This window comes from Lepidothrix coronata, unplaced genomic scaffold, assembly GCF_001604755.1.
Source record: "Lepidothrix coronata isolate B3197 unplaced genomic scaffold, Lepidothrix_coronata-1.0 Scaffold252, whole genome shotgun sequence".
In the NCBI taxonomy this organism is placed as follows: domain Eukaryota; kingdom Metazoa; phylum Chordata; class Aves; order Passeriformes; family Pipridae; genus Lepidothrix; species Lepidothrix coronata.
In genome coordinates this window covers 755261-898963 of record NW_016690432.1, presented here as the reverse complement: position 1 = coordinate 898963, position 143703 = coordinate 755261, and the positions used below count along the sequence as shown (strand labels likewise).

Below are 143703 nucleotides of genomic sequence, written 5' to 3'. Positions count from 1 at the left end.
TTAACGGCAGGCCACTGTCTGAGAGTGCATTAATGCATCTATTGCCTTGGAGACAGAGAAAGGGCGGCCTGTGGAGACAGAATGAACCCTCTATGAGATAGAGCCTCAGCACATCCCTATTGACATGGTCTAAGGGACTGGATTATGTTGGAGAGGGGGGTGGGAATAGTAAAACAAGCCAGTCTGAAAGACAGGGCATGCAATTTCAACCAGATCAGCATGACTTTGGGTCCAATTTGTAAACATACTGGACTGATCGTCGCTTTAGCATCATTAAATGACTTTCCTAAGATTAACTCATGACTATTAAGCCCATAAGGATTTAGTGATTTTTTTATAAATAACATTTCTAAGTCAAATCCATAAAATTGGTTTAGGCTAAAATTAGAAGGGTGCTAATAAAATGCCCTGGGAATACGAGTGTTTCATAATTCCTTAAACAGACACCACCTTAAACAGGCCTCGTTGCCCTGCACAGTGGCACACTCACACAGAAAAGGACAGCAGGGAGGGTGACAAATCAAACGTGAGGGTGGTTTGCCACCTATGCAGGGTGCAAGGAGACTGGGATCACCAGCCCCCAAGCACTGGTGCTGCACAGGGCTGTGGCACTAGGTGCAAGGCAGTAGGATGGCACAGACGGCTGCAGCACAGCACGGTGGCAGCACTGTGATCCTCTAGTCCCTCTGCTGCCGCCTCCAGGTTGATTGGTGTGCAAAATTAACAAAAAGCACATGAGATGAGAAGAAAAGGAGTTACAAAGGTCTTTTGCCTCCACCAACATGAGACACTGCCAGTCTGGATTTCTTTTTTCTCTCAGACAAGCTGCTTGGCAGCACCATCCTCTGGCATGCCCCAAATTGGAGGTCTCCCACTCCTTTCATCTGCCACAGGGACAATATGCAGAAGTGACACGTCTCGGCTCTTAGCAACCAAACTAACTGGCACAGCACTGAAAGGACCACCAGCAGCTAAACCATTCACTGCATTCCTATGTTTGTAAACACAATAAACGCTGGGGACAGTGGGGACATTTTTCAAAAACGGCTGTAGTGTACACTGGAACAGGGAGAGTCTGTTCAACCCTATCTTGTCATACCCGAGTCTGCTACTGGGCTTTGCTACATACTCTGCTTATCCCAAATACAAATGTCCTCTCCACCAAGAGAAACACGTGCCAACCCCTAGGGAACAGAGCAAAACGGGGCTGGGACTGAGGAGGGTTTGCTCCTCCTGTGTTCCCAGTGGATTTACACTGTCACTGGGAGACACATGGCAGAGGAGTTGCACTGCACAGCAAGGACATGGCACATCCTCTAGAAGAGAAAGGAATTAAGTTTTTCTCCAGAGAAACATTCCCCAGCCTTGGGTAACAGAGGTCAGTACGGTGAGAAGCACTGCAGCACTTGCCATCAGCACACACACAGCTGCCAAACCCTGGCCTTCCCCGGTGTTTGTTTCCCTGGTGTTAGGAAACCCAGTGAGCAAGAGCGGTGGGAGCAAGCCAGGCTGGGTAACGCAGCCATGCCCAAAAGGGATGCATGGATACCAGGGCACAGGAAATCCAGCACTCACCTCTGAGGAGTCGGCACACCGAGCAACACGTGCACACTGAAAGAGGAGCTGAGCGTTAGGAACTCATCGGGCTAAGCCACTGACTCCCAGAAAACACTTGGCATCATTTGGAAGGGGGACTTCAAGGCCCTCGTGTGCACTGTCTCCACTGATAACATGGAGTACAGACTCATCCCAGGCCGTGTCCCTCATGGATGTTAAGGATGGGATGAAGTACAGCTCCCTGGCTGTGCTCTCAGACCACTAAGCAGAAATAACTCCTGACGGGAGGGACCTGGGAGTGTGGTTAAGAAATGGGTAACACAGTGCAAAAAGCTGCATGATAATAAACATGGGGTGGGCTTGTTTTGCTACGTGCCTGGATTTTTTTTCAGTAGATTTAGACTTCTTGTACACGTCTTGCTGCTGCAGGCATTCACACAGCTTCTAAGGAAAACCATCCACAGATCCCTGATCTTCCTAAATCAGGAAGGTCCTGCAGCAATTAAGATCTTGGTGGAATTGCCATAAGAGTGAAAACAACCAAGGGAATTGCACTGCACCCTTCAGTGCAAATTCAGGTGATTCATAGCTGTTCATGAAAGTGTGAACTTTACAACTTCATCTTGTGGACACCTTATGTTCCAGGAAACAGCCTAAAAATAATTTCCAGTTGGAGCCTTTCAATTTAATGCTCACACTGGCATCAGTGACTCCATATAAAAAAAGCTTTTGAAGAAGAAAAAGGGTTGAGCCCTGTGTGATTTTTTTGTTATGATCATACTGCACTGTAGACACTGGAAGTTTTTCCATAGTTTCACAGTCATTTTAAACCAGCACAAACCAGAGCTGCTGTTGAGAAGAGACATCCCACTGCACCTCACACTCTGGCCTCCACCTTCCTTGTCCCTTTACTGATGTCTGAGCTGCTGCTCTCTCCTGGCTTGAGGATCTGACCCAGGTCAAGAGCAACCTGGAAGCAAGGAACAGCATTTAACTTGAACCAGCTCCCTGACTGGGGCCAATATGTAAAAATAAAATTTGAACGTGTCCACAGGAAAGGCCAGTATGGGCCAAAAGCACACAGATGGGTCACACCCTTACAATGAAACTGCTGCCTCACACTGGCTGGATGCTACTGTGAAACTATGGGCTTCCTCAGCCAACTTTATGAGATCTGCTGTGGGTTCAGCCTCTGATTTTAGACAGAAGGGAGCTGATCACAGTTTTATGACAGTTCATTCTGTGAGAGCTCAGACAAGACATGCATAGGGGTTGTTCTCACACACCTTTCTGGTTTGTGGTGACTAAACTAACCAGACTCGTCCTGACTGTTGATGTTCCTCCACCTTTGTTCTGTCCTGAAAAGCCTTTGGTTCTTCAGTGCAAAATCAAGAAACAGCCTTGACTGCCTCCTGCTCAGAGGAATGGAGAGTGTCAGAAAGCACACTGCCCATTTCTGCTTCAAAATCATTCCAGATGAGAATGATCTCAGCCTGGGGAGAGCTTAAGCAGAAAGGACACTCGGTCTGGGCAATACAGAGGGTGGTTCCACTGCTTGTGATCCTCTGGCCCAGGCAGCATCAGCTCTGGACACTGATGGTCCTGTGATGCAACGCAAATTAAGGCAATCCTGTAAGATTAAGAAATGCAAAAGCCCCTCGCTGTTAATAAGGACATGTCTTGTCTGTGATTGTTACTGGACATTCGCCAGAACAACAAAATTGCCTTGAAAAATACAAGGAAATATTGTTCTGGAGTTTCCAGTTTTCCATAACAATGAGTAGCCACATGACATTTACAGTTCCCAAAGGAAAGGGGCAGTTCTGCCTGTGGAAAAAGCACAGGTTGGAACAGGCACTGAAGCTAAAATATCACATTCTATCATCAGGGTGCCAGGACACTAAGTCAAGAAATGCTGAACTAAGAGCAAAGCAAAGATCAGGTGAAGAGGTGGTGGGCCTGCTGCGTGGAGGGAGGGGATCATTGTGTTTCCTTGGTGTGTGTCAAAGGAAGGTGTGCACACACTTCCCGGGGGCAGTGGTGATGACTCATGGAATGTACTTTTGAGGGGGTCGGCAGCCACTTCCAAATCATGGCAAAAGCAGCCTCTGCCCCTTCGTGTCATCCAGGTGTGATGAGGAGGAGAAGGGTCTTTCTGTGGGATGGGTGTGCATACACCTGGAGCAGCTGGAGCCCGCTATGTGCTGAGCAGATCCACGCCTGTGGAAGTACTACCCTCACAGCAGGACTGCTCAATGTACAGGCACCACTGAAAGGTACCAAAGAGAGCAAAAGGTAAAGGTAAAAAAAAGCAGGAAAAGGTAGAGGAAAAGGAACAATTCCCCTTGTCTCAAAGGCAGCTCTTGCATATTTTATTTCTTGGCCTCATAAAACACTCTTCGGCTGGCGAAAATAAACCTGCTGCTGTGTCTGCATGAGGTTGTTACTGAGTGTCAAGCTCTTCACATGGTACTTTGTTTCAAGAGATTCACAGAGTCACAAATCCGTCTAAACCAGCACCATTCACATTATAAAAATAACAACTATGGAAATGAAACAAGCCGAGCAGTTATTTAATGCAGAGTGCAGCATGGTCCTGCTGCCAGCTTTTGGCCAAAGCCCACCGGTGTCAGCAGAGCCTTTTCATGTGTTTCAGTGGGCTTAGAAACACACCCAAGAGACGTGAAACCAGAACCTGAACTGCTCCTGATGCTCACAGGAGGACTGGGGGGTTACACATCAACAGACCTGAGTTTCAGCAGCCTTCTCTGTGCAGGGAAGACAACAGACCTCTCTCTGTCCCCCATCTTTCCAACTCACTTTCTTTCAGACATCACATCTGCTCTTAAACACGGTCACGCAACAGGATTGGAACCAGCAACACCAAATTCCATGTCTCAGGAAATGGGACCCATCTAAACTCCTGTAACCTCATTCTAAGGAGCCCTCTCTTGTTTTTACCTCATTACTCTAAGGCAGGGTGTGCTTCCACACACCATTTGTTCAGCAGCAAAGCTGGCGTGAGGAGCTTCCAGCTCCTGGCCTCTTGATCTCATGTCTCCCAAAACAAGACATCTTGGAGGCTCCCAATAAGGCAGATTAGCAAATTGGCCTGAGCTAAAAATAATCCCTCAAAAATAGTACAAGAAGTACTTTTAATCTGGATCAAACTCAGGATTTCTTCCTCAGTTCACAGCTCTCTACTACTGGACAGCTTGAGTGGCCAGAGCTGGGCTGTTCCTTCACCTTATCGCAAGGCTGCTGTTCTCTCTCTGATGTGACTGTCCCTGATGTGACTGTTGAGAAAATTGAGCCTTTTACATCCCTGACAGACATATCAAAACATAACAAAAGGGAGTTATACAAGCAGCCTCTTATGCAATTTGTGTTTGTACCCTCCCACCAAACACTGTGACTCCTGCAGGAATGAGTGATGCTCACGCACACTCCTGGGCACAGGGATGCCAGTCCCAAAGCAAAAAGGGTTACAACTGCTACAACAGTGCTTGGCTTTTCCACCTGTAAGGTTGGCTGTGGTCTAGCAATGCCCCTTCCTCAGGAAAATCCCATGTGCAGCAACACTCCTCAACACATTCAGTCAAAATAACATTTTTGGGTCCCTGTTCCTGCCACAGTTACTGATCAGTTGTAAATTCAGGCAGTGACCTTGAGAGCTGCACTTGTAGATGTTGGAAAACATCCTTATCACCAGACAGATCACAGAATCATAGAATCACAGCATGGTGTGGATTGGAAGGGACCTTAAAGATCATCTAGCTCCACCTCCCTGCCATGGGCAGGGACACCTTCCACTACACCAGGTTGCTCGAAGCCTCATCCAAGCTGGCTTTGGACACTTCCAGGGATACTGGGCATCAGGTGCAACCTGAAGCCCCTCTGATAATACAATGATAAATATAGTAATAACAATAATAACATAAGATCCAAAGAAACCTTCTTCAGCCCAAAAGAGTGCCTGAAGAAAGGGACCACCACAGTGCAAAGCCACCACTTCCAGGTGGTGACCCAAGTGGGGTCAGCTCTCAGTATCCTCCACGACAGGTCCCATATGATGACAGGGTTTTAGCTTTTATTGGTTGATTTAGTTAACATGCATTTTTATGTTGAGACATTGTTGTTCCAACTATACCTTAATTCTAACCATAAGCATCTCCACAGCCTTGAGGAGTTTCAGAGCTCTGATCAAAAAGGGTTGGTGGTTTCCACTTGCTTTTCCTTCCCGAGTGCTTCATCTCAAAATTCCATAATAGCAGGGGCTGTTACCCCTTAGAAATTGAGCTATGCTGTCTTGTCAGTCAAAGAAAACACACTGGGTAAGAACAGAGCTCTGTGTTCTTCATTATAACCATAACCTTTAACTCAAGCCCTCAGCTAATTCTCTTAATTAGTGTGGTCACAAAGAGATCAACGAGCAGGCACAATTCTAGCTGGCAGCAGCCAAGGACAATTAACATAAGCCTTCTTTGAATCATATAAAACTTTAGTTTTTGTTTTGGGAATCATTAATCTCCTATTTTAAGGTTTCTCTTGGCAACACTGGGAATAAAACACTTGCAAAAGGCAAGGACGTTTCCTTTTTTGTTGGATTTTTTTTTAATGCTGCTAACATAATTTGTGGATTTGCTGTGGAAGTAGGACAGAAGGAAAAAAAAGAGGGAAACACCTCTAACCAACAAAAAACCCTCAAAAAAAAAAAAATCTAAGTCAGCTTTGGGTGCCAGGTTGCTGATGTAAGAGGTAATTGAGCATCAGGAGAACAGAGGTGCAGCACAGGTTCTGTTATTCTTAGGACAAGTTGGTTATTTAAACTGTGAACTGATACAGTGAGTGGTGAGTGAAAACTTCTCCTTATCAACACTAATTGGCAGAAACTGCAGATAAAATGCCCTATTTCTGGAATGCACTTCTGATACCCTGCTCCTGGGTAACTACAGTGCATGGATGGAACTCCAGCTGGCAGTCGGTCACAACTGGTGTTCCCCAGGGCTTGGTACTGGGGCCAGTTCTGTTTAGGATCTTTATTCATGACCTGGACAAGGAGACCAAGTCAGTTTGCAGATAACACCAAGCTGGGTGGCAGTGTTGGTCTGCTGGGCAGCAGGAAGGCTCTGCAGAGGGATCTGGACAGGCTGGATTGATGGGTTGAGGCCAATGGACTGAGGTTCAAAAAGGTCAAGTGCTGTGTCCTGCACTTGGGTCACAACAACGCCCTGTAGCACTACAGGCTGGGGGAAGAGGGGCTGGAGCAGCTGAGGGAGCTGGGGGTGTTTAGCCTGGAGAAAAAGGAGGCTCGGGGGGAATGTTATCGCTTTCTACAACTACCTGAAAGGTTGTAGCCGGGTGGGGGATCAGTCTCTTCTTCCAGGGTACGAGCAAAAAGAAACCAAGAGAAGAGAAAAGGGAGCAGCAGTTTTGCCTGTTCCCAGGGGCATGTAGCTCATTTTTGTTTAACATGAGAAAGAACTTCTTTATGTTTAGGGTGGCACAGCACTGGAACAGGCTGTCAAGGGCGGTTTTGGAGTCTCCCTCTACGGAGACATTGAAAACTCACCTGGATGTGCTCCTGTGTAACCTGCTTTAGGTGACCCTGCCTTTATCATAGAATCATAGACTGGTTTGGGTTGGAAGGCACCTTAAATATCATCTCATTCCAAACCCCTGCCATGGGCAGGGACCCTTCCAAGTACAGGAAAGCCACATAAATCTTGTAAGGTATTGACCTTAAAATACACAAATATCTACCATCACATATGGCTTTCAAGATCTGGTCATGGAAAATACAATTCCTTCTCTTTTACAAACCAAGGAGCAAAGATACCAGTGTCATACCAGTGTTTTGCAATACAGCAGGTTGTGGACTGTGTCCTAACTCAGTCTTGCATCCTAACAACCACACTGCTTCTGCAGACACAGGATCTGCTCCTTCAAGCCTTCCCCAAAAGTCTCCATAAAGCAGGATTTCTACTCTGAGCAAGGCTGCAACGTCTGCAACCCCAGACAGGCTCTTTATTAATGTTTCTAAAGTTGATTTTTGTATCACAGCTACTGCTGCTGGGCTTTCCAACAGCTGGTTAGAAAGACCTTTTACAAGAAAGGTGACGTCTTTGGCTGAGTCACCCTCATGTCAAACACACAGTCTGGGGTATTTTTGCTGACTCCATCTGATGTCAGACTGACTATGTCCCACTGCCTCTAAAACAGGAAAAAAAGAGGAGTCTAATGTTTCTGTGAGGGAGTGGGGACTGCTGACAGAAACATCTGTGGCATCTGAAGGCTTTGAGACAGGAGAAAGAGCTGTGTGGCAGCTGTTCTGTAGCGACAGCTCATGCACACATATATGTATATGTTACACATATATATAGCACACTTAATAGGCAGAGGCAAATTCTGTCTGCCCCTTGCTTATGTGCAACTCTCCAACTAAACAAATATGAAAGGTGCAGTGATAGAACTGTGTCTGGGCTTGGTGTGCCTAGAGCAGTGTCATCTCACACGAACACAGCCCTCAAGATGTGACACAGTTTGGCTGACAGATCACATTCTTACACACACACACAATAGTTATGACTCTGATCAATTCACCCCTCTGGACATTCTGACTATGCACAAAATTGTATCCATGAAACAACAGAAGGACTGGAGAGATCAGGACCACATCTTTGACTTAGTACGATTCAAAGTGAGAGCAAAGCTGGAGTCTTCCACACAGCACGATACTACCACCTGCAAGTGGAATCATCCTCCAGAGGTGTCTGTCCCTGTCTTTGCAGGTGGAGAATTAGGGACCTCAATGAAATCACTAAGTGAGGTGGGACAGATAGACGTCTTGGAAGATTTTGCAAATTTGTGCAGTTTTTATTAGAAGAAAAATTAAAATCAAAATCTCAAATTACTTGGATTCCAAATTCGTGATCAACACTACGCTCAGTTTGAAAAGTTCATGAACAATTTTTCAGAGATTCATTCTGAGAGATCCTTGTACAGTGTTGATATGAAACCAGACCAAAATAAAGTACTTTTGTGTGTTGAGACAAGGGTGAGCTGACCAAGTGAGCTGACCAGGTGAGCTGTCTTAAGAGCAAAACTACAAAGGCTGTTCTACACAACATGGAATTAAGATAACTCAATTATGCTTTCTTTATGACATCAGTTATTTTGTTCTAAATATGTGACTCTTCTAAGAGTTTTATATTCTGTGTGTGAACACTTTATTTTTGGATTCATTACTTCAAGAGAAGTGCATACAAGACCTTACAATAAAGATGAGAATAAAACCACTGGGCAACAACATTAGCTATTTCAATTTACCTGTAAAGAAAATCTATTCAACAGATAATGTTAAAAAAAATAGAGAAGTCTGTGAGCTATAATTCTCAGAATTTGCAGAGGGCTTGATGGATACTCTTTAAGAAGGATAAGACAAGACATTTCTAATATGTTCCAAAACTAAAGCAAACTAGAAGGGGCAGCAACTACACGGACTTGAATGTTTGCACAGACCTCAACACACACAAGCTGAAACTGCTGAATTGCCAACATATGTTTCACAAGCTACCAAGTGCAACTTTCCATGGCTTCTCATCACAGCAGTCAAGTTGTGTGATCTTTGGTGGGGTGTGGGAATCTCAGAAGCCATCTGGAACCACCTGCTTGGGATAACCCTCCATGCCTCAACTTTTGAGATCTAATCTGCAAAGCTATCTCCAATTAAATGTTTTGGATTTGGACTCACAAAGATTTCTTTAACCAAGCTTGAAATATTCTTTTATAACTTAATCCTCAGGAATGGATCTTATTCACACCATGATGTTTCTTCCCTTTGTTCTTTCAGAATCTGAAAACAAACCATTGTCCCTCAGAGACACATTTTTTCCATACCAGTGCTTATGTAGTCAGCCTTTGTATCATAAAGAGCTGTCAGATCTTGGTCTCTGCTCCTAGGAGTGCTTTATATGGGTTTTATTTCTCAGTAGGCTTCATCACCGATAAAATTTCTGGAACCACAACTGTTCAGTGTTGGAACAGCTACTGTACAGTTTAGGAGGAGTATAAGTGGGCCTCATTCAAACTAGGTATCCATTAGAACTCACATTTATGTTTAGATGACATAGGGCAGAGAGACTGTATCACCATATGGGGTCTTTGATGATAATAATGACCTTGTCCACTACTGTATGTTGTTATCCCTTCTTTTTGCACTTCATTAGCCCCTCTCATGGAAAGCCCAGCACACCTTGCAGCCCCCAGCCCAGAGCCCAACTTTCCAGCTCAGTTTGCAAGGACTGAGTCTGGCTCCCTTGCATGCCCAAGTCCCATCCCTGGTACCAGCCAGGAATAGTAACCATCAAGCAATGATCCTGTTTTGCCTCTTATGTTCCAAGAGACTCGACAGCATGTCTGTGTCCTGTGAATTCTGGTATGTGCTGCCTGCAGTGTCTGTTTCTGTCTGTTCCTGCCAACGGCATGACCTCATTGAACGGTGTGATATTCCAGACAACACAACACTGAAAATAACACTGGCACTTACCTGAGCTGCCAGTGCCTTCTGATGCACTTCTGGATGGTTTTGGGAGGCTCTGTTTGCTACTTGTTCGTACGGTGACCGAGGCAGGAACAGTGCTGCTGCTGTCTCCGCGGATCGTCGACAGATCCTGCATGCTAAAGCTCCGTAGTCTCTCAGACAGGGCTCCCTGTCCCTGGTTGAACAAGCAAGTAAATAACACAAAGTTAGACCCAACAGTGTACTTTGAGCCTTTTTTCTCCCTTGCTCATTGAAATCCATCAGAACAATAGGAAGACAAAAAAACTGCCCAGTCCAGTAACCTAGAGAGGAAAAAAATGAGTTGTTAAAAGCATCATTTCCCTCTCTTTGCTCTTCCTTTTGGAGTAATTCTGTGGCGAGCATCTCTGATTCTTCAGTGCAGTCGTTTGATCTTAGAGTGGCCTTGGCCATGGGCAAAGGAGCAGATGTTGTTGTATCTTTCTAGCGGGTACTTTTCTTCGTCAGAATCTGAGTCAAAGAGCTGCTTTGCTTCATAATTACAATGAAATGGCCTGCATCAAAATTACTCCCTTTTAAAGTTAAACATCTCTCTAATGGTATTCACCCAGCTGTTCTCAGCCATACACAATATTTCCAGGGCATAGAAAATTTGAAATTTTAAAGTAATAAAAAGATACTGTTATATGCAAAGAAATATTCCAGTGCTTTTTTTCCATGCAGCTTAAGGAAGAAGTAAACTAGCACAATATTTTTCTTTCTTTTCATACTAGTTCTCAATCAGGCAACAAACATATTCCTTGGTGAAAGGAATGTAACTGTTCTTTGTAAAGGATAGGATGGTTAGAAGACATCTTTCATTAAAACTACATCCCATCAAAAAGCTGACTTTAAGTATTCTGTGACCCTCATACTACACCACTGCCATAAAGTAGGAACACCAGAAAATTCAATCCATACAGAATCATAGAATTGTTAAGGTTATAAAAGGCCTCTAAACTACCTCAAGTGACATTCAGAATACAAATCGCTTAACTAATAAAAAATACATTTAGGTTTTAACAAGTTGTTGAGGGAGGAGGATCTGAAAGATACCTCATGGCATACAGTCTTGAAAAAAATACTGAAATTACCACATAGAGCCTGATTCTAAGGCACATAGAAAGGACTCATCCTGACCATCTACAATCAAAGGCAAAACTGGACACATTCCTTGCTAAAGCTGTTAGGCAACACTATCTGTCCCCTATTGCACTGGCACTGATCCACTGGGAAGGCAATGCATTAATTTACCTACTGACTTACCAACACCCCTTCAGAAATTTCCAATATGCAGTAATGGAAAATCAGTGCTTCAATCCCATATAAATTCCTTAGCACCTTACTTCTAGGGAGCATAAGTAGACAAGGCACCAGGTGCTTACAACTACAGCCTCTGGGACAGTCTGCACTTTCTACGTTCAAGGAAACTGGCAGACCAGTAATCTCCCAACTTTTCGGCCTGAAGCTTTTTGTACAAGAAAAATGGGTTGAAACTCCCTTCTCACCTCCACAGCGTATCAGTTTAACCACATCCACCTCCTGGACTACAGTGCTTTTCTGCATTGGCAGAAGCAACCAGCATACAAGGAGAACTTCCTCAGTGCTGTCCCAAAGCATCAGCAGTAGACTTTTTAATTAATTTTACTGAACCTGTGGTTTCCTAAGATCTCTCTGTGTGTCCTGTGTTTGGCAGCATTTCACAGAATCACAGAATGCTGTGGGTTGGAAGGGACCTTAATCTAGTTCCAACTGCCCTGCCATGGGCAGGGACACATTCCATTAGGCCAGGTTGCTCAGGGCTCCATCCAGCCTGGCCTTGCACACTTCCAGAGATGGGATTTTGCATTTTGCTTTCCTACAGACTGTTACAGAGAAGCAGTAGACTTGCTTTGCTCTTTCCCATTTAGCCTATTTTGCTTTTGAAAGTGTTTTAAATGGACGGGGCTTCTTTGCTTTATAGTAAGACATTTTATGTTGCTGATTTTATATGCTTAGCAGCAGAGTCCTGAGAACTTATGTTTTGTTAAATTGTCACCTCTGCCATCTCATTCTCCAACCTGCCACATGATTTGATACCTGAATTTTGGCTAGTCCTGCCAGTGGCTGAGCCACTCCTGGGATATGTTCTCACTCCAAGAGGAATCTCAAGGTAATCCTCTTAGGCCAGTGTAAGGTACATTTATCCTTGAAATGAAGTTTCCTTGCATGGCTGCTCAGCTGGGTGCGATCTCAGCTGCCCAGAGCTCAGGGCAGTTCTGGATGGGTTTTGGAGCTTGCACTGGATTTCTGCACAGCCACTCTATTCTCAGTGACTGATTTAAAGCCAACACAAGACATCCTACCTCTGCAGTCTGATGACTTGCCCAGTGAGGGCAAGCTGAGAGCAATCAGACCACTAAATAATATTCTGCTGTTGCAGAATGGCTGGGCCAGCAAAGCCAGAGGGTTAGCAACTGATGAGCTGCTGTAACCTGAGTGCTACATTCCTCCTGCACCCCCAGCTCAAGTGTCAGCAGTACTCAAGCTTTTAACCTCCTCCAGCTGCTCTGCTCAGCCAGCTAACCCAAATTCCACTTCATTCCAGTCAGCGATTTATGTATGTGGACATGAGTCAGGTTAGAGACCTGGCAGGGAAGATGACACCAACACACCCTTTTGCATGGAAAATGAAGAAGATATGTTAATATTCTTGCATTGCAACTTGTGATATAGCAGCACATAATCATCAAAGGCCCCAGAGAGAGCTTTGAAGCAAGGGCCTGATACGTGCCTGTCATCTGTGGGTCCGTTACATCAGCATACAATACACAACCAGGCCTTGAGCACACACTCACAGCACCTCTGCTAAACAACTTCACCTTCCTCCAAGAAAAAAAAAATTAAAATAGTCTTTTCTTAATTTTTGCTTTAATTTAACCTGAGTTTCTAACAGCAAAAATAAAATCTGTTGCTCACCACACAGATAATAGCAAAATACTAGTGTTACTGTTTCGACCATTCCACAAAACAGTTTATCCAAATCTCAGCAGTGGCAGGAACAGCAAACGACTGGGCTGAGTGAGGGCACTGAACATCTGTGAAAACCTACAGGCTTCCCTTTCATTTAATTTTTTTCCAATTTCTGCACCTTCAGTCTTTTTAGGGATAGACTTGATTTAATTGCTCCTAGGGCACAATGTAACACAATTCTCTCCCAGTTACCACATTTTTACCTGACCCAAAATAGAAACATAACAGTAATTACCACAGAATCAGGATGGTTTCAAGGTGAAATGGAGAATGTTCTTACCAACCTTAATTTCCCTGTCAGATAAGCAGCTGCTGTATATGAAATCACAAACATTTGAAAAGCCAGCACTGTGAGGGTTTGCATTGCTGCAGCTATATGTTTTAGAAATAAAGACTTTATCCAATTGTAACACTTATTATTCCACAATAAGACTTATCATTTGTTAGCAAAAGGAAAAAACAACTTAATAGCTTTATTTCAGAACAGCACAGATTTAGCACAGCACACGTCTCGGGCCGTGTTTCATTAAAACAATCACGTGGAAGATGAAGAGCAGCTGTTTGGGGGATTTTTGTTTACTGTCTTGGCTGTAATCATGCCAGTGTTCTTCCAACTGCTACAAACATGAGAGATATCCCAGCAATTTCAGTACAGTGTGTCTGCACAGAGAGAGGATCCAGGTCCTGAAGCTATGCCTAGGCTGCAGGCCACAGTCATGTTTTCAGCATGTCCACACATATCCAGGCTAGTTTTGTCCAGGAGAGTGTGACAGCAGCAATATCATGACAGTAGCTGTGTCAACAGCAAAACAGCAAAATGTTATTATACAGCCTTTGAAAATGGGGACTGGGAGGGCTATAGGACTATGGATGACACCATCTCCCTCTCTCCCCTCACTGAACACCAACTACCCTGTCAGGATGACTGTGCTGGCAGTGTGGGACCTGTGTTTTGGGGACTTTAGAGGATACAAGCATGATGAGGTGCTGGAAGACCCAGCTTTCATCTCCCAGAGCACAAGACTCCCTGCCTAGACTCAACTTCTACCTCACCCAGCTTCTCCTAGTCCCCATGGCACTTCTGATTTTGTAGACAGTGAGTTTGCTAGATCGTGAGGCTCTGGTGACCACAAGTCGGAAGAGGTTCTCTGTTCTTTCCAAATTCATCTGATCTTCTTGCCCATAGGGATGTTTGCCCCATAAGAGAAGATACAGCTCAAACTGAAAGCAGAGCTCTTCAGGCTTCCTTTGCCTCTTCTTCCCCCAGGATCTACCAACCTCACAAGGTCCATATAGGGACAGTGCTCTTTCTCTCAGGGCCAGAGCTCGGTGCTAGTGGAATAGGATAAAAGACAAATACTAGAAAGGGCACAGTAATATCACTTCCCAGTCACTGCTATCACTTGGTATCAACCTTATTTAGATGCATAACACCACCAGTGGTATTGGGGCATTACCCATCAAGACATGGACATTTGAGCTGCAGAAGTTCATCTGTGATTCTAAGGGAAGTTAAAGCTCCCATCCCTGTGACAGAGTAATTAATCTAAAACTAAATTAGGTACATCTGCCTGCTTTAGTCAAAATGACAGCTGTAGTATAGACATTCCTTCCTGCCCCAAATCTAGCATGTTCTCTCTTTTTGGATTAAAAGAGTAGGACAGAACACTGAGCTTCTAAAGCCAGCAACCTGAACACTGCCTTCCCCTACACGTTGTAGACATCATCATCATCATCTCCAGAAACAAACATCAAGTTCTGTGGGCCCAGAACACAAACATTGATGTAAACTGTACTTGCCTGGACCAGAAATCTTGATCCTTTCAAACAACTGACACTGCATAGTGACAGGCACTGTAAAAGGTACTCCATCAGAGAGCTGGAACTGTCTTAATTTCATTACCTCTCTATTGTTACTCTCTGCATTCATACATGAAGTAAAGCTTTTTAGAGGGAGACGCATTTAGGAGTATAGGAAAAACTGTGTTTACACCTAATGGAATTATTCATTATAAATACTCCATATACATAGGTAGCTAAAGCTAAAGTAAATAAATTTAAGCACGTAACTTAAAAATTTGCCATTTATATAACAGTCCCACTAAATATAATCTAAATATAAACATATAACAGTGTCTAGATTTTATCATTCCTTCAGCCTGAAAATATGAAAGAATTCTGTACACATTATTTAGGCTTCATAACACCTCTAATACCTACAAATTCCATTTTGCAGCTGTGGAAACTATGACACAGCATGTTGAATTGAAACAAACCAGGAACCAAAAGCTGCCAAGTCACAAAAGAGAAGCTTTTAATACAATTACTGTTAAAGCAGGATGGCACCTCCTGGCCTTTTGCATCTTAGGATCAGAAGTTAATGGACAAGCAAGGGAACACTAGGGAACACTAAGTCACGCTCAGCACACTTCCAGCACAATACTAAACCTGTTAATGTTCTCCCCTGTTTTTGCTGTAGCTGTGGTTAGTAGTTCTCTTCCACACTAGCAGACATGTCTGCATGCATGTTACAGCCTCCATCCTGCCAATGTCCACTACAAGGTGTAGTTCATGTTCCCACAATGTCAGTAGGACTGCCCCAACCAGACCTGTAAGAGATCCTGGCCTCACAAGTTCCACTGCAACCCCAACCATCCTCATAGGGATCAGAGCAGTGGGAGACAGGCTCCCTTCATCCATTAGTGAGAACACAACAGCAAACACAGCAGCTTGGCCAATGCAGCAGCAGCAACCACCTGAGTTAGATGTGTTTTCCCTGCCTGGCTGCTGGACTCTCTCTGATTGCCAGCAGAGGACTTAGAAGGCATTTTGCTGATAAGATCAAGGACAGGCTTTTAAAGCTCAGCACTGCAGGATCTACCCACTGGAAGGGAGGAGACAGCACATGGCCTCAGACCAGCCTCAGCTGAAAACAGTTCAAACTAGTCTAACAGGGAGCAGACATTAGTTAGGGTTTAGTGCAAGCACTCAGCAGATTACCTGCCCTTTTTTCTGGTCCAAATAGAAGGGTAAATGAAGTAGCTGAGAGACCTAGCAAGGAAAAAAAGAGAGCCATTGTGGCAACACACATAAAAGCTTTGAGAATAAGGTCTATTTGAAGCATAAGTAATCAAGGTGAGACATGAGCGTGACACTGGGCACCATGTGCAGGGACTCACATACACATAAAAAGCAGGGACACCCACCTGTGGACTACACCTCTAAACACAGGTTCTCCCTTCCTTAGCTTTCCCACAGAGATAGAGAAACCACTCCCTAACCCCGGCTGACAAGGTGTTACCCACTAAGTGTGTTTAAAGAGTAAAGTGGATTATAAACACAATGGGCTGCCACTCCACTCCTTGCACTTGACTGATGCTTCCCACTGGAGAAACCCCAGTGTCTGGCCTAATGACTAATTTAGACAAGGATTAGCTGAGGGATACATGGCAGTCATTTTAGTCCTGGTGACTGACAGGTCTCTCGAGCAGTAGGGTAACACTGGGGAATTACTCATGGCAGTGAGCAGAAGTTTGCACACAGAAGCTTTATCATATCTGGCTGCAGGCAGGCCCCGAGCAAAACCATCAGCATAAGGCCTGAGTGAAGAAGGGAACTGCCTCTGCCACCATATGAACACAAATATCCTACAAGCAACATCCTTATTTATGGCCAGGGCTTGCGTGCCGTGCCTAGTCTGGAACAACTACCTGGTTTGGAGATGCCAGACAGTATTAGAGACTCAAAGGGAAACCAGCTGACGTTAATGTTCATGGTGGAAACTTATTTTCATCCACCCTTTTTGTTTGTGCGGTTCATTTCCTCTCCTGGGAACTGTTTGTTATTGTTTCTCCCAGTCTGGTCTCTCTGTACAAATTTATTGTTTGGTTCTGCTGTCCTGTGCATTCACTGACTGTTGTCTGCTTCTCTGAGACACCAACCAAGGAGCCAAAAAGAAAGGGAAACTGGAAACGGTTACCTGGTTTGTAGCTTCAACAGCACTGGGATTTTATAGGTCTGTGAAAAACAGATTCTTAAGGACTTCAGAATAAAAGATACATCACACCCTGACAAGAATACTTCACTAAATACTGTGATCAGTGGCACACTACCATACGTTTCAAGAAAGCAATTTGTAGTTCCTCTTTAATGGTGCAACATAGCTCAGTCATGAGATCTTTGATTTTGGATCCCAAATGGAAATCCTTTAAAGGAAGCTGCTTTCAAAAGCAACAAGCTCAGCCCCTCTGAGATAACACTAATGTGTCCCCAAAGGCTTCTCAAACTGTGAACTCTAAATCACTCCTGACTTGTGCAGCTCTTGGCCATGCTACTGACTGGGGCACATGGTGTGACCATCACAGGCACAGTACTAAGTATACTGGTCAGAACTGTGCTCCCATGTGTTCAGTAAGCACAGGAACACTCTCCCTCTAAGCAGTTGGATCTAATCATTACAAAGAGGCTTTATCCAGCGTCTTAAAGGAAAGGATGCTCCCCACCCCCTGCCTCCCTCTCTCCCAATTCAAGTAGAAGTGCAGTTCTCCACTGCCATGCCACAAAAGCCAGCGTGTGTCTCCCACTCAAGTTTTTGCTCCAAACTCCCACAGTAAAAAAGTCTCAATTCCCATGGAAAATTAGGGATCTAAATACTGACTTTCAGGCAGTTGCACTGGCTACACCAACCAGATACTAGAAATTAATTAAAAGATGCTGTTTGTCTACAGAGGAAAAAACTTAAATCATCACCAGCATTTCCCTTCCAGTGCCCTGGTTTAAAAAAAACAGCAAATACACTGGGAAACTTCATGATAAACTTCTTGGGCCCCTAAAGCAGTGGAGCTGCAACCCTCCTGGGGAAGATGAGGTCCAAAAGTGGAAACAGGAGTGACATGCCGGCCCAGACAGGTGGTTTGTGAAGTGCTGAGGCTGCACTCCAGAGCATTAGCTAAGGAGGAGGATGCACTCAGGGAGCCCCTCCCGCCTGTCCGCGTGCCTGCTCCTTTTAACGATACCCGGAGTGACTGCTGGCTCCGGCAGCACCACAAGCCATATTTCCCCACGCATGAAAGGCTCCTGGACTGTTTCTCAGACTTATTAGGCACAAATGGGCTTTTCACTGACACCAGTCATGCGTGTCTGCTCCCTCCACCTCATTTATCTTCTCCTGCCAAGGCACTGCGCTCACTGCCAGCGCCATGCTGTGCCCCACTCCCCTGTGCACAGGGCGCACGCAACGGGCCACAGCACCAGCTGCTCTGCACCAGTCCCTGCCCTGCCCACAGAAGGGCAGGAGAAAGGCAGAGGAAGGAACATTGCCAGAGACCCCTGGGTTACACTGATCTGCTGATCTGTTGGCAGTGGGATGTTTTTTGCGGACCTCCTTTGAAAAGCAGAGTTGGGGTTGCAATTTGGGGATGGTTAAGTGGTTGGAATCAGGGTGGGGAAACACACTGGCCTGACTGGCAGAATTGGTTTGTTCAGGGTGGGGAATAAGGATACATTCAAACAGGATCTTGGAATCCCAGGAGCTTGAAGGAGAGGGTCAGAGAGCGGGGGAGGGCGTAAAACCGGTGATGAATGGGTTGTAGAGACAGAGGAGGCAGTGTCAGGGTCGGGCAGGGAAGGCAAGCAGGGATAGAAGAGTTGGGGACTGGGGACAGGGCAAGGCAGCAGGTTGTAGGAGGCTCAGGGTGACAGGTGGAGGACAAGAAGTGCTGAGACCATGGTGGCTGCAAGGGAGTACATACAAGTGTGTTGGGGAAGGCTGGTGCTCCCACCAAGGCATCGGCACCTCTCCTCGCTGCGGACACGTCCCAGCTGCTTACACTGAAACCTGACTGGTGCCAATGAAAATCCCACTTATGCCCAGGATCCATCTGATGGATTCACTGCCTGGCCAGGGCCTTGTAGCTGCCCCACTGCTTGGGCTGTAACAGCTTGCTGCTGCTCCCTTTCCACTGTGGTCCAAAAGCAGGATCCTTTCCTGCTTCTCTCCTCCCCAGAGGTGAGCTGGAAAGATGGTGGCAGCCAGTGCCCAGGGCTCCTTGGGAGTGGGAATGGCTGAACTAGCTGGAAATAATTGAAAACACAAAAAAGTGCAGCAGGATTTACTGCTTGGTCATCTAATCCCACCACTTAGGACTGACCCACTTGAAGTCACCACATGGGATAGAATCACCAGGCGATGAGGACAGGATTAGAGCCCCAAATGAGATTATGCTCCTTGGTGGGGACATGAGCTGCTTGGGGGCAGGGAAAAGATCTCTGCTGAGCCCCTAGCACGGGTAATAAGACCAGATATCCAGTGCTCTGTCTGCTTAGTGAGCATCAAAAATAGACTCTCTGGAGAGAGAGAAAGCCCCCAAGTGAGCCAGCCGGGCAGGCTCGGGGTGCTTGGGACACTGGCAGCTCCTCAGCCTGTAAAACGACCTGGCAGAGGTTTGTGCCAGCATTAGCACAACTGTGGCTTCAAAACAAAACAGAGCTGGGAAAGGGAGCAGGGGGAGGGGGAAGGACAAGCCTGCAGTTGGATAACTAAAACCTTAGGCTATTTAAGATAGAAAAGGGAAAGGGGCCAGGGGATTGGAGATAGGGAAGGTGTGGCTGTGCACAGCTTGCAGCACCTCAGCCTGCAGTAAATATCTAAGTAGCAGCATGTCACACACAAGTGGTAATCAGAGAGCCAGATGCATTGTGCTGCATGAATAAAAATGATAAACAGAATGGATTAAAAAAATATAACAGATAAAAAGAATGAAGAGATGGGCCTTGCCCAAAGATCTTATCATGAAAGACAAATGATTATGATGGATCTTGTGGGAGCACAAGAAGATCAGTTACCACAGCTCAGACAGAAAGGAGAGGACAGGGCTATCCACAGTGGGAAACTCATGTCCAGGCACAGGAGCTTGTAGATTTAAGCTAATTTACTGAAAACAGGTCTGTACAGAGTACCCCTTCAGCCCAGAAGCTCACTGTGTTTTGCCACTAGAAGATGCTGATTTGCAAAGTCTGAGTCCATTTCCGAATATAAAAGCATCTTTTCCTCATCCATTAATCCAAGTGAAGCAGGAAATAATCCTCACATTCACTTGCTGGTAAAAGCCACGTTTTCCATGGGAGCTGCAGGAGCTCAGTGCTTCTGAATAGATGGTCATCTCTAGAGGTTCCAGTTTTAACACAATCCTTTAAAGGCTGAACCCAAATGAAGGACTCAATTTCCCATCTACACTCAACACTCACCACAGAGTAGGTGGATATCCTTAAATCTTGGCACTGGGAAAGTCATGATAAGCCTCAGAAATAGTATTCTATTTCCTCCCTCCATGGAAACTTCCCCCTAAGGACTCACTTCAGTCTGGTCTGGCATCTGCCTGCTCAAAGTGTTTTCCAGATAATTAGTCACTTAAACTTCTCTCACGCAGGACGATCTGGCTCTGTTACATCTCCTCAAGTGAGCAAGTAAGGGCGTTGACATATATTTGACAGCAGCTGAAAACCAGGGCAACAGAAACTGTTCCCACCCATGCCTGCTGTATCACTCCTCTCCAGGAAACAGCTCCCTCCACAGCAGCAGGGACAGCTACGTGGAGACATGTCCACACCTGCCCAATCACATCCTGAATACCTGAGGAACCCCAGCTCAGCACTTCTGTACTGCAACACGTCAGGCTGTAACTCACACCAGTCAGTTCTCCCTGCCAGAAAGACAGCACATACCATCTGAGAAGGGCAAGGGACAGAAGTTGCTTTAACCATTCCTGACCATCACACCGTGGAGAGTGTAAATGTATCAAGGGTGTAGTTCCATGAGCAGCACAGTTAATCCGTTTGCTTCCCATGGCCAGGAAGGGATGATCTTGCTTTCCTTTCCTGTGGCCATACTCCTCACAACGCAGCTCCATCCCTTCCCTTACGCTGGCTCAGGCACTTGAGACATATTTGAGATAATCTGAGGAGGTTCAAAGTGCTGGTGCACACTGGGAGCAGAAGCATTACTCCATTTTGGAGGAGGAAAGTTGTCAGATAGGCTCACCCTCTCTGTTGGGTCTGCACCCTGAGGCACACAGAAACCAGCAACTTGTTGGAGGCCCCAAGCCGAAGCAATAAAGGAAGCCAGGAGTCCTATTTTCTCTCAGACACCCAAGAGTAATTTAAATGTCAAGGCTGAAGGAAATACATGAACACTCCTTGCTTTGGTGTAAAACTCAATCAATCTATTCAATAACAACCTCTCAGTCTTATTAACATGTTGTTTTCCCCTCCCCAAAATAGTGTGCAGGAAAGACTCTTCTGATCCATTTACAGGTTTCAGTGCCTTAACAGTTTTCTCTCCAGCTGGGCTGGCAGATGTGCAATATAACAATACCACACGAGTCACAGGGTTGCTTTCTTCCACCACTGAATGGGGAGCTTCATCAACTCATGCAAGACAACAGCTTCCTTATACCATGGAGACTCTTCCCCCTCTTCCCCCTTGCCACTGGAGCCACATTTCAGGGCAGGGAGATTCTTAAGAAAAACACCAGAAAAGCAGAACAGTGGGAAGTAAAATTGTGATGCTGACTGTTCATTCCAGTTCCACAGCTGATGAAAACACTGTTGCAGTCCTGCTGGAGAAACAGGTTGGTGCTGTGGGTTTGGGTTACTGTTGAGCTTCGCATATTCAGGAGCTACCCAAACAGGAGCCAGAATTCCATTGGGATTCACATATAGTTTCTCACTGTGTCCTAAAAACAGCTCTAGCACAGAGATTCTGCAGCTCCTTGTAGGAAGGGGCTCAGAGCAAAGGCAGTGCTGCAAAACAGGCATTCCCAGAGCCTATTTATGTCCATGGTGTGACTTCTTCAGGCTTCCATGGCAGCAGCAAAAGTGTTAAGTGCCATGGAGGCATCACACAAATGTGGTTTTATTGGGCATACGATACACAGCTCTGCCTTAGCTCCATGCTTATCCCAGGTTTCAGTCTGGGTTTGGGTTATCTAGCAGCCCCTGGGTCAGCAGAGCCTCCCACTGAAGAACAACAGTTCAGGAGAAGAACTGTACCAAGCCTGACAACCACAGTCTGCATGATGCTTGGCAGTGAAAAGGGAGGTAATTTTTGGTTTTGGCTTGTGATCCCACATGAACGTGGCACACCCCTTGGGCTCCCCACTTCTGTAATACCTTGCATTCAACAGGCTTTATAGACTTCATGGTATTTGGCCTCCTAAGGATGTATTACACATTTTTGCAGAAGGAAAGGCCAAGACATACTAAAATGATGTGCCTGAGGTGATATGAAAAGCACTTAGCAGAGCAAAATAATTTCTTTCAACTCCCATTCTCCTATTGTTTCTAACACAGTACCCACCTTGCCCATATGTTTCTACTACCCTTTTGCAACAGGCTTTGTAGACAAGTCTCATCCCCAAAGATAAGGATATAGTCACTGTGCACATCGACCCTAAGCCATGACAGCCCATGGCCAGAGGGCAGGACCACAAAATGCAGTTATCAAGTCCTGGCAGCTTTTATGCAAGCAAACAAGCAAGAGATGACAGCTATTTTCTGGCTTTGGCTCTAAGCCAGGAACAGAGTACAGGATACAGCCCTTCAGATGAGACCACTCACACAATATCTACCCGTTCCCCAAAAGCAACTAATGCCACTTCCCATTCACTCTTACACAAACATGTCTGCAGACAATTATACACCAGGCATGCTGCGTGTAAGCCTTGCAGGTGAACTTTTTTCACGAACTTCAGGATTACACACAAATTATAGGTCACTATACAAAACCAGTGGGAGGATCCCTACGCCCACCACCTCTCCCCCTCCACACTGTTGCTACTGTGGGCAGTGGATGCAGATGAGATGTTAAGGAGTCACCATCCTGGCCCGCACCTTTACCTTTGAAGCTGCCATGACGGCTGCCGTGGCCGCGACGTTCAGCCCCCGCTTCCCGAAGTGCACAAGGGCATCGTAGCTCCGGTCCTTTGCCTGGATGAGGCAGTCATCAATCTCCTGTCACAGCAGACAGCAAAACAAACGAAAAATAAGCACAAGAAGGGCAAGTTCAGACTATGCTCCCAGCCTCGTGCTCTTGGCAGAGCCAGGTCATCTTTTAGGGAGGAGCAGGTACCCTCCATCGCCTCCACCATGGCTGGAGAGAAGTTCACAGCCAGTGTTTGCAAAGAGAAAAGTTTGCAGGGGAAAAGTAACTCCCACTGCAGGCTTTGGGAACTCTTTATTCTGTGAATGGAAATTTGGGACCCAAAATTGTGATAAACTTGCACAGTGCAACCACCACCAACAAGTCCTGGAAGCAAGAGATCCACCTGGGCAGCATGGACCACGAGCTATTTGAAAACTATGGACTCTAAAGACAAATTGGATTGCCCCATAGTTAAAAATAATCATATGATGGCTCTGGGCAGCTGAAGCTGTATTGCCCTGTGTCCAGGACTGGTAGTCACAGAAGTATCCAAGTCATCTCTGCAATCACAGCAGTGCCCACTTTCAAATGCCCATGGAACTGGTAGGCCCAGAGCTTCTGGACTTTGATGCTGCTCATTATACAGTGAAACGGTCATAGAAGTTCCTTCCCTCTCCCTCCCTCCCTCCCTCGAGACACAGGAGTCTGGATGATAATGATGACAATGACTTCAGTAGTCAGCTGCTGGATTGCTGGGTTAGTGGGGACTGGAGGCTGTGAGGAGCTGTTGGGTGCTCAGTGATCCTCTTCCTATTCCCAGTAGCTAAGAGGTGGCAACCCAAAATGCATGAGACTACTTGTGAGAAGAGTAAGCAGAAGTTCACAGGAAGCAGAGAGACAGGGGACTGATCCCCACTGTCCTTCTTGGATACTGAGATACAACTGTTCATGCATTGCCTGTGCCTAAACAGAGCTTTCATTTCCAAAGCTGCCAAGGTCGGAAACTCAGTAATTTGCATGTTGATATGTGACCAATAGCTATACTTGGCCCATGTATTCACATGAGCCAAATGGATCTGCCTGACAATGCCCCATTCACAGCCACAGGGATCTCCTAGGCAGGCAAACAATCCAAGCTGTAACGTCCCCCTCCCATAATTAGCATCATTAATTTGAGGAAGACATTTTTTTAACCCAGGACCTCAACATACTACATGCCTTACTTCACCATATTATGTCTCCCAGCCAGGCATGTGTTTGCTAAGCCCATTTTAGACTGCCTGGGCTGTTTGTCTCATTGCTGCACAATGTTTTAGGCAGAGCTGGGAACAAAGTTGAGGAGTCCTGGCTGCCAGACCCTGTTTCTCTATTTGTCATATCCAGCCACAACATAGTTCTCCAGCTATATTCAGCCAGTACATGCAAAGCAGCTCAGGAGGTATTTTTATCCCCCTCCCTCCCAACTTCAAGTGCACAAAGATGAGTTAATACATGTGAGTGCACTGAACTGATGCCAGGATTTAAAAACACAACAACCATGAAAAACAAAACCACCAATCAAAAGGAGGTGATCAAATGATGAAGGAAGAGAATCAGCAACTCTCAGTCTTCCAGGAAAATGAGTGATACAGAGACTGGAGTAAACACACTGTAGTTCTGCTCCACCCAGAGAGGACCAAGGCACCTGTGATTACCTTTTCTTTTGAAGACAGCGTTGGATGGACAAATTTCCTGTAGAGGAGGCTGGAGCCTTTTGTGTACGGAGACAGCAGCCAAGCTACAAAAGCTATTTTGAGTTCATAGTAGAATGGAAACCTGGAAGAAAAAGAGCTGTTACTGTCCACTCCCAATTTAACCACTGCCCTTAATTAGAGATGCTCAGCATAGGAAAGGACTGGCCAGTCTAGCTCAGGGCAGCTTTTGCCTACCAAAGACTCCAAAGACCAGAACACGTTCACTCACCTTTGCACACATCTCAACTAAGCATGTGGGTGAATCTTTACTTGGTTATCAGGACCATTATTTAATGGTCTGGAAGAGACTCTAGGTGTGATAAGAGAAGCTTTCTACATGCAAAAAGCACTGGCGTTGCCTTCATAGTATCCCCAGTCATTGTAAGGGAGCAAAGACCAAACCAGCAAATCAATATTTCATTGATATATTTAGGCACATTTCACCTCTCTGCCTTTCTCCTTTTAAGATAACACTTATCTGACTGAAACTGAACTACAAGAACTTTTGTTGTGCAGATCCACACTGACTTTTAGGTAGTACAGCAAAATACAGAGGACACTAACCAACAACAGGTCATGCTTTACCTGTCACAACAAGTCAGGGACACCCTGAGATTAAACTATCCAGACTCTTTTCTGGAGCACAAAGCCCAGAGCTCAAGACTGGCCAGCCAGCAACATCCTCATGTGGGCAGGCAGGTTGCTGCCAGCAGTGTGATGAACAGTTGTTACCCTTTGTAGGCAGGGACCAGCAAGAGCAGCACAGAGACCTGTGATGGCAGTGGCCCAGCCCAGCTGGACCCAGACAGGCTCCTGCTGTGCTACACAACACTGTCACTGAGCCAGCCAGGTCTGATCCAGTGGGCCTCTGTGATGCTCCACTCTAAGCATGGATGTGCCAGGTTGGCCTTCCACCTCACTGAGGATCTCTACAGCACACTTGATTTCACAGGCTGGACAAGCCCTCTGTCACAACTCCTGAGAGACCCACATAATACATCCTCCAAAAACCAAAGTTCCAGATGAACACAGGGGAGGTAGATCTGCATGCAAATTAGATAGACAGTAGTGTCTTTTATCTCCTTTTCAACAGATCTGACATGTTGCCAAGTACCCCCGATTCCCTTTGTCTGGAAGACTCACTGGAGGCATGCAGGAACAGCCTGTAAGTGAGGGCCATGCTCTGCAGTTAAATTTTTATCCTCAAGTCTAATTGATCTCACTGTTTTCCACTAGAAAGGCCTTGCTAAAAAGAGCAACCAAGCAACAAACACTTTCATACTTGAGCATCCAAATTTAAGGAACTGAATCTGATAACTGGGCATTTATGCGCTCTTGTCTTGACAGATGACCAGGAATCCTTTCACTGGCACCAGAAAGCCCACATCAGTATGGACTGTTAACTGCCCTCCATCAAACCATAAACCCAGCCTAGCCAGGAACAGCAAAACATCCCAGGAACAACACCCACACAGCAACATAAAAAATCCTGTGTTGCAGGGCTGTTTGTGCTTGTCCCCCATAGTCTGTGTATTTACTGTAGGATACAGCCAGGCAAGTCCAGAACTATGCCTGTAGCTAAAGCCACTGTTGTTTACGTGATGACCTCTGCAAGCATCCAACGGGGCAATCAGCTGTGCCTTTCTCTGACAGGAAGGGACTGAGACTCCTGTAATGATTTCTCACTAATGAGATATCACTGAGTACTTCCACTTCTTTCTTGTTTTTCCTCTGACAGCACTGGGAAAGGAAGCGTGGCTCCTCCAGATAGAACACCTCTATGCACCTGAAGCTGTTGACCCTGTGTTCAGGAGTCAGTGCACCTTTGTGTCCCTTTTTCCCCCCTTGTAAACATTTCCATTTTCTTTCTCTCTCATGCCAAAGATCCCCCCTTTGGTGCTCACCAGCAAAGAAAGATATCCGTGAAGGTCTCTGCTGTTGTGAAGAGTGCAAATATGATCCAGTACATCATCCATTTGACCTGGGAAACAAAAACAGTAGCTGGTTCATTTTTCCCCAAAGGCCTCAAACTACCTCTTAGAGGCACAAGTGCACAAAATAACTCTCACAGAAATTCTTACCCACCCCTCCTCTGCCTTCCCTCATGTATTTAGCAATCATTGTGGACTTGAAGGTGCCAGAGTGTCCTTCACTTCAGCACATAACCCACATCAGATTTCCACAGGCCTTGGGAAGGTGACTGTCTGAGGAGAAGAAGAGTAGCCTGACTCTGTCCTTACAGAAGCTCCACTGACCAGCAGAGCACCACAGCCCTATCACAGGGCATTAAAAGTCTCACTTGGCTCATCTTAATGGCAAATGCTGTTATTATTAGGGTGTTGGCCAAACTACAATTAAGATAAAACGTAATTACTTACATAATATCTATAGCCCGGAAGAGGTAAAGAGGTGAGTGCCCATCCCATGATCCAGGGCTCAGGAGAACAATCAACTCACTACAATTCCTAAACCAGTGTGCAGCACTTGAGTGGCTGTGCCTGCTCCCATCCACACCCTGAGCACAGGGTAAGGATAAGGGCAAGGGCATTAGCTCAAATCCCTTACACGGGGCGTAGGTGAGAGTGTTTCATCTCACACTGGTAGTCTGAGCATGTGCTGTGCTGTCTCTGTGTTCAGCTAGGGAAACTCCACTGTGGGGTTGATGCATGGATGGTGTCCTTTGGGGTGACAACAACAGAGGGACTCTCTGGGGACCATGACCTGGTCAGGTGAACTGTAGTATCTCAAGGAATTCAGGAATCTGGAGATTTTTGTCTCTGAGCACTAAATGGCATTCAGAAGCACAGCTCAACTATTCTGATGTATGCAGTTTTGGTTCTTCTTGGGATTGCAAAGAGATAGTATGACAAAGATTGTTAATTTAAGTGAAAACTGTCTTTTAATTAGGTATATTTGAAAACAGAGTTCCCCAAGCAGCTTTGCTGGAATGTTGGAAAGCTTAAGGAAGCAAAAACCATGAAAATCCATGAATTAAAGAACTGGACTGTGTTATCTAAGGCTGAGATAATTGCAATAGAGCAAGGGAAGGCTGGAAAGAAGGCAGTACAAGCAGGTTTCCTACACCAGATGTTGCTCTGGGGAAGGGAGGATGGAGGTGTCAACAAATCTGGATCTCACCAGCTCAGAAACAGCTTCTCCATCTTCTCCCAGTGGGAGGAGTACCTGTACAGTGAGGACAGTACCTGTAGTCTCTCCCCATCTCCCTTTAGATACTGGAATTATTTCCTGAGCACCAGTCACTCAGCTACATAACTGCTCTCCTGGGATTTATATGTATATTTATATTTAGTGTTACAGCAATAATGGCATTGCCAAATGCCTGAGAGCACTGTCTTCCCAGGGCAGCTTCTGCCAGGCTTTTTACATAACTGCAACTCCTCAGAGCCTCAGTGCCAGCACGGCTCTCTCAGACATTACTGCCAGCAAAACTTTAAAACATAAACCAAGACCTGGTATGGATGGTCTTGGATCAGCTTAGAACAACATTTATCAAAATGACTATTACCAGCAGAAAACAATATATCCTAAAGTGATATAAGTTTTGACTAAAAAATGAAGGCTCTGACTGTCAGTGTAAATTATTACTTCATTTATTTTTTTTTTTAACTGTACCCTAATGGACATACTGCCACAACTGGTGTGTTGAACTAAAATCAATTGTTAAGTGCAGACCAGGTCTTACATCAGCTGCTCTCACATTTGGGTCATGACCTCATGCGTCTGATGTGAGTTCCTTTTTCGCAACTGAATTTCCAACAGGAATTGGACCCTTCAGCAAAATACTTTCTGGAAAGGGACTATGGAAACATTAAGTACCAGTAGCAGACACTACTTGGGGATGTTCATGCACGTCTCCAGTGTTTTCAAACAAAGAGTGTACAGACCCTGAGAAGCATAGCTGTGCAAGGGCTGCAGGGATATTTTGTCTGAAGTCTCTGCTGTGCTCTGTAACACTTATGACCCTCAAAATATCCAAAATCATTTTCTGAAGGAGGAGAATGATTAAAAAAAAAATCTCAGCAGCCACAATGAGTCCCAGTTTGAGCCTGCACTAAGGACTTAATGGGATAGCCATCTATGCTGTTACCCAGAGGAGAAAATGGGCTTGTCATCCCTAGGATCTTGAGAGGATTGAAGAGTCAAGATCTGGAGGCTGAGCTGGGTTCAATGAAGTCAACAGAGCTCAGATTGTGAAGGGCACTACAAATCCTACAGGACCCCAACAGCATGCAAGTGCTTTTGATTCTCCCACACATCACTTTCCCTGATGGCCCCAATGTGCCTTTAGAAACCGGGGCCCAGGGAAGATTTCTCAGCAAAAGGACAAGAGAGCACACCCAGCTGCCAGACCTGCCTGTAAATAGGTCGCTCTGCAAGGCAGGATGTTTCCGTCTGAGGATTCAGTCGTATGTGCTTCCAGTTGCCTCCTCTGATCCTTGTTTTGAATGAGCAGTTAAAGCTTCAGGGCTTTTTGAAAAGGCTTTGATTTATGCTGCTCTTCAGAAACAAAGGAGAGCACACAAAGCTCTGGATGCCAAATGCCTTTTAAGTCGGCTGTATATAGCTCAGCTCGCACCATCAGAGGAACGGCACACACTTGTCAGGGAGCACATCCACTCAGCAGAGGAGCCAGAAGCACAAACCCAAGGCTTCTTATTTGAGATCTGTGCCCAGCAATCAGTCAGTTCACCTACAGGCCAGTCTGCCCCTTGTACTGGTTTATGAGATTTCCCAGAACATGGGCAACACCTTCACAATGTGGTGAGGAGCAATCTTAGAAAACGAACCCACAGCACAGCCACAAACCTCATTACTCACATATTCTTTGATGTCCTTTGATTTCACGGCTTTGTAAGAATAATATGCGGGGTAAAGTGTGCCAAATATAAGCCTGGAAAAAAACAAATAAACAATAAATGGATTAAATTGATTTCCTGTCACAGAGAACTATTTTTTCCCCCTGTGTTTTAAATGTGTTTTTTGCACTAGTAAAAAGTGTTAGGATTTGATTTAAGCTTGAGTGCACTAAGTACAGTACAGGAGTGATTTTGCATCACTGAATTCAGAGAAACTATTGCCAGTGACATGAATGAAGAGCAGGGATGCAGGATGAATTTCCTTTCAGAATGGTCTCCATAGGTCATACCCTATGAGTTACACACAAAACAAAACAACCAAACCAAGGCCACCACACTTTAAAAAGGAAATTAAAAATCTGATTTCAAAACAACCTACTGTGACACCAGGAATGTAGGAGTATTGCTTTCAGAGGCAGGGCAAAATGAGAATCATTTGTCTAAAATCCCTTCCACCTCTATTCGATACTCTGAAATGCTGGGAGACAATAAAGAAGGATCCAAGTTCTCCTGGCACAAGGGTTTGAATGCTGAGGCCTTATCCTACATTAAACCTGATAAAGGGAAGAATCCTGCACTGTTCACTAAAGTCAATTTGGGCTCATCAAAGGAGGAAGAATCTGCCAACCAAGATATACCAACAGAATCAGGCCTAAAAATCCCTGCTCTGCTGTTCTTTCAGACAGTTTCCTTTCATTTGCAAGTCTGAAAGGGATGCTGTCAGCTTCAAGATTTCATGTAAGAAAGAAATAAGGATCTGTATGTTAAAAATAGCACTACTGAGAAAAAAAGGTTGAGAATTTTTTATACTAACTCCTCTCTGCATCACTGCCTACATGCTTATTCACTTGGATTATTCCGGACATAAGCATAGGCTTGTCAAAACCACTTTGCCCTGCCCAGGTTTCAGTCGGTTTTATTCAGTGCAGGAGGATGATGCTGCAAAGTCTAAATTTAATAGATTGCAGGGGGGTGTCTATTGGCTTGCAGGTACCCATTTTTCCACTAAAGCTTTTGCTTTAAATTCATACAACTGTTTCCACTGCTGCTGGGAATGAAAATGATCAATGTTTCAGTCCCTAATTGTGGAGCCACACAGACCTGCAGTCATCCTTTCCCTCCTGCCAGCAGTGACTGTGTGCCGTGGGACTCACAATTACAGTCAAGTCCATTACGTGCATAACACATTAAAAATTAACACTCTGGGATATGGTGTTCCACGGTACTTCCCGTAGCTCAAGAAGGTATTTATGAAAGAATGGGGTGAGCCAACACACATCTTGATTTCCAAAGCAGTGACCGAAGGCGATTTGCCTGCTATTCATCATGCTCACCGTAGCATAGCTCAGCAGAACCTGGAGCACAATGAAGACTTCAGAAAAGCCAACTACTGAGTGAGGGGATCCAATATTTTACAGAGGCTTCACACTTGCTTCAAAAAGCTTTGCAGCAAACAGCCAGCTCTGAACCTATTCCACCCACAGGGACTGTGCTATCTGCAAGGATCAGACACCAACACTCAGAGAGAATCTGGGAAACCAAGCGTTGTTTTTGTCCCTTGCAGTATCTTACCAAACAGCAACGGGTTAAGGCAAGGACAGACAGACAGACAGACAATGGCCTGATCCTGTTCTCACTGAGGCTAATAACAAATACTCCAAGTTCAATCGTAGCAGGACCTAATCCAGAGAAAGTAGAGCTCACAAAAGGAAGAAAGCTCCACAATATTCAGAAAACAGCTGAGCACATGGATAATATTTTTGGCTCTCCTTATAAAGAGCACCGCAATGCTGTCCTTCCTTCTTGGCCTGGGCTGACTGCTATCTCACGCTTTTATTTCCTGCAAATAATCACTGAATGATTGATATTCATTTCCTCAGTTTGTGCTGGCAACAGAAAGTCACTGGATCCTGAAGAAAAAAACAGTTTAAAGCATCACTAGAAAAGAATTAGTTGCTGACAATAAAAATAGAGGAAAAAAAAACTAAGAAAAAAATGCTGTGAGGGAAGGAAACTGTGCAATAATTTTGCATAGGCAGAGCAAGGGACAGTTAAGAAGGTGATGTGCTCTCCCTAAACTGGAGATTGAGAGTTTCACTGATTTGCCTTGTGGTGTGTTGTGTGCATATATGGACATTTATTACTGCTATGATCTACCAGACTGAAAACTGTTTTAAGGAATGTTGGAAGCCAGTCTTGTCACTGCTGTGGCTTACTATGTGGCTTGGGATCACTTAACCTCTGGGCACACCCTACAAATGGAAGATGAAAGATGTCTGGGCATTTCTCTAGAGCATACTCAAGGTTTTAAAGACAAATACTTGCACAAAGAGATATTTCAAATAGTCTCTTGAACTTACTGTCTTCACTTGGCTTTGAATCAGGGTTGAGTACAATTGATTTAATTCAAACACACACATCAATCCTCTATCTCTTCTCTCAGTTCCTCTCCCTTGCTGAAGACAATGCTTCTCGCTTCCCCCTCATCCAAGCTTCCTGTGTAATTCAAGTTATGGTTGATTCCTGCCTTCCTTCATCCCTGTGCTCAGACTGTTGCCAAATCACTCCTGCACGCTATACACAAACCCAAGGCTGATCTTTTGTCCCTCTGCCCAGGCCACGAAATCATTCCTTGTCCAAGTCTCTTTTCTACCTCCCTTGTGTGGTCTCTACCCCATTGGGATGAACCAGTGTTTAAACTTCTCCCCTGCTCCCTCCTCCCCCACCCCTTTGGCCTACCAAGCTGAAGTAACTTCACTTTGCTTTCTGTGCCTGTTCCTAAATGCTGTTGGTTTGGCCTTTTGTCACATCCCACCTCAGTCCCTTCTCTCCTTTAGTGATTGCAGTGCCACCAGCTTCTTCCTCTGCTGTTCCTTGTGTGTCTTCTCCCACACCCTGGAGGCTCCTGTGCTCCTCTCCCCCCACTGCAAATCAGCCCATCACCTCCAAAACAAGCTGTTCCCTGGCAGTTATCCTGACAGCCCACAGTTTGAGAGGCCCAGTCATAAAAATTCCAAATGTATCATTCCCTAGTTCCTCCTCATCTCTACAATTTCCTGCAACACTCCTGGTGTTTTCTGAACCACACCACAGGACCTTCAGCTTTCCTCACACATCCCCAAAATCGCAGCACAGGCCCGCAGTTCCCTCCCACAGCTGCCAGCTGCCCTGGGACCCACACATGCTGTGACTCCGGTGTTACTTGCACCGACTGTCTGCCTGGCCAGCCAAATCAGGGACCTACCCATGGAGTCAACACTGCAGCTTTCACCTCCTGGTGGACACTGCTATGAGACAATCTCTTATTCAGCAGCTAATTCTCAGAAATAATGTAGAAACTTAATATTTGAGACTTCTGTGACCCATCTATTTTGGCCACAATCACTTTGCGGATCCAAAAAACTAGCAGCAGTGGAAAAACAGACTGCTTAAGTCTCATTTCCTTAGGAAATCAGAGTTCAACCCGCTCCCCACCCACTTCCATCTTTCAAAGCTCCTTTGAATGAGCCATGTACCCAGGAAAGCCTTGGCCCCCTTACCCTCTGTGCAGAAGCAGATATCCTGATCAGCAAACCTCCCAGAGCTGGAGGTAGTAATTGCCACATTTCAAGCTACAGAAACATGTTCTACAGGCTGGGCTAAAGCAAACACATACCCTCGGGGTACGGGGAAAGGCAAAGGAAATGGTGACATCCATCAGTGAGGTAGGAAAAGCTCACTTGCAGCACTAAACAAATAACTACAGCAGCCTGACAGCCCTTAACAGTGCTCCATGCTGGAGGTCTACACCAATTACAGTTGCCTTGAAAAAGGACAGAACAGCAGCTGTAAAGAAATTACTGAAGAGTCAAATAACTGTGCAACAGAAGGCAAAAATCTAAGGAAAAGGTTAGTCTGCCTAAAGAATAGGATAAGGATTAATGCTGAAAATCTTATAATCCTATTAGGTACCTCAGCAGCAGCAATCCCCAGTCTGGATCGTTACATGTGCTTCTGGTCGTTCTTTGTCAAAAGGGACACAGTGGAGGCAGGAGGGGAAAAGAGAAGGGCAAGGAAAGTGTCTGGAAGAGCACTGGGGAAGATCCATATGAGGGATCTTCGTATTGTAGGGCTGCAATTGTTTTTTACAACATAAACAAATAACTGAAATTATTTTCTCCTTCTCCCGATGCAGTGGAAGGGGATGCTCAACTCAGTCAAGACAATGAAGCCAAAAGAAGGTGAGAAACCCAGGAGGTAATTTGTGGAACAGACTGACTGTATTTGTTTATATAATCACATTAGGTAGGATTTGTGGTTTGGTTTTGGTTTTCATTATTCAAGTTTACCACTAAATAAGACAGGAGAGGATGAAGCTTACCATGTTGTGGGGTTTCCTGATTATCAGGGGAATAGTAAAGCAATTGAACTGTTGGCTCCTCTTTAGCAAACCCTGTCATATTCCAGGGAAGCAGCTGCACCAGCACTAAAGCTCCTCCTGTCTCCACTTACCAGTACAGCCACAGCCAGCCCCGGCTATTATATCCTTCTATTCCTTCTCCAGATCTGCTGGCACAGGGATCTGACCAGCACATAGCACAGGCTATCCCAGATGTGACAATATTCCTAACAACATCTAGGCTATAGCCTGGGGATCAGCCTCAGAGCTGCTACCCTGGCCTGGGAGGGCCCCCATGAGTTCTCATGATTTGGTGACGCTGCTTTCCCTAAGGAAAAGTTATTTACCTGCAAAATTAACTCTATCATTCCATAAAGCAGCCACTTAAATAAATGGAAAGACTCTCAGCGATTCTCAAGAGTACTCACCAGGACTCAGGTTACCTCCAGAAACGCCTGCACATCCACTCCCTTGAGCATTTTTAACCACGGGGGTATTTTCTGGGTTTGTGTATTTGTAACCTGTTACAAATATACCAGCACGGCGCCGTCTACATCCCAAGCCATCCAAGTTTTGCTCCTCTGGTTACCATGCCACCAGTGGTGTTTAGGCTGCCCAAACACTTAGAACATTTTACTACCAACACAAATAGAACAGCCCTTATTTTGCCCATAAATAACTAATGTTTCCATTTCATTGGCACACAGCAGCCAAGATGACAAACTTCTGCTCCCAGAGATGGACACAGTTGGGAATCACTGAGATATTTCCTATTTCCTCAATATGTTCACTGGCTAGGGTGAGCTTCTTACACATGGAGCAGCAGCTGAGCTGTCACCACACCAGGATTCCTCGCTGAAGCCACCAAGAAGGGTGCCAATAGGTTTGTGTTCCTTATTATCGTCCTAATTAACGTTCACACAGTGTCACAGACTAAAAATAAATGTCACTGTCTTTGCACCACAGGTTCCCAGTTTAAATCCAGCAGCCAGGGATGTGAAAATAAGCAGTGCACAAGGCCAGGGAAAGGGTTAATGTGAGCCCCTGGACAGGTCAAATGCCTGATATTCAAGAAAGGACTGGGGTAGAGGAAGCACCAGCTGCAGAGGAGGTTCTGGGCTGATATTCCCTGGGAGGTGGCTCCTGCAGTTTCTTTGTGGCCATTTTGCAACAGAAAGGTGGCTCCAGGGAAGTTAGGAACTTGCCTATTCTCCCTCAGGGTTACAGTTGACACTATCCCCACCCTGGGCCCCAGGAGATGTGGATACCTGGCCATGCAAGACCTACATCCCGATACACTCTGAAAATATCAGTGACAAAAATATCCCCCAAGGAAAGCGCTGGGTCCTTACACCCCTGAGACAGATCAGGCTCACTCATTTGCAGCTTGAATCAAACATCCTTGTTCAGTCCCCGAACACAACTGTGCAGATGTGCCCATGTCACTCAGCCAGTCACGCACTGACTCCACAGGTATCAACAAGGTGTAAAGCTCCACTTAAACAGTCACCCCGCACATCCACCTGCTTCAGGAAACATTCCTCTGCACCATCTTGGTGGGTGATCTGCTCAGTCCTTGTCCTCATCAGCGCTTCCAAAGCACCATGAAAATCCACAGTGCTAAGGCAGGCCAAGGAGAACTCGGTGTCTAACACAAAGACTCTGCTTTCCATCCAGATCCACCTCTGACTTCCCAGCCAGGCTACTAAGGAGCAAACTGAAACTTCATCTTGGTTAATGTAACCTAACGGCTGAGGAAACCCAATCACTCCTCCTGGTGTATCTGCAGGGCACAGGGACCCTGACTGTCCTTCCAGCAGAAATAGCAAGTCAAGGGCTGTCCTTGGTGCTTCTAATTTAAGCAGTCTTGATCTTCCCAAAGCAGCACATACTGCTCTCCAGTTGACATGGCCCTTTTTTGTTTTCTCCATCCAGGGCACTCCTCACGTGGGAGCTGGAAGATGGCCAGGCACAAACAGGTGAAGCAACGTGGCAGCAGGGATGGGTGGAGGAAGTGGCCTTGGCCAGCCTGGAGCTGTCACACAGCTGCGCTTGGGTCGCAACAACCCCATACAGCACTCCAGGCTGGGGGCAGAGTGTCTTGAAAGCTGCTCAGCAGAAAGGGACCTGTGGGTACTAGTTGAGAGCCAGCTGAACATGAAGCCAGTGAGAGCCCAGGTAGCCAAGAAGGCCAAGGCATCTTGGCCTCTATCAGCAATAGTGTGGCCAGCAGGACCAGGGCAGTCATTGTCCCCTTGAATTTGGCACTGGTGAGGCCACACCTTGAATCCTGAGTTCAGTTTTGGGACCCTCACTTCAAAAAAGGACATTTAGGTGCTGGAGCATGTCCAGGGAAGGACAACAAAGGTGGTGAAGAGACTAGAACACACGTCCTATAAGGAGCAGCTGAGGGAACTTGGGTTGTCCAGTCTGGAGAAGAGAAAGCTCAGGGGAGACCTCGCTGCTCTCTTCAACTACCTGAAAGGTCTCTTCTGCCATGTCTCAAGTGAAAGGATGACAGAAAATGGCCTTAAGTTGCACCAGGGGAGGTTCAGATTGGACACTAGAAAAAAAAATTCACTGAAAGAATGGTCAGGCATTGGAGTAAGTTTCTCAGGGAGGTGGCAGAGTTACCATCTCTGGAAGTTTTCAAGAGGTGTCTGGATGTGGCACTTGGAGATATGGTTTAGAGGTGATTATGGTGGTGCTGGGTTGACAGGTGGACCAGATGATCTTGAAGGTTTCTTCCAATCTCAATGATTCTGTGAACTATTACGTTTACTCACTTAATAGTTTACTCCTATTTACTCACTTAATAGTTTACTCCTATAGGGGCCTCTGGTGGTCTAGTGGTTAGGGTGCAGGACTCTCACCGCTGCGACCTGGGTTCGATTCCCGGCCCCCCGGGCAGATGGAGCTCGTTAGCCCTGTGAGGCAATCCATCTAAGAGAAGGTCACTCTAAACAAACCTATGTTCTGAGACCTTCACTGCCACTGTCCGAGTTTCACTCGGCCCCGGCAGATGAACCTCAGGATTAAAGGGTGGGCTCAGTTCAGCGCACGCTGTGTCTCACCTAAAAAATCCACTGCGCAGGCTCGAAGGGTTAATGACCTTTCCCAAATCTTCGCTCGCGAAGACTGGCCATTATTATTATTAGTTTACTCCTATGTTCAGATAGGTCTAAAGAAGATAAACCTGTCCCCACTTTTCCCTTTCCCCTCGCTTCTTGTTACAGGAAGAAGACAGAAATGCTAAAATAATACTACCACTGAGGGAGAGACCTTGTAAAATATTGGGCTTATGATAATGTGTGTGATGCCTATTAAAATCTGACATTCCCACTAAAACTACCAGCAATGAAAAGTCTCACAGGGTTATGTTTACACTGACACCCTTAAGTATCATATTTAAAGCCCGGTCAAGATTAGGCAGGTACTTAACCCTCCCCAAGGTTACTGTTCCAGGCTCTCTTCAAACTCAGGCAGAACTGCATCAGTTTACGCACAAGCCAAAGCTTCAAAGTTTTCTTTACAGTCCTTCAGGACACAAAAGGCCTGTGTAGCTGCTATAAAAATACCCCACGGCTCTGCAGCTATTTTAGGAAGCAAATTCATCGCAGGTAGAGGCTTACTAAGCCGGTCTGTTCTACTTCACGCTGCCTTCAGTGGGGCTGCCAGGCCCAGAGCGCTGCCGAACGAGGGGAATGTGTCTGTCACCGAGGCAATGTTTTAAAGCGGGTCTGCGTGGAGGGCGTGCAGGGCTGGTGTGGGGCCCGGACCCATGGAGAGAAGCTGTGTTTGACAGGAACGCTGTGCCTGGCACACGCCCGAGGCTCCGAGCAGCTGCCTGCAAGAGATAGTGTTTCGTGGGCCTCCCCGGAGGCATTTGCCCTGTCGCTGCTCCTCCCCTCTCGGTGCTCCAGCTCAGCAGCACGGCAGGAGAAAGCAGCCCGCGGCTCTGAGCCTTCTCCCAGCGCTGGCACGGGCCCTTCCGGGGACGGAGAAATAATTCATCAAAGTGTGATACTGAGGGCAGTAAAATCTGTGCCTTCTAGACAAGAAAACACTCTCTGCTGTGTGACCGGGTCAGATCTGCACCCGGCTTCGCTGCTCCAAAGAGCCAGGGCTCAGCACCTGTGAGCCCCGATGGTTTCCCTATCCAGTACTGACCTGTGGTTCCTGCTTCGAGAGCTCTGCCTTTTCCCAAGCCAAATAAATGGCAATTTGAAAACTAAATGGTATGTTTTAGATGGGAAAGGCTGCCTTTCCTGACTCTGGAGAGGGGGATGTTTATGTGGGAAAAAGCTTTTTTAGCAGCACTGACATATTCCAGAAATGACAGATGGTCTAAAATCTGCATTGTGAGTTAGCCTACAGATTTATGGTAGGCTCATGATATGAAAAGGAACAGAAAGAGACTTATAACCTAACCAAATGAATTTCTAGGCTAAAAAAGGTATGAAACATGGACTGCATATCAACAAAGAAGCTCTGTATTATTTTCATACAATACCCCATCATGCTGCAAGTATTATTCTGGAATTATTTTGACTGATACTATGAATCACCTTTTAGGAAGCGTAACCACATAGAGAAATCTGAATTTAGAGCATAATCCTACTATATTCTGTATATCCAAAAACTCAGTTCAGGTTATGGAAGACTTCCACCATCAAACCGTAAGTGGTTTGATGTCTGAGGAAGTGGTGAGAAACACTAAAGCTCCTGTTTGTCAACCCCTCACTGAAAGACAGGTTTAGACTTTCAGTGGTGTACTCATGGGATAGAAAACAGGAATAAAAAATTAAATTAAACTATAACCCATCCAAATCAACTGCAACATAACTTCCTTAGAGTATTGTTACCTCAGCTTCCCCGGGACAGAATATTACTAGAAGTTCTCAACTAAATGCAAGGAATATTTCAGCTCACCAGTGTAATTTGAAAATCAAACCAGAAGACGTCTTTGGCCCAAATATTCATCTAAAGCCATGAAAAATGTTGACTACCCATGGATGTCAAATGATTCGATCCACTAAAACAAATCTAGTAGTCCCAAGGCTGCTCCAAGTAGCAGTAGGCTTTGGGAATCTCCACAAGCTCTTGGAGGAGGACAGAAACCCCAGGCAGATCTCTACACTAGCCAAGGAAAGCAGTTCAGCACAGGAACAGCTATCAGGCACAGTCATGGCCAGCTTGGTGCAAAACAGCCTGAGGAGAAAATCTTACTGTCTGGGCATTTCTGTAAATACCACAGAGTCACAGAATGGAAGGGACCTTAACAATTATCTTGTTCCAACCCCCTGCCATGGGCAGGAACACCTTCCACTAGTACGGTGGATATGGTGGATGCTGGCAACTTAACAATAAACAGCGTAACTCCTTCCATCAGGAACTGACTTGCTTACATCTCTGAGGACTCCAGGACATTAACCAGAAAAACCAGAAGACCAAATATTTGGAGAAACCAATCACACTGAAACGTGTGGGACCCAACTCAGTTGTAAGCTCTATGTTCCAGAGCTAATATCTACCTCCTATTTAAGTAAACAAACAAACCCCCACATCCATGTTTAAAACATTTCTTCTCATTTTGATAACACATTTCAAAGTAAAAATATTATTGTCTTTAATACCAAAGCTGATGGCACTACTACTGATTTCTGATTATTTCTACTTCACAGAGTTTTGTGTCTATTTTAAATTACAAGAAAGTGAGACATATTACAATGACACGGGAAGATCATGTCAGGAACGTGAACTGTGCCCAGTTTTCAACTCCAGTTTTAAAGCAAGAGTGTAGAAAAACTAGGGTAAGATGATTCTACAGGTAATTTCAGAATATTCAGCCCATCCTCATGCTGTGGTTAGCAGGAGTGTCAGAATGCCACATGCTAAATATAACAGCTGTGACATTGCCGGGAGTTCACGGGCCATGCAAACCACGCTTCTCTTTCTGGCCTACAGACACAGATTGGTATTTCTTCTGGGTGCTATAAACATTTCAGGGAGGGGCTGGGCACCTGCTTTTTTACTAGGACTTGCATAATTTTTAAATTTTTTTTTCTAAAGGAAGGAAAATGAGACACTGTCACACAGCTTGAAAAAGAAAGACTTCTAGTCTTTTCCCACATGCATTTGACAAGGATTTCTAGTGTGAATTTAATAGAGTTCTTTCCTCCAGAGTCTTTTCTCATTTCATTCATCTTTTTTAATCCCTCCATTTTATACGGCTAATAACAGCATTGTAATGAAATGCATGGTGCAACTGAGATAAACACGGAGGGAGAGATCTCCAGCTGGAGCTAAACTGATACAGACCAGCCCCCAGTCTAACCCAGATATGAAGGAGAGGAAATCAGAGGGAAACAAGCCTCTGTACTGAAGCCATGGATCACTAATGAATAATCAGTCAGAGCTGCTGGCTACACCTTGGAATTCAGCTTCAACTACAGTAAAATTATTTGTCTCTAATTAAAATTAATTAAAAGAAAAATGACCATTTAGTGGCTAATCCTAAACCATAGTGTTAGGATAAGTGGTACAAAACAGCAGGTAGGGGAGCCTGAACAATACACTGACCAGTCACCTCTTAGGGCTGTTCCAGGACAGCATCAGTCCTGTGAGAGTGACACCGATCACGACAGGTTAATGGGAGAGGCTTTCTAGAGCACTTCACAGACTGGGGGTGCTTAGTACCTACAGGGCTGTGAGACTCATTATGGGATGCATGGGCAGACAGTGGACTAGGGCTCACACACGAAAGGAAAAGCACACCAACATGACTAGGAGTGGCAGCCTGCTTACTCTTGTTCCATATCTTGCTCCTTCACATACTCACCCATGATGGTCACCACGTTAAAATACCTACTGAACCTCCTGGAGTTCTCCTGAAGGACACAGGGGACAGCCAGCACTGTGGCTTCTGGACTTCCAAGGAACTTCATCGATAGTGCTCAGTAGAGAGTAAGAGCACTTCCTCCAGGGTTGACTCTGGAGGAACAGACTCACCTGGTAACTAAGCAGCAGCACTGACCCCCTGCCAAACATAAATTGTGAGCCCATTTTCTCCCATATCAACGAGCAGCAGGTGAGATATTTAAAAAGCCCATCAACACTAAACCAAACCACTGTAAACACCTTTCTTCCCCACACTCTCCCATCTGAGAAGAGCAAAACCTACATGACAGGTATCACTTAGTGTGCTACTGGAAACTGTCCAGTGAATGTACTGTAAGAAATACAAATATGTCCTTTAGACTGGAATCACAGTAATTTTGGTAGGAAGTGGTCTCTACAAGTCTTTAAGTCAAAACAGGACTAACTCTGAGTTTCTATCAGGTTGGTACAGGCCCTGCCCAGTCAAATTTTCAGTATCTCCATCTCTGGACTCCTGTTCCAGTGTTTGCTCACCCCCTTTGGAGAATTTTTTTACATTTAAACAAAATTTTCTTTGCTGCAGCTTGTTTCCATTGCCTCTCACCGTTTTGCTTGTGCCTCCACAAAAAGCCTGGCTCTGTGTTCTCTGTACCAACCCACCACATTTTTGAAGACAGCAATGACACTTCCCCTTCACCATCTCTTGTTCAGGCTGAACAAACATCCCACTCACCTCTCCTGGAGCACCATGTGCTCCAGTTCTCTTCCACTGGATTCACTGCACTTGGCCAGTGCCGCCTTCATACTAGGGACACCCAAATGGGACACACTGCTCCAGACAGACACTCCCTCACACTTTCCAAGCAGAGGGGAACAACCACTTTCCTCAGCCTGCTGGATAACCCTCTTATTGAACCAATTCTGTGTCAAGATCTGGAGAACAACAACACTGCGCCATGCATATCATGAGAAGTACAGAAGCACAAGGGACCCACTCCCCAAATGATGAGGAGACCCTTGCTGCTTAGAGAACCTTCTTGCTCAGCCACATCACCCCCTTTCCTTTGCAAGTGGTGCTGTCCCCAAAGAGATAAGCTGGGGAATACCAAACTTGGCTGCTAAGGGAAGCACCACACTGGTTTAACTCTGTGATTTAACACAGACTGGGTTGCTGTTACCAAAGAGCTTCAAAACAAGGGGTAAGGAGATGAAATGAATATTTACAAACACTGCTTTGAGTCTCTTGCTCAGCCATTGTGGGGGAGCTAGAAGAACAACTGGATTTCCCTTATCTCTACAGCCACATACTCACAGGGTAAGGCTTTGTGTCATTAAGTGTGCAGTTTAATTATAATGGTTTTATGGTAATGCTCTCGCATGATCTTTTCTTACATAAAGCCACTAGTTACTTCCATGCCAAACACCATAACCCACGGTACATATCTGGAGATGACACCTCCTTTCTTCTGCTGGGGCTGGGAACCTCATAGGGAAAGTAAATTACCCATACATGGCTAATAGTCATGCTATAAACATTTTTAAAAGGATCAGAGGCTACAACGTCCAGCAAAGCCTTGATCAAGCTAAAATTGATTTAAAGGGCTTTCTTAAATGACAATCTCCATCAGAGCCCCTAAATTCATCCTTTAGAAGTTGGTGAATTCTATTTGCAGGTTAAATGAAGAAAGATTAAATGGAATTGATCATCAGAAGTGTTACATTCAGCACTTTCAAAGGGTTGATCTATGTTAGTAACAGGACAACTACACCCTCCAGGGTTCAGGACGCTTTAATTTCTCTGACCTTCTAATTCCCAGAGGCTTTTCAGGACCATAACTGAGTGCATAGCAGGACCCTAAGCACAGAAACACCAGGACCTCTGTAAGTTGTACCATCCTCGATTACTTCTCTCCAGGCCTTTGAGAAACAGTTGAGTTCTCAGATCCCCATTGTACATTTTGGATCCTCGTGGGCCCAGCTGAGCATTCCCCTGGCTGGACATTCATCATGCACCGCTGACACACAACAGCTGCATCTGTTGTGCCTTTAACTTGCTGGGGTTGGGAAGGATATTGCTGTTTCTGGCTCAGACCATACCAGCACACAGTGTGGGTGGACCAACATACTCCCAGGAGGAGATGCAGTTGCACAGCCTCCAAAATTCATGCCATTCCCTGAGTAACACTTGCATATTGCCCAGAACCACAGCCCAAGTTAAAACATTTCTGACTTGCAATTCACTTTGCAGGTGCATGTGACAGATATAACTCGTGCAATTTGTACAGAGCATTCTAAAATACCTTTGGTTTTGCTCAACAAAGAAGATATATGTACAAGTGTACATTTCAAGACAGAAATACTGGAATTTAGACACATTTCCTTAGCCACTCTGGGATGTTTCTTAAAATGCAAGGCTTCTGTTCTGAACTTTGGAGTCTCTTTACATCTATTTAACTTTCCTACATAATGATTCATCCCACAACTGAATATATTCTGCTACAAAAAGACAATTCCTTCTCTGTTCCTCCCAAATAATTTTATCTCACTAAGTATCCCCAGGTTTTGTATTTCTTGACCAACATTCATTTCCTTTTCCAACATCTGCTATTTTCCAATCTTACCATAGCTTCTCCCTGAAGCTTAACAGGTTAAACACTTTCCTGTTACACCAAATACTCTAAATTTCAGCCCCTGTAGCGTCCTAGTAAGTGAAGTTTGGGTCTTTAACTAAAGATAAGACAGGGGAAGGGATTTTTTTCCACTTCCACCAATTTTCATAGTACAACTACTATTCACCTGCATTACAGTTTTTAACAACCAGCTATTACCTAAAGTGCAGGAGGGACTGAAGAGGGAGGAGAGGGATATTACTGAAACATCTCACAGCGCTTCACACTGAGAGCTTCACAATGACATCTGGAGATTATAGGTTTGGGACAGAGACATTCTTAGGGTAAAAATCTCTAGAGAAACCTGAGATGGCATGTATCTACAGGTTCCATTGACCATGCTGGCAACTAAATGGTTTTCACTGCAAATAGCAGCTTGGTCCGAGCCCAGGCAGAGCCAGTGCGAGAGCTGGAGGGAGAAGTCGCAGTTTCCAGGCTCTGCTTCTGTGCCAGCCTTTCCCACCTCCACATTACACCCAGACGATCTCACTGGGAGCACAGCTTAGCAAGGCAGGACTACCAATCCCCACATTTGTTCATTTAATCTCATCAGGTGATTTCTTGGAAGCTATTTGGGGAGCATCTCCGTTCAGAATAAAGTATCAGACAATGGCTTCTCAGAAAAGAGCACACAAACAACCTCGCAGGTTCAGAGTACAGATCAAAGAATCTGATGCCCACAGATATATGCAATATATGCACGTATTATAAAAGTTGGGATTTAAAATCCAGTTTCACAATTTGGTGAAGAAATGAAGGTGTTTGACTCAGTTATTTTTAATGCCTCCAGACAGCAGTATTGCTACCCAGATAGTCAATCCTCCTCCTGTCAGAAGATGCCATGTTCCCATTTGCATTCAATTTTGATCTCTCCCAGACTTCTCACATCTCTCTGAATTTCAGGCTTTGGCTGAGAGCATTACAGAGAAAAAGGGATAAGCCATGCCACTCTCTTCTATTCTGCATTTCCCCAAACACAAATGTGTTCAGATCAAAGCCTGACACAGGCACAGCTCCATTCCTACACCATGAGGAATACCACTTCGTTTCAGGCTTGGATAAAAAGCCCGTGCATTGCACAATTCCAGACTGTAAAGGCTTTGCCTCTCCCCTTTCTTTTGGCTTAGTGACTTCACCTCTTTTCCGTTCTCACCTTCTCTCTCACACATACACCTTGCAGCTACTTAAAATATAAAATAAAATATAAACTGAGGCTCAGGAGCCAGATGGAGACCTCATAGAAATAACTTGAGAGGAAAGCAAAGGGGAAGACAGCCAATGCTTCTAGGACCAGTACAGAGATTTCTAAGCAAGCAGCTGCTTGAGAAGGCAGCTTGTACTTTTTGTGGGAACGCCCACACTGCCTGCTAGCTTATGTATGCTTTTCCATCATTTCTTATTCATTAATACTGCTGGTTTAAATGCCACAGTCCAGTGCTTGTTCTCCTTCCCAGGCAAGAAGATTCACATGGAAGGATGACAGTGTTGCAAGTGCCATTCTCAGAAACAAAGCATCACTATTCTGAAATTAAATGGTTAAACTGCATCAAACACAACACACAGCTGTATAAAATGTGTCTGAAGAACTGAGTCTACACAGACTTCAGCCATTTATGGACTGACTGCCCAGAGTGAGTTTTCTTGGTTTCAAGAATATACCTAAATTATAATACTGTTTGAATAGGGACTTGATTTGTTACAGCCAAGTATCTGCAAACCTCAGCAGAATAATAATTGAAAAAGAATGCTGAGCTATTCCAGTGGTTTTATTGCACATCTGAGGGCAAAAACCTCAGGACACAGTATATCAAAGAGGAAAAAAATATCTAATTTATAAGTAAAGCCTTGGGGGTGGGGGGTGGGATGGTGGTTTTACAGAATGGGTTTACATGAGATTAACTATGAATTACCACAAGCTACACAGAAAGCAAAGTGGTTCACTTTCAAGTACCATGTAAAATCTAGCATAGTATTTATATACTTAAAATGCATGTCCTGCCTCATGGACAGCAGGCAAGATCTTTCACTGGCTGTTCAGTCTCTCAGACAGCTCTGCTCATTCTGCAGAGATCTAGGAATAATCTGTGGAAACATGCACAGGGTCTGCATCATCAATCACATCTGTCACATCCCCTCGGGCCCTGGAAATGGCTGTCAGTGAGCCCTTGGGATACCCAGGTCTGGAAAGGCTGCAAAGCAGCACTGATTTAAGATAGCCAGGACCAGGGATGCAAGCTAAGAGCAGGCCATGGTTAGCCAGCACCCTCTATAACAGAGCTTCACATAAGGGCACATGCACAAAGCATGAGACATTACAGTTTCTACCTGTCTGATATGATTAAAGTAGCTTTAAAAACACATGGTAGGGTGCAATAAGGCATTAGGATTCTTCAGACTGAATTTAAATATGAGATGGTCATGCTCTCCATCCTCAGCTTTCAGTGGGTATTAACAGTTGGTAGAGAAAAGCTGGAGAGTGAAGCTCAGCAGAACTCCAGAGCTGAGCTTAGAGGTGTCTTGGTTAGAGGCTTTGGGACAACCCAACTGGCTTTGGCTGCTACAGTGCAGGTAAACCCCTACTCCTATCTAGTGATGAAATTCCAATATTAAAATAAAAGGATTAAGTAACTGTCCTGACAGAATCGTGATTTTAGGAGCCCTCTATCCTCAATCTGTCAACACTCAAAAGGCAGTTTAACTTGAAGCTCATAAAGGACAGAAGTCCTCCACTGAACAAGCCAACTTCTGTCCTGTAATATTCAATTTTCTAGGATCCAGCTGGCACACTCTACAAGGCCCTCACCACTCCAAGCTACAAACACAGCCTTGGGATTCCGACCTGGGTGGATTTACACTGCTCACTGACTTCAGCAGAGCTGCACCAGCTGACACAACTTGTAGCCTGAGTATTGCCTTAGGGATGAGAAAACAACCGAGGTTTGCACTGAACCAGCATTTTTCAGCTCTTTATTCAGTCTGCCTCCAAAATATCCAGCCTTGATCCTTCAGGTTTACCACAAGCCAGGACTTGGAATTTTTGTGGCAGTTCTCATTAAAATTGGGCAATGACCACTTAGCCTATTTCTATGGGCAAAACAGAGAAGCTGTGGTTATTCCAGAGATGAACTTACTTTTTTCCCCTCATATACTGTGGGGTTTTTGTTAGAAGGTTACATCAAGAAGCTTTCTATTTAATTCCATCTTTTCTGTTTGGATAATCACACTTCATTTCGCAAGGATTCTGTAACTCTGGTCATGTGCCTGTAAGGCTTTTTTTGAGTGCATAAAATGATACACTTAAATTTGATTGCTAGACTAAAGAAAAAGACTTGGTGCAATTCCTGATAGATCAAAGAATCTCCAAATCTTCTAAGTGAATGTGTGGTTTCCCAATTATCTCTAAGTGTTCAGGTGACCACAGCAGTCTGTGTTACAGACTCATGACAGTTATGGCTATATATATCCCTAGGTATGGATATATGTATGAGATGATATCCTGAGAAAGGATCATTAGACCTCAGTTTCCCCCTAAATCATCAGAGTCAGCAGGGGATTGGTTTGACTGATGGCACTCTGACAGCTATGAAAAGAGGTGAGCACAGTGTAACAAGCATGAGAAAATTCCTACAACATTTATGCAGGAAACCATTTACTCTTAGTTCAGTGTCTGGGTTTTTAAGGTATGTTTTAAATAACAGCTTCCCCTCCGCATCTGATCCTATGAGAAAGACCCTTTCTGTATATAGGACAGCAGAGTGTGTTGCCATGGAAATTATTATGATCTACTTAAATTCAACAAATCCAGCCTTATGGGGTATATTCCCTGGAGTATCTCAATTTAATTATTAATGTTCTTTATAAACAGCAACATCCTTCTGCTTTGACTGAAATCCTTACAAGCAGAATGAAAACAATAAACCTGGAAAGCAGCGTCCTTTGTTCAGCTGCAAAACAGGTACAATTAAACCAGGGAAAAAGCAAGCAGCCTCCAAGCTACCCTGTCAATGTGCTTCAACTCAGACCCAGACAGATCACCTGCTAGCGGGAAAGTCTCATTCAGTGCCTGTGTCCATCATGCCCCAGCCTCTCTGCTGTGAGCTCCAGCAAAAAACACCAGCTAGGATAGACGGCTTTTTTGTAGAGGGACATGTTTAGTGAAATCTAAACACTGACCATCAACTTCTGTAGAACCACCTGTCTTGTGCTCCTTTTCCAGTCTAACCTCTCAATCTTCTCCCATGAAATATGTGACTAAACCCAAAGCCTTTCAGCCTCAGGGCAGCTCCAGCATCCGTCTCTCTCCTTCACATGTCACCATGAATTCTGCAGGTAGGTTTTAGGAGCCAGATGGTGTTATTCAGGCTGACTTAACACTGGGGATAGTTTCTTGTGGATCACATAATATGGGTGGCTCACAGGTCCAAGTTTAGACATGCACAGAACATGTTCTCCCAAGTCCCCAGCAGAAGAGACAGCAGGATGAGCAGAACCCTTCCATGAGCAGGATGAGGCTCAAGAACCTCAAGCTGCTTATCCACAGAAGAGCCTAAGGCAGAGCATGGCCCAGGGCAATCCTGTGGGAACTGCCTGAGGCAGAACAGCAACCTCATCACTAGGGCTGTTTGCTGTGACCTGCAGGCCGGGGGAGCTGCTCTCCCCAATGCTCACAGCGAGTGTCAGAGCACTGGTGCTGAAGACATCAAGACAAAGGTGACCATGAAATATTGTGATGACCAGAGAAGCTCGTCTTCCTATCATTGCCCTGCTCTTTGCCTTCATCAGGTGTTTCCCATTTATTCTCCCTGGAAGGGTGTCCTTGAAATGCCACCCAAGATTCCTGCTTTCACTCCATCATGAGTGCTCCTCAGGGACTGACAGTCAGGAGAGCTCTGCCACAAACATCCCAGAGCATCCCTGGATTTTTGACCTTTCGCTTGCAAATTTCAGTTCAAAACTCATATTTACCCTGCCCCTCCAATTCTGATCCAGAGAATGTGCCTCATGTCCACATCAGGGTCTATCACATGTAAAACAGAACTGGTAGCTTAGATGGACAGAGACTACTTTACAGGTACCAAATTAAGAAAGAATAAATAACTTGCCCTCTTCCCACAGGGAATTTACACCACCGCTGAACCCAGGCTCTTGGTGTTCTCATACAAAATCTGCCCTTTCCTTGTATGAGGTTGGTTATGGGTCATAAGCCTCCCTTCAAAACACGAGGCCAGAAATGTCTGGCAGTTTTTGGCTTTCCTCTATAAACACTTACTTAGAAGCTGGAAGCAAGAAATAGAATAAATGAGCTCAACTGAGCTGAATGAAAGGAAGCAGCAGTATGAACTCAATAGAAGTGTTTCTTGTGTAGGAGCTGCAACTGTTTGTTGATGCTGATAGCACTGCATTGCCTGGTAGACTCACAGGCAGGCTACACACATTGCTCTGGCATCCCTGGGACCCATCCAAAAAGGCACAAAATTCAAGACATGAAGGGCATTCTTTGTAGCTCCTCACAAATAGGTTCTTCAATAGTGGTTTTGTTGTCCTGTAAAATCTGCCATTTTGGAAACCAAAATATTACCATGGGCTCCATAAGAGAAAAAGGGGAAAGAGAGACTGCAGCTTTATTGACCTATTGATTGATTCCTTCTTTGAAACTGGATGTTTATTTATTAACAATTAGTGCATTAGCAGTAAGGGACGCAGCAAGTAGCATTTGAAGGAACAAGCCTTTGCTAAGTGTGACACCAGCTGTCCCCCTGTCACTGCCAAGAGTAAATCTCCAACTTGACACCTAATCCTCTGCCTCCATATAAATGTGCATCCCTTCTGAAACATAATCCCAGCTCTTCATTTCTACTTACTGTACAACCAGCTTCTCTCCTTCTTCGGTGCCATCCTTGCCCTTCTTCTGGCTCTGTACTGCTTTTACCAGCCTGCAGGTCGCTGCTTTACCACGTAGAGCAAATAAAAGTCCTCTGTCCTCCCCTTCTCTTGCAAAATGTGACTACAAGAAACAAAAAGCAGGGTACTCTGCCAAGGAGTTACGCCTGTTCCGAGGCTCATATCCAATGATGAAGTGGTTCTGTGTACAAAGTTTGGGAAAGTACCACCCATGTTTCTAGCTCTGGAATGGCATTCCAGGTCTGGAGTGTCTTCCCAAGTCCTGCCTGTGGAATGAGCAGGTGTGTCCTGTTATCTCAGAATATTCTCTTCAAAAGCACACAAGTCATGGGAAGATAAAACACAGTTTTCATTTTGTCACTTCTTTTAGCTCCTTCTCACCACTCTGCTCACCATCTGTTTTGCCTGTATTTCATCCGTTTAGATTTGGAGCTCCTCAGGGCAGGAATCTTTTACTACATGCATGTGAAATGCCAGAAAAGAGTATGAACTCTGTACCAGTAATGCTGTCACAGAGGTATTATGAAGGAGCACAGCATCAGCCTCATAAATGATTCACCCAGAAGGCAAAGTGATATGTATTCAGACCGCATTTGTTTTTCTATTAATAAGAACTTAGGAGAACCAACTAGAGACTAACCACCGTCTAGGTGCTGTAAAATAAAAAATACTGAGACTTGCTTCCCCAGAGTTTGCAATCTAAGTAGCATACCAGTGATAACAAAAGTATGTGGCACCTTCCCCTGCAAAAAGCAGCACATGATTAACTTCAACAACACAGGTGATTTAAGTGAGATTTTGCCACATCAGTGTTTTGCTCGCAAAGAGCCCGATGACATGGATGCATCCCTCCATTAGCCATTTCACCTCACAAGACCTACCTGAAATCTGAGTGGCCCTGATCAAGTCAAGTGGACAAGTCAACAGAAGGAACTCTAGACTCAGATCCTTGCTACCTAATGAGGACATAGAAGGAATTTTGTCATACAAAGGTTTTACAGCAACCCAAACTGGCCAGTACTTGTGCAGCACTCAGGTCTTCATCCATCTTTATGATTAGCCTGAAAGTTCCCAAGATACCATCCCTGCCTGCTGAGAACACAGAAGCAGAAAGGTGAATGCAGTGCTCAGTACTCAGAAGCAACTGCTCAAGTAGGAGGCACAATTGTACACCCTCCTTTGTCCCATCTGTACCAAGCATCTCCTCTTGACCCAACAGCTCTCTGTGCAACACACTGCCTCTTCTAATGGAAGCTCCTTGGAGATGCCAGTTTCCCTCTCAATTGCAGTAAGAACATGGAAGAATGTTTCTCAACCTTTCCTAATCACTGGACCACCCAAGCCTCTAAAAGGAACTCAAAGCTCTTTTTGCACTGTTGCTTAAGGAGAGATGATGAATAATAAGTCACACAGAACTGGTAAAATGTCAAAATATTAATATTTTACAAAACTTCAATTCGGTAGATATAATTACAAAACTAGTAACTAAAAAAATAAAGTAAAAAATTGTGTCTTCTCTTTACATCAGTCAGTACATAATTGCCTGTATAAGGGTTTCTGTTTCAGAGCTGAAACATTTCCATGGACTGTTTGATGTTTTGTGGACTGCCAGTCATCTGTGCACCACAGATTGAGTACCTTGGATATAAATCTCGCTGCTGGGACCAGGAAACCAATTTTGGGCAGTGTGATGCCTGACTTAGTCACCTGAATTAGGCAGTCTGGCTGTTGTATCCTACTGTCTGTGACACAGAGGATCTGGAAGGGAATAGGTGATCATTCAAAATACTTCAGCCTTTGGTTGTTTAACTGCTTCAGGCAGCATGTGTTTAAGTCTGTAGGTTTGCTCTATCCCTCTCACACCCGTCACAAATCCATAAAAAGAATCACAAACACGTTTCCAAATTCCCTTCATCAGACTCCCTTTTATTAATTTATTGACTAAGGAGCCTGGAGGAAATATATTACCTTGTTGCCACAGATTTTCTGTGGAATATTGGACACATCACTTGATCTCCCTGTGCCGCAGTGCACTTACCAGTACAATGGCAATAAAAACCATTATGATGATCCAACACTAAATTAATCCTTCTAAGTGCTTTAATACAGTGAATGGAAAGGGTCCCACAAGGGCAAAATACTGTACTAAGGCAGCTGTGAAGATCAAGCCCCTTGGCTATATTCCATGACTTCCAGTTTGGTACAACGTCCTTCCTTACCACACCAGGACCAGCAGGATCTGTGATATGCACACAAGCAAACCTCCCCCATTGGGGCCAGGAGCATTTCCAGCACATCTGTGCTTGGGCAGGAAAATCTGGGTCACGGCTGCCAGAGCAGGAGGCAGAGCTGTCCCCTGCAGCGTGATCACAGGGTCACATTTCACACCAAGGGCACGGCAAATGTCGCACCTGCGCTGGGCACTGCTCTGTCACTTACTGTCACCAACAGGTTCTGCCCCCTCAGCAGAGCCAGAGGCTGCAGCAGAGATGCACGTGGTGGATGGAGCCACAGAGACCACGTGCTCTTCACGTGAAGGACAGCAGCAGTGCAAGGCTGCAGCACGTTTTGGAGGGGTTACATCACTGTTTGTAAAGTTTTGTAGCAAACTCTGCAGGTATGGCAAGTGGTCTGCCCTTCACACTTCCCAGCTCCAGAGCACCTGAGTTTACTGCAAACTTGTCCCACAGCCTTAGCCAAGAGCTCAAGCCACACTTTGGGTCCTTTGCTGTATTTTCAGATAATTTTACATTGCTGCTATGAGGCCTTTACAGAGCAGCAAATACCTCAATCCTTCACCTTACCTGCCAGCACCAAATAAATAAAGCAGCTTGTAAAGAAAGGACTTTCACATATATGACACATATCAATTGAAACACTAATGCTGACATATCAATAACCAACAGCTCGGGGCTGTGCTGTGCTTTCATGAGGGCAGCCCTCGCCTGCTTGAGTGGATCCTGTCTTTGCCTCTCATAAAGACGACACAAATTATCATTTCCTACCATCAGATAATGTCTATGATACGACTTTTCAGGTTCTGTTTCATTCATAAATTTCTTCAGGCTTCCCATACACATGAAAAGCAGGAGGAGGAAAGATCTGCTAAGTTTCTCTAAAATGGAAATTCCTTACTGATGTAAAGATTAAATCTGTGTCTGACTCAGTAGCACTATGGATTGACACCAGCTGAGGATGGGGGTGGTCAATCTCACACACCCTTGCTAAAACAGCATCACAGTAACCAAGAAAGAGAAAGCTGACAAATTGTGGCAGGGAAGGGAATTTCACTTATAAATTTAAAGAATTCTTTGGTTTCTCTTTGATTTTGTTCTGACTTACCTACTTCCAGGGACAGCCGGAAGAAAGGATGCCATCCTCTTTCACATCAAACCATAAGAGATCAACCAGGCCATTACTGATATTTTGATTTAAAAGGAAACAAATGCAGGCGAAAAAACCATAATTAAGGCTGTGGGGTTTCATCATTAAGAACATATTTAACCATTTCATAGTAAGTTACTATGCACTTCTAAGCTTCTCACAGCAGGAATTCAAGTGTTTAAGTAACACAGTACCATCTCAATCATTGATGATCTGTCTGATCCAGCCTCATTCCTACTGACATCTCCTTCCTCTGCCACATGTTCCAGAAGGCTTTCAACAAGCAGTGTGATGTGCCTGACTTTCAGAATCTCAGTCAAAACTTATATTTCTGTTTTGCATGATCCCAAGCACAAAAAACCAAGTTCCATGTTTCTGAGAAAGGACAGGATTTCCACGCCAATACAACAGGCTATATTTACATATACCACTTTAAACTCCAAAATGCCTGCAGACAACAGCCAAAACGTAGAGCAGACCAGTAACCACCCAGGATTGCCAGTGCTGTGCACTGTAACTGAACTGGACAGTAATAATGAAGACAGATCCCAAACCCTTCTCCTAGAGAGGCCTCCACTATTTGAAGCAAATAGAACCTCCTTTGAAATGAATAACAATAAAGTGCAGATGGTAGGACACGCCACTCGTCCCTTCTGGTCGGTCTCAGGGAAGATAAATTCAGCACAGTTCATTACACTCCACAGATGAGGAAACCAAGATACAGGTGTTCCAGGATGTCCTTTGAGATGTACTCAGAGATGATGAATAAAAAAGGGGCTGTAACTAATCCACAAGTAATGATGTTATCCTATTCCAGTTATTGTGAGAGACACAGGAAAAAGTAACTCCAAGATGCAACAATTGCAATTACAGTAATCGTAGACCCCCCTTGGTGGAAAAGTCGCCTGTGAGCCATTACCGTGAGGAAAAAAAATTCCAATTTTGTTCTCACTGAGGTCAGTGAAAAAAAACTACCTGGGACCACAACACAATGAGAACTGAGCTCTTAAAGGAAAAAGATATCCAGGGGCAAGATTATCTTTTTGTTTTGCATTTGTACAGTACCTATTGCAGATCCTAAACATAATAAAGTCTTCAGCTTTAACACACAGCTATGGCAGTATAAGATGCTGCTCTGAAGTTATGGTTTTTCTTCTGGGGGTTCCTAACACACAACTCTGCAGGCAGAACAGAACCAGCCAGCACTCTGGATACCAAGCCCAGACACTAAAGGTGAAATGAGGTTTGCAGTAAACTGCCTGACTTCCCACTGAAATGGGTGAGAAGTGCTCACAGGCTCCTCTCATTCAGCAATATTTTAGAAATAGAAATTGCTAGGACAGAGTCAGTAAAAAACAAATTAGAGACAACAGAAGCAGCAAAGCACCCAAGACCCAAAGCAAAGGTTTGCCTTTTCTTTTAAAGCCCTTTCTGTTAGCTGAGTCATATCAGACATAACCCCTGTGGAGATCAGCAGAAGTCATAAGAGCACAAAGCAATATTCACAGTGTGACTAAACCACACCACAGCACTTTCCTCATAATCCTTATCAGCTAACAAGATTTAATGAAAAAAACAACTAAATAGACAAAAGCAGGGGAGAAAAAGCACAAGCAGTTGGCCATTCTACTGAAAGCACAGCTATCTGTACTGATGGATCAACTAGTGATTCATAATGAGACGTGGAAAACCAGATTACATAGATTAAATCTTTGTCATGATCCTAATCTGCAGACCACTGTACACTAAGGAGTCAGTGATCCACCTAAACTAACCTGGATGGGTGGAGGTCTGTGCTGTGCTGCAGGTGTATCCTGGCCTGTATGTCTGGCCAGTGTTGGGATGTACATACCCCTTGGATGCAGGATCAACTCGTTCATCACCTGAAATTAAACCACCTGCCTGTCCTTGTTTGCCTTCATCTAAAAGTGTCTCCTGTGAACATCCTTTTCATTTGGCAGTAGAAGAGATGAATAGAAATACCTTTAGAAATAAAATGTTCTGAGAGCTGGAAAGACAAAAATGTAAGGTAACCTTTCCACAGACAGATCTGCATGGTGTGCTGCATCAGACTGGAGGGCTTTTCCATGTCAGGCAGCCTGGGGTTTCCAGCATCTTATGGAATGTAAGATTATTTATACTCTCCTCTTTTTCTTTGCAATGTTAGCTCTAGCAAATGGTATTTTAAGCAATACTCTATGAAGTCCAAGTTTCTTGCTGGGATCATAACAAATCATCACTTCCTGATGCAAAATACTTGGATGTATGGAGGCATACTAAGCAGTGCAACAAAAGTGGTGACCAAGCTTGGCTTGCCCTAGGTTTCCTTGCAAAATTCTTTTTAAATTATTATTCTGGTTACTAAATTATTAATATTTGCACTGCGTATTCAAATTCTTATTTGCTATTGAAATCGTAGCATAACAAATAATTGGTACTGCCCTCTACACAGCTGATTTCATGCTGTGACACGTTATTCAGACAGCAGGACTGTGTGGTCAGGTAATTACTTGACTGGTCAACTGCTCCCTGTCCTGCCCCTATCAGATTTTCACTCAGTCCATGTGTCTTAGATGAAATGACCCATGTATATGTGCATGTGCTGAGACAAGTTAACTATCATCTCTGTGTAGACATTCTTTGTTCTTGAGCATTAGCTGGGTAACACAATGACAGGGTTTTTTCAAAGTGAGAATTAGTCTAGTAGAGAAGAAAGAAAAGCTGCCTTGGACAATACATGCTATATCTCACATTGCTGGCAGAGATATCTGCACAAGTTATACTGTTCAAATTAAATCTTAAATATTTAACACGCTTTCCCAGAAGGAAGTGCAAGCCCAATAATGGCCAGCAACAGCTGCAGCTGAATCCAGATGACAGACCTCCAGCAGCTAAATTCAACTCTAGAGCCCCCAAAATCTCCATATCTGACAGCCACCCAACGTCTTAATGAGCTAGCTAAGATCAAGGTGAGTTTTCCTTTTGATGTTTCATCTCATATGGCAAAAGAGACCTTGAAAATGCTTTCTCAATGCTGGAACTATGCTGATGGTGCAACATCATGGCACGTTTCTTTCAGACAAAGAAAGTGACAGGCCCTCCCAGACCCTCTACAATAACTTAAGAGCACAACAGATGATCTCCTGAGTCTGCAGATATAGGCATGAAACACGTAAAACTGGCAAATGTTTCATCTGATTCAGCGTACTAACCTCGCCCTGCCACATTTCCAGAAGGGAGATCAGCCATTCTGCTGCCCCACCTTAAGCCTGTAATCCCCCTTCCCCGAGAATTTTCCTAGTGGCATCAAAAATGCCCTTTTCTCAATAAACTTCTTCTCAGGTTGAGCAGATGAACATATACCTCGAGCTTGGTCCCTTTTCCCCTGTTGCCTGGGAAGAATTTTCAGGGAATCGCTACCATGTATTTCCACCTAGAGCACTTCCATCCACGGAAAAGCTGTAGGACGAGTGCAAAGACCCACACGCTTCTTCTCTCAGGCTGACAGGTTAAAGGGAAATCGACACCGTCTTTTGAGAGGGTGGGCGGCAGGTTGCAAAGAGGAAAGGAATATTTGATATATCTTTTGCAAAACAGAGGGAAGAAAGCGGTGGCGGCGGCCGGGAGACCCCGCGGCCGCCTCTCCCACGCCCCCTCGCGAGCCCCCAGCCGCGCCGAGCCCGCTAACAAAGCGCCGATGCCCAAATCCACGTCCGTTTTCCCACCCGCGGATGCTCCATTCCCCCTCCCGACCCCGAGCCCGTCCAGTGCCGAGCGCCAGGCGATGCCACCCACCCTCCTTCTCCGCTGTCACCTTGCGCTGGCACAGCGCGGCCGCGCTTTGCCCTCCACCCATCCAGTGGTTTTCCCACGCTGGAAAATCCCGCCTGACCCACCTGCCTCCCCCGCCGGGCAGCCGAGCGCCCTGGCCCCGACAACAACCTGCTAAATTTAGCCCAGTAAACCCAGCAGGGGCGAGCGGGGCGGGCGGCGCGGACACCGCGCACACACACGCGCGGACACGCGGGGCACAAGCCGCAGGTGCCGAGCTTGTGCAGGCAGCTACTCACACCACTAGCCTGGAGATGATCCATGAGACCATGGCGCTGCCGGGTGCCGCGGGGCTGGCTCTCCCGGCTGGGAGGGCTCGCCCGGTGTGCTCGCCCGCCGCCGGCCGCCGCCCGAGTGCGCGGGGCGGGCGGCTCGGCCATCCGGCCCCGCAGCCTCAGCGCAGCCTCACTGGCGGCGCCGCCCGCAGCCAACGCGCAGCCGGGCCCGGCCGCCCACACTGGGCAGGGCCCGCGGCCGCCCCCCGCGGGAGGAGGAGGAGGAGACCCCCAAGCTCCCCGATGCCGACCCCCGGGAGGGCGAGAGCTGTGGGGTGCGGAGGGAGTCCCTGCCCCACCCATGGCATCGTGCGGGTTACGCGTGAGCTTCAGCACCACCGCAGCCGAGCAGGGCACGAGGGAGACCCTACGGACTGTTCATATCAAAGTAAGGGCAAAGCTAAGGCGCGGGCTCTTCGATATAAGGAAAGAAAGGGATTTCTCCATTTCCTCACACACACTAAAGTTTCCAGGCACAACTGACAAGGGATTAGCCACACAATCCAGGTGAATTCCCATCACTGCCAGCAATCTCTCCTCCACATCACTTTTCATTAGGGGGTCTCACGGCTGTCAAGACCGATCTCCATGAGGAACATCTGCCCATACGCAAAACAACAGATGTTGGCTTGACCTACAGGTTGTTTTTTCCCAAGTTTCCCTTGGGTCCTTCTTTTCCTTCACTACACTGGCACATGCCAAATGTGGTTAGATTGACAGAAATCACCTTTCCCTGCTTTGGTTCTTCCCTTCTGTTGGAAGCACAAGTGCCCATGGCAATTCATGATGTGGTTTAGTCTTGTGGCAATCCTGAGAAATCTCAAGGTTGCCACCAGTCTACGCCCAAGCTTCACTTGGAGGCTGGTCCATGGAGCAGCTGGCCTGGTTTTTGGTAATAGGACCAGGGCTCCAGCCACCCTGGTTGCACTGCAGGATCGCTGCCTCCATGCCTCACACATTGTTCTTTTGGAGTACTTGGCATCTGCAGCAAATTTTCCCTGTTATTCTGAGACAGCGTAGTTGAAAGAGGCTGAAAATCCCTAACGTATCATAAGTAACCTGTGAGGAACCCTTGTAGGGGGAGACTGAACATTTCAAACAGAGGTAGCAGAGCTAGGAGCTGATCACAGACCTTCCTGGTCCCAGGTGGCCACAGATACCCTCACAGTCCTGTTTCCCCACGATATCCAGCCCCTATCAGAGAATCACAGAATGGCTTGGGTTGGAAGGGACCATGTAGATCATCGAGTTCCAACCCCCTTCCATGGCAGGAACACCTTCCACTAGACCAGGCTGCTCAGAACCCCATCCAGCCTGACCTTATCTAACACCTTCCTTCTGTTCAGCTCGAAGTCCTCCATAACAGGATCACCTTTCCTTATGCAGGCTCTCTGGATCTGGTCCCCAGAAAACCAACACGTCTGGGGACAGGCAGAACTAACAACTCACAGTCTTCAGCTAATGCTGCAGGCATGGACGCACACGTAGTTAAAGTTCAGCACCTCTAAAAATTAGTTTCTCGGGCAGTATCTACACGGCCGTATTGCTCCCCTCGCCGCAGTGGGTCTGTTCTTCCACCAGGGGGAACTTCCACCCCGCGCTGCGACCCGTAACGCGCCACCTCCGCACCCACATCCCGGGTACAGCAGCGCTTCTGCTCCAAACACCGGGATTTTGGGTTACAGACGGGCTGGGAACCGCAGCTGCAGGAATGGGGCCAGCACCAGACACTCTTGCCTCGGGGATTGTAAGGGCCGGCAGCGGCAGCATCGCTCCAGCCAGCATTCTGACTTTGGTACAGGCACACAAGGCAGGGCTGGGTGGTCTCCTGCAGTAAGCACGTGTAAATTAACTGTCTTTGTCTCTGCAAGATCTGCCTTCTCTCCAAAAGAAGCCATTAGGTCATCCAGCCCAAACTCTAAGGCAGTGAATCATCCTGTGGCTGTCTTGCTTTGTGTATCATAGCCAAATAAGTACTTGGAAGTCTGTTATCCAAGACTTTTCTTGTATCAGGACTATTTTGTGTGAGCTTTTAGACTGCGTGTTGGCAGACACTCCATAACACTATTGCAGTTAATAGTGAGATATTATCAACTACAAGGCACAGATCTCTCTGCACCAATATTTGTGTAACCACCACAGTACACAGAACTTGTCACTTAGTACTTGCTGCATGTTTCAAGCATAGAAAAATGGACCAACAGGAGAAGGTACTGGATCATGGAGATACTACAGGGGACAACACCAAAAGCTTCAGCAAAACATTTTAGTGCTCAAATCATAACAGCCTCACGTCCTCTTGGCTCCTTCCAGCCTCTTCCAGCTCACCATGTTCCCTGCAGCTCCTCCCAGTTGCCATCACTACTGACCCCCCTCTCTTTTTTGAGCAGCAACTCTCAGAAAGGCTTGATTATTTTTCTGCCTGACATCTCTCTCTGGGTAAGCAGGACATGGACCCCTCTTGTGCTGCTTTGTACACAACTGCCGCAATCATCACCTCATGACTGGTGACTGATCTTAAGCTTCAAATGCACACAGGTAGTTAACAAGGTAGTCTGGTGATGGAAAATCTAAGGAGCCTGACCATTAAAATGCAGGGAGCTTTACTGAAACAGCTGTTTGGTAAACAGGGTGAATGGGAGAAACTTAGCTCTACTGAGTCACCAGTGGAAGGGTGACAATGCCCCCTATCTACTCCTCATGAGCTGTGTCTTAGGACAATTCACAGCTCTGTGACTGTGAGCTCGGCATGTGACACCCCAAGCATCCTGGAAGGAGGCTCTGCTTGAAGAAAGAAAAGGGAACTTTGCTGTTAAAGCACCTTATCCAATCTATAAAAAACAACAGAGAGACACAAGAAGAGTTAAAGCTGTAGGAAGAGCTATGAATTAATTTACACAGCCAGCTCAGCAGAGATGCCACCCAATGTCAGCAGAACATTTTGAAACAGCTTTAGCAGTGGAAGAAGGTCTGGCTGTGAAAAATCCTACACAGATCGCACCATTAGATGGTTTGATCTCTGTTCCCCAAATTAAAAAATAAATCAGCTTTGTTAATGATGGCAGAGCCACCACCCTCGCCCTAAATACCACTTAACCTTCTCCTAGCAACTACTTTTCCTGAGCAGTTCACAGCCATGGAGATGTCAGACCCCCCAACAGCTCTCCCATAATCAGACTCATTCCTCTCTGACCCCAGGGAGGGGGGATCTCTGCCTCACAGCTGAACAACCAAGTCAAGACTTCTCAGAACAAGAAGAGTCGCTGGCATATATGCACAGTTACCAGATCTAAAAAAGGCCAGGAAGTGGCAAGTGCAAACACCTCTTAAGTCCTCCAGTGGACTGAACCTACACCAGAGGCATTTCAGAACAGCTGAAGGACTGACAACCTAGCCAGGAAATGCCTCCAGGGATAGAGAAAAATATCAGACAGAAAACTTGTGGTGATGTTTGGGTGCTGAAGTTCATGTGGCAAAACCAAACCAACAAAATGAATATAAAAATAAATAAAATACACATGCGATAGCCAGGGTGCACACATATATTGTGTAGTATTGCTACAGCACCTAAAAAGTATCAGGAGAAGAAAAATAGGAAATAAATATTCTGCATTCCATCAAGGAATACACACACATACATAAATATATAAACATATATAGATACATATACTCAACCTCCTGAAAGGTAAATATTTGGTGTTCCACCCACTGGAACAGAATAGGTGATTCCTTGCATTTATCTTCTGACTTCTACTTGGGAGGCAAAACAAAAGAAACAAATAAATGAAAACCTAAAGAGGTAACATGGACATTAGAGCAAATATCCAAGAAGAATGCAGCTCCTGAACACAGTAATGCCCATCTCTAAAAGTACTTTACTAACAAATACAGAGCAGATAAGAAAAGGTTAATCCTACTCTATGGGCAGTATTGTTAAAGCACAAGGAGACAGTCAGCATTTCCTGGCTGCCATTTTCATCTTTATTATTGAATTACTTGCTTCAGAGCTATGGCCATTAGCAAAGAAAGATTAAGAAATGCCTATTTTGTCTCAAAAGTGGTGCGGTCTGGCATTTGGTCTGGAACAGTGATTTCTGAGAAATACTCTTGATTCTCAATGACTCACTACAAGAGCCTGGAGGAAACACGGAGACCAGCGGGTTTGAATGTATCATTTGGCTTTAGGTAACCAAAATGGGTCAGCTTAGCCCCAAATATCCTAATGCAAGACTCTGCAGCACAGAGCTTAGTCACTGGTACTCAATATCTCAAATATTAAGCTCTGAATACCTGAAGTTGTGCATCAAAAGTGTCTTCTGAGTCACCTGTTTTTTGCTTCCCATATCCTCTTATGTAACTTACATGAGACAAGATGCCTCTGTCTTGGAATAAATCCCTGTGTCTTAGATTAATTCATTAGTGGCTCTGAGGCATCTGCAGACCCTCCAGTTCCATGGGAAATCATCCCAGTTCAGCATGTTTTCCTTTCTACTATTTCAGAATCATAGAATATACTGAGCTGGAAGGGACCCACAAGGAGTGAAAAAAATTCATGGATTACATAAATTGGTGAAAAAAAGGACGGTATCTTAGACTGGGACTTATTTTTTCAGCCTTAAAAGTCAATAAAGACACTAATAAATTACCACTATTGTTACAGTACTTCTGTTACTCAGATTAGTTCCCTTGTTAGGTGCTACCATCTTTTCACCTCATGTCTCCAATTTATGGCCTGTCACAATTTCTGTCCTAAATGCACTCTGCTATGGACAGTGTACAACTGAAATGTAAAAAGAAACAGTTCAATGAAAAAAAAAATTAAAAAAAGAATTATAATAGTGACTTTGAATAATAAGGCATCCTGTCAAAACTGGAAACCAGCAGCAAGACCAATCCTATTTTAGCTTTAAAACAGGACACTGCATGGCCATGGCAAGTTTCTGTGGATGATGCACACTGAGTCAAGACCAAGACTCTTTAAATTTACTGATGTGTGCCCCTCTGGGCCCGAATCATCAGCTACCACCAGGGAGGACATACTGAGATGCAGAGAGCTTTGGTCTGATCCAGTGGGTCAGTTCTTATCTTCTTGCACTGGAAGGATGGGCTGTTTTGAATTTTATTACTGTGTAGTGTGTAATGATGACAACAATAGTAAATGTACAGAAGGATGACTCGACCATGTTCTTGTCCTTAAAGCAGACACAGAGAGAAAGGAGGAAGGCAATTAAGTGCCAGTGTGAACGTGACATTTGCTAAAGAGGGATGTTGAGAGAAAAACAGTCAGTGCACGGCCTTGAGGTTTCACTGAGGCGCCATGGAAATGGGAATGCTGACGATAACAAGAAGCTGTAAATAATGAAAGGGGCCCCTCTGATGAGCAGAAGGGAAGCTTCCTTTGAGGAAACAGAGAAGTAATGTGCAGGAGGCTATCGATAGCCCTAATCTTGTCAGGAGAAAGGCAGAGGACTGGCTGCAAACTGGCTGCAGACTGGTCTTAGCAGTGTCTAGAGACAGGTTGACTTCACAGAGTGGTGTAATGAAAGAACTGAAGGCAATAAGAGAGGAAAGCACAGTGGGCTGCTTCGCCATCCCTTGCTGAATCACCTTTAACCAACTAATCATGGGCACTGCTCTAGTTAGCAGTATCCTGTACATAGATGAAATTACTGAGCAATTACTAGGCTCACATGGCTGTGTAAAAACGTATTTTAATAACTGTATAAATACTACTTCATGGTAAGTTTTAATAAAATGCTGGTATTGACCTTCAGGATCAATTTAAATCCCAGCACAAAGTGGGATGTGGTTTCAATTTTGCACAAAGCCCCCAGGGAGGCAGAAGGAAACGAGCTGCACTGGCACACCTGGCAAAGATGCCTTCCCACAGGAGCTGCTCAGAGGTACTTGCAGGTGAGCAGCAACCTCACTGTGACTGCACTAATTTCTCCAGGGGTTTTCCCATGCTTTTGCCAGGACTTTCCTACTCCTCCCATATGCCACAATGTACCTGTGTCTCCCATGTGTGTCCTCTCAAGGTGTGTAAACCACCCACTGCTTCACAACTGCTTTACAACTGCCTTCTCCTCAGTTACACATGCAAAGAGAAATGCTGAGTGTCAAAGCATATTAAAGACACCGACTCTCACATGATGCATAGTCATGAACATGAAATTCCACCACACTAAGCTACTTCCAGTTCTATTTAATTCTGGAAAAAAAGTAAAAGGGATGTCAGGCAAAAGACGCCTCTTTATATGGACAAGTTATATAACTAAATTTTTCTCTGCAGGCAGGGTGTATGAAAAAACTTGCAGCATCATCCTGCTTCTCTCCCTCTCATTATGGTGCAGTAGGGACAAAAACTAATTGTCTTCCCAGGGATAAAAAAGGCTACATTCCAAAATTGAAACAGAAAAAGAAGCAGGACCCAAACAAACAACTTAGGGGCTTCAGGGGAAGAAAAAAAAAAAGACAAAGGAAAAATACAACCATTGTGATAAGAGTTTTCAATTTACCTTCTACAGGCTATTTATAGAGGCCCCCATCCCTGTAAGTGTTACTCCCTTTTGAAGCCTTACAATATCTCACTTTAATGCCACTACTAATGAGATCAGATAACAGTTTCTTGGCTGGTACCTGCTTACAGCTCACAAAGGCCAGTGAGTGGTGTGGCAACTGCATACAGAGCATTCCCAACACTTGATGTGGGAAGTGAAGATATTCTAACATGTTTCTGAACCATTTGTGTCTGACTGAGGAAAGCAGCAGTAGTTTCTCCCCACAAATAGTGATCCAGCCCATCTGCTTAGCACGAGATTTGAAAAGGCTGCAGCTGAAAATGGAAATTTGAACTCCAATACCACAAGGTACTCTGATGAAGAGAAAAAAAGACAACAGCCAACTGCTTGGAAAAAAACCCAATATTGTGCTCAACCCTATTTTCTATATTAGTCTCCAGCCAGAAAACTGCAAATTCCAACCTCTTGAGGTGCTAAAAGAAGCATTTGGAAGCACATGTGCTCCCTACACACCCCAGTAAGAGACTCTCAATTGCACTCTAGGAAGGTAATGGATGAATGGTATGAATGTCTTCTGTGCTCTCTTCTCCCTCAGACCCCAGCTCGGCCATCCTGTGTTGAAAATACTTCCAAGACCTATTACAGCCCAGAGACTCTCCAAATGCCACCAAAATGAAATGGACAAAATACAGCCACAGAATAGCACTGCCAACAGCAGGACTGGGAAGGTGTATCTATATCCCATGGGAAGTGTGCCAGCACATCATATGGTCTTCCCAGAACTACCCTGAAACCAATCAGGGCACTGATAAAGGTGTTGCTGTAGCAACACAGAGTTTAGTCTGAGACAGCTACACAGGAATGTCCTCAGGAGCCAGGGTGTGATTTTCAACTCCTGCCAAGCTCCATGATGCTGAGGCTACACCTGACTGTACAATAACTAATGTAGGTTGGAAGTAGCCCATGGAGGTCATTGGGTCCAACCTCCAGCTCAAAGCAGGGCTGTTACAGTGGGGAGGACCCCATCTCCAGCTAATATTTTACAAAGTAGTCTACACATGACTTTGTGAGCTGTGGCACTTAAAGTGCAGTGGGAAATGGGATAGTTTTAACCTTACAACAACTCTGCAGAGCTGGTGTGGTGGGCAGAGACCTGAAGCTGTCTTAGCACTGAGGTTGTCTCCCCTGGTGCCAGCAGCAGAGCAGCTATCAGAGCACTGTGCAACAGGTTGTGTTACAAACCTCTGAGGTCAAGACATTGTTCTTTTGGATGGAAAATTGGTTCTGCAGAAGTCAAGTGCATTCCTTCTATTCACTATAGGCAAGAGGATTTCCAGCCCTGGTTTTGGGCTACAGTAAACACACATGGTGGGCAGCTGCAGCCACTACTTAAGAGTTAATCCCTGTAATATCCTTTGTTAATCTAACTACAATGATCAAGTGGCATGGAACATATTCAACATAAACACAGGGTGCATGTTAGATTAACAGGATTACCTGCTGTTGAGGGTAATACTACCCTATATTTATTCAGCACTTCTCTGAAGAACAGAAGGTACTTTTTAAAGGTGGGTAAATATTTGTTAATCCCAGAGGGGAAAATGTAAGTGAAAAGAGGTTAAGCAGTAACACCAGTTGCACACAGTGAACCAGTAGCACTATTCCCAGACACATGCTTTAACACAGCATTTCTTAAGCCATCAGTTGGTATGACCTGCTCGTGAAGTCCTAACAATGACAGCACATCCTGTTCTCTTGTGCGACATTTCTATTGTCAGTTAAACCTCTGTTTTCACTACTTGCTTTTTGCTAACTTTGTAAGAGTCTACACATTTTTGGGGAGCAAACACATAGTTTACAGTGGTAAACCTAGAAAAGAGCTCATTCTCTCCTTTGCACTGTAGCATGTCTAACACACTGCTTTGGAACAGCCAAATGTAAACATTCTGAACCGTTTAGAACTTCTCTGAGGTCTTTTCTAGCCTGTGCTCATAAGTGATTATTTTGCATTCTTCGTGTACAAACAACAGATCTGTTTAAAGGAATCTGATAAAATAATGAACCTGAAGAATAAAGCTGTCATTTTCCTCCCTCTTTAAAAGATCCTTTGCGCCCACAACCAAGTCCTGTGATTCCTGACTATGGACATTATTACTCTAATGAGCAGAAGGTCACATGTACCACAGGACACCTGTGAGCCCTGAGCATACACTACACTCCTTGTTATCTCATTAGTGCCTCATACCAGCATTCACTTGCAGTTGCTGTCAATAAAGAAAAAACCCCAAAACTTCAATGCCTACCTAATTTGGGTAACAATGTGTAAACCAGAAAAGCACAGATACCATCCCACTTTATGTTTGTATCTAGTTCAGCATTTACTCTTATAGAAAGTGTGGAACAAAAGGCAATAATCAGGGACCTCTTCAGCAAAATGAGGAAGATCAGACACCTCTGAAGGATAATTTGTCCCACTTATTCTAGACATCTATTTTAGTATGAATCTCCTTCTGGAGATGCCCCTCTTCGCTCCCTGAAGAGTAGGCCTAGACAACGAGATGCCTGCTGGTGGATGAAGCTCATTAAATGCATATTTTCTGTACTGGCAGTTTGTGACCTACATGTTATACAAAGTGAGGCACATGCTACCTCTGCTGCAACCAGAGGCACAATGCTAATCATCTCATGGTGTGAGTCAGGGAACCAAACACCTGACATGCAACCCATGCCTGCTAAAATTCAATGAGCTCCAATGAGCTGCTGACTTTTTTTCTCTAACACTGCATTTACAAAATCCCTTTCAGCCTTGCCAATTATTTCAATTACCTAAAATATTTTCCTGCTTGCTTTTAAAACAAATCCATCTCCAGCCATCCCAAGGTAGACATACAGGTTTCAAGCTACTCTTCATTGTTTATAAGTCCAAGTTTGTTGGACAACAGAGACAGCCTGGAGTAACTTGGCTGTGTCTCTTACATTCTCATTAGAAAACTGCAGCTGTAAATTTTATTCTGTTATAATGTGGAAATAAGAGTAAGGAGATCCACTGGAAACCTATGCTGCAGAAAAAGTTCCTCTGCAAAGGAAACTGGAAAATGTAATTTCCATTTTTGGACAACTGCAGTTAGGTAATTATGCTGTTTAGGGTAGTAGAAATTGGGAAGCAGGAGAAGTTCAAATTTGCCTTCTTATGCTTTTAAGAAGAGATGAGAGACAGTACAAATTGCAATTTTTCTCCTACAGGAAGTCAAGGCTGACATAAGATCTCTTCAAAAAATCAGTGGATGAAATTCCTAGTTTCACTGGAGTCAGGAATCTGCTTCAGAACCACTGTTTTAATTTTAGGCAAACCTCTACTTGGGTTTGGAGAGCAGCCATTAGTCTGTGACAGCTGCGAAGAGAAATGGGCAAGGAAAGGGCACTCCTAAGTTTCACTGACATGTACTTGACTTGGGGAACTTTACAGAGAGTAGAAAATTACTGAGTGGTTTGCAAGGACAAATACAGTGAGTGATACAATTACCAGTACGGCTGTAGTGCAGGCTTCAGCCTGCAGTCCAGCTGCCATCCCCGTGGCCTCACAACTGCCCAGTTCAAAAGCAATGCTGTTACATTTCTCTAAGCTGAAGAGAAATTACAGTGCCCATTCCAAATTTCTGGACTGAGAGTACAAGAAAGGTGGGAGCCAGTTTGATGGCACAGGTGTGTCAGCTGCTCTGATTCTGCTTTGAATGTATTTCACTCAAAATCTCAACTCTCACATATTGTTTCTTGCATTGCCCCTTTATCTGAAACTGATGACTCAATCCCAATTTAATATTAAATATCTTCTGGGAAAAATTCTTAGCAGCTGCTTCACAATCATGCTTTTTTCCTCTCTGGCATTAAGGGAGCATAAACACTTATTAAAAAGTTTAAAAGGGAAAGGAAATTTGAAGATTAAAATAATGTTTAATTAGTACCTATAATACTCATCATCTTTCAGGTGCATAACACAAAGCAATTCATAAGAATGATTATTGTTATCTCCATCTTACAGAGAAATGAGGTGAATTAAATTATCTGCCTAATGACACAGTGTTAGATTCCAGCTTTGGCTCCCAGTTCCGTGTTATACCAACTAGGTCACATTTAGCAACATACAATTTTTAAATATTCCCAGTTCTATATTCACCAATATCTGGGATCTTAATATTTCACTTTTTTTTTTTAGCTTTAGTGATACATTACTTCAGCTTTGTTAACGTTATATCAGCACAATATACAGAATTTAAAAAACCTTCTTTTTAAGTGAATACACATTCAAGAGCAGTCAAGATTCTTATCCAAATGGCACATACTCACAATGGCACATAACTCACAACAATCACCACTTCTCCCCATGTTCAGTCAAAAACTACATCAAATTACCAAAGCTGAGAGAACTTTCAAGAGAAAACACGTGATTTTGAATAATCAAAAGCAGCACTGCGAATTTCATCCAAATGATCTTAGAAAAGTAGGTAGCAGGCCAGTTCAATATTGGAACAATTCCTATCACCTAGTCTAGGACTCGCTGGCCTGACACCTACATGTGCCCAGAAGCTGCTGAAATCTCCTGCCAGATCCACAAGAGAAAGGTGTAAGATTTCTCTGGAGGGAAGACACTCAATCACAAGACAGGTTTGTTTAAAAGGAAGAGCAGGATGCACTTGTAATAAGCTTTAAGATCCACTCTGGCAGTGGCAGGGAACGGTACAAAGGCTAACTGGTCTCTGCCTGAGCCAGGTTATGTTGCTTCAATGATGAAAGAGCCTGGTTGTTATTAAGCACCAAAATATGACCAACATGTTGTGCTTTCAGTTTTGTTGTGAGGCTTTTGGAAATAAAGCAAATTAACAAAGAATGGTTTCCCACAGTTCATTAAACAATGTTGTTTAAAGTTCACTGTGTTGCTTTACCTGACTTTCAGTGTCTCCTTTTGCACATCACAAAGATGTTCCTGTGGTGGTGGTTTCTAAGACTTGATTCGGGTATATCCATCAAGATTATATAGATTTGCATTCTTTTATTAAAGAATGATAACCCAAACCCTTTGAATTATTAACTGATAATTTATTAACACCTGAGGGGAAAGGGTTTTTTTCTTCCAAAACAGGCCTTCTTCCTCTGAAGCAGCCAAGAAAAAACAAAATCAGCATGGAATTACTCACCACACCTTATGTCTAATGTTTATTCTGTAAAGGTTATTGCATTACTCTCTCTATAAATACCTGTTTGACTTTAGAATGAATCTGCAAAATTTAATATCCAATCCCAATCCCCAGACAATACTTAACATCCAATTAAATAATTAAATCATTAAATGTTAAATTAATATTCAATTAAAATTTAATAATTGATCCTGATTTATCATCCTAAGAGTCCTCTCATGATTTTCTGTTTCTACAGCTGGGATAGCAGATCTATGTCCCACTAACTCATCACTAGCAAAAGAAAGTTGGTCCCCACTGCAGAGTATGTATGGGAGTGGAAAAAAGTTCAGCATTTCTTATGGAGTTTTTCCTTCAGCAAGTAAACTTAATTGCATAAAATTATGATGTACTTGGTGTCAAAATACGTGCTTCCTTCAGCTTCCGACAGGGAGACAATATTAACTAATGTGAGACACAAAATATTTCATTTTAACTTACGGTAAAGAGATAATTGTGGAAGAAAAAGACCCGGAACTAGACCTGCCAGTCTTGCAAAGCTGATCCAGGTGAGGTGTGCTGAGGTGACACAGCTGGACCTGAGCAAAGAGCTTGTACAGGCTTTTATCTTTTCAAGCTGTAACTAGAGCTCAGCTGGATATGAATACTAACTGATCTACTTTAGCTACCTAAGGAGTAACTTACCTCCATCAGTTTGGTGCTAGTGAATAGGAACGTTTCTGGTGGTCTGTTTTCAGTCATTCTTTAGCATCACATCTCAAGACATACCAGAGAAATGAACTGTTGGGTATCTCCCAAAGCCCCGTTCCTATTTAGGACAGCTGGTATTTTTGTAGCCTGACCATAAGCACTTCCAACTTTAATTACACGTCCTTACGCCTCCATCACCAATCAGTAGAAGATAAAGGACTCCATATTCTCCCTCTCTGCTTGTACAGCCTCCTGTCCAAAGGGCCTTTGATTGAGAGTGGAGACCTTTAAAATGTTGCTACAGTAGAGATTTTAAAAGCCAGTGCCCTGATCATTGTTTGCTGTAGCTGCACACAAACGTAGAGGTTTATCCTGGAAATGCAGGAGAGCCCTGAAAAACAATCTGCTCCCTCCTATCATGGAAAACAACTTCTGAGGACATAATGCCATGACAGTTAACTTACCTATGGGCCCTACTCCAACTGAAATGTCCATTTCTTGCAAAGTGCCTGTGATTGGTGATATCAAACACTTTGGACAGTGAGAGGCCAATTTTAAAGCACAAATATTTGAATAGCACACTCAGATTTTATATGCAGAGAGGTAGGCGTAAATGCCTGAACGTGCAATTATTTAGGCATAAAATTGGCTATAGACTTTTACTGCTGAATTCAAATTTAAACTGAATTGTTAAATTCAAAGAATTAAATTCAAAACTGAAAGCCTCTTCTGTTTTTTCCTAGTGGCACACAGCACAAGAGAAATTTTCTGTTACTTACTGGTGGTTGAAAGGACAAATTTATTCAAGTGTGTTCTGAAGTTACTGTTTAAAGAGCATCTGTTTGCAGAGATTACTCCTCTCCCATGTAGGAGCTAAAGGCTTACCTATTACCAGTTCAACCCAGCGGGTAGAGCCAGCTGGTAAAAATATGCTCAAGACTTCTCCTTGCAGGCAGAAGAAAGGGTTGAAATCTCCTGCTTTGAGGTTTAATCAGTTCTGCATATTTACAGCACTGCTTTGTTTTGCAAGGCACCTCGACAGACATTGTGTTCTGCAGAGGTAAATGCAGCTGTGCCATTACCACAGTGTGTGTTTGAAAGTCATTTCTGAACATGCTGATGTTTCTGTCGACACGCTGTGAGAGTGAGGGTGGGCATATGCACACAAAATATTCCCAGTAGACGTTAGTTTTTTGTGGAGACTATTGTGAGTGGTGATAAAAAAAACCAGGTAAGAAAAACAATGGTACTTATTTTTCGGTATGGTATGTTTGTAATCCTGGGAAAAATAAACTATGCAACAAATTCAGAGACTTTAGAGTCATAATTTTAAATTTTATATATTTTGCTTTTTGACCCAGGACTGGTTATCTTAAATGTATAACTTTTAAAGAAGCTAGATATTAAAAAAAGGATATTTGGTCCTGATCTAATTTCAAGGAATGAGGAATCCTAGGGAAGTGAAGCATGTAGCTGATTATCTTCCCTGCTTCATAAGAAAAAAAAATCTTACATTATGTGGCTTCTACCCTTAGGTTTTGAATACCTCTACTCTTTCAGGACTGAAAACTTGTTTCTACTCTGGATGCTTGAGTTTTGTCCAGGCTTCTGTCAACTTGTGCTCTGTCTGCTTCACCATCTTCTCTTCTGGTGTCTGTCAATTTGTTTTACTTTATGTACATTCAGAATGTTGCATTTGGACTGCATGATTTCCAAGTGTAAGTTCATTTTCAAGGGCATTCATGGACTACGTCATCCCATGCTTGCTCACTTACTCTCAGCCTTTTAGGTCAGTACTACCCAAAACATTAAATTTTAAAACAAGTTTGACCAACCTTCATGCTCCTCTTCGCACGTGGGAGCTGCTCATTCACAAAATTCACGTTGTTGTCATTGAAATCTCTCCTTAAAGGTTTCCTTTTTTCTGGTGCTAATGGGAAAAAAGTTCAATGGAATGCCTAATGAGGCAACTGGAGTGCTACCAACAGCTTGATTTATTGGGTTGACTAATGTTGCTTCCTTATTGCCTGACATCCCTCTCCCTGCGTGTATTAATCAGCTCCTTTTTGAGGCAAAGAGTTCTGTATGCATAAAACCCAAGGGTTTTAAATAAGGAGGTTATGCAACACCAATATTGTGTGATGTTTACGTTGTACAGCTGCTGTTACAAGAGTCTGATGCCTACAATTAAACAAGTAATTTGGTGTTTTCAAATCTAGCTTGCTTCATGAAATACCTTATCACAAATTCCACTTTGTAGGTCTGGTCTATACAGTAAATATTTAAATCTGAGAAGCAAGCATAGCTGTTTCTTCTTCCAGTACCTGCTAATGGGTAGTTCTTCAGGCTACAAGCAGTTGCTCATCTATTAATTTTCTATTATTTATTTTATATCCTTGTTTTTCCCTGCAGAAAATACTGCAAATAGGTTCATCCGACTGATAGAAATCTCTGAAGATTGCCTACAGTTATCATGAAAATTGGGCTGCCTGAACAAGAACAGCATTTCTCTCATCGTGGCACATGAGGAAGCTTTAGTGCCTTTTGATTTCATATGTACGTGTTTGTCTGAATGTAGTAGACAAGTGGTCAGTGAAGAGTCTTGACACAAATTGGTGGGAAAGGCTTAAAAAATGAATTTAACACAAGTTTTGGGCTCGATTCTTGGAGAAAATGGAGTGTGAGACCAGAACGTGGCAGGAATATCCTGCTGCTGTCTGATGGGGATTTCTGGCGCTCAGACATCTCCGATGATGGATGGAGCCATGGAGAAAGCACAAGCTGAGCACTGAGGGTTTCCAGCAAACTGGATGAGTCAACAGCTTCTTGGCCTTAGGTACTTTCTTCATTTTTGGTCTTCTCCTTCTCACACGTTCTGGTGGGAAAGTCTTGTGGTAACAAGGTGTATGTGGGTCCTGCTGGGTCACTGCTAAACACTATCAGCCAGCCACTGCCATATTCTAAGTACTTGGTTCTCATAGCTTAAAGAGAGTAGGGTTAGCTATTAGGAAGAAATTCTTTGCTGTGACAGTGGTGAGGCTCTGCAACAGGTTGTCCAGAGATGCTGTGACTGCCCCATCCCTGGAAGTGTTTAAAGTCAGCTTGCACAGGGCTTGGAGCAGCCTGATGTAGTGGAAGGTGTCCCTGCCCATGGCAAGGGGTTGGAACCAGATGGTGTTTAAGGGCCCTTCCATCACGAACCATTCTGTGATTTTGTGGCCTTGGCTTGTCTTTTTTAAGAACACACAGGTCTAGTGTTAAAAGGCACGAGTTGGTGGCAGCCATTTGCCTAAAGATACAACCACACAAGCCGCACCAACCACAACCAGAGCGCCTCCACAGCCTGCCATCCTGCCCAGGAACCTCAGGCACGCCTTATTTTTGTCCTATTTCGCCTTATGCCGTTCCCTGAGCACGGAGGGCCCGGCTGGACCCATTTTCCCTCAGCCCAACAAGATGGCGGCCTGTGGGGCACTCCCGCAGGTGCCAGCCCCGCCCCCGCGCGCATGCGCGGCAGCGCCCCGCGGGTGCCACCGCCCCCTGTGCTATATCTGAGTACGCCGCGAGCCGCACGTATAAGCGGTTGTCTCACACCCTCTGGCCTCCCTCGGATTCTTCCGCCGTCCCCGAAGGCGGCCCTACAGCTGAAGGGTCGGCACGCCCGAGGAAGGAACGCGGACCTGGAGAGGCACCGCGGCCCGAAGCGCGTTCGTGCTTCCCTTGGGGCCGGGCTGTGGGCGCCCCGCGGGCTGCCCTCCTGAGGGACTCCTTCCCTCGAAGCTCCCGCGGAAGGTTACAGCCTTTTTTTATTTTTTTATCCGCCATCTGCTGAGCAACGGTTTCGGGGGCGTGGCCGGGCGCGCGGGCCCCGCCCCTCCGGTCCAATCGCGGCAGGAGGCTCGCCGCGGGCCCCGCCCCGCCGGCGCGGCGCAGCCAATACGAGCGCGGGACGGGGGCGCGCGCACGGGTGAGGGGGCGTGTGCGCGGCTCCGCGCCGACAGTGTCGTTCGGCCGCGGCGGCGATCGGGGCGGGGGGGGCGGAGGGGAGCGGGACCCTCGCCCGGACTGACCGCGGGGTGCACCGGCAGTGGGGCCGGGGGGGAGCAGGTGAGGGCAAGGACAGGGCTGGAGGGCTGCCCGGGCAAGGCAGGACGGGGTATTGGTGAGGCGGAAGGAGCTTGGCCCGGTCGCCTGCCTTCCTCCCCTTGGGCTGCCGCCCGGCGCTCCGGCTGCTCGGAGGAAGGAACAAAGAGGCGGCGGGGGTGGGAATGGCCGGGAGCTGCGCTGCAGCCATTCTGGAAATACGTTCTTGGTGTTGCCTTCCACCCACCCCCGCCGGACAGTGGTTAACAGGACGGTGGGCAGGGGGGTGTCAGGGGCTCGTCCGGAGTCCCTTGGAGAACCGGGAGGGGCCAGGAGGGGAAGGAGGAAGCGCTCACCGCCCCGCTCTATGTGTTTCTCTCCTCCTCCCCTCGGTTTCCTCCCCGAAGGCCTCCCGATGAGTTAAAATGGTGCTGAGGCTCGAGGGGAGCTGGTCCCTGCTCGTGGGGAAGAGGTTCCTGTGCCTGTCGGAGGAGGAGGACAGGTCGTGGGACGCCACCCGCATCTCGGAATGGCCCTGGAAGTCGGGCAGGATCCGGGCAGTGTCACACACGGACATATCCAAACCAGACCTGAAGGTAACCGGGAACTTTCACGGCGACCTGCTAAATCCAGAGTGCTTTACCTGCGCCCTGGGAACCCCGTGGGTGTGTGTACACGTGTGAGCACACGCTGCTCCCGGTGGGGGGAAGGTCTGCTTGGCCAACGCGCTTGGAATCATGTGCACCTCTGCCGAGGGATTCCCCGGTGTGCTCCTACTAATGCCAGCAACTACCTCAAACTAATTATAAATGTGCTTTTCTTCCACCAGCGTTTTGAAAAACAGATTTTTTTGCCGCACCTGCCGTGCCTAGGTTTTATTTCTGTAGTTTTGAGGTCTTGCCAGTTGGGAACGGGTTTCTTTTCCCCCCAGAGATGAAACTGAAACCTTCCAGTGTTGTTGGGCTTGGTGACTTTCCTGTCCTGCTCTTTGGAGTAACTGGTCATGGACAAGTACGTAGGTCTTGAAAGACGTGCCAAATTCGTGTCTGGTGTTGGAGGTTTCTCGGACTCCTCTTGCATGGTGGCCACTTCTTATTAATGATTACCAACGGGGTTTTTGTACACGGAGGCAGTGGTTTGCAAGCGTGGTGTAACTTGTTAGCTGTGTATTTTGTGTGGAAGTCAAGGGACGTTTTACAGTTTGACTCTGAAGTTCTTAAGAGGCTTTATTTGGCAACTGTAGTCAGTAAAAGTATTCAGCCGTGTCTGGGTATACAGGGGGTATAGAGCGAGTTCTTACTCCCCAAGGACAAGACTCCATTGTAGCAGTGGCGTCTTGTACATTGTCCTGGTTTCTCCAAGGGACTTCCGTGGCTGTCCTGTGACAGCAAGAACAGCACCATCTTTCCATTTTAAACTGTTTCCTTGCCTCTTTTTTGTAATGGGAGGAACTTGGTGACCTCTGAGTAACTGCAAAAGCACCTCTTCCTTGTCAAACAAAAAGAAACCGTGGGTGTTTCTAACTCTTTCTCGAAAGCGCAAACTTTGTTGTGAGCTTCTTGTTGTGGATCTGCGGCGGGGGTGGAGCTTTGTCCATCTTTGGGCGCGGGGCTGTGCCTGTGCCGTGGCCTGGAGTGAGGAGGAGGTTGGTGCAGAAAGCTCTCCTTAAGGACTTTCTCTGCAGAAAGGAGAAGGAGCAGGTGCTGTTGGGGTCTCTATTGTGAGCTTTGAGACTGGTTACGGTTCTGCCAGAAGCGATTGAGTTGATGAGTTCTCCAGTTCAAGTGTTAAAAGAAGTTGCAGGGCAGACAATGGAGGCTTGGAGGGCTTTGTACCAAAACGCGTCCCATCTCGTTTCCTCTCGTGGCTCTGTGGAAGAATGATTGATAGAACCAAAATAGTAATGGATTGAGAGGGGGGATTAAATATTTGTATTGTAAAGGAGTAGAAGTACTTATTTCTCAAACTTTACGTTTTGTGTAGAAGGACTGTCAACTGCTGTTGAAATTATTGACTCAACTGTATTTTCCTGTTTGTGCAGTGCTAATGCTGTAGACAAAACAAGCCCTTCTGGTTCTGTTACTTGTTATTTGCTTATCTCTTTCATTGTTTCTGTGCACCTCAAAATGACTAAGTTCATTTCTGCACCCATTAGTTCGATGACTCCTGGCTGTGGTAGTGCTGTTTTGTGTGCAGGTTTTCACTTGCCTCTCCCCTGAGAGGGAAGGTAAACACCAGGAAATGTTTCTAAGATTCACTCAATTGAGATTTCTCTGCTGTTATTTAAATGTATTTAGACTGGAATGTTATGTTTTATGAAAAGAGGGAATGATTATTTTTTTCCCAGAGTAGAGTCCTCTCCCGCATGTTCTGATTCCTGTATTCAGGCAAAGTTTTATTTGTGGTCTTTCCCAGTCATTTGCTGATCTCTCTGTCTTGCCTACCAAAGAAGGGTAATGCCATCCCAAAGAAATTTGTTAAACCACCATGTTTTTGCCATGAAGTGACAGTTTTTTTCCCTTTGGAAAGTTTGTATAGTTGCTTCTGAAATTTGTAAGGATAAAAAGCAGTTAGAAGCAACCATTATACAATTTGGTCACCTTTGCTGGTTTACTGTCATTTGTGCTGTCAATAAATTGGCTAAAGGTATTCTTTGAGACTGTTATTCTTAAAATATATCTGGAAAACACAACTTTTTTATTCAACTGCTCTAAAATTTGTGGAAAATCCGTGTGTCCCTTCTGTTGGTTTTAGTAGTTTTTATAGTTGTGTTTTTCCCTGCTTGTGAACAGTGGTGACAGTGTTAACACATTTAACTGTCCTTGGGCAGCACTGGACTTTCTGAGATGGGAAGTTGTAAAGTGAAGTGGGAATATTACTGTTTTATGTGACAGTAATGATGATAAGCCAGTTAACATTGATTATCACTTATAAAATAGCAGGTCAGTCTTGGGATGCTTTAGCAATTGCTTGATTGTGTTGACAGAAAGGCAATAATCATGCTAGTATTGTAGTACTGGCAATGATTTCTTTATTTTTGAGTAAATTGATGTTTGTTTCTCCTTTTCCATGTTGACTGTGCCTGAATTTTATGGTTAGTCACTCCTTTGCTTTGCTTCCTTTCTGTAGATTTGTGTGGAATTTGATGATGAGCCATGGGAAAAACGAAGATGGATAGAAGTCTACAGCCATACAATGATAGCATTCCTGGTGGAGCAAAAGCTGGTGCTGGCTGAAAGAAAATCCCAGTCCATGCCTGCTGTCCAGTGGCCTGCAATGGCAAGTACACATTGGCTTGACTCACTTTGCATGGAACTTCTGCAGTTCCACCTTCTGGGGATGGTCCTGTCACAAGGGTGGATTTCTCTACCTCAGCCTCACTTTTAGGTGCCGTGGGAAGGGAGACTAAATGTCTGTACAGCTGGAGCTGGACAGAGCTTGTCAGCACTTGAAGTTGGTGTGTTTTGCCTGTGGACACAAGAATGTATTTTTATGACTTCGCTTCTCTCCCAAACCACTGTTCTGTACAGTGTTAATTCCTTCTCCCTCTGGTCTCATGGCTCTTTCCTTCTTGCATGAAATTGCAGATAAGAATAGAGAAAAAGGGTAAATAATAGGTTTTTAAGGATAAGCCTGTATTTTTACTTGAAAATTCTTGTTTGGCTCTGCCTCAGGTAGTGTTAATTCTACAGTGGTTCTTGATCCTGAGACAAAAATAATTCAAACGGTTCTTATGTGATGTCTGCCTGGCACAGGTGACTTGTGAGATTTGGATTTTTTGCATGTAAAAACGTGAGATACACTGTATAAGGCAGAGAACTAAGCTTCCTGTAACTGCTATGCATGGCTGGATAGGCAAATTACCCAGGAGAGGTGAACAGGGAACATTTCTTAATGTATTCAGCCAGTATAGTTCTACTTGACTTCTTTGGGTATTGCTACTCAAGAAAGTAGTTGTGAGATAAATGAAGATGCAAACATGTGAACTTGCTGAACATGAATTATACTGAACTTGTAGTTCATGTTTTAATACTTTTTGCTAGGTGTAAATTGTGCAGTAGAATTCATAGTGCTGTGTTTTAGCTGATTTTTTTTCTTATGCAAAGCTAATCTAAGCAAATATTTATTGGAAATAGGGCCAAGTGGGATGAGGGAGGAAGTGGAAATAGGAATCCTTAATTTTATTTCCTGAGCTGTGGATTAATATCAGCAGTTCTGCTGGTGATTTTGCTGATAAGATGGACTGAAAGCCTGCTTATTTAAACTTAGCTGTTGTCCATTTCCAAGTGTCTGAACAGTTCTTAGTGGAGAATTTGTGCATAAGGTTTTCTTCCTGGTGTGTTTGATATGCTAGTTTGTGCAGGGTGCATATTCCAAAGCTCATTTAGCAGAGGGACTCTGTAGGATAAAGTGATTCCCAATTCTGGAGCTTGCCTTAGCAAAAAAGGCTTCTTCTCCCTTTACCACCATGCAGGGCAGGAAAGAAAAGGTCATAAAAGAGGTTGTGTGGATTTGTGTTCCTGACAAGTGGAGTAGCTCTGTAGAACTCTTGTAATGCCCAATTGCTCCTGGAGAGACTCTTGTCCCTCCTGGGGTGATCCTGCCTCTCTGCCAATGCTGACCTAACTGAGGTGAAAACAAGAAGGGGGAAGAAGGTCTTTCTTTGATCAGTCCTTAGAAAACCCAAGTATATGTTCTACCAGAATGATTCTCTTTTTTTCTTTTAAATGGAGCACAAATATATCTTATTCTTGGCACTTCTGTTGTTCCAGGCTCCTGATGCCTTCCCACTCAGAGCTGTTACTGCAGGGCTAGGCAAAATTTAACTTTGAACATATTAGGAAGTGTTCAGAAGCTTTTAAAGGAAATTTTTTTTCCTTGTCTGCTCTGGAAGCCTCTGGTATACCTGAACACAGCTTCATCATTGCACTGCAGTGGTGTAACTATGAGGCTGTCCAAGTCATCACACATGCCTAAATTAAGATTTCAGTATATTGCCAATGTACAAGTTATGAGACCTTCATTGTAAACCATTTATTGATTTGCTGGTTATTCCCTCAATCTACTATAAGGAGGGCTTTTAATAACACATGCACCATTAGAATTATTATATCAGTAAATTGTTCATGTTGAGATGAATGAATGCTAATGACAGCCACCTGCACCGAATTCCAAACTCATTCTAATGGATGAAATTAATTTCAAGTGTAGTCCAGTAACTCCTTCGTTAAGCATGTATTAGAAGTTTTATTAGAAACTAGCTTTCAAGAGTTGCATGTAGATGTAGTAGCTTAACAGCAAAATAGATGCAAAACTAAAGTAATCTTTAAAATGCAAATGGTGAATGATGAGATCTTCTTAACTCTGTTTCTAAGAACATGTTTATCACTTTTGTAGACTTACAAGTCCTTGGTGGACAAAGCTGGTATGGGATCACTGGTTTCAGTGCGCTATCTGGGCGAGGAGAGATGTATTTTTCTGTCGAAGGACCTTTTGACACCCATCCAGGTAGGTGTTTATTGCCATAACTCATAAATATCTGTTCTGAATGTAATGTGTCAATTAGAAACCTCCTGAAGCTGATCCAGGACGTGGTCACTGAGGAGAGCTGGATGAGGGAGTGTGCTGGGGCAGTTACTCAGCTCAAGTGACAGCAGTTGCATCATGTTGATCTTGGGGATAACCTGGAATAGTTTCCCTTTGTTCTTGTGAACAGGACTGTCATTACCATGAAAGGAGTTGCAGGGGAGTCAGGAATTAATCTTGCTATTTAACAGAAGCACATCACTGCTAATCCTAAACAAATGAGGAATTGGGCAGAATATAAATGAGATGGTTGAATTACAGTCCCTTCATTGAGCACCATGAGGACAGTTTATTAGTGAAAATTAGGTACAGATGGGTTGAAACAATTGCCCCTTGTGATTGGCTGGTCAGGTGTTTACAAGAATAGTATCTGCTAAGGATAAAGGATTTAGCCTTTTCAGGAAACTACTCTCAGGACCTATAAACAGGCTGAAATAAAAATAGTAATAGATGTCCCAGGTTGAGACTGCCAGTAGTGCCATCATTAGTTTCTGCTTTGGCTTGTAAACAGTCAGCAAATGCACAGGTTCTCTTGAGAAACTAACCAAGGAATCACTAAAAGCTAAATTTGAGCTGTATGTGGTTGTCTTGCCTGTGTTGGCTCAACAAGCAGGGTGGAGGTGTCTTTATGTAGAAGCCTTATCTCAACACTGCAGAGGAGAAGGTTGCTTTACTGGCATCTGGAATAAGTTTATTGACTTCTGGCCCTTCAGTCTTTTTTGTCTCTTACAAATACCAGAGCAGTGCATGGGACAAAAAAAACCCCAAACAACCAACCCCAAAAAACCCTAAAACTCTTTTCTTAACAGCACTCTTTGAGCCTTGGGTGGAAATTTGCTCTGAACTTTCCATTTCAGAATCAATTCTAATTCAAGAATTCAACAAGCAGCTTGTTTTACATACCAAGGAAGGGAAAAAAAACCCTCAACTGTAATATAAATACATGATTGCCCAATAATTATGAATGATTTAGATGTAGCTGACTCTGTTTTTATTCATATGTACATTTTATAATGGTATCTTGAGATGGATTGGATCTTGACATTAATGTCATGAATAGAAACATGAAACTTAAATATTTGCATCTGCTCAGGACAAATAAGTTGCTACTTCTGAGAACTTAAAATCTTACATTGAACCATCTATTTCTTAATTTAACTTAGCAATCTACTAAAACAAAACTGGGTTGTTTTCAGAACAGTGTTAAAGTGGACTTGGAGAGCTCAGTTCAGTCTGGCTTGCAGATGGTTGATGCAAATTAGTGGTAAGAAAGTGGTGTCTGCTTCAAATCCGACATCCTGGAGCTGAAGTAACACAGTAATGAGAAACTTGTTGGACTTGTATCAGTTGCTTCCATCTTGTTCCTAAATATTACGGGGTTTTGTTAGTCAAAAGCATTATCCTTAATACAAACTTACGTTCTTTTTTTCATAAATAGGATGTGGACAGTTCCAGGCTTTCTCTTAAGGATGATCAACATGTAAATGAAGAAATCCAGGCTTTGGTGAAGAAACACCTGGATGAAACACGCTTGGTCCAAGGTATGAGCAGACTCTGGAGCAGAAAACTGACAACAAATCCAAATGGAAATCTCTTCAGTGATGGTTTAATTCATTGGTAACCTGTTCTAGGGGATAAAAGCTTTTTAATAATACTGATTCTGCTTTGACAGTGAATGCAAAATGTGAAGGATTGTAGAGATTTAAGTTTCAAGTATTTCCCTTGTAAGAGTGTGTGTAATTTAAGTGCACACAGGTGGCCTCCTACTTGTGAAAGAGAAACCAAACTTGTAGAAATTCTCAACTGAAGTTAGCTGGAGTAGTTTATTGTTTCAAGTAACTTGATTTTTTTTTTTGTTTGCTGCTTGTTTATAAAAGCCTCCAAAGCTTTGTATAGAGACTTCCTTTTTCATCAAATTAAATTTGTTGGTTTGCCAGCTTCCAATTCTTAATTACTGGGTTCATACGAGCATATTTGTAGTCATGTGCTTGCATGTACAAGGAATGTCTTGCTTTTATGGAAAGGCAAATATTGCAACTTAAGAGTTGCCATTTCCAATACTGGAAAGAGAGGAAAAATTCCCATCTAGTCATTGAATCTTCATTTCTGTGTCCACTGATCTGCCTCACAGTCTGAAATCTGGAGGTTAGTCTGGCCTCTGCTGTGTGTCTTAGCCTCCACACAACTTCATTGAACTATTCCAGGAAGGAGGTAGCTGGAACATAGTTGTATAATTTTTCTTCCAGCTTATGTGGAAGTTGTCTAAAGGTTCTCAGTTTGTTTTGCTTTCTTGCATTTTGCATGCAATACTGTTGGCAAATTCATATTGATAACTATGATGATCTTCATGCCTCCTTTGTCTCAAGCTTTTTTTTTTTTTTCCCCCCCAATTTTTAAGGTGGAAAAAATATCATTGGTTCAAAAATTAGAATTTATAGCCTGGATCCATCTACTCAGTGGTTCACAGCAGTTGTTGTCAATGGCAATCCAGCTACCAGGACTCTGGAAGTCAACTGCCAGGAGGTAGGAACCAGTTGCTGTGGGTTTACAAACAGATATGGGGAATGGGTAAGAACTTGTATTTATATCCCCACCAACACCATTTTTATTTCTGTCTTTACTGTAATCTTAAAACACAGGGATTGGTGTAGTGCAGAATTACCCAAAGTGTTTCTGTGTGCTGCTGGTAGATTGTTAAGTAACAAATGTCCTTCTATGCAAAATGAGGGAGACCTGGAATTTGTATTTGAAGAGTGAAGCAAATGTGACTGTGGTTTCTTTGCTCTCTGTGCTGTGCAGACAGTGCCCTGAAACACCAGTTTGTGTGTGTTTTCCTGCAGAGACACTGTCACAGGGCATATTGTTAAACCCAGCTTGGTATTCAAAGATCCTAGAAGTGTCCCACAATATCTGAGATAAATATATTCAAATAGTAACTTTCTCCTTCTAAATGACTGCTTCTGTTTCTTGTTCCAAGATTCCAGCTTTAAAAACTCTTGATCCAGAGTTAATTCATGTTGAAATCATATATGACAACAATGGGAAGTGTGGTAAGACCTATTATTGTTTGTCCTTCAAACACCAAGTAGGGTATTTGTGATAAATAGACTAATCCTGATCACCTTCTCTTCCAGATAAATCAAAAAGAATTGGGGGTGTGAAAAGGAAGTCATCTGAGAATGGTGGAAGTGGTGATGCTAAACACACAAAATCTTCTCCTGAGGTAATGTCTTGCTCTGTTATATATGACTGTTATGTAATGGTTATGTCACTTCTCAAAACAAATAAGGATTAGATTGGAAAGTAGAATAATAAATCTCTTGGAGGGTGTGTTGAGTCCTTTCAGACTTGTCTGGGCATGAGTAGAACATCTTGCCTTGTGAGAATAGAAGCAAAAGTTACTAAGCCTTGAAGGTTGGTGGTGTGTTGGTTTTGTTTGGTTGGTTTATTTTTTTTTTTTTTTCACTTTTTGCCCCCTCTTTCTGCTTAGGAGTTGGCCTGCCTGGTCATGTATTCTGTAGTGGGAGAAAACACAAAGCAGTTCTCAAGTCTATAACCTTTGCTTTTCACGTTCCTTCTTAAACTGTTTTGTACTTGAACCCAAAATCTTCAGCTACACTTGCATCCTTTGGGGATTCAAGCTACATAAGCAGCAGTGTGGAAGAAGGTTTTTTCAGTACAGAAAGGGAGTGTGGCTGCTTTTCTGGTACTTCCATATCTACTCTCATTTCTTTTGTGAGTGACCTGCCAGGTATCACTGAGGTAAATAAGCTCTCAAAGGTCAAAAGACAATGTTGCTAAGTGTAGAAATGCAAATGAAAAATGATGGCTTGGCTGAAGAACAGTGCATCAGACTTACCCTCTTATTTTGACCCAGTGTTTCAGGCCAAAAACTGCACTTCAGGCAGGAGTAGCCAGACTTCTGAAAGCTCTGGAATGGTGGGGGTGTGGGAGGGTTGCGTTTCTCTGCCTCTGTGCAGAGTCAACTCTGTGTATTTCATTTATCAGTGGATATAATTATTAGCAATCTTCAGTGGCTTCACAAAAGATACAGCATGAGGCAGCAAGTACAGGATAAGATTTCTCAGTGAAGAGAGTGCCCTGTCCTGTATTTACCACCGAGGAAGAGCCACCAGCAAGTCAGAATGGAGTAGCAGTGCATTGCAGTCATAGTCTGCTTGTGTTTCTACAGCTCGTGCTTGAGCACCTTTAGCAGCTTTGGGGTGTTCAGTTTGCCTTTCTTCAGCTTTCTGCACATCCAACCATTGAGCAGCCTGCTTGATACACACAAAGCTGGTCTTTATTTCACATTGCAAGTGCCCTGCAGAAGATTTGCCATGATCTCCGTTCAGAGCTTGTTTCAACATAATTTTTCCTTAAAGTAGTAAAGTTAGTTACATCTAATTTTCCAGTCTGCATTCCTTTGAAGGACTGGAGCCCTTATCACTTTTGTACTCTTTGGGAAATGTTTTGCAACTGTTTTCTCCAAAGGATTACAAGTGAGTGTACTTTCTAGAAAGGAAAGCATGAGCTGTGTTGGTTTCTCTTGTTTTGATGGGTGTGAATATATGGGAGTGATAAGCTGAAGTAATGTTTTTTTTGTTTTACTTGGTATGTGATAGTACTGGGATTTCTGATGTGGAGTTAATTATCTCCAGCATTTGTTTTTGAGAGCTTGACTTGATGCCTGACAGCTGTGTAATACCAGAGCAGAGAAGAAATATTTTGGAGTTGATTCTAACAAGCCTGTAGTGTAACTTCCAGCAGTAAGTTGAGCATGTGGGAGTAAAATATGGACATTGGAGCTGAGGAAGGACCCCTACAGAAAACTGCTGTTTTCAAGACACTTGCTAACTTGGTGGCCCGTTGTGTTCCTAAATGGATTATAGATTTGTGAGGCTGGTGATTTAATCAAGACAGGATTTCTTTGCTTAACGCTTTCTAGAATCCTGGTACAAAGATCTTTTTGCTACAAGGAAGTTCACATCTAGATTTTTGGTAATGCTGTCAGACTAACTTCAGAGTTTTCATTTTCTTTGGGGTTTTCAGAGGAGCTCAGAAATCTATTTCTGAATTACAGTTACTGCAATTACTTTAGAAACATCATTGCACTGGCAGTTAACAAGAGCAGAGCTTTCTGCCTTCCTTTCCACTTGCTTAATACACTTCCTTTCCCCCAAAAAAGTTTGTTGTTTATTGGGGGAAAATGAATTGACATGAACAGTCTTTCATGGAACCTATGAGGTCTAAAAGGACACTCTAAAGTCTTTCAGTCTTATGAACTGAGTCTTTAATTTGCTTTATTAAATACAGTAGGAAGGCCATTAATATATTTTTCTTTTTAAGCTGAACCCTGCAAAGCAGTATTTCTGTTATCCTGACTTTTCCTAACTGTCCATGTCTCCCTTGCAGGTTTCTCCCAGCCAGGGACATGTGCAGTCAGTACCAACCGTGCTGGGTGAAGCATTGCTGGGATGTACTCCTGCAAATAAAGACCAAAGGCACCCAGGGCTGCCCCTGCCAGCAAACTCACCACCCAACCTTGGTGCAGAAACTCCTCAGGGGTAAGCAATGACTTTGTGCTTATGCAGATGTTTTTCCCTCCAGAAATAACTCCAATAACTCCACAACAAACTCAGAGGTCATTTTAAATAGCTGTAGTGATTACTCTTCTGTAAAATTGATGTAGAAAAGTGTTAGACTTAGTTGCCCTGGATAAATAATTTACTTTCTGATGCCATGTTCATCTTTATCTTGGAGGTAGTGGCCCTTTCAGTGTCCCAGGCCAATGTGACTGCCTCATTGTACCCATCCGTACATGGATGCAGAAGTGTGGTCCCTGCTTGTCAAATGCATTCCTCTCCTGCCAGAAAACCAGAACACATTCAGGCAGGTGCCTCCTTGCAGATCAAGTACTTGTACTCAGCTGTATTTCTGCTGAACACCAGTGGCTTTGAACTGTTACCCCCAGTTCTGTCACAAAATGGACATAATGGTAGAAATAGTGTGACAGGAGAACTCAAATTTGAAGTGCTTTAGGGTTGGTTCTACTAGTTTTGTGTCTTGTCTCACATGCTAAATGTGGAAAACATGATTTTTCTTCTTTTTAGCTTTTTGTTTGAGAGGTGTTGCTGTGTCCGATATAGACTTGTGGTGCCAGCCAGAAGTTCCTTGAGAATCTTTTCACACAGACATGCAAATGAAATGCATTTGGTTATTCAGCAGTTGCATGGGGAAAACGAGAAAGCAACTATTTAATTGTGAGAAAAGGTAGCGGAGTAGGTGCAGCACCCAAATTTGTGTGTGCCTACACGGGCGTAGAGATTTATCATTCTGTCTAACTCTGGAAAAAAAAATCAAACCCAAAAAACCCACCTCAAAAACACAAACCTATTTGGCCTCACACAAAATTTAAAATCTTGAAACATCAGAATTCAAAGCACATAATTAAATAACTAAATTTACTCTTTCAAGCTTTAAGTATGACTCGATTGAGCAGCTGATGCCCTGATTTGTTTGACACCTTTTTCTCTGCCTGTCGTTGTGTTTCAGCACATGTAGACGGAGCTTACCGGAAACTCATCCTTCCTGTCTTAGTACTGGAATTAAACCATTGAAGGGAGATCTGACGGCCTTTCCTAAAGTGGGGTTCGTGTCTAAGGAACAAATGCAAAATCCTAACGGTAACAATGGTAAATACACCTCTCTGAAAACCTCAAGATCCTCACCTTTGACTGATCCAACTAATGAAAAAGGAACCAACCTGAAAAACGCAAACGAACCTCTCACGAAGCCCACAGCGAACTTCCCCAAGGAATGCATTTCTGTGAAACAGTTGCAGAATCCCAACTCTTCCATAGCAATACCCAGAAGCAGTGGCACTGTTGAACTGCAGCGGACTTTAGACTGCAGACCCTCGACCTCAGATGCTCATCTTCTCTCCTTTAATGAGTCTGGAGCTAAATCACAGAGCCCCTGCAGTGGCCAGAACAGCCACAAAGGAAACAAGATCGATGAACTTGCAGACATGGAGTTTTTTATTAGAAGAAATTCAAATGAGATTCTCTATGACAGAAATGAAAGTGAAAGCTTTTGGACTGGAAGTGCCAAGGTCCAGGATAATAGTAAGTTATTTTTTAAAATTTCCTGTCACTTGAAAACCGTTGTGTTTTCTGTCTAGCTACATACAGATGGGTCCTTTGTTGCATATGCAAAATCAGTACTTTAAATTGTTTGAGTGAATCAGGAATGTAAGTCATTTTGTGCATTCTTTTACAAAGAGAATGCAATAAACTTGAGAAAAATGTCCCTTTCTGATAAAGGAAAAGGACTGATCATTAGTTTTTTAGAAATAAGTTGTTACAAAATGTGTGCAGGGACAGAATGGCAAAAGAGGTTACAAAATCAAGGTTCTGTTTGCAATACAAATGGTGGTGGCATAATGAGACTGCCTTTTCTTAGCAGCAGTCTTAAGTTTTACAAGCATGGTGAGAGGTGGAAGTTTTTTTCAAAACTCTGTTCAAGAGGAGCTTTCATTTAAAAAAACTGTCCTGAAAGCAAAACAAACAAAACCCTGGTAACCACCATCAAAAATCAAGCCCTGCCCCAAAGCAACCCACCTTGTTTCTCTTTTCCACTTGGTGAACTCTTCAGTTTTTCATATGGGAGAGAATGGGAAAGGCTGTTGTTGTTTAAGGAGCCGCACTCCTGCTGTCCTGTGTCCTGCTGGGTATCAGGTGGTGTAGCTGATCCTTCAGGATTCTGGGAAATCTCCCTTTCTTTCCAATCTTATGTTGCTTGGTCTTGGATTACTGTGTCCTGTTCTATAATTAGTACATGTACACAGCCAGCCAGGCAGGCACTTTGTGCCCTGTGAGGCCTCACTGGAGTGTGGGAGGAAGGGAGATGTTTGGCATCTGTTACAGAAAGATGCTGAAAGCTGTTGCATCATGAAGGGTGAAAACAGGACTGAGAAACGGCCAGGTTGTACTTCTGTCCTCATTTCTTGTGAAATGTTGCTGTGTGCTCTGATCTGCTCAGGCCTCCAGCTCTAATGACTGAAGAACTTCCTTTAAAAGCAGATGGTCTTTCAAAGTACGCCTCTGTGGAAGACTAAAAGAAGCTGTTAAACTTGGGTCCACAGACTGTGTGACTCCAGTGGAGCTACGACTTGAGGCTGTGGGGACTGGAGAAGAGGCTTCTGCCGACTGCAAATATTTTTAGCATAACTTTGTTTCAATGTAATGTGAAAAGTTTATGTGGATCTGTTGCTAAAATAACATTTGCTGGCACCTTTGTGTGAGAAGCTGAAGCTTTTCTAATCTGTGCTCTTCCCCACAGTAATTGCGCGCAAATCCATCTTATCCGATGCTGCCAAAGTGAAGAAGCTGCAGCAGAGTGGGGAGGCTTTTGTGCAGGATGGTTCCTGCAATAACATCGCCCCTCACCTGCACAAGTGCAGGGAATGCCGCCTGGACAGCTACAGGAAGAACAAGGACCAGAGAGACTCCACTGTCTTCTGTAGATTCTTTCACTTCAGAAGGTAAGAAGAATTTGGATACTCTGTAGATGTGAAAAACATGCCTGTGTCTGAGCTGGACATCTGACCTTTTCTGAAAGGGGGGCTGTTGAGTGCTCAGTGTTAGGGATGACATGGATCTAATCTTCCAGGACAGACTAAAACTCCAGTTATTTGGACAGAATGGTCTCCTGTAGGTCTGTGGTTCAAAGCTGCTTGATATGGTGTGTAGCTATGAGGCCAATATGCCCAACTAACGAGCGGTTGCCCGTGGTTTTTTTAGCCCTTAGAAATGTTACAACTGCTTAATTTGAGTAGAAATTATTTTGGCAGGACTTTAAGCTCTTTATTTTGCTGTTCTGGGCTGAGTGCCAGCGGGATAATGTGAGTTTAGTTTGAGTGGAGATACTAGTGAGAGGGTAGATTCTGTGCATCTACCCTGAAGTATTCGATCTCCTGAAGTTTAGTGGTTGGACACAAAATGTTACCCATGTATCCACAGCTATGGAAGAGTTGCAGTAAGTGGCTGGGTCTTCTCAGCTGGAGTCTGAACTGCATTTAAGCTTGCCACAGAAACATTTCATCACAGCACTCACTAGATTTCAGGAGGGCAGATGGGGAGAGGATAACATCAGGGAAAACAGTGAGTGATAAATGGTGGTTGCTTTTCCAAACCTAATCTGCAACTTCACTCGTTTACTCCCCCACCTACTTCCTTACACCCTCCCCACCTACACCCCAACCCTCCTCCAGGCCTGATTCTTGAGTTAACAGTCCATCTTTTGATGTTTTAACTCTTTAGTTCTTAAGACACCATGATGAACAGTTTCAGAAAGGTGTTAAATTGTGACTTGAAGCCCACGTGTAAGCCCAGGGTGGTTGTTGTCAAAATGCAGTGCCTGACTGGTTTTTAACATGTTCTTCCTTTGTTTTCAAATTGTCTAAATATTTTCCATGGACTCCTTGATCTCATGTTTAGATGTTCTTGCATGCTGCTTTTCATTGCCCACCACACACATTTAAGCTCTGGGGCATGGACTGTGTTTTATAGGAAGAAGTTAATTCTGATATTAGAGAGGAAAACCAAAAGTACTAGTGATCTCAAGGGAGATGGGAACCTTACTTATTATCATATTTTTTCAGAGGAATTCCTTTCTTTTGGGTTTCTGGGTAGAATAAAACACTGTAGGCCTGTAGACCTTCTGAAGAGAAAAGATTGAAAGCAGAAAGATTACAAAGAGCATGAAAAAATACTCTTCCACTCTTTCATTTGTTTATTGAGGTTTATTTTATCACTGCAACACTGTTCCCTTCCAGGTTTTGTTGCTAAAAGTTTAAAAAAATGAAGATGCATTAATAATCTGTTATTTAACCTCAGGTTAGAGATTGTGCCATATTAAGTCTTGGGATAACCTGATGTGTGAGACCAGAGTAACAACAGTCTGTGCTAATTCATCTTCTCAGGGTAACAATCCAGACTTGCAGTGCAGTTCAAAGCAGTTGAATCCTTCAGTTTAGACCTTGAAGCTGGTGGAACTGTCCCTTTTTATTGAATGTGAAATCTCCCAGGTCTGGAGATGGCATTTGTCTGATGATGGCAGTTGCCAGCACATGTTCTCATGCCACACTTAACACTCTAAGTGAGCACGTGTTGTCATCAGAATCAAGTTTCCTCTACAGCATTTAGTAAAAAGGTTCCTGAAGTCCTGAGCAGAACTTTTCATGTTTTAATTTAAGACACTACTAACAGTACAGATCTCATTCTTTCCACCTACTCAGAATCACTCAAGAATCTCTTACTCAAATTTTGCTTGGTGCTTTTTGACAGCTACTTCCAAATGAATTGTTAGTGAAATATATTCTATATTTAAAGCATTCTCACTTCTCTTGTGTTGTACATAGTTCTAGATTAAAGTCTTGCTGTTGCCTCCTCCTAGATGGGATCCTTAATGCCAGTGCATTTTAAAAATTGTTAACCTGATTTGGTTTTATGTGAATAAAAAACAAAAACCCCAAACATTTTAGTTAGGAAATCTACCTTACTACAAAAACTAGATATTTTCAGTCTTTTTTGTTTAAAACAAGCAGTACGTTAAACATGCCTCATCCTAGTGACCAGTGTGTTTACCCATGTCTGTTGTAACCACTGAGTAAACTCATTGGCATACAGTACACATGTTTGCAGTTCAAGCATTGACTGATTGGAATGAATTTAAACCAATAAAACGTTTCAGATTATGAGTTTTTCTCCTTCTCCCCCTCTTTCCTCAGGTTGCAGTTTAATAAACATGGAATACTGCGTGAGGAAGGCTTCTTAACTCCAAATAAGTATGACCCTGAGGCTATTAGCTTGTGGCTGCCTTTATCCAAAAATGTTGTGGGTCTGGATCTTGACACAGCCAAGTACATCCTTGCCAACATTGGAGACCACTTCTGTCAGCTGGTGATATCTGAAAAGGAAGTTATGGCAACGATTGAACCACACAGTAAGATCAGTTTGTGTTGAAATAACGGGTGTTTTCACAGCTTTATGTGAAGCTTTAAGCTTCTGACTTGTGTGAAAATACATTACAGGTATTTGGAAATGTCATATAAGATTTGAGTGTTTCCTTCTCAGAGACAGGGAGTGGTGAGAGTCACTGTCAACTTGTGTCAACAAGTCTTTGCTTGCAGGCAGAGGGAAGGGGAAAGGTAACTTTACCCTCTGTCAGAAGACGTTTCTCAATTTCTCAAATTGCTTTTCCTGTTAAAGAGAGTGTAAGTCTGTTATGAAACAAAGTGTAAAGAAACCCCAGAATTTAAGGAAACCAGGAGGTAGCTGACAATAAAACTTGTTCTTAGCATGTAAATGAAATACAGCTTTGACTTTGACCAGGTTTTGTTAAGTTGCTTTGGTCCTGTTTTGGTAATGCATCATGGGCCTAATGCTGCCTGTCAGGACAACAAAGATGTTTTTCCTCCACCTGCAAGTTTCCAGTGGCACTGTTAGGAGTGATCATGTCCAGTCCTACTGGGCACAGACCAGAGAGGGGCTGGTGATGGGGTGACTGACTGGGAACTTCATTAGTGCAGACAGGGCAAACCTGGCATCCCCAAACACTGGGTTTGGCCACATCGAAACTTTTCTGTAGCAAATGTGAGCAGACAAAGGGGGAAGTCTGTGATCTTGCATAATCACTTCTCAAAGTAGAATGACTCTTAAAACCGTACTTGTGTTCTGGATTATAAGTGCACGACTGAGTTGCAGTGCAGTTTAGGAGACTGTCTGCCCACTGTCTGCTGTGTTTGGGTGCTGTTGACATTAGATAAAGACTGTATGAGTTTGGCAGCCCTGAATGGAAGAGGAGAAAAGCTGAACAGGCTTAAATGCCCTTCAGAAGGGGAGGGAAGACTTGAGATATTCCAGAAATGCTTGCTGTGGGGTCTGATCCTGGGCTACTTGGAATCTGTGAGCTCTGCTCTTCCCTTGAACTGGAGGATATTCTGGCCTGTGGAGCCAAAGTATCCAGTGACAGAGTGAGAGGTGCAGACTGGAATACTGGAACACTTTCAGAAGGGTGAATTTTTGAGTGGAATTCATGCAACAACGGGGAGGGGTCTCTTAATAGCAGAGGATGCACCTGTTAGCACAGCTACCAGAAACATCCTCTACTTAAAAACAGTCACATGTGAGTTCTGGTGTTGGTGTGAAAGGAGCAAAAACTCATTAATTCCTTTTTGATTGTTTATTGCCCTGGGTGAGAGTAAGGAAACTCAATTTGGAGGTTATTTTTAATACCCTGCATAGAAAAGAAATCATTTACAGTCTAGATGTGTTGTTCTTTGAACAGTTCAGTGAAAAAGTGCTCACTCAGCACAGGGAAAAGGGAGATTCTTCTGCCAGTGTGATTTGAAGTTATGATAATTTTTTCTTGGTAGAGTTCACCTGAAATAATACGTTTTCATAAGAACTCTCTCTGACAAACTGAACTTTTCAAAAATGTGACAATATTTTGTTCAGCTACTTTAAGGGAATCATTTGTTTGAGTATTTTTGCACTTCACAGTGTGTATCAAGTCCAGCCCTTCTCTATTTTACCAGATAGAATTACAAGAGACAGTTTTTTAAACACCAGTGACTGGTAGGTAAAGCCACAAGACAAAGCAAGTATGAGGGAGAAAATTTTTTGGGAGAGCTTCCTTAAAGAGAGTTCCTTAAAGGATTGGTAGTAAAGCAAGAGTGAAATTATCCCTGTGCAGTAAAACATTGACCAGTGTAGAAGGAACAGCTTGTTAGGTCAAATTTGCTCCTTGGCCACCAAATGCCAAAAGGAGGGACAGGATCAAACTGCAGAGGAGAACCAAAAGAAACAGGAGGAGTAGAAAGGGACGAGGTTCCAAGAGCTGAAATATGAAGTGACATTCAAAAGATAACAAATTACTTCATCCTGTTTTGGGGAAATTGGAGGGTTGACCTCTAAAATGGTAAATATCCTCTATGTTTTCAGAAGGCAGAGAAGAATGGAGCTGGTGATATTTAGACTTATGTCTCCTGAAAGAATTTTGAAGCAAGTAGTCAAACAATTTTTACCTCCTACTTAAGAACAAATTGTGCCAAGCTATTCCAGTGTTGTTCCATACATAGTTAATAGGCATTATTCAGAAGAAAAGCAACAGATGTCTTGGATCCTGGTTTGGTTTTTTTTAGCATACATTAGGACATGGTCTCTCATAACTTTCTTTTAAAATTAAGAAATGTTGTGGGCAGGAAAGTTTCAGAGAAATTGCAAGTGTGGAAGGTGGTAGGAGGAGGCAGGTGTGTGCTTTTTGTCTAGTCTGTTTTTCTGCCTGGCAACATAATGAAATGGAGATCAAGCTAAAACCTGTATATAATCACAGAAAAATAATACAACCCTGTATTGCCATGTGGTTTTTTTGGAGGATACTGTCCATGTTTGGGATGTTTGGAGTGAGCTGAAAAAGTGACTTGGAGTGAGGAAAGTGGAATATAATGGGTATAATAGGAAACCTGAACAGCAGTGCTCAGTGCTTTGGGGAGGAAAATTCACCATTCTGACATGGTCAAATATACACCTATAAACACAGAAAACCTCCTAGAAGGAAGAGAACTACCTGCCCACTGTGCTGCTGAATAGAGAACAAGGACAAGTTGGTTGTGGCAAGCTAGACACTAAGCTTAGCTTGCTGCAGTACCTTAATTTATTTCCTAGAGTAGCTGTGGAATTTCCACTTAGGAAGGTGGTAGCAGATGACTTAACTCGGGCAAATACATGTCAGGAGTAAGAGATGTGGTTGGTTCTGCACAGGAGGAAGCAAAGTGGATTTGATTGTTTAGACTCTGTCCCGGACTTGCTTTTGTGAGTCTGTAAGGGCAAAGGCTTTGTTTCGGAGTTCCAGTGCAAAAAAAAAAGCCTGAGTCATATCACTGTAGTTTTTAAGTAACTGTGTTTAACCTGCAAATACTGAGTTTTGTTTGAGCTGACAGTGACTGAGCTGTCTCTGACCACAGGGCAGGTGGCCTGGAAGCGCGCGGTCCGCGGCGTCCGAGAGATGTGCGACGTCTGTGACACCACGATCTTCAACCTCCACTGGGTCTGCTCCAAGTGTGGCTTTGGGGTCTGTGTGGATTGCTACAGGATGAGGAAAAAAAGCTCACATGAAGGTAGGAATGCTTATTGCTACTGTAGACAAAGAGGGAAGAGGGGAAAGGAAAATCTGTGTTTTGAACTTGGAAGTCAGTAACAACTTTAAACAAGACAAAAAGCCTTCCCAACAAAAAGAGTGTGTTGTAGACCTGTGGTTTGATATATCAATAACAGTAAAATACGTGGCTTTCCAGAGCAGGGTGCACTAATGAAACAGTGTAATGGTTTGTCTTACAGATGATGAATCGGATACTTTCTCCTGGTTTAAATGTGTGAAGGGGCAGGCACATGAACCGGAGAATCTGATGCCTACACAAATAATTCCCGGAAAAGGTATTTGGAATAATTGATTGGGATAAAAACGTTCTGTTCGCTTTGCTGGCTTTTGTATGTTGTTGATGTTGTACTGAATGAGGTTTTATTTTAGTAATAAAGTTAATAAAAGCTTAGTATTTATTATCTGAAGACTGGAACAGCCTTGTGTTTGGCACTATTTTATTATCTTTGATCTTTACCAGGAAATAGCAGAACTTCTTGTTTTTATGATGAACTATATTCACATACTACTGTTTACCTGCACAGCACACACAGTTTCTTAAAAACTCAGTGAATGCTGGATGTTCTGGTTACATGTGAGCTCACTAATGACTCTCTTCCTGCAGCTCTCTATGATGTTGGTGATATCGTTCACTCTGTGAGAACAAAATGGGGAATAAAAGCAAATTGTCCTTGTGCAAATAAGCAGTTCAAAGCACTATCAAAGCCAACTCTAAAGGAGGATTCAAAACAGGTATTGTTACTGCCTCTCACTATGTCTGTGCAGTATATGTTTGTGTCAGTCTACTGCATAGGCTTGAAGCCACTGCTGATTTGTCTTTGTGGGTGTGCCAACCCTGACCTCTGTGATAACCCCACCATGTAGGGACAGTTTGTATTCACTGTTCATCTCTCTGGCTCTTTAAGTCCTTCCTTAAGTTTTGGGGAAGGTCTCCTTGTGTCCCTTTGGCACACTGATGCCTCGGTAGTGACCTGTCCTTGACAGATGCTCAGCAAGGATTTTTAGAGCAAAAATAGTATTAGATGGAGAGAACCCATAAGAGAAGAGTCTGAAGAACAGACCAGTGGGAATGATTGGACTGTTCCTTGGGTCCTGGAGATAAAATACATGCAGCATCTAAAAGAATAAATAAGGTGAAAGAGCACTGGAAATCATAAGAGCTACACATGAATAAAATTGTGAGGGCTAGAGCTCCTTATATTAAAAAAACCCCTAAAGAACAAAATCCTACCGTATGTTTATTTGTAAATGGATGTAGTGTTCTTTGCTTTTAAAAATAGGACACAAATTAATAGCTTAGTTTTTCAGAATCTTGCAAGAAACCAGATGAATTAAGTAAATTTTAATAGTTATGTACTTATTTGTAAAATTATTTTGAAAAGAAATGTATTATCTTAAATCTAAGAAGTGGCTGAACTTGATTTTGGTGTTGGTAATGAAGAGAAGAGATAAAAAATATTGTGAAGTGTTAAAAGTGAGGGAGATGGTTACATGTTCAAAAGTTAACCTGTGACTGACCTGGCTTCAGTCTTCTGAATTGAGATTTCCTGTGGCTGGGCAAACAGCTATATTGGAATTTATTGGTATCTCTCTGTAGAATTAGGTACTGCTCTAGTTGGCTGAGGATAAGCTCATTAAAGTTTGAAACATTTCCTATTATGTCATGTTTGGAATTCTTACTGAGCATCAGCAGTCAATAAGAGATGAAATATAGAACATAGCAATAAGCAGACAAAGGAGCAGAATAATTTCTTGACTTGAAAGCTTTTGAGTAGAGAGAAGAAACATCACCAGTCACACAGGAATCCCAGGGCAAAGCAGTAGCTCTGGTTAGTCTGTTACCCGGAATCTCCAAACAAGCACATAAATCAGCTGCAAAGGGGATGTGCAATCCTGTGCTTGGAATTTGCTGGCCAGGCTGGTGCTATGCTTGTGCAGGTGGAGTTCAGACCTGGCAGGTGAGTGGGCTTCTACTGCCACCTTAAGATAAAAGTTTAGGAGAGCTAAGTATCTGTTTAGTCCACTGAACTAGAGCTCCAGCTTAGCCCTGGCTGAGCATCAAATACCACTAGAATTGTGAAAGTGCTGCTGTTAAAAGTGCATTTGGTTCTCAAAGCAGTCCCAGAAAATGCAGTTGGGAAACTCAGCATTCTGTGCCTTCTTGGCTGCTCCTGAAGTTGGGAGATCCCAAATCCTGCTGAACTGTCATCCCTGGGTGACACTGAGCTGCAATGCTGACCTCTTGTGGAGATCAGATTTTTTTGAAGGGCCAAACCATGTTTGTTTGTTTTTTTTAAAGAATGTATTTGGACGTGTTATTGCTGCCTTCCCTTTCTGAGTAGAGCGTGTCTGTGTCTGATGAAGTTCTCACTTTGGTTTTTTTCAGCACTTGGCATCTGGAGACAGGCCCAGCCTTCAACATAACAGTTTTGTCCTGAGCCCACAAGTCACTACGCATGATCCTCCTCTCAAATCAGCACTTGGAAGCAAACAAACTGCTTCAGTAAATTCTCTTCCTTCATTTAATTGGTTTTCAAATCTAGCAAGTGGAAATGTGAATAAAGAAAACAAAGGTATGTGCAGAACCATGTGAAGAGTAAAACCTCTGTGGCTGTTTGTCAGAAGAATATAGGTCAGACCTAGCAGCATCTTGTGCTGAGAATGATGTCATCTGCCTGCTGGGATGGATGTTCAGTGCCTGTGCTGCAGAACTGAACAATGGCAATGGCTGGGAGTAAAACCTGCCAGGGTTATCATATTTTATTCTGAAAACTGGATTAAAATCCCATTGATGCAAGTATTCTTGAAAGTTCAGTTTGAAAATGTATTTATTTTAAATGTGTGATTTAAAAAACTTTGGAGTATTGAAGAAAGTTAAGTGAAAGGAGTATTTCATCTGTATGTATTGACAGGAGATTTATATTTATGTGCATACATACCTGTATATGCATATAGGAATATCTTGTCTTAAAAAAAAGGGGGGGGGGGCAAAAATCCAAAGTATATACTTTTCATCCTTCAGAGGATTAAACCTTGCTTCATTGTCAGTTGTCTTCTTTCCTTCACTTCAGAGAAACTCCTCATACCGATTTCAAAGAATGAAAACAAACCTCTGCAGACACTCCCCAGCTTAGCCAAGCCAGCTGCAGCCCTGCAGACATTCAACAGTGCAATATTGACCCCCGTGAGCAACAACAACACAGGCTTCTTGCGGAATCTGTTGAACTCTTCTGGAGGAAAGGTACAGGAAAAATTTTGTTCTACAGGTTTGAGTTCATTCCAGGCTTAGGGAAGTGTTCTAAACTTGTGAGCAACTGCCACAGGCACCTGTCACAGAAGGTGAAATTCTGTCTTTGTTTGGGAAAAAGGACTAGTTCAGTTTCTGTGTCTCAGTGCTCCTGTTAGTGCTTTCCAGAGTAGTGGCTTAGTGGTACTATCAGCAAGTCTTGCTTGATAAGGAATTGGGAACCAAGTGATGAAGCAAATTAATTTCCTTAGGCTAGAATGTGACAGGTGCATTGATTGGGGTGTCCATTAGACTCAAAAAAAAGAACTTGGAGCTGGAGGGAGGAGCATTCTGTGGTGGGTGACTCTTCCACATGTCTTTTGCAGACGGGTTCACTTCAGATGTTTCTGGGCTTTGTCTTCTCTTACAGATGTGACTTGAAAATGGTGGGGTAAAATACTGGCCTTGAGAGTTCCTTGCTGGAACTGCATTTTTCCTCTTTAATATACAGCAGCTTCTGTTCTGTGCTGCATCTGCTGGGTTTCTGCAGAGTTACTGAAATGTAAATCAGAGCAGAACTTGTTATACCAGAATTCTGTAGACAGTGTCAGAAATGGCACTGGCATTTAATGATGGTGCTTTTCTAGACAACAAAGTTCTGCTTTTTTTTTTTCTCTGCACAAATGTGAGCTCAAGTGAAAAATTTTGGAAGTGGCAAATACCTTCTTAAATGTCTGAAGGACAAGGCAAAAGAAAAGTGCACCAACTTTTTTTTTGTTGTTCTTTCTCTTTTCCCTTTTTTTTATCAGACAGACAATGGACTCAAGAGTACACCCAAAATCCTTGATGACATTTTTGCTTCCCTGGTGCAAAATAGAGCCATTACAGACCTGCCTAAGAAGCCTCAAGGACTGACTATAAAGCCCACGATAATGGGCTTTGACACCCCTCACTACTGGTTGTGTGATAACCGCTTGCTGTGTCTTCAAGATCCCAACAATGAAAGTAATTGGAATGTCTTCAGGGAGTGCTGGAAGCAGGGACAGGTACTTTAAGCTTTGTGTTTTTCCATTTGTGGTTAGTGTGCTTTGCTCTGTGATTGAAGCACAGGTACCAGCTTGCTGTGGTGATAAGCAACACTAAGCCTTCATCAAAGTACAACATGAGCACTGGTAGAGCCTTTGATAAAAGGATGTGTGGTTTACTGTTTAAATCAGTTTCTAAACATATTGGTGAAATTATGGCTCTGTATAAAAAGCTGCCTCATTGTTTGAAATAAAGAATGATCAGATGCATGGCAGAATTCTGGTAAGGCAGGCTGAGCACTTAGTTTGGAAAATATGTTTTCAAAGTGCCAGCATTCAGTTCAGTGTATTTTATGCATTACGCTGTTGTGTTAGAATTTTGGGCATTTAATAATTCTTCAGAATATGTTCTTTTTCTTCCTAGCCTGTGATGGTGTCAGGAGTACACCACAAATTAAATGCAGACCTCTGGAGACCAGAGTCCTTCAGGAAGGAGTTTGGCCAACAGGAAGTAGATCTGGTTAACTGCAGGACCAATGAAATCATCACTGGAGCTACTGTGGGGGACTTCTGGGATGGATTTGAAGATATTTCAAGTAAGTACCATGAATCATCATTCCAACAGGTAAAATATTCAGCAGCAATAATGTTGCCCTAGGACAGATTTGTGACCCTTAAGCAGCATAAAAGATGTTCCAGGCTTCCTCTTCACCTTGGACAGTGTCTGCAATGTATTCTCACAATTTATGCTTGTGGGATTGTGGACTGGATAGAAACTGTTGTTCCCATGGAGGACTCTCCTTCAGGAGTATGTTTGGCTGCCTTTAGTCTTTTGGGGAGGCATTCTGAGAAAGTCTGGAATCTTCCTAGCAAGTGGGTTCATCTGTCAGCTTTTTCCCTAGTTGAGTGAAGCAGAAGAGCCAAGAAGGCAAGTTCATGTGACACCAGAGTTTGTTATCAGTGTTGTGACAAACTTCTATGTCTTTGGTTCTGGATTAATAATTGTGGGAAGAACATGATTTTAAACTAAGATGAGAGTTTCTTTGTCTTGAGTCTTTGGAATTTGAGTAGTACAAGTATTAAAAACTAAGACTTACTAATATTTCAAATTAGGTCGCCTGAGAACAGAAGAGGGAGAGCCGATGGTGTTGAAGCTCAAAGACTGGCCTCCAGGAGAAGACTTCAGAGATATGATGCCTTCTCGGTATGAATTCCCAAAGGAACTAACTGTTCATTGTGTGGTATACCCCCAAAATAATGGAATGTAGGAATACTGTGTCATTTGGAAACTGGCTTCAGCTTTGAGCAGCAGTTGGCCATGTGTGCCACATTTTGTTTCTCAGAGATGCCTGACATAAATGGAAATCCTAAACAAGTTTCATCCTAAAAATTTATGTAGTTGGTTGTATTTACTGCCAAGTAAAGTGAGCACCTAAAATTGCTAAGGAGAGATTAAGTTTTGGAAGCTTCCTAAAAGCCTGGATCATTTTGAAGTCCAGAGTTCAGTTGAAGCTTTTTTTTTCCCAAACATTTTTAAGTATTCTGACTTAGTCTGTGTGGTATTAGTTGAGATGATTACATAAGGAAATAGCATTAGTCCAGAGAAGTTAAAGTTGTTTATCTGCTATATTGCTATGCCTTTTTTTGTTCCTTTTCATGGTGTCCAGTAAACTCCCTGGGGGAAGGAGTACACTCTCTTGACTGGAGAAAGCTTTTGTTGCACTCTTTTTTATCAGTTCCTAATGTTATATTTTGTTGTATTACATTAGGTTTGATGATTTGATGAAGAATATTCCATTGCCAGAATACACCAGGAGAGGTGGGAAGCTCAACCTTGCCTCTCGACTTCCCAACTATTTTGTGCGACCGGATTTGGGTCCCAAGATGTACAATGCTTATGGTAAGGAATCTTTCTGAAGGTCATGTTGGCCACACATTTCAAATTGAAGTTTGCTGTAAATTGTGTGAATCCATGCTGTTGTAGGTAATTTGATTAATCCCATGGATCTGAAAACCTAACTTTGGCTCACCTATAGGTATTAGTGATATCCAGAGCATGATACGATTTATTTTATTAAATGTCTTTTTGTCCACTTGGTTTCAAGTCCAATAGCAGTTATTCCCAGTCTTCCAATCAACTTGCTCCACAGCCTCTCTTTCCTGTAGCTGGCCACATGTATTTGTTGTTTCTCTACTTCTGGCTGTATGGCTTTTATTACTCTCCTTTTTGAGCTGTGTCATTTCCTTTTTAATCTCTTCTTCAGCAATGTTTTCTGTGGCTGGTTCCTTTGCTATCACTTGAAAGACATTTGAAACTAATCATCATGGCCAGTATAGAGATTGTGGCTGATAAATACTGCAGCAGCTGCCTTTTAGAGTGAAAGAGGCTGCTTTATTCTAAACTGCTACAGAAACCCCTTTCTAGCAGGACTTAAATATGACTTCTATATATCATACAGGCTAGATATAGATCCAGATCAATGGTGTCAGCTTGTCAGCAGATCACTTGGGAAGACACAAGATGGGGCAAGGTCATGGACAGAAACTATATTGCTGTTCTGGAAGCATTTGTTGGTAGAAGTAAAAGCTATCTGATCTCTTCAGAGAGTGCTGCTGAGAGTAGTGTAATGTTTATCTCTGTCTTACTAATGGATGTGCTTCTCTTTCTTTGTTTTTTTCCCCCTCCCAGGCTTGATAACCCCAGAGGACAGAAAATATGGCACAACAAACCTCCATTTGGATGTGTCTGATGCCGCCAATGTCATGGTTTACGTGGGGATCCCCAAAGGCCAGGCTGATCAGGAAGAAGGTGAAGTCTTTGCTGTGTTCTGAGGGGGGTATTTCTGTGGTTGGAGGGAAGGTCCTTTAGTGTAACTGCTCATGTTGACTCTCAACAGAAGTGCTCAAAACCATACAAGATGGTGACTCTGATGAACTGACAATTAAACGTTTTACTGAAAGCCGAGAAAAACCCGGAGCTCTGTGGCACATTTACGCTGCTAAAGATACAGAGAAGATCCGGGAATTCCTTAAAAAGGTGAGTTGTTACATCTTAGAGACTGATCTTCTGTGTGGCCCTGCAAGTATTTATGTCCTTGGGCTTTCCCCCTTCCTATGCCAGCAGTTCTGGAAACAAATATGTCTTGTATCCAAGACAAAACTTGTGTGCCATGAGTCTTGTAGGGTCTGAGGAGGGTGAGGAGTTGAAGCTTAAAGTTGCCTTGTATGTAGATATACTCCTTTTACCCACACTTCTTACATCATGGTTAATGATGTTCTGTAATGATAAAGAACTGTATTCTTTAAAACAAAACCACAGTTAAATTTTAAAGTAGACCCTCCTTAACAGCCTGTGAGATGTTCTTGAGAAATGTCAGAGCAATATATGCTGCATAAAGTTCTTCCTTGTTCTATCCCTCTTCCTACTTTTTTCCCCCCCCCATACCTTTATAAGGTTTGGGTTAAAGGAAAAATGAGGTATTTTGGGTGATGTTTTCATGGGAGTTCAGGGTTTAATAGAGATGTGCTACTACATCCAAAGGGCTTGTTTCAGTGTTTAAATTCACCACAACAGTCCAGAGTTCTCTGTGGTCTTAAATTTGAAACTTCTTTGGTGCTCTAAAGTGGAAAGGGACAATATGTTGAGTTTAAAAGGATAAATGGGATGATCTTAACAACTGTTGGCGTGGTCAGCCTGACTGCTGTCTTAGTGGAAGCTTGGGGAGGCTGCAGCAGATCTGTTTAGTATTAACAAACGAACAAATCTTAGAGTTGATAAAACAGGATCATCAGTTTGATAAGCATTAGCACTTGGAGTTTTGACATCTGTCTCACACCTCAGTCCCTTGTAGCTCACTCAGTGGCAGGTGTGGGGCTCTCTCAGCATCTTGTCATGGAGTAGAACCAAGCTGGTAATCTCCTCCCAAATGAGTTTCTGGGCTACACTCCTGGGTGTAAATGACTGCTGCACCAGGTTGGATTTATACAGGAACTTTGTGCAGAAACTTTCTCCCCAAAGCCCTAAAATTTCTGCCTTGTGCCTCCCAGCCTTGTATCTCCTGAAAATCTGGTTTGTATCGTGTGGGTCAGTGAGCACACTGACTGATTGTGGCCTCCAGGGCAGACACCTGCTGAATTCCACACTGGGGAGTTTCTTCCAGTTACAGGCTATAGAATCAGGATGGTTTGGGTTAGAAGCTTCAAGATCATCCAGTTCCAACCCCCCTGCCACAGGCAGGGACACCTTGCAGTGGACTAGGTTGCTCCAAGCCCCATCCAACCTGACTTTGAACACTCCCAAGGATAGGGCAGCCACAGCTCTGGGAAACTTGGTCCAGTGTCTCACCACTAATTTTTTTCCTAATACTTTAATCTAAATCTGTGCTTCTTTGGTTTTAAATCCATCCCCCCCTTGTCCTGTCATTCCATGCCCTTGGAAACAGTCCCTCTGCAGCTTTAGTAGCGTCAGAACATTGGTCCCATGTGTGATAGTTGTTCCCACTGTGAACACATCAGTTCCTTAACCCTTCTGTTCCTTTCTAATATCAGTTGGGATTACCTGTATGTCCTGTATCCACATTTGCAATGTCTCTGTGAAGCCAGAGGGACCTGACAAATGTAGAAACCTGGACAAACAAAGAATCCACTCTTCCACTGTGTAACTCTCCTACTTGAACACACGGTGCAAGTCACTCTGGCACGTGTGTGTGTGGAATACAACTGTACTGTGCAGTCGGACTGGTGTGGTAAAATGCCCGTTGTCTTGTGACTCTCCAGGTTGCGGAAGAACAAGGCCAAGAAAACCCCGTGGATCACGATCCCATTCATGACCAGAGCTGGTACCTGGACCGACCGCTGAGGAAACGCCTTCACCAGGAGTACGGAGTTCAAGGCTGGGCTATTGTACAGTTTCTAGGAGACGTAGTTTTCATCCCAGCAGGAGCTCCACACCAGGCAAGGACCAAGGACATTTATGGCCTGACTGCTTGGGCAGCCCTTTGAGCATGTGGCTAATGCTCGTTTGTTCTCTCTAATGCTTGTTTGTTCTCTCTAGGTTCATAATTTGTACAGTTGTATTAAAGTTGCAGAAGACTTTGTATCCCCAGAGCATGTCAAACACTGCTTCTGGCTCACTCAGGAATTTAGGTATCTGTCGCATACGCATACGAATCATGAAGATAAACTGCAGGTAACTTCCCAGTGCTCAACAAAACCCTGTCCCTCTTGACTCTTTAAAAAAAAACTCCACCAAAACCCAACAGACAAGCCCCTACCAAACCCAGAAGGGCTGTGGCCACACAACCCAAATGCTTTTGTGTTCAGATCAGCTGTAACACACTGGACCTTGGAGAGGAGTTTCTATAGTTTTTGAACTGTTGGCTTTTTTTAGTAGTTTTGAGGAAGCCATCTGAAGCTTCTCCTGAGCTTGTTTTGAATTATTTCCTTCTGTCACTTCTTGTTTACCCCCCCAGCTGAGCTTGCAGCACTCTCCTCAGGCCACAGGGCTCACTTGATGTCCTGTTAAAATCTGAACCTTGTTTTCACAGGCTGGTGATTTACACAGGCTGTGTCTGAACTGAGTGGCACAGGGGGTGGGGAGTGGGAAAGCTGGGAAGTGACCTGTGCTGTTTTCTTGTATAACCAAAGACCTTTTACTTTCCTGCCAGGTGAAGAATGTCATATACCACGCTGTTAAAGATGCAGTTGGGATACTGAGAGCTAACGAATCCAGCCTTAGCAGACCGTGACGTAGAGCGCCTTAACCACACACACTATGAAACAGAAGCGTTGGCAGCTGTTTTACCTACTCAGTCAGGACCTCTGTGGACTTTGAGATTATATGAATGTTACCTCATCTTCCTTTCAGCAGTACCAGAGGGTTGTGGTACTATGTTCTGTGTATTCTTCCAATGTTTACAAACCTGATATGTATATGTAGTAATATGTATGGACTGTGGCATACTGTGAATGCTCAGTTGCAATAGAACTTTATATGGAGTTGCTCTCCAAACTGTACAAAATACCTCCTATAGAACTGTTGGGAACTATTCCAAATTACTCGTTTGAAAAATATTACTCAAGGCATTGTAAAGCTTCAATTTTCAAAATTTATTTTGGGGTGGGAGGAAGTAATGGAATCACTGAATTCAATAACCAATTTACATAAAGAGTAAGAATGCAGTTCTGGAATTTCACATTAACATAGAACTAGCATTTAAAAGTAGCTTTAAGCTATTGTATAGTAACATAGAGATGGGAGTTAACCATCTTTAGGTAAATGTATTTAAATTTCTAAATGTTAAAAGAAGTTTTTGATCAAATGTCTTCTGTTCGAAACTGCTCTTTAATTTGAACTGTTTGATTCTCTGGTTTTTAACACTGAATGGTCTACATAAAAATTCTTCTATTTCAGATACTGTTCCTTGCCTGCCCTTTTCAGTTGACTCGTTAAAGTGTAATTAATTTGATGCAGTGCTTTGAAACGCAAAAGAAAATGGTGTATCATAAACTGTTCACGCTGTGTTCTAAAGTATTTGAAGGCTTAGGGTACTGAATTTAGTGACAGATCTGTTTGTAGCTACTTTTAGTTAATCCAAGAATGACTTGGATGACTGACTGCTGCTTCTCAGCTGCTGCCAGTGCTGTGTGATCTGTGTCAAATGAGTTTCAGTGTGAAACGGCACAGACAGAACTCCAGAATTACTTGGAGAAAGACTGAAAACATCACAAAACTTAAAACAGGCAGAGGGGACTAGAGTGGAAAAGTGCATTTCTCACCTGCCAAGACAACCCTGAGACAAAACAAACCTTTCTCCAGTTCCTTCCTGGCACTGAAATGTGCTGGATGGCTGTTGGGAAGAGCCAGGCACGAGAGGAAACCTTCTCCTAGATAGCCAAAAGTCCCTTTTCTGAGTTTCATGCAACAAATTGATGAACTCTGTAGTACTTCACCTGCTGATTATCATCAGCATTAACTGATCTCAGTCTGTCTCAAGTGACAGGATTCTTTTTCAGAGAAACTTCCTCTGCTCTGTCCCTCTGAAATGGGGACAGGCTCCACTGACACACAGGGAGTAGGAATCTCTTAAAGGGGATAACTGAAGTGGACTTGAAGGAGGTTTGTCTGCAGCAACACCTCCTCACTGTGCTCAGTGGAGCTTCCCCCCACATCCACGTGCTGAGGCCTCTGACAGTAAATACCTTGTCCTAGTCCCTTCAGCTGGCTTGATTTGGCATTTCATGCTTGAACTAGTTGAGTATCCTTAAAGGCAACACTTCAGCTGGACATTCTCTTGCAGTACCAAGTTGAAGTAAATGAAATAAAGCAGGCTCATTGCTTTTCTTGGAGCCAGCTGGAGCTTTGTGGGCAGCTGCAGTACAGGTACTGCCCAGAGAGTGAGATGAGTCACATCAGGAAGGATACATCACACCCTGTGTGCATGTCTGTGAAAAGACTCATTGTTGAAGCTGGATTTTGAGCTCTTACCAAGGCGCTGGTTCAGTCAAGTTTTATTGCAGCTGTTACCCACCCCACTCTTCAACTGCTTTCGTTTCTGATATGTCCTTTCTGGATTTTTCAAGATCACAGGAACTAAGCTCTCCTACTTGCCTGATCTTGTTGCATTTGGGGTGGAGATGGAACACCTGGGTTGCACAGCCCTGAAGCATTGGGGATGTTTTGCCACCCCCTGGCACAAAGGTGCTTTTTATGGCTGCAACTGGGAGCAGTTGGACACCATGTGAGAATCTCTGCCTCATCTGTTTCTCCACCCTTGTTGTTGTGATACAATTATTTACAGACTTAGTTTTCTTTTCGTAAGTCTTCCTTAAAATTAGAAACTCTGTCCTTTGCCTGGGAGGTGCCTGGGGCAGTGACAAATTCAGGTGAAAGGCATGGTTGGCTTTGCAAACTGCCTTTTGTGAGCCACAACATCCATTTTTCCTGAAGCTTTCCCTTGGGAAGACACACCTCTTCTCTGACTTGAAAATGTGTCATTTAAGCAGCAGAGAGGGCTGGCCATGGCCACAGGGTCTGGAGAAACCTTCCCAGCACTGCCAGCTGCCCTGCCCTCACTGTGACACTGCCTTGGCTCAGACAGGCTCCCCTCTGATCATACAGAGCTGGAACGGAGCAGCTCTGTAACAGCTGCTCTGACTGAAAGCTTCTCTTTTCCTATGCAGTGAAAGGCCTAAATGTGTTAAAAGAAACAAAAGAAGGGTCTTATAAAACCAAAAGGGAGGTGTAGGAAGTAGGTATTGTTTGTTAAGAGTCTGAAGTGATGCAAACTAAACTGATGCATGGCAGTGACCGTTAAAAGCAGCTTTAATAAAATCTGTAGTGATTCAGGAGAACAAAGATCTTACACCACTGAAGGGTTTTGGTAACAGATTAAGCCAAAGTGCCTTTGAGGAAGAGATGCTGCTTGAAGCTGAGAATATATTTCAGGACTTTATATCTAAAAATATGCAACATCACACCACCAGTGCCATGTCACCACAGCCCCTCCCAGGAACACGGGCTGAACAGAAAATGGGAAGCAAATCTCACAGACTGCACTCCCCAAGAAGTATATTACAGTAGTTTCTTGGAGAATACAATCCCCAAAAAGAAAAAAAAAATATATATATTACATAAAGTATTCTCACATAAGTTTTGCATTTTAAGGACAGAATCAGGCAAAGCCAGCTGTACACATCCCTCCTGTCCCTAACTCCGGAGTGTGGCCAGCCGGGACTGCATCGCTTCGATGTCTTCCTCCTCATCCACAGCAGCAGCTGCTCCCATGGGCTCGGGCTCTGGAAGAGCATCTGTGACTTTACTGGGTGCTTTACCCAAGGCCCCTGCAACAACAAACAGGCTTGTTAGTTGTGCTACACCTTCATTTAATAATTAGCAGCTTTCAGGGACAGCAGCAGCACTGACCTGCCAGGCCCTTGGAGCGTCTGTGCTCCCACAGCTGCCAGGAGGATGCTCCCGGCTCCCCCCACAGCCCCACTGCTTGCCTGGGAGCTCCCACTGCCTGCCAGGCAGGAGGGGAGCTGCTCCAGCCAGGAAACAGGGTGGGAAAAGCAAACTAGGATGCAAGAAACAAGAGAGGGCAGAGTGCCAGGCCCTGGGCAGGAGGTGCCAGCAGGGCAAGAGCCGGAGAGCTGCATCTTCACTGTGGTACAGCTGAACACAGCCCTGTGCTTGTCACAGGAAATTTGGATAAGCAGCATTCTAAGCATTAGCTAAGTCAAATAACTAAACCAGCAGATCATTACTTCATGAGTTGGAAGGCAGAAGGTGTGGTTTTGGGAGGGTTTTTTTGTGTGTTTGTTTTGTTGTTTTTTCTCCCCCAACAACTCAAGACGCAGCATTTTAGTGCCAGGACTCACCCCGCAGCCTACAGCTGAAGGCAGTGCAGCTGAGTTTATATCCTGGCTTCATTAATAACAGTATCTAGTCAATCATATAAGTTTCACCTTGTTAAGAAGATTCACTGCACAAACCAACACTGCTCTGTTAAGAGCCTCAATTACAGAACAGCACAGACAGCAGCTGATGGATATTAGTTCTGGTTTACTGAGCCCCACCGGGCACCTCAGCCAGTATTCCCTGAGAAACCAGTTTGTCAGAGCTCTCTGCCCATTACCAAAGGCAGAGATGAGAGAGCAGAACAGATGAAGATTTAAATTGCTGTGTCCTACTGAACAGAGCGGGGGCTCCGCTCTCAGCAACACCCACAAACTCACCAGCTGTAATTTCAAAAAGGATTTTGTCGATTTCCATCTCAGCTTCCTCTTCCATCTCCTCCTGATCCTCCAGGCCTTCAAAGGTGTCCTCCAGCATTTCCTCTATAATTCCAGCCTAGCAGAAAACAACAAGGCAGTATGTGATGCCCTTGGAAACATCAGAGTAAGAGGACACACTTCCTACTTTGGAAATCAAGTTACACCTATCCAGGCATTTCATAACCCCCTGGTCACTCCTCCAGCTTTTTGGATCAAGGCTGTCCTGTTGCAGGAGGGTGGCCAACACACCTCAGTGTAAGCACATATCTCTACAACTGCTGCACAAGAAAAGCAGGAAGAAAACTGAGGATTAAATACATGTGTTCTCACTTTGAAACCCTCAAGCTGTTACTCATTGTCATTGCCCATCCAAACACCACCAACCAGCTTTCTCCAAGCATATGAAATACAACTGCAAACCTCAGTCATGCAGCATGAGCTGTGTAACACTGTGAAAGTGCTGTTTGACACAGCTTGCCCTTTTCTCTATCTGCATTTGAAAACATTCCTTTGCAGGGCCTGCAACCCAGAGTTGGCCAAACTGCCTGGTACACAATGGTGAAATTATTTAGAAATAAACTGATTTGAACTAAACAGTCTATAGTGGTAAGAGGAGAAAAAGCAAAACAATTTTGGTAATTGAAAATGTAACAGTCATGTCAGAGGCTTGGTATCCTTTCAAATGGGAGCACTTTCATCACATGGAGACACTGATGTGTAGATGTTTTAAACCCAGTATCAGACTGGCCACAGAATCACAGAATGCCCTGAGCTCACACAAGCCCTCTGTCAAAGGGGCCACTCAAAAGGGACCACCTCTTGTTCCCTTAAGCCTGATTTATGTGCTAGATCTCACCTTCATCATCTCTTTGGACAACTCCCTCATAGTTGCTTGGATTTCAGGGATTTTCACTAGATTTTGCATAGCTTTCATGACTTCTGTGCTCTTCTGCAATGAACCTGCTACTCTGAGGACAGCTGTGAAGGAGAGGCATAGAAAAAAAGTTTAAACAATCTGTGCACTGCTGAAAGCAGAGAAATTACATCCTCCCTGCATGGAAATTTGTTTACATTCAGCCAATTTCATTAAAAAAAGAAACAGGTATCCCACTTCTTCATTTTTCACTATCTTCCTGGAAAAGCCCAGCTTGTACCCACATTGGAAAAGCCACATTTACAGCAAATCTACTGGTCCTGTATGATTATCTGGAGCAACCCAGATGACCTGCAGAGAGATTTCAACACACCAGTTCATCAAACAGAGAACCCCAAGCTGCTCCTGCCCAGGCCCCTCAGCAGCCAGAGGCCTTGCTGAGGGTTTCACCAGTGGAGCTGTAGTCCAGCCCCACATTTGACTGCTGAAACCTCCTGCCCAACAGTGGGTACTGGAAACTAATTCTGGCAGAAGTTCTACTGCAATAGTTCCACAGCAAGGAGTAAGCTAGAAAATTAATACTGAAGCAGTTCAAACTGAGTTTAACAATACTCTTTCCAGAGGCTACTCTCATAATGTAATTTATAGGATCTCCTCATATGTGTCGATACACCAAGATCAAAAAGCAATAATTAAGGGAACTTCGAGGTTTTTGAATTCTGCCATCTAACTTTGCAGCTTCCTAGATATGGAGAACTTACCTGTTTGTATATAAAATGGTCACTCCTTAACGAAGCAAAATGAAGGTACAGCATATATTATTTTTCATTTTAATAATGTCTTTAAGAGCCTTACACTTGTAATGTTAACAAACTGACAGAAACCTTGCCTTGAGTGGTCATTTCCCAAGTTAATACAAATCCCAGACTGAATTCTAGATTCTTTCCTCTCTAAGTGTATCAGAACATTTCCAGGAAGATAAAGATTCTGGCAATTGTTACAAGGAGGAGGGTGCTTTGAGATTTTTCCCTTTAAGGGACACTTCAAAGCTGCAAAGATGGTCCTGCTCCCCTTTCCTGAGTGAAATACATGGGGAGCCACATCTCACCTATTGTAAGATTACACTGAAGGTTCATGCTACAAATCCTGATTTATCACTCATCCAGTGTTAAAATCTACTTTGAGAATGCTGGGGTGGGAGAATACTTAGACATTTCAGTTGTATGTTAACCTCCACCAAGTCTTTCCCTCTCTTTAAAGCCTTCTGCTCTGCTTGTTACAGGCTGGAATGTTTTCAGCTATGGAAAACACTGCAAGAAGTCTTATTACAACAGATTTCTGATGTGGGTAAGGAATGAGGGAAATACAATGGTTCTGGAGGTGCAGAGAGGACCAAGGAGGGTTTACAGAGAACAGGTATTAAGGCAAGGGGCAAATGGATTCATCCACACCAAGAAAATCAAACACTGTTCACCCATCTCCGTTTAGGTGTTGTTAAGTGTCCCCAGATTCTTGCTAGAGAAACAATCATCTACAAGACAAAGGGAATTCTGTGGAAGGAAATTAAACTCCTGCTACAGATTCTGTCAAAATCAGTAACACAGGCTCCACAAGGATAAAGGAATATTAGGAATGCATTCACACTGTTTAGGAATGCACACTAAAAACGTGCCCCAAATTCTTGTAAGGGAGTTCAGTTTCAGCGCAGGCGATTCTCAGATCACTGCAACCCTCAGGCTCTGAGGAGAGGTGTGAGATGATCTGCTGAGCAGCTAACCAGAGGAAATGGGGAGCCAGCAAGGATCTAGGGAACAACAAGGGGCAGGAACCCCAGGAAACTAGAACTGGGAGCTCCCTGACTACTTCAGAGCTCAGAGTGGGACACCTATCCAGGCAGGGGAGTGGGGAAACAGCCTCCAGAATATCCTGCAAACTGACAGGGGTTATTGCCTATGGGAATATACCACTCATCATGGGATGCAAAGGAAAAGAGCATGTTTGGGCTCAGGAAAAACTTATTATGGATATTTTAAGGGGATTACAGGAACGTGACTGAACTTTAGGGGAACTACCTCTGCCTGCATTTGACCTCAGTTCTGAACACAGAAACCTCAGACCTCACCCCTAACACTGTAACAGTCACTGTGCTTGGGCTCAGAATTTGTTCTTACCCAGCTGGTTCTTCATCCCCATGAGAACAGAGTTCATGTGGGCTTTGGATGCATAGAGTTTGCTTACGGCCTTCCGGGAGCGGATCAGCTCCTTCGCCAAGATCACACACACATCCTTCTGACCCTTTTTGGCAGCATCCTTTACTGACCTCTTCACCTTCTCCTCTTCCCTCTGGATATCTGGAGCACAGAAAAACACAGCATGTAGTGACAAACTGCTAAGGATTTGGAAGAGAGATCAAGTCATTTGTTGGGGTGTGTTTTCAATGCCACAAAGAATTGTTTCTGCTTGATTTCAGATTCTCTCTGCTACTCCACAACCTTGTTCTAGGCTGATTTGCATGTTAGCTGGTGAATTCAACTAAATATTAATAGGAAAATTCTCATTACTGAACATCCAGCTCTGTAATTTCCTAAAGGACTGTCTGGGAATATTACTGCATGACGCTTAGCTGACTAAAAGGAATTCTTAAGAAGCAAAAAAGGTCCAGCAAGAGCAAAGCACTCTGAGATGACTACTTGACTTACAACTTCAAAATAACTTCCTGATGATTATTAAACTGGTCTGATATAAATATATAGAAACAAATACACACATATGTAATATATACATGCACAGTTTAAGACTACTGGACTGATTTTCTGCTCACAAGATTTCCTCTTCTCTGTCCATCACCAGATAAACCCACTTCACCAGGAAGGAACAAAGATGTCACAAGGAGTTCAAACTATCAGTCTCAGCAGACAGACAGGCATTTTACTAGCAAAAATGTCAGACCACATTCATATCCTACACCCACATGCCCACCTTCAAGTGAATTTGAGGGCTGTTGTAGGCAAAACTGTTGACACTTTCCTAAATCCCTGAATCGTGTTTTTCTGAAAAAACACACATTCAGTAAGATTGTAGGAGGCTGATCTCTAGAAAGTTTTACATATACACTGCTTTAAAAAAAAAATAAGGCATAACCACTTGTATAGTGAATTTATAAGGGTGTAATTTATAAGGGTGTATCCACAAATTCAGGAGTTACTTAGAACCACAGATTTGCTAATTACTGCCAAAAAAGCCTTAATCCTTGCAGGTAAACTTAATTATTCCCCTGTCAGGCCTAACTTATTGAGCCTCAACTGGACTCTAAGCCAGTACACCTGTACTTAAGGAGTCAAGGTCCTGAGTTTCTACTGCTCATACTTTAAACCCACATGCATTAGGTGTTTCCTATAAACTGGCACACTCATATCACAGGCTGGCCAGGGCTGAAGCTATGGATAATTTATCAGGAAAAACTAGTCTGGCTGGAGAATCACTAGATTTGATTCAAAACAGTCTGTTCAAAGTCTCCTGGCATCCAGCTTTGTTCAACAGCTTTTTTACCATTTTCCTCACATCAAGGAGCATTAGCATAATTTCTACTGCTACTACATAAGTATCTAAACAAGTACCTNAGAGAGCTGGAGCAGGACTACTGAACTAAGCATGAGCACCAAAGAGGTGGGTTTGAACTATTAGACCCTAAATAGGCTTCCTTAAATACCATCAGTTTCTCTAGCACATCTGATGTGACTGTTCACAATTCTGCCCTGTCAGGTAACGCTGGCTGAGAACAGCAGGAGCCAGGTACCCCAAAAAGCCCAGAGTAAATAAAGAATTGAGATAGTAAGGGTTAGGCTCACCTTCCTGCAAAGAGTTGATGGAAATGACCACAAGAACAATTATTTCTAGAAAAGGCTCTGCTCACTCTAGTTTTGAGTCTTCTTGGTTTATGCCTGACAAGTTACACGTTGGCAAGAACCAGAAGTTGCCCTTTTATAAAAACAAAGGCATCGACACACACTTTTTGGCACAGGCCGACCTGGAGACTTTGATGCAGCTTTTCATGTTGGAGTTAATGAACCCTGTACTCAAGACCAGTCATTCTCTCAATATCAAGGGGGCCTTTATCCTGAAGGACTGGCAGAAAGCTGTAGGATCATAATTAGAAAAACATACCCTTGCTTCTTCCTCACTAATATTTGCAGTAATGTCACAAGCTTGATGACGTTTGTATGTCAGACACGGGACTGAGCCAAGTAGGTAGGAAAGAGCTGAAGTGGCCCAGCAGGAAGCAGAAAGCCCCAGAAGAACCCCAGCAGTACTGGGGAATTACAGCATTCACTCTGTCAGGCTGAGAACGACCACAAGTATTGTGTTACTACATCCAGACTCGAGTGCTTTCCCTGGCATGACCAACAGCTGAATATGAGATTAGAGGCACAAGCAGGCAAGAACAATCAGCTCCATCTTTGAAGGTCAATGCCAGCTACGCCCCTCAAGTGAGCCAAAGTCACCACCCCAGTCCCTCTGCAGCACAGAGGGACAAAGCAGCTCAAAGCACCTGCCAGAGGGACTTGCAAGCCCAGCAAAGCACAAAGTTCCTGCATTACTCCAACTGCATCAACTCAAAAAATTCCATTCTGAAGTAACAAGGACACCTTTCATCTCTCCAAACCTTCTAAGCCCTCCAAAGCAGCCTACACACAGGAGTCCAACAACAGATGGTTTCGAGCAGTGTGTTGCTATTTTAGTAACTGCGCTGACTGGGCGAGCCAAGTGTTCCAGTGATCCAAGCCCACTCAGTTCATCCCAGGTGGATCTAGTTTTGCCATATCCAAACACATCTTCCACAGCCTTCCCCAAGGAAACTAAGACAGGCCTCAGCTGAGCATCCTTAGTCAAAGACCGCAGGGATTTCCTGGGTAAGGCTCAGCTGAAAGGACAAAGCACAGCAGAATCCAACTACAGCAGGTGATTTTTGAGAAAACCTCCAGTGACACGTGCCTGTCACCCTTCAGGAGCAGCCTGCTAGCCTGGGAAGTGTCCAGCAGAACCACAAACTTCCACAGCTGACACTTGGTAAGATGTGAAATCCTGGCACGAAGCTGTTCTGTACTTTAATGGGAATTATCAGAACAGCAGGTGGTTGGTGATTGGTGCTGAACTGTATTTCTTTGAGTGTAAGACTCTGAAATACAGACATGTTTAAAGCTGTTACAATAACCACATTTACATCCACACCAAAATATCAGATTATCCCATAACTCAATACCTATATGGACCATTACAAGTATTATGGCATGGATAAAGTTAAGAGAAAACAAAATTTCATAAAACATCAATAGTGAACACGTGGGTAGTTTGCTCCTTTGAAAGATGTGACTTCTGAAACATATTTTGCTAATAAGATCAGCCACACTGCAGTTCTTCTGTGCCTGGTACAGCCACACAAAGTGCCCTGGAGAATGCAAAACAATTCACAAGCATAATGAACATCCCTGTACATCAGTTTTCCTGGAAAAGGCATAAACTCCGTTTCTCATTTTACAGACGACGAAGAAGACAGACTCTGTACTGCACAAGCATCTCTCTCCAACCAATTCATATAAATCCACAAGTGGGGGAAGACACAAACCCTGCCAGGCTACTCCAGAGGCATTGGCTGGGGATAAACTAGGAAGAGAGAATGCACTCCTTGAGGAGTCACTCAAAGCAGGCATGTGCCTGGTAACCAGATGCTGACACAAAATATCCTTTACCAGCACATCCTATGGACAAAGCCTGAAGGCGGGGTCGAAGACAAAAAGGGGAAAACAAAACCTAGCCCCAAACCCATTTTCAGGTTCAGGGAAGGCAGGCAGAAGGGAGAACAAATTTTGAACAAACAGCAGTGTAATAATAAGCAACTCCTCCGCTTTTCAGGACACCTTCAGCAGTGCAATGCTCATAATTTAAGAGCAAAACACCCACCCACTGAAAAAATACTCTTTTTTCCCTCCCTCACTTCTGTTTGTAATTTTCCCAAGCTGCCAGCAAGCTACTTTTGTTTGGCATGTGCACTTCACAGCAGCACATACCAGTGGAACTTTCTACCTGTGGAATTACATACCACACTGATACTACTCATTAAATCAAGGTGGGTGAAATTCTGGACAATAAGTCTGATTCATGTTATCCAAAGGGATTTAACAGCATTATGTCTTAATGGGAGCATACAGTTTCAGGTTCTTTTGAAAATTTTACCTGGAGAACCTCACAGCGACATCATTTTGTAACACAGACCAAGTCTGGTCCCAGGATCACATTCATCTTTATTCCAGACATGAGAGAGTACAGCAGGTTATTAAATTTCATAGCCTGCTCCAATTAAAGCAAAAAAACCCCAAAACCTTGGAGGCAGACAAGGAGAGGAAAACCAAAAAATGAGACACAAGTACAAACCTCTGATCTGTCTATCAATCACTCTCATTTCTTTCCTTATCTTCAAGGACCATTCATTGACCTTAAAAAGAGAAAGTGAGAGTTACTTGAAATTCCAGCTTCAAAACTATGCTTTTATACTTTCATGTAACCTAAACATTTGGTATCAAAAGCAGCACTTCAAAATGCCCAAGCTTTAAGTGATTTCATTATTCAAATAAAAAAAAACCCAAAACATTGCAGAGATACCACCAGCTACTGCACTGCTCTGAACGTTCAGACAAGGAGTTAAGGAGGCCTTTTATAGATCCCTTCCAAATGAAATGCTTCTATGATTCTATGAGGTGATTTGTGAACCAGACACTCCCTGCCGAGCTAACTTCTCACATCACACCCATGCCACTGTGCAGAGGGAACTTGCCACAGGGGATTTCAGCATAAGGTAGAGAGAGACTTTGGCGCAGGATGACAGCACCAAGAGTGCTACTCCCTATTTCAGTCAGGAAGATCCACAGGAGGTCTCCAAGCCAGCCCTCTCCTCAAAGCACAATCAAGTTCAGAGTTCAGAAAGGTTGTCTGGGGCCTCCTCCACTGAGTTTTGATACTGTTTGAGAGCAGAGACTTCACAGCCACTCTGGGTACCTGTTCCAGCACTGAATCTCACCTGTAGTGAAGACCTTCCCTCACGTCTGATTCAAAATTCTCCTCTGGCCCCCTGTGGCTGTAGCCCCTCTCCTGTCACTGGGCACATCTCAGAAGTACCTTCTCTGTCTTGACTACAACCCCACTGGAGGCACTGAGAGGCTTTAGACCTTTAGAGTAGAAGCTTTGGTGCTACTTTTATTCTTTGCAGCACAGATTTTGCCCATTATCTAAACCCCTAAGTATTAAATGATTTCTAGTTGATGGACCCACTGGCACACTGTTCCTGCCCGTGCCCAGGCCACTCAACGAGTCTAGTTGGCTGCATAAGTAGTTTCCTACGAAAACCACCTCCATGTTTATGTGATTATTTTTTTTCAATTCAAATGAAAAGCTTTGTCTAACTGAATAAGCTGTACAAAAGAACTGTAAAACAAGTTCTCTTCAGTGCATGAGCCCAGCAGGGCAACAGATTTAGACTTCTACCTGTCTCAGAAATGCTCTTGGTCACAATGAACAAGACCATGTTTTGACTGCAGAACAACCACCACCATCTGAGGTGCCCAAGCACCAAATCTTCTGAAAAAAACTCAACAAACCCAAAGCCCTGCAGAGATCTGTGCATATACAGAAGTGCAGAAGTTTCCAACAGTTTCAGAAAGCTCCTGTGTCTTTAGTTAAATTGTGGTTTTATAGGGGCAAAAAACCCAACCCTTGCAGGACCAACTGCAGCCTCCCCTCCTGTTCTTCAGAACAGAGGAGAAAATGTCCTGTTGAGTCATTCCTCACCCTGACAGGAAGCTAAGAAGGTCCTTCTTTTGAGTATGAGCTATGTGAGGGAGGAAAAAAGCAAGGGGAAGAGACTGAGGTAAAACAGAGATTTGCTCTACAACTTTTATTCCAGAACAAACCAACACATATTAGGCCTTCCTGCAGGAGCACAATCAGCAAGTGTCACATGAACCACAGCAGGACTCGCAGCCTCTGTCTCTGGGATGCACAAAGACACCATTAAACCACAACTGGCTCTGTGCTGTCACCAATCCCTGCTGACTCTGACAGCAGAAACCTCTTGGACAGCTCATCCCTAGCCCTGCCCAGCAATCCTGCTTGGCAGGACTGTCCTAAAAGCAGAGCTGGGTGCTTCTGCCTTCCCTGGTGCTCCCAACACTCATTTCCTGTTTTGTGTGCAAGAGGAGGAGGAAATCCCATTGTCTCTCACCCAGGCTACTCCATGCTTCCAGTTACATCAGACACAGCAATTTGCTGAGCTGTAAAAAAGCCATTACTGCCCATCTCACCCAGGACACAGGGGCCCAGAGCACAACTCCACACTGATGACACTGTTCTGCTTCCACTGATCTAAACAAAACCATCATTCTCACAGCACTGCACCACACCAGAGTCAGCCAACAGAACACTCAGCTGGAAAGAGCCAACTTGGACTACAGTGGAGGGAAAACCATTTTTTAAACTCGAACAATCCCAACATGGCATTAAATGTATAGCAGATCCCCAGCTTTAGGCAGGCCAGAATGCACCAGCCCCTCACAAGGAATGAAGACATTTGCCTTGTATAGTTCATAAACGAATTATCTCCCATCAACAGAGTGGGCACACAAATGAACCCAGGGCAAATCACTGCCACTCCAAAAATCTCAGCCCCTCCCCATCATCATCCAGCTCCTGCAGTGCTCAGATCACCCTCTCCAGCCCTACCCTGGGACTGCATCTTGTGCAGTCAGACACAAGGTAAGTGGTGCTGTTCCCCCACCAGCTAGGGAGCAGAAACAACTACTTCTGCTTCCTTCTAAAGCTGCTGTTACACACAGGAAGAAAGGCATTTCTTATTATTAATGGGTCTCTCACTCTTAGGGCCTGTGAAGTGCTCACAGCCTGCAACCCAAGAGAGTGCTCAGGACAGCAAGAGGACCCATGTCACCTCTCCCTACACCTGTCCCACAGTGCCTTTGCAGGGTTTTCTGCAAAGAATCCCAGAATTGTCAGGGTTGGAAGGGACCTCTGGAGATTACCCAGTCCAAGCCCTCTGCCAAGGCAGGGTCACCCAGAGCAGGTGACACAGGAACACATCTAGGTGGGTTTGGAATGTCTCCATAGAGAGAAACTCCAAGACCTCCCTGGGCAGCTGTTCCAGTGCTCTCCCACTCTCAGTGTAAAGAAGTTCTTCCTTATGTTGAGGTGGAACTTCTCGTGCTTTAGTTTATGGCCACTAATCCTCATCCTGTCACTGGGCACCACTGAGAAGAGTTTGGCACCATCCTCCAAGAGCTCCAAGGTGACCCACAGACATGCTGTGCTGCTGGGAAACACGAGAAGCTCATCAGTCAGGAAAGGCAAAAGAGTGGCCATCAGAGGTGAGCCAAGAACTCATCAGTGCAGCACCACCACGTGGGGTGGGCTGCTCGGTTGTGTGATGTGTTACATCAGTCTCCAATCCCAGCTCCCTCTGTGGGATCTTGTACCACCACTTGGGAACAGAGGAGACTATGACCCAGCCCATGTGGTGCTCCAACACAGGCAGAGGAGGAAGGGAAAAGACATTCCCAAAGGAACATTCCTCATCCAGTTCTGTCACCCAACAAGCAACAACCAACCACAACCTGCTCTCCTGGGACTTGGCTGCTGCAAAGCAGGGAGATCTGGGAAATGAGATGAGGGAAGATCTGTGACACTGCAGCTTTTCTGAGCCCTCAACTCGTGTGCCTGCCATCCTGCTGCTTTTCCAGCACCTCTAATGTATTTGATCTTCCCTTCACCATATGGCAGACATTTTTTATTAACACCATTTTTTTATTAACACACTATTTTTTTTAAAATTAACATATTAGTAGTGATTTATGAAAGGCAACAATGAAACCCATCTGTGGCTTGACTATTTCATCTCACCGTGACATCAGAAAGCTGTTGGCAGAAACAAGGCTCACTCAGTTTGTCTGCAGACTCACCTTCCCCCTCCAAGACCCAATATTGCAGTTGTTCCTAATTGTGTCTGCAAGGGGAGCTAGAATTATAGAATCATGGGATGTTAAGAGGTTGGAAGGGACCTGAAAGGCCATCCAGTTCCAACCCCCTGCCATGGGCAGGGACACCTTCCACCAGACCAGGCTGCTCAAGGCCTTGTCCAACTTGGCTTCGAACACTTCCAGGGATGGGGCAGCCACAGCTTCCCTGCATAACCCGTTCCAGGGCCTCACCGCCCTCACAGGGAAGAATTTCTTCCTAATATCGAACGTAAATTTCCCCTATTTCAATTTGCACCCATTCCCCCTTGTCCTGTCACTACAGTTCCCGACGAACAGTCCCTCTCCGGTTCCCCTGGAGCCCCCTCACACACTGGACGGTGCTGTGCGGTCTCCCCCCGCCGCCTCACCGGGCGGACCCGGGCCTAGGCCGGGCCCTCTTCACCCCCGCTCGCCGCCATGGCAACGCCACACACCCAGGCTTCCGCACGAAGCCTCACCTCTCGGCAACCTCCCATCCCCCTCCGATCCCCCTGGGGCGGGTGCGGTCCCTCACCAGCTCCTTGGGCGGCTTCTCGGGGGTCTTCCCGAACAGCCCCATGGCGGCCGCCCCGCCCGGCGCTTCCGGGTTCCCCTGACGGGCGGGGCCCCACACTGCGCCTGCGCCGATGCCACAGCGGGCCCCGCCCCTTCACCGCGCGCGGGGCAGGGCCCGGAGACCACCGCCCCGCCCACTGCCGCGTGCCCTCGGTCCAATCACGGGGCGGTGCCCGCGGCCCCGCCCCGCGCGTGAGGGGCGGGAACGGGCTGAGGGAGGGGGCGGGGCGAGGGTCGCTCGCACACTGAGGGTATTTGTAACGTATTCACAGAATCAGTGCGGTTGGAAAAGACCTCTGAAATCACCGAGTCCAACCTATGACCCAACACCACCACGTCCAGTCTTTCCTTAAACACCTCCGGGGACGGTGACTCCACCACCTCCCCGGGCAGCCCATTCCAATGTCTAATCACCCTTTCTGTGAAGAAATGCCTCCTTAATGTCCAACCTGAACCTCCCCTGGCGCAGCTTAAGACTAATCTAAACCTCCCTTGGCACAGCTTTGAGGCTGTGTCCTCTCGTCCTGTCGCTGGTTGTCTGAGATCAGAGCCCGACCCCCACCTGGCCACAACCTCCTGTCAGGGAGTTGCAGAGAGCGAGAAGGTCTCCCCTGAACCTCCTTTTCTCCAGACTAAACACCCCCAGCTCCCTCAGCCACTCACGATAGCACATGGGCTCCAGACCCCTCCCCAGCTCCGTGGCCCCTCTCTGGACTCGCTCCAGCACCTCAGTGACCTCCTGTTCGTCCAAGGGCCACTCACACCACGCTCCAGTCCCACGGGAGATCAGATGGGAAAGCTCACAGAAGCCCGTGCCCACCTCGCCCCCAGCTGCTCTTTCCGAGATATCCCACCGGCCAGGTCTGGCTCATCTCCACCCTCCACTCCGCAGGGTCACCTGGCCGAAATGAAGGGACAGCTTGGAGCTGCCCCGCTGGAGCTCCAGCGAGTCATTCCATCTAATCACGCCCCGGTGCACAAGCTGAGGCAGAGAGGACTAGAAATAAATCACTGATGCACACAGACTGAGTGGAAAAGCTGAGGAAGAAAAAGGTGCTATTAGCTTAAATATAACTCTCAATACCTCACAATTATACTTACCCTCATCATTTAATTACCAGAGAAAGATATTTTAATGACAGTTACAAAAATCCACAGCTCACCTTTGTCTTTTTTCCTTCCAAAAGTCTAACGCAGAACAAAGATCTAAATAAGCTTTGTAAAGGGGAGCTCTCGTTTTGGGCTGGGCACCATCAGTGGGAAAGCCAGTGTTAACAAAATGGGAATTGCTGAAATTGAGACTGGCAAAGACCTTCAGAGATGATTTAAATCCACCCTCTGTAACAGCAGTACAAAAGCATCCATCAGCCTCATTAAACCTTCTGAAATAGGTAACCTCACCTCAGTCATCTGAAATTTTCTGTTTATAATTGGTCTCCAGCTTCCAGGCACGAGACATCAGGGAACAAAACACTACTTCAGGAATGTTTAGCATCTCAGTTCTAAGATTCTTCACAAGTACCAGCACAACCCAGCCCTGCGAGGCAAAACAGGCGAACAGGGAAAGTGCTGACCTTGTTACAGGCACAGTCTTTGCTTCCTTCTCCTTATGTGAAACTGTCAATGTGTTGGGGAAGGGCGTCTGAGATCCTGAACTCGGTAGAAAACAATCTTTCTTGGATGCTTCTGCTGCTACTGACATGAGCATTTCGTAAAATAAACACATCCAACTGCTTTTTCTTTCCTGCTGGGACTCCCAATACACTACACCAGCTGCTGTAGATTCTGAAACAGATGCATCGCCAGGAACTGGATCACAACAATTTATATAACCCAGACACGAGGGGACCGAAAGCTACCTATGGTCATAATTACCTACTCGTACGGATGTGCCCTCAGTGGCTCTCCTGCTAATTAAACAGCAGGTTGGGTCATCCATCAAAAGAATTCGCGAGTAAAGCAACAGAGGTCATTAAAACAAGCCTTCAGCTAAAAGCAGGTGTGCACGAAGGTTTGCGAACAAGGCTGAGCCTGTGCAGAGGAGCAGAGCTGCTGGGGCTGCGTGTGAGGGTGAGAAGGTGAGCCTTCAGCAGCAGAGCTGCGCTCCACAAGCACCCAGTGCCCCGAGGACACAGCCTTGCACTCACAGCTTTTGGCAAATTGCCGAGATACCCAGAACCTCGGCTACAGCCTTATTTATACTCACAGAACTTCTCCCCCTTTCCTCTGGCAAGGCCTCATTTCAGTGCAGGTTTCAGAGCAGTCCTGAAACGAGCTGGATTTCAGCTACTCATGACAGGAACATACGCCAAACTGCTGCACAGACTGGAAGCAGAAATGATCTTTGCCCTCATTATGCCTCTCTGCTGCTCTGCCGAGGCTGTAATGACAGAGACAGGGCATGTACTGGCAGCCCTCAAGCGGAATAAAAATGACTTTCTGGACCACAGGAGAGTTGCTGATATTATGCCCCTTCCACCTCCCTCCTTCAGTGCTGCCACGGGGAAAAAGGAAACAAGAAGAGGAAAAAGGACTCACAATTAAAACCAGCCCTTCTGATCATTACATGGATATCCTCTTGGGAATACACCCGGTGACAGGAGCCATGAAACATTTGTTAATAAAAACAAGAATGCCCAGGTACCCTGGACAGATAAAACAGTGCCAGAGCTCTGTGAACAGCCTCCCAACTCTATAAAGGCACAGAGAGATGCGTTGTAACTGCAAGAGGAACCTGTGCTTGTATTTCCTATTATCATCTTTATTTCATTATCCTCCTTTCATACCACATGGGCAAGATCTAGGAAAGAAATAAGCAGTGAAACAACTGAAAACACCTTTCTAGTTTGGTCTTTTCCTCTGCTTACATCATCATCTGCTCTTTCCCTCCACAACTTTTTCTTTCCAACCAACATTTCCTCTGTTATTTTCAGCCAGATGATTTCTGAAAGGTACAATCAAACCCACAGTTTCATGCTGAAGTATAAAGAAAATAACAGAGTCAATTTTTTATGGCATCGAAGAACTATCAAAGAAATCATAAATCACTTCAAAATACCAGCACAGTAGGAACCTGGAAATTTTTACCTTTACAAGCCACTTTTCTCACTGTATGCCAATATTCTGCTCCCCCACGACAGTCTACTTTGAGGCTGTAGAGGAGCTGCCCTAAAGGCTTCCTACATATCTGCAAATGAGGCTGCTGCAGAGACAGCTGGTAGAAGAGGTTTCCATGTGGAAAAGCAGTTTGTAATCAACTGGAAAACCACTGGTCAAGTAGAGAAGCACCTCAATGCAGCAGACTTATGAAGGAAGTAGTTCCCAGTGAAACACCATTGCCTTCTGCTTGGCCAGTGGATAACCCTGGAGCAATGAATTCCTGTATCACTAGGAGATGATTTATTAGTCACAAAAGTTGTGTTATATTTTTATTATCTTCACAGATAAATCAGGCCAGCAAGACATCCGTAACCATACACACAAAATATTTATCAAAACAATTAACATTACAAATCTCCTTTTAAAATAATTTATTTCACTGATTTCTTTTTTAAATGGTACTGTCTTACAACATACATTATTCAACAAAGATGTGCTGAACAGACTCTAAAATAAGAAACACTTAAATTAAGCAATTGTCTCCGATTAGAATTTAGATTTCACCTACATCCTAACTTGTAAACGTTTGCTGGAATACACTTCTGTTGTAGGCTTGATTTTTTTTGTGCTTACAAAAAAACAGCATCAAGTTTCCAGATGTTGAAAAGAACAAGTTATTGTACGGCAAGTTTGCATTCAGTTCAACATACAAGGCAACCAAATGATTCTGTCGTTAACGTTAGCATCATGTATATTTTAGTTCACTGCACTAACATTTAAACTAAAAACTTCAAACCACATAATCTCTTAAGTGACTAACATTTAAAAGGCAAGCAGTAATACCCCGAAAGCTTACGCAGGACACACAGCTAAGATGGGGGGTCGCTCGACAAAGGCTGAGGGTGTGTGTATGGCTGCTTTTTCTTGTAGGAAGCCCACCTGCAGACGGGGCAGCAGTGCCGCCCCCCCGCCAGCCACATCACGATGCAATTCTGGTGGAACACGTGGCCGCACGGCAGGCCCATGAGCAGGCAGCCGCTCGCGAAATTCTCTAGACACACCACACACTCTGTACAGTGCAACATCTCGGGGGGCCAGGCCGACCAGTCTGGCTCCATGTCGCCTGCGGAGCTGCACGAGCCGTAGGACCTCGCTTTCCGTGCGCATGGCTCGGGATGACAATATTTGCTGGCGCACGGGCAGGGCCCAGCGCCGCACCGATGCTCTGCTTCGCTGCACCTGTGAAACGTGCTCAGCTCATCGTCCTCCGAGGCCTCCCTGTCGCTGCTGAAGACCTCTTTGTTCTCACTGTCAGAGTCACTCTCGCTGTCCGGAAAGGTTTCCAGCATCTCCTCATCGGAATGGGTGCCGAGGCATTTAAACCTCCACATGGGTAAGTTTTTTATGTAATCGGTTGGTATCAGAGGGTGAAGCCAGAGATCGGGGAAAGCCAACCGCTCCAAGAACAAATCCGGGTCTTCATCCCAATCCGAGTCGAAAGGGAAGTGTTGAAAAGAAGCAATAGGATGAAACAAGTAGCTGGTGTACCAGTCCCACAGGCTCGACAGCCACTCCAAATTATTAGCGTTTACTTCATCGGTGTTGTTATTGCGTCTTCTCTTCTTCTCAAAGTAATCGATTAGTAAACCATGACCAAGGTATGTGCTGAGGAAGAGGGCTGGATGTGAGGAGTAGAACATCCAATCAGCTCTTACCCAAGAAGCCAAAGTAGTTGTGTTAGAGTACCTGAAGAGTTTTAAGCTGTACTCATAAAAGCTGTCTAGGTAGGGTAGTTGCAAAAAACCTAACACTGGTAGCCAGGAAATAATTAACAGTGAATTATACGTCCCTAAAGTGCTTATGAGAACCACAAAACGCTTTATAGTGGCTCCTTGGGTAATAAACAGGTCCATCCAAGCCATCAGATTAACCAAAACTAAGCTTAAAACAAATAAATCGTTAACTTCTGGTTGTAGCGAGCGCAAAAAGGAATCCATGGCACGTAGTGATATAAATTCACCAGTGTTATTTCCATACCTGTAAATCCCCTCAGGAGTCCTAAGTATGTACGATGGCGTCTTGTAGACACCAATTTCTGCCATGTAGCTTTTGTTGTCCCAGTTTTCCACGTTCACAAAAATAAACTCTACTCTCCCAGTAAACTTTACACTTAGTGCAGAGAAGAACGCCGGGGGCTGGTCCAGGTTGGCAAACAGGTATATTTTCACCCGGTACTGGTCACTTTTGTTCCATTCTTCTTTCAAGTGCTCGGAGTTGTAGATGGTTTTGATCCGAGAAGCGGCGTGGGCTGTGATCCACTTGAAAATGTGCTCCACTTCGATCCTGCGCCCGCTGTACTCCTTAATCATGACTTTTCCCTTGGAGGTACTGGTTTGTGGAACCGACATGATGAGGGTGGATTTCAGCCAACCCCTCCTCTTGCAGTATCTACAAAGAAAATGGCAGGTTAGACCACAGAGTCTCACAGGCCTGGAGCTGAGTCCTTGAATCTGTGTTCTGAGCCCAAAAATGAGACATGCTGAGCACCTGGTCTGTTTGCAGTTGCTTTAATGAAGCTGACACGTGTCCACTTCCTACTGGGGCATTTTGGCAGGATGCAGACAGGCTAAAGGGTGAGGTGAGGGAGCTCACCACAAAACCAGCACAGCAGGAAGCAGACACATTCTGCTGGATTACTTGGCCTAAAAGAATATCCACACTGTCTGGAAGGCAGATGGATGAACCCCAAATCCACACCTAAAAGAAGAGGATCTTCACAGCTGAACCCCAAGTCATTGTCCAGACCTCCCTAACTATGAGATGAACCTGATGACTCAGAAGATCCCTTCTCTCCTACCAGGATCACTACACCCAATTTATGTAGTCCTCCTTTTAGGAAATGCCTGGCAAGTTTCAACAATCAAAGCATGACAGAGTCAACAGGCACCCAGACTGTTCTGAGAACCCTGCATATGAAAATAGGAACCACCAGCCTCATTCACCATCCATCTTACCTACACTCTCTCTGGTTTTGATCTGTCAACATATGTTTAGACAATGACAACTCCTCACCTCAGGAATCTGAATGTAACATTTTTAGAAAGAGCTGTAAGATATTACCCTGCTAATGAAGGTATCCTGACTACTGCAGGGTGCAGTGTTCTGCTGAATTTCAGCTCCAATCTGATTAAAACTATTCACGAGGGTTTACTTAGCAAAACATTTCTTGTATTAAAAAAAAATCTAATTCATTTAAAACATAGTATTTGATCAGAACATTAAGACTACTTACAAGCTGTGCAAAGAGAAACACTGCCAAATTTTTAAGATGTTCAAATACCAGCGTTTTGATTAGACAAGATTATTTTGCATAAGCACTACAAAGCCTAAGAATTTCCTCTTATGATTAACTTTGAGATTTCTGTAAACATTTAGGACTTAAGCTGTGTAAGATGTGCGTATCCATACATGCCACTGGAATTCTAGACAAAGTCTCCTGTCATGTAAAGCAAATGCCTCCAGCAAAATGTTCAAAAAAGCCTATTTTTACAGCAGCAGAGATTTATTAATAGCTTCTCTGGCTTTGCTCTTCTTCCTTGTTCAAAATCATATGCAAACACAGTGACTCCTGCACAGCACACTGTATGTTGTCCAAGGGTGTGTGCCAGTTTACATATAAACATACATTTGTCAGGGAACAGGATTTGTCAGTAACTCTAGGAAGCAGGCACTGTTTCCAAGGTTCATGCTAACCTGGCCTCCCCTTTCCAGATGGTGATACAACAACTCTACAACTGATATATTCGCCTTTGTCCTGAGCAAGCATAGTTCCAGTCCCTGAATGCCTGGACTGTAAGGCCAAACTCTCCTGTTCATTCTTTTCCATTGCTGTGTCATGCTCTCCATGGTCTAATCATGCATTTCCCACACGATGCTTTAAGAAGTTGCAGAACTGTGTTTATGAGGCTGATAAATAATGTGATGGAGAATTCTGAGCAGACTTTAGTAGAGATAAAAACATGAATAAAGTCACCTTCTGTCACAGGTACTTTTATAACACAGCGAGCCCTTGCTGTAACAACAAGGGAACAAAACTGAGCCTTAAGATATTCTTGGGATTCAGATAATCCTTTAAGGATATACCTGGGGTCACTGGAACAGTTAAAAGTGCCGGTACGTATTCCGAATCTTGACACTTTCTTCACCATTTTCTCCCAGTGGACTTTACCCACCAGTGGGCTTCTGTCATTTGCTATGACCTGTTGCCAAAAGGAAATATTAGTTTAGTATCACAGTCAGTTTGCTTCCTGAAATAAAAAGCAAATTCAATGAAAACAGAGAGCTAGTCACACTTGATACTGCTTTCCCCTTCTCTCAGGACATAGAATAGATGTGCACAACTGGGAATCACCCTAAATGTCTTAGGAGAGTGAAGCTCTAAGACAGAAATGCAGTTTCTGCAGAAAGACAGAAGTCCATCAAAATATTAAGTACCTAAAAGGAGCAGTAGTTACTAAAAACCTTGTGAAAATAACAAAGCTATAATTAACCAGTTCATAGTAGGGGAGAAAGGAAGAGGGTGCAGCAGGTTCCTCTTCTGTGCAATAAAAAGACCATAATTTTATTATAATTCTCCATCAAAAGTTACAACATACCAAAGAAATGTTGTCTCAGACCAACTAAATGAGTTGGATAATGCATGTACCTGGTACCAGATTAAACTGCCAACAGCCATTCCTGAGTGGTGGAAAACAGTGATTAAACTCCCAGATAACGCCTAAAAATCTTGACTCCTTCAAGCTTTGCCAGTGACTCACTCTGTAACTTTATATGACTGTTCCACCAACTCCAGTGCCCCATCTGGCCATTTCATGATGATAATTTGCTGTGATATATCCCAAGGTTTAATTTGTTCTAACCCAGTATATTAAAGTCGTACTTCAGGTTACCTCGCCGTGAGCTTCTGCTGACACAGATGATAAAGAAGCAGCACTCATCCTCCGACCTATAACTGTACAGGGAAGGGAAAAAAAAAATCCCACAAGAAAAAGAAAACCCTGCCTGTGCCTGCAGCTGGCAGGTAATTTTGAATGACATGACTGATCACGCACTATTCCATCAGCCGTCGAGTTATCTGTTTTAGAAGCGCCTCACATGCCTCTGCAGGCTTAATGGCAACCACTTAAAATATATTTTTAAATTAAATTTTGAAAGTTCCATTTGTTAGATATTTGTTTACCCGCCATTAAACTTATCCCAGTCATCTTCTGACTTAATAACCTCAAATGTCAGCTTGCCCCAGGAAGTTCGTCTGTCACCATGATTAACAGTTCTCTACGTACAGACCTGAAAAGTGTGCCTGGCCTTTGAGACTCAGAAATATTATCTGCTTTGTGGTAAGTAACATCCTCTCAGAAACTTAAAATAATTCACCAAGCAGAACGCTCTACAAAGGGAAACAAACTGAAGTCACAGATTACACTCCCATTCCACTGAGCCTAGAATGTTTAAATAAAACCAGAGGTGAACATCTAGGTAAGAATCCTTCAAGTTATTCTCAAAACACACATATCACATAGAAGAGCCTTTTTGATTAGCTAAATGTAACCTTCAAGCACCAAGACAACCAACTGGGAAATCTGTTGTATTACTGAGGCTTCTTTACATCACCCAATGTAACTGAAGCAATTACTTCGTATATTTTAAACTTCTTCCTTTCATACACTTCAATTAAAAGAGAACAAATTCACAGACACCTTAAAGCCAGAATATCCTCAGAGCTACTACTGAGAGCATTTTAATGTGATGTACAGGAAGAGAGATCCTGCTCACTGTTTCTTCTGTCTGACACTAAAATATTCACTTAAAGTGTCAAGAGAAGGAGATTTATTCCAAATAAGAGTCATCACTATGTTTTACTGTCATCTGGCTGTTTGTACTGGTGAATTTTTTGGCACCAGTTTAATTCCTTTCCTAAGAAAAAGTCTTTCCTTCTGGAGAAAGTTATTTATGCTGAAGGACAATGACAGAACCAGCAGTCTGTATTTTGTAACTACACAGAGGAACCCTACTGTGGTTTTGCACACTGAAGCTCTGTAAAATTCCTTGGGCTCATGCTTTTTTATATCATTATGGAAAAAAAATCCAAATAAACATATCCACTGCAGCTGCTCCTCGCAGGCAACACCCACTTACAGCACTGGGAGTTCACCACATGGAGGCAAGGGTTTGGAATTTTGGAAAGCAGTCATCACCTCTGTGGATGAGGGAGTCCAAGAAAATACTGCAGGTTAAGCAATCACAATGCAATTCAGTTTAAATTAAAAATAACCTGCAAACACTTGTAACAGATTTTATTTAAGAAGTGTGAATTTTGATAAGAAAGAAATGTAGCTTAAAAACCTGTGACTGAGGAGTCCGGGAATTTGAATGTGGAAGAGGCCTGGAAAATTCTTCAAGTCCATGGTGTTAAAGCTATGAGGATTTTATGTTTCAAATAAGGGGAAAAAAAGAAGGGTTGTCAAGTCCTGTACCTCTTCCTAGCAATCACTTCCAAAGAGATGTTAGAAGCAGTTTGACAATCTACAAGGATTTAAAGAAAAGGTCAAAAGGAAGAGCTATCAAAGCAAGATATGCAAGAAAAAAAGAGTAAGGAGAAATGAGCAATTCAAGTTAGACTGTACAAAGACTATTACAAGCTGTACCAAAAGGTTCTTCAGTCATATGAATAGGAACAGAACTGGGGGAAAAGCAGCAGGATCACCATACAATGAAGACAGGAGAGAAATGTAAGATAATTTTCTTTTTAAAGTTAAATTATTGCTATGACTCAGATTTCAATGAAGAGGACATGGCTGGCCATGGACCAGTTAGCAACTTCATGGGAAGAGACTATCACCCGAAGATGGAAACAAAACTCAAATAATACACTTACACCAGAGTAAGCAGGAAACCTCCATCCCAGAACTGTAACACAAGCACATGAAATCACAGGAGAACCTGTGAAGATTTCTTATAACCCCCTGTCAGGCTAATTCACATTTTGACAGCAGAACAAGTTAGTAGCTATATTTAAGAACAAATGAAAAAAAAAAAAATCCCACCAGTTTGATCTCAGTAGGATGCAAAACTACAGAACAAATTTTAAAGTTGCAGAGATGGTTGCATTTTCCACCCCATTCCAGCATGCAATTACTGAAGATGTATCATTTCTGACTGAGAGCTAAACATCCCTCTTTTCCTGGAGAAGAAGAACCGCATTTCAAGTGTAAGAAAATGCAGTACCCTGTTTGTAGTTTGGTAGAGTATCATGAATTATGCCACACGGAAAATTTAGAGATAAACTTCGATATTGAGTAAAAAAAAGAAAAAGAGCTTTAAAGTGAGCAAGAAATTGGCTATGGCAAGGAGACATCAAAATGCCAGCAAGGTGCTAACAGGCTTCTTAACAGATTTACCTTAGAGCTCAGTTCAGCAGATATTCCTACTAATGCCCTTCCTGCGGGAGCCTGAAGTCTCCCAAAGCCATTTGTACACGACATAAAACTGGGAAGGCACATCTGTGCAGGAAAGAGGATTATAATGCCATGCAGGAAGAGCTGCACAAATCTTGTAATGCAGAGTGTCACACATGAAATTGAGTTCAGTAATGAACGGGACACTCGGGGAGTTCATCACTCAGGAACAGCAAGGGGAGGAAAAGCCTGGGGCTATCAGTTGCTCCACAAGAAAACATGAGCCATCAATATTAACTGGCTGCAAAATAAGCAAAGCCCAGGATATATTATACCCGACAAAACACACTGGTTGACTGACTGCACATACTGGGAGGAGTGGGGCTGACATCAGGAGTCAGTGAAACTAAAGGGCAATGTCAATTTATGCCGGATAGGAACAAATTAGCCATGAATACACCCAAGCCAGAAGTCAGACACACATTCCCAGGAAGAGAACAGTCGATAGGAGTATTTGGACAATTTACAATGTAAGAGAGACACACTATTTAATGTTATAGAAATAAAGCCCAAGCTCACAAGAGCAGGCTAGCACAGCTGAGAAACAAACACCACCTCTGGAGGAACACAAACACAAACCCTTCCAGCTTTTCTTGTTATTAGCTATGTTCACAATCTGTAACGTATCACATGTCAGAGTGACAGGTAAGACAATGAGGGTAACTCAATTAATCCATTAATCATCTTAATGGGCTAAGAGAATCCAACAAGATCACAGTAACCCTGCCATTTAACAACTTGACATCACAGAACAGATCTGCTCCCGAAACTACACCTAAAACAGGCCAGAGGACTGGCTCTGACTGCAGGGTTTGAACTCCCATCTCTGTATTTGAATTACTCACTTCTTTAGTAGGAGAAGATGCTGGAGAGAAGGACAGGCTCTCACTGAGCATCCACCCACAAACTTCCTCTGAAGTCTCAAACACGAGTTTCTTCATAATCCATCTGTGATTTTGGGAGGACCACACCATATCCCAAGAGCTCGGGAGATTCTCAACCAATGACTATGAAATTCTGCAGGATAAGTTATGCCACTAAGATGTGCAAAGTAAAAATGGAAAGGTGGGGGTTTGGAAATCTCCTTTATTTCTACATGTTCTGATTGAGATTTCTTGTTTAGCTTCCACAAATCCCAAAGAAGGTGGCTTCCAGGTGCCACAGAAAACAAAATGCAAATAGAATTTGACTAGGGACACACAATACTGCAATTGCTGAAATCCTGATTTCAACCGACATTTGAATAGGGAGCTTTTGCACTGGAAGAGTTCTCCTGACATTCAATTACACAGAATTATCCCAAAAGAGATTAATTAAGTAATGAATAGAATCGTTTTGATCTATATGTTAAAGCAGTCACAGTTATGACCTTAAAGAAGCAAACAGACTTGAAGAGCAAATACCCCAGACACAGAAAAATACAAACACTTGGAAAAATAGGACAAAGTCAGCAAGGCACTCTGCCTCTCTTGCCTAATCTAAAGGCACAATACACCAAAGTGTATTGTGTAGGTGCGTCGGTATTGCAACAGCTACTTTAGAACCATCATCAATCCAGCTGCTCCTTAATTTGCTGTTATCATTAAGCATTTTTAAAGATTATTTTATAAAACATACATTATTAAAATAAAAGTAAAAATATGACTGAAATTGGCTCAAGGAAACAGAGCTTACATAAGAGTTTGCTATAACAATGCAAAATGCAAAGACAGATTCCTCTTCAGGTACCCCTGAAGGACTTCAGCATGGCATGATAGTGACCTCACTTGAGCATTCTGCTGCTTTCTGTGCATTTAAATCAGATCTTGCTCAATCTCTTTCAGGCAGGTATGCAGAGAACTCAAAACAGGTCACAGTAACAAGATTTGGTCTCAGTAAGTTTTGAACCTCCCTCACAACTAAAAATGCTAAAATATCACAAAGCATGAGAATGAGTCAGAGATGGGCAAACGTAGAACAGGCTCTTCATGGTATTCCAGCTCTCATTATTTTAACCAATTCTAGCTGAGACACCAGGTGTCAGGAGCACCTGCTCATACCAAGAGCACACAATTTTGAATACACATGAATAGCCAAAATGTGGGTTTACAGCTTAGCCACAAAGACGACGACTCCAAGTGCTCCTCAACTCTGGGCACTAGGGCACTGTGACAGGCTTTAAACTTTCAGGAAGAACAAAACCTATGAAGTAAGAGACACTATTCCCTGTTGCATACACACACACACACACACACATACAGAGGGTTCTCCCAGACGCAGTGAGTCCTCACCCAGCCTCAGCAAGTCACTCTCTGCACGAAGCAATACAGACATTTGAATTGGAAAAAACCTATGGCTTTGCCAAAGTCAAAACTGATTTCTAACTGATTTAATGAACAGGTAAGGTTGTATGCACGTGAGAACTGTCAGTCTGGCTCAGCAGTTTCCAGTTTGAGACACCCACGAACTCCTCGTGCCTGCGGAGGGTAAACGAGCAGAGAAAGCCCAATATTACTGTACAGAGTCCATGCACACACTGGAAGATTTTTAGGGCTCCACAAAGATTCAAAAACTCTAGTCTATTAATTAATTAATTCTTTCGTGCTTTTCATAGAGCCTTTTCTAATCAACAGCTATGTTGCCAACTGCGCTCCCGTAGATAAAAGAGAAGTAGAAGTTCTTGGAAAATTCTCATTCGGAATACAATTAATTATAAATGGACTGGTGAGTTACTTATTAAAAGCTTGGAAAAAAGCTCACTTATTCCAGAGAATGTCAATGAGTTTCTACATGACTGTCTGCACTTTTATTAACTCTGAGACATCTCACTCTCTTGTTTATTATCTTTCATTGTGCTGATGGAACTGAATTTCTGCATAGTTGCTCTTTCCTAAGAACTCACAACTGGTTCAGAATCCACCCATATGGACTGGAGATATCTGGAGATCTCTTGCTTTTCTGAGAAAAGAGATTTTGAGAAATCAGATCAAAATAGGCAAAGACAAAGGATGACATCCATCACAGCACACAACAATTAACCACCTCAAAATTACGTGGAGTTTCTCAAGGGAGGTGGGGTGATCTATGCACCTGATCTGAACAGCTCAGTTAAGCTGTCAGTTAAGTCAGAGGTTGAGAGTAAATGAGCTTCTGTAATGAATTAACACCGATTCACAGGCAGCATGAGAACTATTACATTCCAGCTGATGGTATTCTGCACCCATGGCTGGATGTGAAGCCTCTCAAGAAGGAAACTGAAAGCTAAAAATCAGGTATCCTGTGGTAAATGATCCTGAAGGGCTATTGGAAAAGACAGAAATACTGAATGATGTATTTTTAAATGAATAGAGTGTTTCTACTTCATTTCCTTTTAGCAAGAACACCTGATCACCTGGCAAAATCCAAAAGGCAAATATAACAATTGCAAGCAAAAGAAAGAACAAACAGACCACCACCACCAAAGTGTTGTAGGCACATCCCTTGCACTGTGACTACACCACTTGAACTAGGAGCTGAGATGCAGAATAGCCTGCAGCATTTTACATCCATAATAATGGTCTTTTCACTTCTACTAGACACGATCAAAATGTTTGTTCCCGTAATTCAATGCCAAGAAGAAAGTTCCCTTTACTTCTCTCTACCACTACGTTACAGTAGGGACTTTTAAAATAAAAATATACATTAACTTAGATTTTAACTTCATTCAAAGAGGATTTTTATTTGCAGCTCACTTATTGTAGGTTTTTAAAAAGTCACAATGGCTATGATACTGTTGGATGTGACAGGTTTCTAGAGACTAACGAGAGAGCACGAGCCATACCAGAGTCTGGAAAAGTAAGAACACTCCGTGTTACTCCTCTACCAACAAGAGAAGCAGCTCCACAAACTACCACTCACCCTCCCTGCCAGCCAGAGCAGTGCACAGCAGCAGCTGGCAAGCAAGAAGAACGGCATAAAGGGAAAGGTGATGAGATCATGAGCTAATAGGAGAAAGAACATGCTGCTGTCTGTGCCTCTACGGAAGCGCCACACAGGAGCTGTGAACAGCTACACTGGTAAACAAATTACCACTGAACAGGGATGCTTTGCATGTGGATTTCCAGAAAATAAAGAAACAAACCCACAAACACTGAATCCTTGTGTACTGACTTGGACTTTCTTCAAGGAATTCATCTCGCTGACTCTAGATGACAAATTCACATCTCAATGTGTGTCAAACACATCAAGAAGTAGAAATTGTTTCCTCTTTTCCCTTTGATTCTCTGCAGACAGTGACGGCTATCACACTGCCAGCCTGTGCCACACCAGACATTTCATTTACAAAATAAAAATCATCTTCAGAGTCCCAGTCTTCCCATACAGAGTTATGAAGTGTTCAAAACCAACTCAACCAACAGCCACTGCGCCAGCTGAGCCAGAAATGCTCCTCTCCTCCTGCTCCTGAAAAGGATCTGGAGATCCCTTCTGCTTCCCAACCAGTAGCAACAAAGCAGGGGAATCTCCGACCTTGCCTGTGCTCGCCAAGCCCATCCACGAGAAGTCCTCACTCTCCGCTGTTCCCTGCCTAAATCATCGAGCTGGTTAATTAGCTGTGAAGTTTCCACGGGATGCCTAACGGTAAAGGAGGATGGGCAAGGGTTAGAACAGGGAAGAGATGGTAAAAACTGGCTCTGCAGGGACAAGGCCTAAGAAAAAGCAAGGAAAAACCTGTGGAAGGACACGAAGAAACCCAGCACAGGAGTTATCCAGACAGGAGTTACAGTGGGGAATGGAGCAAATGAAAACTCAGAAGTGACGAAAACTCGAGAAGCAAGAATGAAAAATAGGAATTTGACATGTCTTGTGGTTTTTATTGTAGAGAAACAGACAAATAGCGTTCAGTAAATTATTCAGTAAATTCCACTAATTTTTTTTTCCACAGCTATTGTGACCAACTGAATAGCTGTGCAAATATTCCCAGAATGATGACAACATTCATCACACTGGAGATATCAAAGCACAGCCTATCTGATCTGCTATTAGGAAGCCAGTGGAAAATATATTACAAGTAAAATTCTGCAAGCAACAGACAACAGAGAACTACCATATTTTACCCTTTTGAGCTGCATGGGGAGAAGGGAAGGTTTTTCATAGCATATTCATGCTTGTACTTATCAACTAGCTTGGAGACATGTAAACTTCCTTTCAGCACTCTGCTTCAAGAATACCCTTCTGCATGATTTAAACCTCAAGCTTGGATTCAATAAACTGCAAATACATCTTTTCCAAAACACAACTGCCATTTCTAGTCTGAAGGTAATCTGTTCTCTCACTGTCTATTTGGGGGTGAGATCTGATGTGGTGACAGTGCAGGCCTAATAAATGGATTATCAAGATTTAATGACTTCCTGTTACATAGAAAACATGAAGCGAGACCAGAAAAACCAGGTGGGAGCTATCAACTGAACAATTAATTGCCTGATGGGGAATTCTGATTGCCTGATGTGACTGTTAGCAGGAAACTTATGCCTTAAAAAAAAAACCAACCTCTTACTAACAAAAAAGTTGACACAGAAAATAATTCTGCGTTTTGGTCTGGTTTACTTATGTTCTCAGGAGTGATGATGAATTGTTTCAGAATCCAATCTGAAAAAGTCTTTCTTTCTTTTACTAATTGATCTCTTATTCTCATGCAGCACTGGGGGAGCACACTCCATAACTGCTGGGCCCAACAGGTTTGGGAGAAGGTTAACTTTAAGCCCCAAGAGTGTGTTGTAGAAGCAGCCTGCTAAACCTGGGAAGTAGCACACTGAGCTCTTGCCTTTGTGAAAAGCCAACAGAGATTTTACAAGTGCTCTAAACCACTTAGATAAACAGAAACTTAAATCGGTTGGGTCTGAGCCTGTAAGGCAGCCAAAAGGAAAAGCAGCACCAGAAGCACCTCTCCTGTGCCAGCTGGGAGCATCTGTGCTAATGCACCTACTTCACATCACACAGGCTCTCAGAATACCAGGGCCAAGGACTTGCATACTCTGTGTACTTAAGTGTGTGCTGCTTTGCTTGTTTTCTGGTTCTAAAGTGCCTGCTTTTCAAAAAGCAATCCACAGAATAACAGGTTTTATTTTTCTTCCTGATTGTATAGGAATTCTGGCGCTTCCAGCCTCTCCTGCGTTTTTTTTTTAACAGATTTATTCCTCTATTCCTTATCTCCCGGATATAATTTATCTTTGTCACCAGATCTCTCTGTTATATATTTTTACAGCTAGTTAACTATCCTCATAAACTCCTCCTTTGAAATACATTTGGGGTGTGATAAATATATAAAAGAAACGATTGAATTTCTATACCTGTACCAGCCAGATCCCATCTTTTGTGTCTTCTACAAGCTCATAGAAGTGCATTTCACCACTGAAGTTTGTACTGGAAACCGATTCAGAGGCCTCTTCCTCCTTGAGAGCTGAATAAAGCTCTCCTTCCATGAGGTCTCCTGAAAAAGAGACAATTGGAGAAATTCAGTTAAAATGGCACTTGAGAAAGATCACTTTATAAATTCTAGTAACAGTTTAACTAACTGTATTTGCGGGGTTGCTCAGAGAGCCTTTTCAGTACAAAGGTAGCTAAACTTTAAAGTTATTATAATTCCATCTCTAGTGATATGACTATGAACAATCTGACTTCATCTGTCAGACCGCAGAAGACACGAATGCTCTGCTTCTGATTACACAGAGGTACCACATGTGCAACTGAGCACACAAAGGAATAAAAGAACATTTTCTAAGCCTCGTTCTCTGCACATAACAACGTTCAGTGGCTGAGAGCAATTCAGGTTGATGCATCTTCGCTTTCGTTTCACTGGACAGCAGTTTTGCAGCAAGCTACACTGATAGTTCAGACTTCCAAAATTTTAATCAATAATTTTGTACCAAAACTCAGTGTTGCTCATCCTATTGCAATTAAGAATCTCAGGCAGAATAATTTAGCTGTTGGCTTCTGTTTGCACAGTTGGGAAAAGTTCCCATGAACTCAAATTGCAGCGACCTAAAGAGCTCACAGTAAAATTATCCGATAATGTTTCCTTCATAATCTCATTTCCTTCTCATGTCTCGTTTCACAATCATTACAAACGCTGTTAATGACAACCAGCATTCTAGTAACTAATCTATTAAGCTTTAAGAAATGAAGTCTTGTCCAAAAATGCTGTTTCTTTCAAAATATAAAAATAAGTGTAACAGCTGAAACCCTTGAGGGGCTTCCAAAAGAGGAAAGGAAAAAAAAAAAAAAAAACACGGAAAAAAGCTGCAAAGCCTGCTGGTATGAGAAGTGTTTCCATGACATTTGAAGAAGTTGGTTAATACAATTTGTTTGGAGTTAAACACTTCTCTGCAGCATATGCAACCCAAACATCATGACATCATGAAAGTACCTGACAGCCAAGGAGTGAAAGGGATTGGAAACACCTACCGCTTTTTTTTACTTTTGCTTTTTACTGTTGTAGCAGCAAAGCTAGCAAACAACATAAAACCATAAATAAACAATGAACAATAACAGCAAATTGGACTTAAATGCCCGGGATTAATATCAATTATTTAAACTAGCATTTTTAAAGTTAAATGGAACTCACTATATCCATCCAAATCCTTCTCCCTTTCTGTCCAGACATTAAGAGACCCTCACTGCCTATCCTGATTGCTGGGATTTCTCTCTCTTCTGGATCAGCAAGCCCTTCGATCATTGATTTAAAAGCAGCTACTCACATTTTCCTGCTTGGCTGGCACTACAGCTATTACATCAGCCCCATCTCCCAGTCCTCGGGGCCAGCTCCCCCCTGCTCCAGGCAGCACCCTTACTTTCAGGACACTTCTGCCATTCCTTGCATCTCCACTGCTCTTCACCCTCCGCTGTTCATCACTCCCCCCAGAAAGTCCACCTCCTTCACCTGGTTTTCCCTTCTTCCCGAAACGCCTCCCTGCTTTTTTTTTCCAGGCTATTTTTTATATGCAAGATCTAGTTCTGCTCCCCCTGTATAAAAACACCTCATCCCTGGGTACCCAGCCCTTCTGCTCCTCATCTATGAAACCACCGCTTTCCTCGGGGCCCATCTTGACAGCCGTACCTGCAATAACCCCAGGAAGCGGGCAGGAATACAGGGAAGGGACCTGGCCCCAGCTGTAAACAGTGATCCACTGCAGCTATTTGGGTTCTTTCCTCTTGTTTGTCACGGCAGGCGACATTCGCTCCCATCTGTGCCACCCTGGGTGACCCGACCGCCCGCAGCGGAACCCGAAGGGAAGGGAAGGGAAGAGAAGGGAAGGGAAGGGCCACTGCTGGTGCCCCGTCCAGCGCAGGCCTTTCCCTCCGCTCAGCCCGCCCGGGCTCACAACGCCGCCGGGGTCTGACCGTCCCCCCCCGAGCTCCCCGGCCTCGCTCCACTAATCCCCGAGCTGGGGGGTCCAGCCCGCTCCCCACACCCGCCCTGCGAAGGGAAGCAGCGCCCGGGTCTCCATCCCAAGGGCGCCCCGAGCCCCGCGGGGGTGGCCGGGGACCGACCTCCGTCCGTCCCTCCGGGCCACGGGGGAGCCCCGCGTACCTGACTTCTCCACCAGCTCCCGCACATCCTTCTTCTCGGGCAGCCCCGAGTGCCCCAGCCCGCGGCACTCCAGGATGGTCCGCAGCTTCCTGAAGCTCAGCGCCACCGGGTCCACCAGCTGCGTGGCGAGGAAGCCGCTCTCGTACCACGCCACGGCCTCGAACACCCGGGCGAGCACGAAGAGCGCCAGGAAGTAGAGCAGCAAACAGCACAGCTTCACCCACATCTTCCCGGGAGCGCCGAGCCGGAGGCCGGGCCGGGCAGGGAGGGAGGGAGGGGAGCGGGGGCTGTCAGGGGAGCGGGGCCGCGGCCCCCCCGCCTCCAGCCCGCCGCTGTCGCTGTCCCCGCCCCGGCGGAGCCGCGGAGACATAACAATGACGTGAGCGGCCAGCACCGCCCCCTTCCCCTTTTTCCCCCTTCCCCTTCTTCCTCTTCTTCCCTTTTCCCCTTCCCCTTCCTCTCCCCTGCTGTGATTCAGCACCGCGGCCCGACCCCGCATCGCCGCGCTCAGGGGGCGGCAGCGTCCCTGCCCCCCGCGGCAACTTTGGACCCTGCGGCTGCGCCTCCTGCGAGGAAAATAATATAGAAATACCTCGGATATCGGGGAGGGAGGGGGCAAGATCCCACCCCGACCCACGCGGCTCACGAGAAGAAAAATATTTACGGAGCCAGAACGGGGACGATTTGTTCGGGCAGTTTTAGGACAGCTTAGTGGACACAGTTTATTTGGATTCGGGCTGCTGGGTGTAGGGATGATCCCTCCACTCCTCATTCCCGCAGGCTAGGCTTGCTCCCAACCCTGCTCCCAGCCCTTGGCTGGCGCGAAACCAAATTCCACAGCGAGCTCCATCTGCACGGGTCGGAACTCGGACTCCGCAGCTTTGCATTGGCGCTGGGAACTTGTGCCAAAGCCAGATGCAACCTGCGAGCACCACTGCGACTTCTGACACGGCTCTAAGTTGGGTCTGTGCTCACATGGGAAGCGTTTTGGGCACAGTCTGGATCCCCGTTTAAGTGGATCCAGAAAGAACCATCCCAGGCTGTACACGGAGCGTTGGGCTGCAAAGATACAATTTAGCCTGCTACAAAAAACATACTAAAATCAAGCTGCTGCGTTGACATGAAGGCTCTCCTCTGAAGGAAACTCAACATTGCTTTTGTATGTTTAGTTATTTTAAGAATCCATAATTTGCATGAAAATTGGCAGCTCATAGAGATGAGCACAGAAATAGCACAGCTTAATTTTAAAAATACTGACAAACCCTCCAGAGTGTACGCGCTGTAATTCTGTACTATCAATTTTCAGAAAGGCATGCTAATATTGATCTGGAAAAAGCATTTAAACCGCTGTGCCCCTCAGAGCCTTTAAAACACATTTACAGGGTTCTCAGTGTGCTGATGTGATTTAAAAAGGAAAAAAAAACAACCCAGGTTTAGCCTGTTTTGTCAGGGAGCCACCACAGCCTCTTCAAGAAGAAAAATCACGACTGTATGTTCTTCAGGAATGGGCTCATTTTGGCTCCTGAAAGGGGAAGAGTGGAAGGATTGCAGACATAGTTCCTCACAAACAGCCCTTATGGGCTGGTAAATGGTGTGCCTCACACCGGGAGTCACATACAACTTTATTGTTCAGCCTTTTTGTGTGGAAAAGATAAAAGTGGGCTGCAAACCCCGTCCCTGCTGGCGCTGCTCAAGCAAATGCAAAGGGATTTCAGCAGCTCTGCTGGGGTTGCAGCGAGCCTCAAGTGGCAGGTCCAGCTGGGAGGGAAGGTACTGGAGGCAAGTCCAGGTGAGGTGCTGCTCTCTCCTCCACAGCCACTGCAGCTTGAGAAGCTCTCCCTGCAAAAGCCAGGGCCCATTCCCTGATGAGCAGGTGGCAAAGCATCAATAAGATGAATCCTTCTCTAGAGGCAAAATACAAGGGAGTGACTTTGTCCCTGCAGCTGGTGGAGCCGGGGCACAGTCAATAAAACACACACTTAGAGGGCCCCAGGCAGGCTCTGAGCCCTGAGCTGCTCCAGGAACACGGTTCTTTTTCAAAAGCTTTGTGAAGGCCCATTGCTTTGGTCACACCTTCAAGAAGTTGCCTGATTTCTCTACCTTTTGTTTCAAGTGAGCAGCGAAGTGGCTCCCACCAGTGTGAATGATGGGTGGGAGTTGCATATTTGAAAAGGAACTTTGTATATTTTAGTTAGAAAACATTGTTTGTTGGTTTGTTTCTCAAGAGCCCCACAGACCGGTCTATACCCAATCCCTGTGTTTCTCTCCCCTGTAACTCCTTCGGGGATGCTCTTGCTTCCCCCGGCAGGAAGGCACCAGGAAGGTACCTCACAACAATTACAGCTGAACTATTTGCAGCACCGCCTGCTGGGGAGGCTGTCACCGGTGTGTCACTTCCCAGCGCTCACGGGCTGAGCGAAATCCATCAGCAACATTCCCCAGTGGTAACTGCTGACGAGGCCCCTGCAGAGACCAAGCCAATCATCTGCCAGAACTCAAAACCTCGGAGTCGTTTCAGGAAAGTAAAAATAATGTTTCAGGCCTCTACTCGAAACCCCCCAGAACCACCCAAAACAAAGCAGCTGCCAACAGAGAAGCACCTGGGTGACAGGATGGGCCAGGGCAGAGCTGCAAAGGAGGAGCAAGAATTGCAGGTGATGAGTTCACCAAAGGCATGGCAGAGCAAAGCCAAAGGGATCCGGTGCCTCTCCCAGGCTCTCTGGTGCTCCTTTCCCTCCTCACCTTTCCATCCCTGATGCTTTAAGCTGACCCTACCAGAAAATGTGCTGTTTTCTAGATATTTGGTTTCCAGTTACAACTCAGAATGTCTTTCACGTGTCACCTGCAAACAATCTTTCAGGGAGTTTTAATTATCTGGAAAATCTAAATATTTTAACAGTGACTTAAAATTCATTTGGGCTGAACACAAAGATGACACACAGTGACTTTTAAAGACCCCAGGGTTAACACTACTAATTAACAGCATTAAACAGTCATCACTCAGTCAATTGTATGATCACAGAGCAAATGTTACAAATGTGAAGCTAATGGAGAACATAAATTCCACCTTTAAACAAAAACCCAAAACAGGGATCTGGTTTTAAATATTTTTGGCAGCAAAAGTATTTTTACTATGATTACAAGCAAACAAGCCCAAATCCTGAGAACTGGGACAGCCACTTTCCCTTGTCAGACAGCCAAACCTGTAGTCTTTTTATCTGCTGCCCCTTGATAAATGGCAAGGATTCCCTCTCCTCCCCCACCCTCTCCTAAGAGCAGTTGCTGACTGTGCAGCCTGGGAATACAGACAATAATCTACTTTCCAGACTCCACAGGGAACATTTCGAAGTCAGTAAAACCAAGGATTTAAAATCTTAATTTGATCCTTTACCACGTTAAAATATTATACCTTTTTTGTCTTAATTTTTTTGAGTTTATCAAGATGTAGTTCAGCAAACTAACATTTAAATGACCTGAAACCCAGTTTTTCTAAGAGCCAACTCTGTAAATACAATTTACTTCAATGATAGGGTTTGGACCTCGATTATCCTGGTGGGTCCCTTCCAACTCAGGATATCCTGATTCTATGAATTTTTAGGAGCTCACTGACACAATCTCTTGAGGTGCCTCTTGATCAACACGGGCGCATCCCAACACGTTTTTATGTGTGATATGAAACTGTGACTCCCTGTCATTGCCTGCTATTAAATAAACCAACAAGCCTATGTGAGTCTCCAAGCAAGACAGCAGCAGCCCAGACACTACTGTGTTGTAGGCAGAGGAATTTTAAATCAGAAGATGTTTCCTACTAGGTACAAGTGGCCAAAGATTTAACACAGGGTGACTCTGTGACACGGTGACCAGCACCGACACCTCAGCCAAGGCGCTGGATGTTCAATCATGGAGAGGTTTGGGTTGGGCGGGATCTTAACGCCCACTCACCCAGTCCCACCCCCTGCCGTTCGGGTGAGGCGATCCCGGTGACCTGGCGGTGCTTCACGCAGGAATTCGGGGAGGTTTTGAAGCCCAACCCCCCCGCTCAGGGTCAGCTGCGACACCCCAGCAGGTGCTCAGGGGCTTTTTACAGTCGCAGCTGCACCTCGTGGTCACCCCTTGTGGCAATTTGATTTGCCCATAAACACGGAGTGATTAACTGCACACAAACAGACACCATTCAAGGACAAAACAACTTTCAGGAGCAGAATAGATTAATTAAAGCTTCAAATAAAGACAATTTTTTTCCCTAGGCAGTTCAAATTTTCTGTTTTTGTAATAGGGAAAAACGATTTGTTGCCCCCTGGAGAAGATAGAGCTCTGTTTAATGTTAACAAATAAATAAACAAGGAGACCTTGCTTGAGTGTGCTGAGATGAACAAGGAGCCCACAGAACTTCACAAACTCAACGACTGTGCTGACCTATGAAACCAGAAGACGTGTGATGTGTTTAAACATAATTTGTGATTAAAACCCATCCAGTTCCAACCCCCTGCCATGGGCAGGGACACCTTCCACTATCCCAGGTTGCTCAAAGCTCCATCCAACCTGGCCTTCTAACCAACACTTCCAGGGATGGGGCAGCTACAGCTTCTCTGGGCAGCCTGTGCCAGGGCCTCACCACCCTCACAGGGAAGAATTTCTTCCTCATATCTAATCTAAATCTCCTTTCAGTTTGAAGCCATTGCTCCCTGTCCTGTCATTACATGCCCTTGTAAATAGTCTTTCCCCATCTTTGCTGTAAGTTCCCTTCAGGTGCTGGAAGGGTGAAATTTTTCCCCAGAGCCTTCTCGTTTCCAGGCTGGACAATCCCAGTTCCCTCAGCCTTTCCCCACAGGAGAGGTGCTGTATCCTTCCGATCAACTTGGTGGCATCCTCTGGAGCTGGCATTCACCAGGTGGAGTCCAAGCTCAGACATCTCCTTGAGCACATTTTTTCACAAGCCGCCGCCAGTCCAATACACCACTTCAGCCTTTAACTCAACACAAAAACTTTACCGCCCGGAAGTTTACCGACCAATTAACAAGCCGACGACGGGCTAAACGCTTCGCTTCCGGCACGGCGCGTTTCCTGGCGTTGTTTAGAGCCGCTGCTCGGTGTCACTTGTGCGATGTCTGAGGCGAGACGCGCTCCTCGCAGCCTGGCTGGGAGCGAACCCTCTCTACCCCGGGGGGGGTCACCTCAGCGCTGACACTGCACCACCGCACGGCCCTGAGCCGCTCCCCGGCCCCGGGCGAGACAGACCCGGAGGGGCCGCTCCCAGGCCCCAGGGGTGGCTCAGCCCGATCGCAGAACCCGGAGGAGCCGCCGAGGCCTCCCCAGGCCCGGCGCCCCCTCAGGCCTTGCCGTCGCCATGGCAACGCCGCCCCTGAGGCCCCCGCGCCGGGCTGCCCGCCGCGCTGCCTGACCCACCGCACCCCCGCCATCCCCGCTCCCCGGGTTAACTCCCCACGCGCCGCCGACGAGGAAGCGCTTCTTGATCCCACTAGGAACACCGGGAGCAGCGGCGGGCACAGAGCGGGGGCTGTCCGCGGCGCCGCCTGACTGAAAAAAAAAGACAACAACAACCCTCCGGAGGTTCGGCGGAGGTTCCGGGGCGGGGTGTCCGCGGCGCTGCCTGCGCGAAGCGGCGCGAGGTCCCGGCGTGCCCGCGGTGGTGCCTGTGTGGAAGTGCGGCCGGGGCCGCCCAGGGCCGGGGCCGGCGCTGGCGGGGGGCCCGGGGGGCCCGGCCGGGGGGCGGCGGGACGGGCAGCACGA

At 44.4% G+C, this 143703-nt stretch overlaps 4 protein-coding genes across 19 annotated transcripts in view; 2 read left to right on the top strand and 2 right to left on the bottom strand.

Moving 5' to 3' along the window:
* REEP1 (receptor accessory protein 1) overlaps positions 1-57059 on the bottom strand; it is a 68980-nt gene extending 11921 nt beyond the window's left edge. For 7 of the 9 annotated variants that reach the window (XM_017835238.1, XM_017835243.1, XM_017835241.1 and 4 more), the window contains exons 1-8: positions 56940-57043; positions 29621-29693; positions 26686-26762; positions 24743-24863; positions 23024-23137; positions 16130-16180; positions 10106-10274; positions 1576-1611 (exon numbers count right to left, since the gene is read on the bottom strand). In XM_017835238.1, the coding sequence (XP_017690727.1) occupies positions 1576-1611; positions 10106-10274; positions 16130-16180; positions 23024-23137; positions 24743-24863; positions 26686-26762; positions 29621-29693; positions 56940-56971 (673 nt within the window). In that variant the 5' untranslated portion in view covers positions 56972-57043. Of the gene's footprint in view, positions 1-1575; positions 1612-10105; positions 10275-16129; positions 16181-23017; positions 23138-24742; positions 24864-26685; positions 26763-29620; positions 29694-56939 lie in introns of all 9 variants that reach the window. The other 2 variants (XM_017835240.1, XM_017835239.1) reach the window with 2 other exon arrangements.
* A 15896-nt stretch (positions 57060-72955) lies between these two features.
* Positions 72956-103931, top strand: KDM3A (lysine demethylase 3A). Of its 3 annotated transcripts, none has more exons than XM_017835226.1 (26): positions 72956-73170; positions 73869-74057; positions 76591-76740; positions 78859-78969; positions 80486-80588; positions 81446-81570; positions 82025-82097; positions 82182-82270; positions 84460-84611; positions 85600-86171; positions 87388-87589; positions 89837-90051; positions 93074-93226; positions 93447-93542; positions 93872-93999; positions 95654-95840; positions 96339-96508; positions 97303-97539; positions 97943-98114; positions 98632-98722; positions 99288-99418; positions 100208-100327; positions 100416-100555; positions 102295-102471; positions 102572-102706; positions 103185-103931. In XM_017835226.1, exons 2-26 carry the CDS (start codon positions 73887-73889, stop codon positions 103263-103265), a joined length of 3981 nt encoding a protein of 1326 aa, XP_017690715.1. In that variant the 5' UTR covers positions 72956-73170; positions 73869-73886; the 3' UTR covers positions 103266-103931. The 3 variants fall into 3 exon arrangements, with proteins under 3 accessions (XP_017690715.1, XP_017690714.1, XP_017690713.1); XM_017835225.1 differs by lacking the exon at positions 72956-73170 and adding an exon at positions 73321-73345; XM_017835224.1 differs by lacking the exon at positions 72956-73170 and adding an exon at positions 73383-73485.
* A 1886-nt stretch (positions 103932-105817) lies between these two features.
* LOC108507340 (charged multivesicular body protein 3) lies at positions 105818-138275 on the bottom strand. 6 transcript variants are annotated; one of them, XM_017835232.1, is made up of 7 exons: positions 137953-138207; positions 135713-135852; positions 114596-114656; positions 110338-110517; positions 108149-108270; positions 107254-107368; positions 105818-106359 (listed from the first exon to the last, which is right to left on the bottom strand). In XM_017835232.1, exons 1-7 carry the CDS (start codon positions 138176-138178, stop codon positions 106226-106228), a joined length of 978 nt encoding a protein of 325 aa, XP_017690721.1. In that variant the 5' UTR covers positions 138179-138207; the 3' UTR covers positions 105818-106225. The 6 variants fall into 6 exon arrangements, with proteins under 6 accessions (XP_017690721.1, XP_017690717.1, XP_017690719.1 ...); XM_017835228.1 differs by lacking the exons at positions 135713-135852; positions 137953-138207 and adding an exon at positions 118754-118875; XM_017835230.1 differs by lacking the exons at positions 135713-135852; positions 137953-138207 and adding an exon at positions 121001-121025 and having other exon boundaries at positions 106170-106359.
* A 5399-nt stretch (positions 138276-143674) lies between these two features.
* RMND5A (required for meiotic nuclear division 5 homolog A) overlaps positions 143675-143703 on the top strand; it is a 24181-nt gene continuing 24152 nt past the window's right edge. The window contains exon 1 of the mRNA XM_017835255.1: positions 143675-143703. This exon is cut by the window's right edge and continues 206 nt beyond it. The gene's annotated coding sequence lies outside the window, so the exon portion shown is untranslated.

Bases quoted from the DNA above. Each gene is read 5' to 3' on its own strand.
- KDM3A (XM_017835226.1), top strand. From the start codon at position 73,887: ATGGTGCTGAGGCTCGAGGGGAGCTGGTCCCTGCTCGTGGGGAAGAGG. The intron at 74,058-76,590 runs GTAACCGGGAAC...TCCTTTCTGTAG, and splicing joins TATCCAAACCAGACCTGAAG to ATTTGTGTGGAATTTGATGA. The intron at 82,271-84,459 runs GTAATGTCTTGC...TCTCCCTTGCAG, and splicing joins ACACAAAATCTTCTCCTGAG to GTTTCTCCCAGCCAGGGACA.
- LOC108507340 (XM_017835227.1), bottom strand. From the start codon at position 138,178: ATGTGGGTGAAGCTGTGCTGTTTGCTGCTCTACTTCCTGGCGCTCTTC. The intron at 135,853-137,952 runs GTACGCGGGGCT...TCTCTTTTTCAG, and splicing joins GGAGCTGGTGGAGAAGTCAG to GAGACCTCATGGAAGGAGAG. The intron at 124,342-126,036 runs GTATATCCTTAA...TTTTCTTTGTAG, and splicing joins AACTGTTCCAGTGACCCCAG to ATACTGCAAGAGGAGGGGTT.